Source organism: Gymnoscopelus microlampas (assembly GCF_963454915.1).
Source record: "Gymnoscopelus microlampas genome assembly, chromosome: 23".
Lineage (NCBI taxonomy): Eukaryota > Metazoa > Chordata > Actinopteri > Myctophiformes > Myctophidae > Gymnoscopelus > Gymnoscopelus microlampas.
In genome coordinates this window covers 3,295,167-3,439,345 of record NC_139960.1, presented here as the reverse complement: position 1 = coordinate 3,439,345, position 144,179 = coordinate 3,295,167, and the positions used below count along the sequence as shown (strand labels likewise).

The following is a 144,179-nucleotide window of genomic DNA, read 5'->3' as shown; positions in this document are numbered from 1 at the left end:
CCTAATTGTTATCTCACACACACGCACGCACGCACGCACGCACGCACGCACGCACACACACACACACACACACACACACACACACACACACACACACACACACACACACACACACACACACACACGTCTTTGTGTAGATCAGCTTGTAGACAACAGTGGGGGAGGAGTCATTGACATTGAGGCTCCTCCTCCTCACATGCGTCAGCAACAGAGCTTTGATGGCAGACCAGATGTGACATGTAACATAGTTGATGATAGTCTATTTTATTATATTATTGTGTTTCCTGATTCCTCTCTTAAATTGATGTCCAGCTGATTGGCAAAGTAAAACATAATAATCCTTCCTCTTTTCTTTTTTATTATGAATTAATTTCAACTCCCTAAGGCAGGGGCGTTCAACATTTTCAGGCCAAGGACCCCCTCTATATTGTATAAAATTGTGTTTCAGATTAAACTTTTTTTGTTTACTTGGTCTGCTGTTTTTCCCCTCTACACCTATACCTCTTTGCCAAAAATAGCCGACCTACAAGCTCACAACGCCTCGCAGCACGAGGCGTTGTGAGCTTGAAGATCTGCTATTTTTGACTAAAGTTCTACTCAGAAAAGGGATGCTAGGGTTCAAGTGTTTAATGTAAAACAGAAAATCATATCACACAAAGATTTGGCGGACCCCCTGTAGTAACTCTCAGGACCCCCTAGGGGTCCCGGGCCCCCTGTTGAAGACCCCTGCCCTAAGGTCGTCTTTTAAATACGATGCCTCTAAGAAAGCCTGTCAGTGACGCCTAGTGGCCTGGCATGGTATTACGCACTGACAAGCGTATTTAGTCAGTTGCACGTCAGACACAGCAAGCTCCGTGTGTGTCTGACCCCTTTTTCCTTGTTCTTGATTTGTGCGTTTATGAAACTATGTGAGTACATTATTTCAGGTCCAGAGTGTTGATGTATTATTAATTTATATGTGGGACTCTGTATATCACTTTTATGCAACTTTATATGCTTAATTGGCAACACCTGTTTTGTTTGGCTAGTGCTGATTCAGCTCCCCACTGCCTGCAGTTTGTTTGTAACCCTTTTATGGTGTAGTCTTGTTACTTGCATGATGACATGTATGTACTTTACAGTCTCTTTACTGTATCCTACTACATTTGGACAGTTTGGTGTTTATATTTGCTACAAGGAGTGCGTGTTTATTGTTTGCCTTATCATAAGGCAAACAATAAACACGCACTCATAAGGCCCTTATGACACTGTGCAGATAGCCTGTCATTAGTGATTGCATCATACATGCCAGTGATTGCATCATAAATGCATGAGTTCATGTTACTGCTAATATGTTTTTCTTTATTGTTATTCATTTCAGACCACACACACACACACACACACACACACACACACACACACACACACACACACACACACACACACACACACACACACACACACACACACACACACACATGTTCACCATTACCCACTCATACACTGTATGGACAATACATCATTGGAAATAAATCCCTTCTCCAGACTCCCCTGATTCTCTGACCGGAATCCAGTCCATATTCGCCACCTCAACCAGTATATTATTTTTAAAGTAACCGGAGGTGTCCCCCTTCGTTACCGGTCAAATCTATGCAACCTTTTCGTGTCAAGGACCCCCTATCTGAAAATGTTTTGTGCCAGGGATCCCAAGAAGCAAAGATTTTAGTTTAAAATGTTTGCTTTAAAATATATATTTATTTAAAGATTTGAAAAACAAAATCACTATTTCCCACAAATAACAGATCTACAAGCTCAGAGCTTGTATAATGTGCTATTTTTGAATAGCCAAAGAAGTATAAAATATGGTGAAATTACTTAAAATGATTGTGACGCTATATTAACCAATTTTGCTTGGGACCCCTGGTACCCAAGGACCCCACTTTGAGAACCAATGATGTACACCACATCAACAATATGTAGGCCTACGCTGACCTTTTGTGTGTGTGTGTGTGTGTGTGTGTGTGCGTGTGTGTGTGTGTGTGTGACTGACAGATCCAGGTGTGGGACACAGCGGGTCAGGAGAGGTTTCGAACCATCACCCAGAGCTACTACCGCAGCGCTCACGGCGCGCTCATCGCTTATGACATCACACGGCGTTCCACCTTCGACTCTGTCAACCACTGGATCCACGAGGTGGAGCACTACGGTGCAGCTAATATAGTGCTGGTGCTCATAGGTGAGTGTGTGTGTGTGTGTGTTTTACTCTTTTATTACACATCCGCTTTACCCTCTGAACATTTTCAGAGCTTCGGTTGCTCCAGACTGCATGAAGGAAGCATTTGAAAATTGTGGGAGGCAACAGTCTGGTTTGTGACCCTAAGTATGTAAAGACAGTATCACTACGCCATGAGCAGGGTTTGAACTTCAGCTCAGAAAGCCTATTGGAATCCAAGTCCAACATCTTAACCACTCGGTCATCACAGCCAGTGATGAGCTGTGGATTTTTGAGCTAGGGGGGCTCTATTTAATGACGTTACGTGCATGCGCACATGCACGCACATAGCCGATCAGCTCAGTGCTAGTTGAAATACTGTATTCAACATGTGATTTTTAATGTAATTATATTTCTTATTATTTAGTTGCATTGTTAATTTGTTTTTTTTGTGTTTTTTTCAATTAATTAATTATTTTATTTTCCTTTTAGTTTTATATAAAAGCCCTTTACATAGACTCAAAGTACTTAAAAATAATCAGACAACTTGTCTTTACTTGAATTATTATATGAACAGTAATAAGAACTTGCAACAACGGACAGGGATAACTTAGTGAGTGTCTAGTAGGCTACAGCTCTTGTTCTTGGGTCTTCTGCTAAGCGATTAACCCTTTCACACTCTGCAGTGCATTGTCATATTCAATTCAAGTCCATGCCCATGGCTTTTCTCGAGTAGCCTAATGTTATACAAAGTAGCCAAGTAGAGGCTATTGTTTTAGGTGTTGAGCTTGTGTTGAACTTGCAACTCTATGTAAAGACGTGACGTGTCTCTGGTCCATCCTTGACTGCGTCAGCCAGTACCTACAAAGTCCGGACAGTGGATGGTAGCATGTAGCCCCTTTATAGTCAGGACAGAGTTCAGATTTAAGACCCGACTTGACTCGACAGCAAATAAAGACCAGTGTTACACAGACTATATGAGATTTGATGTCCAAAATGTGAAGACTGTATCACTACGCTGTGAGCAGGGTTCGAACCTGCGCGGGGAAACCCCATTGGATTTCAAGTCCAACACCTTAACCACTCGGTCATCACAGCCGTATTTGTCTCTTTTATGAGCAGTCATTCTCACAGAGACCTCCTCTCTTCTACTTTTTATTAGGTGTACAGATTGCATGTCAGCTTATTATTTTGAAGAAACTCTGTTTGAGTGCGGTGCTTTAACACCCATCCAGATGTTTTCACTCACTGTAACACAGACAACTCAGACTGAAGTCCTAAAGGTGTGTAGGACCCTCAGTACGCTGTGAGCAGGGTTCGAACCTGCGCGGGGAAACCCCATTGGATTTCGAGTCCAACGCCTTAACCACTCGGCCATCACAGCTGTGTATAAACATGAGATAACTAATCATTGTCAAAGCTGAAGAGACCTTGACTCGATTCAGACTTAGGTAGTAAAGCTCAGAACTTGCAACTCTATGTAAAGACGTGACGTGTCTCCGGTCTACCCTTGACTGCGTCAGCCAGTACCTACAAATTCCGGACGGTGAATGGTAGCATGTAGGCCCTTTATAGTCAGGACAGAGTTCAGATTTAAGACCCGACTTGACTCGACTCGAAAGCAAATAAAGACCAGTGTTACACAGACTGTATGAGATTTGAGGTCCTAAATGTGAAGACTGTATCACTACGCTGTGAGCAGGGTTCGAACCTGCGCGGGGAAACCCCATTGGATTTCAAGTCCAACACCTTAACCACTCGGTCATCACAGCCGTATTTGTCTCTTTTATGACCAGTCATTCTCACAGAGAGCTTGAGTCTTAGACTTGTGACGTGACTCTGGTCCATCCTTGACTGCGTCAGCCAGTACCTACAAAGTCCGGACAGTGGATGGTAGCATGTAACCCCTTTATAGTCAGGACAGAGTTCAGATTTAAGACCCGACTTGACTCGAAAGCAAATAAAGACCAGTGTTACACAGACTATATGAGATTTGATGTCCAAAATGTGAAGACTGTATCACTACGCTGTGAGCAGGGTTTGAACCTGCGCGGGGAAACCCCATTGGATTTTGTTGAGAGCGAGGCCCAAGCCATCAATGTGACCCCTAGACCCCGAGCTCCTGTAAGGCCCTTGCCCCAAGCGCCTGCCATGTCGGCCGGCAAGAAGAGGAGAGAGAAGATAAAACTGGACCGTGCTGCCAGAGCATCCACTACTGGCTGGCCCGGAAACAGCGAGCGATGGAGCAATTGGAATGCTCCCTACAACGCTGTCCCTACAGCAGGGGGGGGGGGGGTGTTTACCATGGGTTACACCACCATACCCCCACCCGTATGCATCGAGGGGACCCCAGCAAGGACCCTGCCCCAGCCCCGATCCTACAACAGGATTCTACGGGGCACCCCCCAGCCAATACCGACCCGATCCAAGAAGCCAACATGGTCCATACTATTAGAGACCATTGAAACATGCAAAACTGATATTTAGCTTATAGCATTATAGCTCTGCTATGTTTTTGCTTAGATCGCTTCCCACACACTTTCTCACCAGCTGCCTGTGTAAGCTGATAACAGGCCAGACAGCCAAGGTCACGCACTGTCTGCTTGGCGGAGGTGAGACGTGACAGGAAGTAACCACGTGCTTCGAGAGTTGGAAATTGGACTGGAAGGGAGGGGTGAGATGATGCCATGTAATGACAGTGTTCTGCCACAGGGGTTGATGTACTTAACCTCCGGTCGCCCAGGGATGGGCAGATTTTTCCTGGACTTTTTATCTAGAGACTTCTGTTTTGCTCAGATTTAGCTGCTAGCCACTTCGGTGGCCTTCTTCTCTTTTCAATACTTTATTCTCTATTTTTGTAACTCACTTCTTAATAAATCCTTTTTATTGAACTTCATTCTCGTGTGACGACTGCCTCCCCACTGCCTCATTAGCCAAGAAAGATATCCGGGTATTTTGTCTTTTTCCTGTATTCTTGTGGTAAGATTGGTAACACATATTACTACATTAGCATAGGAGCTAACCCGTGTTTGAGAGTTTCTCTCTAACTGACACGGGTTGGGACAGGCCCTGTCAACGGTCTAAAGTTTCATTCTCAGTTATCTGCTATTTATTACCAAGTAAGGTGGTTGGTGCTAGGTTCATTTCTCAACGAGTGGCTCTCATTTATTTCCTATACTAGCAGGATACAGAGCGCTACTCACGAGAAATCACTAGACACTAGCTGCCGGGTGATAACGCAGAGCCAAGAGTGAAATTAGGTCTGTTTACAGTTGATGTTGAAGCACACGCAGATACAACAGTAGTTGTGTCCCGTAGCTGCTGGTGGCACCAAGGCAATAGTATTGGTCTCCGATCACTGAGTGTTAATTAAATCTTATTTTAGATTTGTGCCTGAGTTTTGAGCAATGTCTAGTCCAAGTCTGAGTCTAGTCGTTGTCGGAAGCCACTTGTAATCTACCGAGAATAGATCCTTAAGGTTGAACTCAAGAGACAAGAGTTTATCCATTCTAGATATAAGCGATAAGTAGGAGTAAGGTTTAAATTCCAGTAACCGGAGAGGAATTAGCACACCTCGAAGGGGTTCTGGTGAGGGAGTCTGGGTCTAACTCGCCCAGGGTCTGATTCCCTTTACAGATTTCAAGTCCAACACCTTAACCACTCGGTCATCACAGCCGTATTTGTCTCTTTTATGACCAGTCATTCTCACAGAGAGCTTGAGACTTAGACTTGTGACGTGACTCTGGTCCATCCTTGACTGCGTCAGCCAGTACCTACAAAGTCCGGACAGTGGATGGTAGCATGTAACCCCTTTATAGTCAGGACAGAGTTCAGATTTAAGACCCGACTTGACTCGAAAGCAAATAAAGACCAGTGTTACACAGACTATATGAGATTTGAAAATGTGAAGACTGTATCACTACGCTGTGAGCAGGGTTCGAACCTGCGCGGGGAAACCCCATTGGATTTCAAGTCCAACACCTTAACCACTCGGTCATCACAGCCGTATTTGTCTCTTTTATGAGCAGTAATTCTCACAGAGACCTCCTCACTTCTACTTTTTATTAGGTGTACAGATTGCTGCTTATTATTTTGAAGAAACTCTGTTTGAGTGCGGTGCTTTAACACCCATCCAGATGTTTTCACTCACTGTAACACAGACAACTCAGACTGAAGTCCTAAAGGTGTGTAGGACCCTCAGTACGCTGTGAGCAGGGTTCGAACCTGCGCGGGGAAACCCCATTGGATTTCGAGTCCAACGCCTTAACCACTCGGCCATCACAGCTGTGCTTACACATGAGATAACTAATCAGTGTCAAAGCTGAAGAGACCTTGACTCGATTCAGACTTAGGTAGTAAAGCTCAGAACTTGCAACTCTATGTAAAAACGTGACGTGTCTCCGGTCTACCCTTGACTGCGTCAGGCAGTACCTACAAAGTCCGGACGGTGAATGGTAGCATGTAGGCCCTTTATAGTCAGGACAGAGTTCAGATTTAAGACCCGACTTGACTCGACTCGAAAGCAAATAAAGACCAGTGTTACACAGACTATATGAGATTTGAGGTCCTAAATATGAAGACTGTATCACTACGCTGTGAGCAGGGTTCGAACCTGCGCGGGGAAACCCCATTGGATTTCAAGTCCAACACCTTAACCACTCGGTCATCACAGCCGTATTTGTCTCTTTTATGACCAGTCATTCTCACAGAGAGCTTGAGTCTTAGACTTGTGACGTGACTCTGGTCCATCCTTGACTGCGTCAGCCAGTACCTACAAAGTCCGGACAGTGGATGGTAGCATGTAACCCCTTTATAGTCAGGACAGAGTTCAGATTTAAGACCCGACTTGACTCGAAAGCAAATAAAGACCAGTGTTACACAGACTATATGAGATTTGATGTCCAAAATGTGAAGACTGTATCACTACGCTGTGAGCAGGGTTCGAACCTGCGCGGGGAAACCCCATTGGATTTCAAGTCCAACACCTTAACCACTCGGTCATCACAGCCGTATTGTCTCTTTTATGAGCAGTAATTCTTACAGAGACCTCCTCACTTCTACTTTTTATTAGGTGTACAGATTGCATGTCTGCTTATTATTTTGAAGAAACTCTGTTTGAGTGCGGTGCTTTAACACCCATCCAGATGTTTTCACTCACTGTAACACAGACAACTCAGACTGAAGTCCTAAAGGTGTTTAGGACCCTCAGTACGCTGTGAGCAGGGTTCGAACCTGCGCGGCGAAACCCCATTGGATTTCGAGTCCAACGCCTTAACCACTCGGCCATCACAGGTGTGTTTAAACGTGAGATAACTAATCAGTGTCAAAGCTGAAGAGACCTTGACTCGATTCAGACTTAGGTAGTAAAGCTCAGAACTTGCAACTCTATGTAAAGACGTGACGTGTCTCCGGTCTACCCTTGACTGCGTCAGGCAGTACCTACAAAGTCCGGACGGTGAATGGTAGCATGTAGGCCCTTTATAGTCAGGACAGAGTTCAGATTTAAGACCCGACTTGACTCGAAAGCAAATAAAGACCAGTGTTACACAGACTATATGAGATTTGAGGTCCTAAATGTGAAGACTGTATCACTACGCTGTGAGCAGGGTTCGAACCTGCGCGGGGAAGCCCCATTGGATTTCAAGTCCAACACCTTAACCACTCGGTCATCACAGCCGTATTGTCTCTTTTATGAGCAGTAATTCTTACAGAGACCTCCTCACTTCTACTTTTTATTAGGTGTACAGATTGCATGTCTGCTTATTATTTTGAAGAAACTCTGTTTGAGTGCGGTGCTTTAACACCCATCCAGATGTTTTCACTCACTGTAACACAGACAACTCAGACTGAAGTCCTAAAGGTGTGTAGGACCCTCAGTACGCTGTGAGCAGGGTTCGAACCTGCGCGGCGAAACCCCATTGGATTTCGAGTCCAACGCCTTAACCACTCGGCCATCACAGCTGTGTTTAAACGTGAGATAACTAATCAGTCTCAAAGCTGAAGAGACCTTGACTCGATTCAGACTTAGGTAGTAAAGCTCAGAACTTGCAACTCTATGTAAAGACGTGACGTGTCTCCGGTCTACCCTTGACTGCGTCAGGCAGTACCTACAAAGTCCGGACGGTGAATGGTAGCATGTAGGCCCTTTATAGTCAGGACAGAGTTCAGATTTAAGACCCGACTTGACTCGAAAGCAAATAAAGACCAGTGTTACACAGACTATATGAGATTTGAGGTCCTAAATGTGAAGACTGTATCACTACGCTGTGAGCAGGGTTCGAACCTGCGCGGGGAAACCCCATTGGATTTCAAGTCCAACACCTTAACCACTCGGTCATCACAGCCGTATTCGTCTCTTTTATGACCAGTCATTCTCACAGAGAGCTTGAGTCTTAGACTTGTGACGTGACTCTGGTCCATCCTTGACTGCGTCAGCCAGTACCTACAAAGTCCGGACGGTGAATGGTAGCATGTAGCCCCTTTATAGTCAGGACAGAGTTCAGATTTAAGACCCGACTTGACTTGAAAGCAAATAAAGACCAGTGCTATACAGACTATACAGTAAGAGATTTGAGGTCCTAAATGTGAAGACTGTATCACTACACTGTGAGCAGGGTTCGAACCTGCGTGGGGAAACCCCATTGGATTTCAAGTCCAACACCTTAACCACTCGGTCATCACAGCCGTATTTGTCTTTTTTATGAGCAGTCATTCTCACAGAGACCTCCTCTCTTCTACTTTTTATTAGGTGTACAGATTGCATGTCAGCTTATTATTTTGAAGAAACTCTGTTTGAGTGCGGTGCTTTAACACCCATCCAGATGTTTTCACTCACTGTAACACAGACAACTCAGACTGAAGTCCTAAAGGTGTGTAGGACCCTCAGTACGCTGTGAGCAGGGTTCGAACCTGCGCGGGGAAACCCCATTGGATTTCGAGTCCAACGCCTTAACCACTCGGCCATCACAGCTGTGTTTGAATAAGAGATAACTAATCAGTGTCAAAGCTGGAGAGACCTAGACTCGATTCAGACTTAAGTAGTGAAGCTCAGAACTTGCAACTCGACGTAAAGACGTGACGTGTCTCCGGTCTACCCTTGACTGCGTCAGCCAGTACCTACAAAGTCCCGACGGTGAATGGTAGCATGTAGGCCCTTTAGACTCAGGACAGAGTTCAGATTTAAGACCCGACTTGACTCGAAAGCAAATAAAGACCAGTGTTACACAGACTATATGAGATTTGATGTCCAAAATGTGAAGACTGTATCACTACGCTGTGAGCAGGGTTCGAACCTGCGCGGGGAAACCCCATTGGATTTCAAGTCCAACACCTTAACCACTCGGTCATCACAGCCGTATTTGTCTCTTTTATGACCAGTCATTCTCACAGAGAGCTTGAGTCTTAGACTTGTGACGTGACTCTGGTCCATCCTTGACTGCGTCAGCCAGTACCTACAAAGTCCGGACAGTGGATGGTAGCATGTAACCCCTTTATAGTCAGGACAGAGTTCAGATTTAAGACCCGACTTGACTCGAAAGCAAATAAAGACCAGTGTTACACAGACTATATGAGATTTGATGTCCAAAATGTGAAGACTCTATCACTACGCTGTGAGCAGGGTTCGAACCTGCGCGGGGAAACCCCATTGGATTTCAAGTCCAACACCTTAACCACTCGGTCATCACAGCCGTATTTGTCTCTTTTATGACCAGTCATTCTCACAGAGACCTCCTCACTTCTACTTTTTATTAGGTGTACAGATTGCATGTCTGCTTATTATTTTGAAGAAACTCTGTTTGAGTGCGGTGCTTTAACACCCATCCAGATGTTTTCACTCACTGTAACACAGACAACTCAGACTGAAGTCCTAAAGGTGTGTAGGACCCTCAGTACGCTGTGAGCAGGGTTCGAACCTGCGCGGGGAAACCCCATTGGATTTCAAGTCCAACACCTTAACCACTCGGTCATCACAGCCGTATTTGTCTCTTTTATGACCAGTCATTCTCACAGAGAGCTTGAGTCTTAGACTTGTGACGTGACTGTGGTCCATCCTTGACTGCGTCAGCCAGTACCTACAAAGTCCAGACGGTGAATGGTAGCATGTAGGCCCTTTATAGTCAGGACAGAGTTCAGATTTAAGACCCGACTTGACTCGACTCGAAAGCAAATAAAGACCAGTGTTACACAGACTATATGAGATTTGAGGTCCTAAATGTGAAGACTGTATCACTACGCTGTGAGCAGGGTTCGAACCTGCACGGGGAAACCCCATTGGATTTCAAGTCCAACACCTTAACCACTCGGTCATCACAGCCGTATTTGTCTCTTTCATGAGCAGTCATTCTCACAGAGACCTCCTCTCTTCTACTTTTTATTAGGTGTACAGATTGCATGTCAGCTTATTATTTTGAAGAAACTCTGTTTGAGTGCGGTGCTTTAACACCCATCCAGATGTTTTCACTCACTGTAACACAGACAACTCAGACTGAAGTCCTAAAGGTGTGTAGGACCCTCAGTACGCTGTGAGCAGGGTTCGAACCTGCGCGGGGAAACCCCATTGGATTTCGAGTCCAACGCCTTAACCACTCGGCCATCACAGCTGTGTTTAAATAAGAGATAAATAATCAGTGTCAAAGCTGGAGAGACCTAGACTCGATTCAGACTTAAGTAGTGAAGCTCAGAACTTGCAACTCTATGTAAAGACGTGACGTGTCTCCGGTCTACCCTTGACTGCGTCAGCCAGTACCTACAAAGTCCGGACGGTGAATGGTAGCATGTAGGCCCTTTATAGTCAGGACAGAGTTCAGATTTAAGACCCGACTTGACTCGAAAGCAAATAAAGACCAGTGCTATACAGACTATACAGTATGAGATTTGATGTCCTAAATGTGAAGACTGTATCACTACGCTGTGAGCAGGGTTCGAACCTGCGCGGGGAAACCCCATTGGATTTCAAGTCCAACACCTTAACCACTCGGTCATCACAGCCGTATTTGTCTCTTTTATGACCAGTCATTCTCACAGAGAGCTTGAGTCTTAGACTTGTGACGTGACTTTGGTCCATCCTTGACTGCGTCAGCCAGTACCTACAAAGTCCGGACAGTGGATGGCAGCATGTAGCCCCTTTATAGTCAGGACAGAGTTCAGATTTAAGACCCGACTTGACTCGAAAGCAAATAAAGACCAGTGTTACACAGACTATATGAGATTTGATGTCCAAAATGTGAAGACTGTATCACTACGCTGTGAGCAGGGTTCGAACCTGCGCGGGGAAACCCCATTGGATTTCAAGTCCAACACCTTAACCACTCGGTCATCACAGCCGTATTTGTCTCTTTTATGAGTAGTAATTCTCACAGAGACCTCCTCACTTCTACTTTTTATTAGGTGTACAGATTGCATGTCTGCTTATTATTTTGAAGAAACTCTGTTTGAGTGCGGTGCTTTAACACCCATCCAGATGTTTTCACTCACTGTAACACAGACAACTCAGACTGAAGTCCTAAAGGTGTTTAGGACCCTCAGTACGCTGTGAGCAGGGTTCGAACATGCGCAGGGAAACCCCATTGGATTTCGAGTCCAACGCCTTAACCACTCGGCCATCACAGCTGTGTTAAAACATGAGATAACTAATCAGTGTCAAAGCTGAAGGGACCTTGACTCGATTCAGACTTAGGTAGTAAAGCTCAGAACTTGCAACTCTATGTAAAGACGTGACGTGTCTCCGGTCTACCCTTGACTGCGTCAGGCAGTACCTACAAAGTCCGGACGGTGAATGGTAGCATGTAGGCCCTTTATAGTCAGGACAGAGTTCAGATTTAAGACCCGACTTGACTCGACTCGAAAGCAAATAAAGACCAATTTTACACAGACTGTATGAGATTTGAGGTCCTAAATGTGAAGACTGTATCACTACGCTGTGAGCAGGGTTCGAACCTGCGCGGGGAAACCCCATTGGATTTCAAGTCCAACACCTTAACCACTTGGTCATCACAGCCGTATTTGTCTCTTCTATGACCAGTCATTCTCACAGAGAGCTTGAGTCTTAGACTTGTGACGTGACTCTGGTCCATCCTTGACTGCGTCAGCCAGTACCTACAAAGTCCGGACAGTGGATGGTAGCATGTAGCCCCTTTATAGTCAGGACAGAGTTCAGATTTAAGACCCGACTTGACTCGAAAGCAAATAAAGACCAGTGTTACACAGACTATATGAGATTTGATGTCAAAAATGTGAAGACTGTATCACTACGCTGTGAGCAGGGTTCGAACCTGCGCGGGGAAACCCCATTGGATTTCAAGTCCAACACCTTAACTACTCGGTCATCACAGCCGTATTTGTCTCTTTTATGAGCAGTCATTCTCACAGAGACCTCCTCACTTCTACTTTTTATTAGGTGTACAGATTGCATGTCTGCTTATTATTTTGAAGAAACTCTGTTTGAGTGCGGTGCTTTAACACCCATCCAGATGTTTTCACTCACTGTAACACAGACAACTCAGACTGAAGTCCTAAAGGGGTGTAGGACCCTCAGTACGCTGTGAGCAGGGTTCGAACCTGCGCGGGGAAACCCCATTGGATTTCGAGTCCAACGCCTTAACCACTCGGCCATCACAGCTGTGTATAAACATGAGATAACTAATCATTGTCAAAGCTGAAGAGACCTTGACTCGATTCAGACTTAGGTAGTAAAGCTCAGAACTTGCAACTCTATGTAAAGACGTGACGTGTCTCCGGTCTACCCTTGACTGCGTCAGGCAGTACCTACAAATTCCGGACGGTGAATGGTAGCATGTAGGCCCTTTATAATCAGGACAGAGTTCAGATTTAAGACCCGACTTGAAAGCAAATAAAGACCAGTGTTACACAGACTGTATGAGATTTGAGGTCCTAAATGTGAAGACTGTATCACTACGCTGTGAGCAGGGTTCGAACCTGCGCGGGGAAACCCCATTGGATTTCAAGTCCAACACCTTAACCACTCGGTCATCACAGCCGTATTTGTCTCGTTTATGACCAGTCATTCTCACAGAGACCTCCTCTCTTCTACTTTTTATTAGGTGTACAGATTGCATGTCAGCTTATTATTTTGAAGAAACTCTGTTTGAGTGCGGTGCTTTTACACCCATCCAGATGTTTTCACTCACTGTAACACAGACAACTCAGACTGAAGTCCTAAAGGTGTGTAGGACCCTCAGTACGCTGTGAGCAGGGTTCGAACCTGCGCGGGGAAACCCCATTGGATTTCGAGTCCAACGCCTTAACCACTCGGCCATCACAGCTGTGTTTAAATAAGAGATAACTAATGAGTGTCAAAGCTGGAGAGACCTAGACTCGATTCAGATTTAAGTAGTGAAGCTCAGAACTTGCAACTCGACGTAAAGACGTGACGTGTCTCCGGTCTACCCTTGACTGCGTCAGCCAGTACCTACAAAGTCCGGACGGTGAATGGTAGCATGTAGGCCCTTTATAGTCAGGACAGAGTTCAGATTTAAGACCCGACTTGACTCGACTCGAAAGCAAATAAAGACCAGTGTTACACAGACTGTATGATATTTGAGGTCCTGAATGTGAAGACTGTATCACTACGCTGTGAGCAGGGTTCGAACCTGCGCGGGGAAACCCGATTGGATTTCAAGTCCAACACCTTAACCACTCGGTCATCACAGCCGTATTTGTCTCTTTTATGACCAGTCATTCTCACAGAGAGCTTGAGTCTTAGACTTGTGACGTGACTCTGGTCCATCCTTGACTGCGTCAGCCAGTACCTACAAAGTCCGGACAGTGGATCCTAACATGTAGCCCCTTTATAGTCAGGACAGAGTTCAGATTTAAGACCCGACTTGACTCGAAAGCAAATAAAGACCAGTGTTACACAGACTATATGAGATTTGATGTCCAAAATGTGAAGACTGTATCACTACGCTGTGAGCAGGGTTCGAACCTGCGCGGGGAAACCCCATTGGATTTCAAGTCCAACACCTTAACCACTCGGTCATCACAGCCGTATTTGTCTCTTTTATGAGCAGTCATTCTCACAGAGACCTCCTCTCTTCTACTTTTTATTAGGTGTACAGATTGCATGTCAGCTTATTATTTTGAAGAAACTCTGTTTGAGTGCGGTGCTTTAACACCCATCCAGATGTTTTCACTCACTGTAACACAGACAACTCAGACTGAAGTCCTAAAGGTGTGTAGGACCCTCAGTACGCTGTGAGCAGGGTTCGAACCTGCGCGGGGAAACCCCATTGGATTTCAAGTCCAACACCTTAACCACTCGGTCATCACAGCCATATTTGTCTCTTTTATGACCAGTCATTCTCACAGAGAGCTTGAGTCTTAGACTTGTGACGTGACTCTGGTCCATCCTTGACTGCGTCAGCCAGTACCTACAAAGTCCGGACAGTGGATCCTAGCATGTAGCCCCTTTATAGTCAGGACAGAGTTCAGATTTAAGACCCGACTTGACTCGAAAGCAAATAAAGACCAGTGTTACACAGACTATATGAGATTTGATGTCCAAAATGTGAAGACTGTATCACTACACTGTGAGCAGGGTTCGAACCTGCGCGGGGAAACCCCATTGGATTTCAAGTCCAACACCTTAACCACTCGGTCATCACAGCCGTATTTGTCTCTTTTATGAGCAGTGATTCTCACAGAGACCTCCTCTCTTCTACTTTTTATTAGATGTACAGATTGCATGTCAGCTTATTATTTTGAAGAAACTCTGTTTGAGTGCGGTGCTTTAACACCCATCCAGATGTTTTCACTCACTGTAACACAGACAACTCAGACTGAAGTCCTAAAGGTGTGTAGGACCCTCAGTACGCTGTGAGCAGGGTTCCAACCTGCGCGGGGAAACCCCATTGGATTTCGAGTCCAACGCCTTAACCACTCGGCCATCACAGCTGTGTTTAAATAAGAGATAACTAATCAGTGTCAAAGCTGGAGAGACCTAGACTCGATTCAGACTTAAGTAGTGAAGCTCAGAACTTGCAACTCGACGTAAAGACGTGACGTGTCTCCGGTCTACCCTTGACTGCGTCAGGCAGTACTTACAAATTCCGGACGGTAAATGGTAGCATGTAGGCCCTTTATAGTCAGGACAGAGTTCAGATTTAAGACCCGACTTGACTCGACTCGAAAGCAAATAAAGACCAGTGTTACACAGACTGTATGAGATTTGAGGTCCTAAATGTGAAGACTGTATCACTACGCTGTGAGCAGGGTTCGAACCTGCGCGGGGAAACCCCATTGGATTTCAAGTTCAACACCTTAACCACTCGGTCATCACAGCCGTATTTGTCTCTTTTATGACCCGTCATTCTCACAGAGAGCTTGAGTCTTAGACTTGTGACGTGACTCTGGTCCATCCTTGACTGCGTCAGCCAGTACCTACAAAGTCCGGACAGTGGATGGTAGCATGTAGCCCCTTTATAGTCAGGACAGAGTTCAGATTTAAGACCCGACTTGACTCGAAAGCAAATAAAGACCAGTGTTACACAGACTATATGAGATTTGATGTCCAAAATGTGAAGACAGTATCACTACGCTGTGAGCAGGGTTCGAACCTGCGCGGGGAAACCCCATTGGATTTCAAGTCCAACACCTTAACCACTCGGTCATCACAGCCGTATTTGTCTCTTTTATGAGCAGTCATTCTCACAGAGACCTCCTCTCTTCTACTTTTTATTAGGTGTACAGATTGCATGTCAGCTTATTATTTTGAAGAAACTCTGTTTGAGTGCGGTGCTTTAACACCCATCCAGATATTTTCACTCACTGTAACACAGACAACTCAGACTGAAGTCCTAAAGGTGTGTAGGACCCTCAGTACGCTGTGAGCAGGGTTCGAACCTGCGCGGGGAAACCCCATTGGATTTCGAGTCCAACGCCTTAACCACTCGGCCATCACAGCTGTGTATAAACATGAGATAACTAATCATTGTCAAAGCTGAAGAGACCTTGACTCGATTCAGACTTAGGTAGTAAAGCTCAGAACTTGCAACTCTATGTAAAGACGTGACGTGTCTCCGGTCTACCCTTGACTGCGTCAGGCAGTACCTACAAATTCCGGACGGTAAATGGTAGCATGTAGGCCCTTTATAGTCAGGACAGAGTTCAGATTTAAGACCCGACTTGACTCGACTCGAAAGCAAATAAAGACCAGTGTTACACAGACTATATGAGATTTGAGGTCCTAAATGTGAAGACTGTATCACTACGCTGTGAGCAGGGTTCGAACCTGCGTGGGGAAACCCCATTGGATTTCAAGTCCAACACCTTAACCACTCGGTCATCACAGCCGTATTTGTCTCTTTTATGACCAGTCATTCTCACAGAGAGCTTGAGTCTTAGACTTGTGACGTGACTCTGGTCCATCCTTGACTGCGTCAGCCAGTACATACAAAGTCCGGACAGTGGATGGTAGCATGTAACCCCTTTATAGTCAGGACAGAGTTCAGATTTAAGACCCGACTTGACTCGAAAGCAAATAAAGACCAGTGTTACACAGACTATATGAGATTTGATGTCCAAAATGTGAAGACTGTATCACTACGCTGTGAGCAGGGTTCGAACCTGCGCGGGGAAACCCCATTGGATTTCAAGTCCAACACCTTAACCACTCGGTCATCACAGCCGTATTTGTCTCTTTTATGAGCAGTCATTCTCACAGAGACCTCCTCACTTCTACTTTTTATTAGGTGTACAGATTGCCTGTCTGCTTATTATTTTGAAGAAACTCTGTTTGAGTGCGGTGCTTTAACACCCATCCAGATGTTTTCACTCACTGTAACACAGACAACTCAGACTGAAGTCCTAAAGGTGTGTAGGACCCTCAGTACGCTGTGAGCAGGGTTCGAACCTGCGCAGGGAAACCCCATTGGATTTCGAGTCCAACGCCTTAACCACTCGGCCATCACAGCTGTGTATAAACATGAGATAACTAATCATTGTCAAAGCTGAAGAGACCTTGACTCGATTCAGACTTAGGTAGTAAAGCTCAGAACTTGCAACTCTATGTAAAGACGTGACGTGTCTCCGGTCTACCCTTGACTGCGTCAGGCAGTACCTACAAATTCCGGACGGTGAATGGTAGCATGTAGGCCCTTTATAGTCAGGACAGAGTTCAGATTTAAGACCCGACTTGAAAGCAAATAAAGACCAGTGTTACACAGACTGTATGAGATTTGAGGTCCTAAATGTGAAGACTGTATCACTACGCTGTGAGCAGGGTTCGAACCTGCGCGGGGAAACCCCATTGGATTTCAAGTCCAACACCTTAACCACTCGGTCATCACAGCCGTATTTGTCTCTTTTATGACCAGTCATTCTCACAGAGACCTCCTCTCTTCTACTTTTTATTAGGTGTACAGATTGCATGTCAGCTTATTATTTTGAAGAAACTCTGTTTGAGTGCGGTGCTTTTACACCCATCCAGATGTTTTCACTCACTGTAACACAGACAACTCAGACTGAAGTCCTAAAGGTGTGTAGGACCCTCAGTACGCTGTGAGCAGGGTTCGAACCTGCGCGGGGAAACCCCATTGGATTTCGAGTCCAACGCCTTAACCACTCGGCCATCACAGCTGTGTTTAAATAAGAGATAACTAATGAGTGTCAAAGCTGGAGAGACCTAGACTCGATTCAGATTTAAGTAGTGAAGCTCAGAACTTGCAACTCGACGTAAAGACGTGACGTGTCTCCGGTCTACCCTTGACTGCGTCAGCCAGTACCTACAAAGTCCGGACGGTGAATGGTAGCATGTAGGCCCTTTATAGTCAGGACAGAGTTCAGATTTAAGACCCGACTTGACTCGACTCGAAAGCAAATAAAGACCAGTGTTACACAGACTGTATGAGATTTGAGGTCCTGAATGTGAAGACTGTATCACTACGCTGTGAGCAGGGTTCGAACCTGCGCGGGGAAACCCGATTGGATTTCAAGTCCAACACCTTAACCACTCGGTCATCACAGCCGTATTTGTCTCTTTTATGACCAGTCATTCTCACAGAGAGCTTGAGTCTTAGACTTGTGACGTGACTCTGGTCCATCCTTGACTGCGTCAGCCAGTACCTACAAAGTCCGGACAGTGGATCCTAACATGTAGCCCCTTTATAGTCAGGACAGAGTTCAGATTTAAGACCCGACTTGACTCGAAAGCAAATAAAGACCAGTGTTACACAGACTATATGAGATTTGATGTCCAAAATGTGAAGACTATATCACTACGCTGTGAGCAGGGTTCGAACCTGCGCGGGGAAACCTCATTGGATTTCAAGTCCAACACCTTAACCACTCGGTCATCACAGCCGTATTTGTCTCTTTTATGAGCAGTCATTCTCACAGAGACCTCTTCTCTTCTACTTTTTATTAGGTGTACAGATTGCATGTCAGCTCATTATTTTGAAGAAACTCTGTTTGAGTGCGGTGCTTTAACACCCATCCAGATGTTTTCACTCACTGTAACACAGACAACTCAGACTGAAGTCCTAAAGGTGTGTAGGACCCTCAGTACGCTGTGAGCAGGGTTCGAACCTGCGCGGGGAAACCCCATTGGATTTCAAGTCCAACACCTTAACCACTCGGTCATCACAGCCGTATTTGTCTCTTTTATGAGCAGTCATTCTCACAGAGACCTCCTCTCTTCTACTTTTTATTAGGCGTACAGATTGCATGTCAGCTTATTATTTTGAAGAAACTCAGTTTGAGTGCGGTGCTTTAACACCCATCCAGATGTTTTCACTCACTGTAACACAGACAACTCAGACTGAAGTCCTAAAGGTGTGTAGGACCCTCAGTACGCTGTGAGCAGGGTTCGAACCTGCGCGGGGAAACCCCATTGGATTTCAAGTCCAACACCTTAACCACTCGGTCATCACAGCCGTATTTGTCTCTTTTATGACCAGTCATTCTCACAGAGACCTCCTCTCTTCTACTTTTTATTAGGTGTACAGATTGCATGTCAGCTTATTATTTTGAAGAAACTCTGTTTGAGTGCGGTGCTTTTACACCCATCCAGATGTTTTCACTCACTGTAACACAGACAACTCAGACTGAAGTCCTAAAGGTGTGTAGGACCCTCAGTACGCTGTGAGCAGGGTTCGAACCTGCGCGGGGAAACCCCATTGGATTTCGAGTCCAACGCCTTAACCACTCGGCCATCACAGCTGTGTTTAAATAAGAGATAACTAATGAGTGTCAAAGCTGGAGAGACCTAGACTCGATTCAGACTTAAGTAGTGAAGCTCAGAACTTGCAACTCGACGTAAAGACGTGACGTGTCTCCGGTCTACCCTTGACTGCGTCAGCCAGTACCTACAAAGTCCGGACGGTGAATGGTAGCATGTAGGCCCTTTATAGTCAGGACAGAGTTCAGATTTAAGACCCGACTTGACTCGACTCGAAAGCAAATAAAGACCAGTGTTACACAGACTGTATGAGATTTGAGGTCCTGAATGTGAAGACTGTATCACTACGCTGTGAGCAGGGTTCGAACCTGCGCGGGGAAACCCCATTGGATTTCAAGTCCAACACCTTAACCACTCGGTCATCACAGCCATATTTGTCTCTTTTATGACCAGTCATTCTCACAGAGAGCTTGAGTCTTAGACTTGTGACGTGACTCTGGTCCATCCTTGACTGCGTCAGCCAGTACCTACAAAGTCCGGACAGTGGATCCTAGCATGTAGCCCCTTTATAGTCAGGACAGAGTTCAGATTTAAGACCCGACTTGACTCGAAAGCAAATAAAGACCAGTGTTACACAGACTATATGAGATTTGATGTCCAAAATGTGAAGACTGTATCACTACGCTGTGAGCAGGGTTCGAACCTGCGCGGGGAAACCCCATTGGATTTCAAGTCCAACACCTTAACCACTCGGTCATCACAGCCGTATTTGTCTCTTTTATGAGCAGTCATTCTCACAGAGACCTCCTCTCTTCTACTTTTTATTAGGTGTACAGATTGCATGTCAGCTTATTATTTTGAAGAAACTCTGTTTGAGTGCGGTGCTTTAACACCCATCCAGATGTTTTCACTCACTGTAACACAGACAACTCAGACTGAAGTCCTAAAGGTGTGTAGGACCCTCAGTACGCTGTGAGCAGGGTTCGAACCTGCGCGGGGAAACCCCATTGGATTTCAAGTCCAACACCTTAACCACTCGGTCATCACAGCCGTATTTGTCTCTTTTATGAGCAGTCATTCTCACAGAGACCTCCTCTCTTCTACTTTTTATTAGGCGTACAGATTGCATGTCAGCTTATTATTTTGAAGAAACTCTGTTTGAGTGCGGTGCTTTAACACCCATCCAGATGTTTTCACTCACTGTAACACAGACAACTCAGACTGAAGTCCTAAAGGTGTGTAGGACCCTCAGTACGCTGTGAGCAGGGTTCGAACCTGCGCGGGGAAACCCCATTGGATTTCAAGTCCAACACCTTAACCACTCGGTCATCACAGCCATATTTGTCTCTTTTATGACCAGTCATTCTCACAGAGAGCTTGAGTCTTAGACTTGTGACGTGACTCTGGTCCATCCTTGACTGCGTCAGCCAGTACCTACAAAGTCCGGACAGTGGATCCTAGCATGTAGCCCCTTTATAGTCAGGACAGAGTTCAGATTTAAGACCCGACTTGACTCGAAAGCAAATAAAGACCAGTGTTACACAGACTATATGAGATTTGATGTCCAAAATGTGAAGACTGTATCACTACGCTGTGAGCAGGGTTCGAACCTGCGCGGGGAAACCCCATTGGATTTCAAGTCCAACACCTTAACCACTCGGTCATCACAGCCGTATTTGTCTCTTTTATGAGCAGTCATTCTCACAGAGACCTCATCTCTTCTACTTTTTATTAGGTGTACAGATTGCATGTCAGCTTATTATTTTGAAGAAACTCTGTTTGAGTGCGGTGCTTTAACACCCATCCAGATGTTTTCACTCACTGTAACACAGACAACTCAGACTGAAGTCCTAAAGGTGTGTAGGACCCTCAGTACGCTGTGAGCAGGGTTCGAACCTGCGCGGGGAAACCCCATTGGATTTCAAGTCCAACACCTTAACCACTCGGTCATCACAGCCGTATTTGTCTCTTTTATGAGCAGTCATTCTCACAGAGACCTCCTCTCTTCTACTTTTTATTAGGCGTACAGATTGCATGTCAGCTTATTATTTTGAAGAAACTCTGTTTGAGTGCGGTGCTTTAACACCCATCCAGATGTTTTCACTCACTGTAACACAGACAACTCAGACTGAAGTCCTAAAGGTGTGTAGGACCCTCAGTACGCTGTGAGCAGGGTTCGAACCTGCGCGGGGAAACCCCATTGGATTTCAAGTCCAACACCTTAACCACTCGGTCATCACAGCCGTATTTGTCTCTTTTATGAGCAGTCATTTTCACAGAGACCTCTTCTCTTCTACTTTTTATTAGGTGTACAGATTGCATGTCAGCTTATTATTTTGAAGAAACTCTGTTTGAGTGCGGTGCTTTAACACCCATCCAGATGTTTTCACTCACTGTAACACAGACAACTCAGACTGAAGTCCTAAAGGTGTGTAGGACCCTCAGTACGCTGTGAGCAGGGTTCGAACCTGCGCGGGGAAACCCCATTGGATTTCAAGTCCAACACCTTAACCACTCGGTCATCACAGCCGTATTTGTCTCTTTTATGAGCAGTAATTCTCTCAGAGACCTCCTCACTTCTACTTTTTATTAGGTGTACAGATTGCATGTCAGCTTATTATTTTGAAGAAACTCTGTTTGAGTGCGGTGCTTTAACACCCATCCAGATGTTTTCACTCACTGTAACACAGACAACTCAGACTGAAGTCCTAAAGGTGTGTAGGACCCTCAGTACGCTGTGAGCAGGGTTCGAACCTGCGCGGGGAAACCCCATTGGATTTCGAGTCCAACGCCTTAACCACTCGGTCATCACAGCTGTGTATAAACATGAGATAACTAATCATTCTCAAAGCTGAAGAGACCTTGACTCGATTCAGACTTAGGTAGTAAAGCTCAGAACTTGCAACTCTATGTAAAGACGTGACGTGTCTCCGGTCTACCCTTGACTGCGTCAGGCAGTACTTACAAATTCCGGACGGTAAATGGTAGCATGTAGGCCCTTTATAGTCAGGACAGAGTTCAGATTTAAGACCCGACTTGACTCGACTCGAAAGCAAATAAAGACCAGTGTTACACAGACTGTATGAGATTTGAGGTCCTAAATGTGAAGACTGTATCACTACGCTTTGAGCAGGGTTCGAACCTGCGCGGGGAATCCCCATTGGATGTCACGTCCAACACCTTAACCACTCGGTCATCACAGCCGTATTTGTCTCTTTTATGACCAGTCATTCTCACAGAGAGCTTGAGTCTTAGACTTGTGACGTGACTCTGGTCCATCCTTGACTGCGTCAGCCAGTACCTACAAAGTCCGGACGTTGAATGGTAGCATGTAGGCCCTTTATAGTCAGGACAGAGTTCAGATTTAAGACCCGACTTGACTCGACTCGAAAGCAAATAAAGACCAGTGTTACACAGACTATATGAGATTTGAGGTCCTAAATGTGAAGACTGCATCACTACGCTGTGAGCAGGGTTCGAACCTGTGCGGAGAAACCCCATTGGATTTCAAGTCCAACACCTTAACCACTCGGTCATCACAGCCGTATTTGTCTCTTTTATGACCAGTCATTCTCACAGAGACCTCCTCTCTTCTACTTTTTATTAGGTGTACAGATTGCATGTCAGCTTATTATTTTGAAGAAACTCTGTTTGAGTGCGGTGCTTTAACACCCATCCAGATGTTTTCACTCACTGTGACACAGACAACTCAGACTGAAGTCCTAAAGGTGTGTAGGACCCTCAGTACGCTGTGAGCAGGGTTCGAACCTGCGCGGGGACACCCCATTGGATTTCGAGTCCAACGCCTTAACCACTCGGCCATCACAGCTGTGTTTAAAGAAGAGATAACTAATCAGTGTCAAAGCTGGAGAGACCTAGACTCGATTCAGACTTAAGTAGTGAAGCTCAGAACTTGCAACTCGACGTAAAGACGTGACCTGTCTCCGGTCTACCCTTGACTGCGTCAGCCAGTACCTACAAAGTCCGGATGGTGAATGGTAGCATGTAGGCCCTTTAGAGTCAGGACAGAGTTCAGATTTAAGATCCGACTTGACTCGAAAGCAAATAAAGACCAGTGCTATACAGTATGAGATTTGATGTCCTAAATGTGAAGACTGTATCACTACGCTGTGAGCAGGGTTCGAACCTGCGCGGGGAAACCCCAATGGATTTCAAGTCCAACACCTTAACCACTCGGTCATCACAGCCGTATTTGTCTCTTTTATGACCAGTCATTCTCACAGAGAGCTTGAGTCTTAGACTTTTGACGTGACTCTGGTCCATCCTTGACTGCGTCAGCCAGTACCTACAAAGTCCGGACAGTGGATGGTAGCATGTAGCCCCTTTATAGTCAGGACAGAGTTCAGATTTAAGACCCGACTTGACTCGAAAGCAAATAAAGACCAGTGTTACACAGACTATATGAGATTTGATGTCCAAAATGTGAAGACTGTATCACTACGCTGTGAGCAGGGTTCGAACCTGCGCGGGGAAACCCCATTGGATTTCAAGTCCAACACCTTAACCACTCGGTCATCACAGCCGTATTTGTCTCTTTTATGAGCAGTCATTTTCACAGAGACCTCCTCTCTTCTACTTTTTATTAGGTGTACAGATTGCATGTCAGCTTATTATTTTGAAGAAACTCTGTTTGAGTGCGGTGCTTTAACACCCATCCAGATGTTTTCACTCACTGTAACACAGACAACTCAGACTGAAGTCCTAAAGGTGTGTAGGACCCTCAGTACGCTGTGAGCAGGGTTCGAACCTGCGCGGGGAAACCCCATTGGATTTCGAGTCCAACGCCTTAACCACTCGGCCATCACAGCTGTGTATAAACATGAGATAACTAATCATTGTCAAAGCTGAAGAGACCTTGACTCGATTCAGACTTAGGTAGTAAAGCTCAGAACTTGCAACTCTATGTAAAGACGTGACGTGTCTCCGGTCTACCCTTGACTGCGTCAGGCAGTACCTACAAATTCCGGACGGTGAATGGTAGCATGTAGGCCCTTTATAGTCAGGACAGAGTTCAGATTTAAGACCCGACTCGACTCGAAAGCAAATAAAGACCAGTGTTACACAGACTGTATGAGATTTGAGGTCCTAAATGTGAAGACTGTATCACTACGCTGTGAGCAGGGTTCGAACCTGCGCGGGGAAACCCCATTGGATTTCGAGTCCAACGCCTTAACCACTCGGCCATCACAGCTGTGTTTAAATAAGAGATAACTAATCAGTCTCAAAGCTGGAGAGACCTAGACTCGATTCAGACTTAAGTAGTGAAGCTCAGAACTTGCAACTCGACGTAAAGACGTGACGTGTCTCCGGTCTACCCTTGACTGCGTCAGGCAGTACCTACAAATTCCGGACGGTAAATGGTAGCATGTAGGCCCTTTATAGTCAGGACAGAGTTCAGATTTAAGACCCGACTTGACTCGACTCGAAAGCAAATAAAGACCAGTGTTACACAGACTGTATGAGATTTGAGGTCCTAAATGTGAAGACTGTATCACTACGCTGTGAGCAGGGTTCGAACCTGCGCGGGGAAACCCCATTGGATTTCAAGTCCAACACCTTAACCACTCGGTCATCACAGCCGTATTTGTCTCTTTTATGACCAGTCATTCTCACAGAGAGCTTGAGTCTTAGACTTGTGACGTGACTCTGGTCCATCCTTGACTGCGTCAGCCAGTACCTACAAAGTCCGGACAGTGGATCCTAGCATGTAGCCCCTTTATAGTCAGGACAGAGTTCAGATTTAAGACCCGACTTGACTCGAAAGCAAATAAAGACCAGTGTTACACAGACTATATGAGATTTGATGTCCAAAATGTGAAGACTGTATCACTACGCTGTGAGCAGGGTTCGAACCTGTGCGGGGAAACCCCATTGGATTTCAAGTCCAACACCTTAACCACTCGGTCATCACAGCCGTATTTGTCTCTTTTATGAGCAGTCATTCTCACAGAGACCTCCTCTCTTCTACTTTTTATTAGGTGTACAGATTGCATGTCAGCTTATTATTTTGAAGAAACTCTGTTTGAGTGCGGTGCTTTAACACCCATCCAGATGTTTTCACTCACTGTAACACAGACAACTCAGACTGAAGTCCTAAAGGTGTGTAGGACCCTCAGTACGCTGTGAGCAGGGTTCGAACCTGCGCGGGGAAACCCCATTGGATTTCAAGTCCAACACCTTAACCACTCGGTCATCACAGCCGTATTTGTCTCTTTTATGAGCAGTCATTTTCACAGAGACCTCCTCTCTTCTACTTTTTATTAGGTGTACAGATTGCATGTCAGCTTATTATTTTGAAGAAACTCTGTTTGAGTGCGGTGCTTTAACACCCATCCAGATGTTTTCACTCACTGTAACACAGACAACTCAGACTGAAGTCCTAAAGGTGTGTAGGACCCTCAGTACGCTGTGAGCAGGGTTCGAACCTGCGCGGGGAAACCCCATTGGATTTCAAGTCCAACACCTTAACCACTCGGTCATCACAGCCGTATTTGTCTCTTTTATGAGCAGTAATTCTCACAGAGACCTCCTCACTTCTACTTTTTATTAGGTGTACAGATTGCATGTCAGCTTATTATTTTGAAGAAACTCTGTTTGAGTGCGGTGCTTTAACACCCATCCAGATGTTTTCACTCACTGTAACACAGACAACTCAGACTGAAGTCCTAAAGGTGTGTAGGACCCTCAGTACGCTGTGAGCAGGGTTCGAACCTGCGCGGGGAAACCCCATTGGATTTCGAGTCCAACGCCTTAACCACTCGGCCATCACAGCTGTGTATAAACATGAGATAACTAATCATTGTCAAAGCTGAAGAGACCTTGACTCGATTCAGACTTAGGTAGTAAAGCTCAGAACTTGCAACTCTATGTAAAGACGTGACGTGTCTCCGGTCTACCCTTGACTGCGTCAGGCAGTACCTACAAATTCCGGACGGTGAATGGTAGCATGTAGGCCCTTTATAGTCAGGACAGAGTTCAGATTTAAGACCCGACTTGACTCGACTCGAAAGCAAATAAAGACCAGTGTTACACAGACTGTATGAGATTTGAGGTCCTAAATGTGAAGACTGTATCACTACGCTGTGAGCAGGGTTCGAACCTGCGCGGGGAAACCCCTTTGGATTTCAAGTCCAACACCTTAACCACTCGGTCATCACAGCCGTATTTGTCTCTTTTATGACCAGTCATTCTCACAGAGAGCTTGAGTCTTAGACTTGTGACGTGACTCTGGTCCATCCTTGACTGCGTCAGCCAGTACCTACAAAGTCCGGACAGTGGATGGTAGCATGTAGCCCCTTTATAGTCAGGACAGAGTTCAGATTTAAGACCCGACTTGACTCGAAAGCAAATAAAGACCAGTGTTACACAGACTATATGAGATTTGATGTCCAAAATGTGAAGACTGTATCACTACGCTGTGAGCAGGGTTCGAACCTGCGCGGGGAAAGCCCATTGGATTTCAAGTCCAACACCTTAACCACTCGGTCATCACAGCCGTATTTGTCTCTTTTATGAGCAGTCATTCTCACAGAGACCTCCTCTCTTCAACTTTTTATTAGGTGTACAGATTGCATGTCAGCTTATTATTTTGAAGAAACTCTGTTTGAGTGCGGTGCTTTAACACCCATCCAGATGTTTTCACTCACTGTAACACAGACAACTCAGACTGAAGTCCTAAAGGTGTGTAGGACCCTCAGTACGCTGTGAGCAGGGTTCGAACCTGCGCGGGGAAACCCCATTGGATTTCGAGTCCAACGCCTTAACCACTCGGCCATCACAGCTGTGTTTAAATAAGAGATAACTAATCAGTGTCAAAGCTGGAGAGACCTAGACTCGATTCAGACTTAAGTAGTGAAGCTCAGAACTTGCAACTCGACGTAAAGACGTGACGTGTCTCCGGTCTACCCTTGACTGCGTCAGGCAGTACTTACAAATTCCGGACGGTAAATGGTAGCATGTAGGCCCTTTATAGTCAGGACAGAATTCAGATTTAAGACCCGACTTGACTCGACTCGAAAGCAAATAAAGACCAGTGTTACACAGACTGTATGAGATTTGAGGTCCTAAATGTGAAGACTGTATCACTACGCTGTGAGCAGGGTTCGAACCTGCGCGGGGAAACCCCATTGGATTTTAAGTCCAACACCTTAACCACTCGGTCATCACAGCCGCATTTGTCTCTTTTATGAGCAGTCATTCTCACAGAGACCTCCTCTCTTCTACTTTTTATTAGGTGTACAGATTGCATGTCAGCTTATTATTTTGAAGAAACTCTGTTTGAGTGCGGTGCTTTAACACCCATCCAGATGTTTTCACTCACTGTGACACAGACAACTCAGACTGAAGTCCTAAAGGTGTGTAGGACCCTCAGTACGCTGTGAGCAGGGTTCGAACCTGCGCGGGGAAACCCCATTGGATTTCGAGTCCAACGCCTTAACCACTCGGCCATCACAGCTGTGTTTAAATAAGAGATAACTAATCAGTGTCAAAGCTGGAGAGACCTAGACTCGATTCAGACTTAAGTAGTGAAGCTCAGAACTTGCAACTCGACGTAAAGACGTGACGTGTCTCCGGTCTACCCTTGACTGCGTCAGCCAGTACCTACAAAGTCCGGATGGTGAATGGTAGCATGTAGGCCCTTTAGAGTCAGGACAGAGTTCAGATTTAAGACCCGACTTGACTCGAAAGCAAATAAAGACCAGTGCTATACAGTATGAGATTTGATGTCCTAAATGTGAAGACTGTATCACTACGCTTTGAGCAGGGTTCGAACCTGCGCGGGGAAACCCCATTGGATTTCAAGTCCAACACCTTAACCACTCGGTCATCACAGCCGTATTTGTCTCTTTTTTGACCAGTCATTCTCACAGAGAGCTTGAGTCTTAGACTTTTGACGTGACTCTGGTCCATCCTTGACTGCGTCAGCCAGTACCTACAAAGTCCGGACAGTGAATGGTAGCATGTAGCCCCTTTATAGTCAGGACAGAGTTCAGATTTAAGACCCGACTTGACTCGAAAGCAAATAAAGACCAGTGTTACACAGACTATATGAGATTTGATGTCCAAAATATGAAGACTGTATCAATACGCTGTGAGCAGGGTTCGAACCTGCGCGGGGAAACCCCATTGGATTTCAAGTCCAACACCTTAACCACTCGGTCATCACAGCCGTATTTGTCTCTTTTATGAGCAGTCATTTTCACAGAGACCTCCTCTCTTCTACTTTTTATTAGGTGTACAGATTGCATGTCAGCTTATTATTTTGAAGAAACTCTCTTTGAGTGCGGTGCTTTAACACCCATCCAGATGTTTTCACTCACTGTAACACAGACAAGTCAGACTGACGTCCTAAAGGTGTGTAGGACCCTCAGTACGCTGTGAGCAGGGTTCGAACCTGCGCGGGGAAACCCCATTGGATTTCAAGTCCAACACCTTAACCACTCGGTCATCACAGCCGTATTTGTCTCTTTTATGAGCAGTCATTCTCACAGAGACCTCCTCTCTTCTACTTTTTATTAGGTGTACAGATTGCATGTCAGCTTATTATTTTGAAGAAACTCTGTTTGAGTGCGGTGCTTTAACACCCATCCAGATGTTTTCACTCACTGTAACACAGACAACTCAGACTGAAGTCCTAAAGGTGTGTAGGACCCTCAGTACGCAAGGTTCGAACCTGCGCGGGGAAACCCCATTGGATTTCGAGTCCAACGCCTTAACCACTCGGCCATCACAGCTGTGTTTAAATAAGAGATAACTAATCAGTGTAGAAGCTGGAGAGACCTAGACTCGATTCAGACTTAAGTAGTGAAGCTCATAACTTGCAACTCGACGTAAAGACGTGACGTGTCTCCGGTCTACCCTTGACTGCGTCAGGCAGTACCTACAAATTCCGGACGGTGAATGGTAGCATGTAGGCCCTTTATAGTCAGGACAGAGTTCAGATTTAAGACCCGACTTGACTCGACTCGAAAGCAAATAAAGACCAGTGTTACACAGACTGTATGAGATTTGAGGTCCTAAATGTGAAGACTGTATCACTACGCTGTGAGCAGGGTTCGAACCTGCGCGGGGAAACCCCATTGGATTTCAAGTCCAACACCTTAACCACTCGGTCATCACAGCCGTATTTGTCTCTTTTATGACCAGTCATTCTCACAGAGAGCTTGAGTCTTAGACTTGTGACGTGACTCTGGTCCATCCTTGACTGCGTCAGCCAGTACCTACAAAGTCCGGACAGTGGATGGTAGCATGTAGCCCCTTTATAGTCAGGACAGAGTTCAGATTTAAGACCCGACTTGACTCGAAAGCAAATAAAGACCAGTGTTACACAGACTATATGAGATTTGATGTCCAAAATGTGAAGACAGTATCACTACGCTGTGAGCAGGGTTCGAACCTGCGCGGGGAAACCCCATTGGATTTCAAGTCCAACACCTTAACCACTCGGTCATCACAGCCGTATTTGTCTCTTTTATGAGCAGTCATTCTCACAGAGACCTCCTCTCTTCTACTTTTTATTAGGTGTACAGATTGCATGTCAGCTTATTATTTTGAAGAAACTCTGTTTGAGTGCGGTGCTTTAACACCCATCCAGATATTTTCACTCACTGTAACACAGACAACTCAGACTGAAGTCCTAAAGGTGTGTAGGACCCTCAGTACGCTGTGAGCAGGGTTCGAACCTGCGCGGGGAAACCCCATTGGATTTCGAGTCCAACGCCTTAACCACTCGGCCATCACAGCTGTGTATAAACATGAGATAACTAATCATTGTCAAAGCTGAAGAGACCTTGACTCGATTCAGACTTAGGTAGTAAAGCTCAGAACTTGCAACTCTATGTAAAGACGTGACGTGTCTCCGGTCTACCCTTGACTGCGTCAGGCAGTACCTACAAATTCCGGACGGTAAATGGTAGCATGTAGGCCCTTTATAGTCAGGACAGAGTTCAGATTTAAGACCCGACTTGACTCGACTCGAAAGCAAATAAAGACCAGTGTTACACAGACTATATGAGATTTGAGGTCCTAAATGTGAAGACTGTATCACTACGCTGTGAGCAGGGTTCGAACCTGCGTGGGGAAACCCCATTGGATTTCAAGTCCAACACCTTAACCACTCGGTCATCACAGCCGTATTTGTCTCTTTTATGACCAGTCATTCTCACAGAGAGCTTGAGTCTTAGACTTGTGACGTGACTCTGGTCCATCCTTGACTGCGTCAGCCAGTACATACAAAGTCCGGACAGTGGATGGTAGCATGTAACCCCTTTATAGTCAGGACAGAGTTCAGATTTAAGACCCGACTTGACTCGAAAGCAAATAAAGACCAGTGTTACACAGACTATATGAGATTTGATGTCCAAAATGTGAAGACTGTATCACTACGCTGTGAGCAGGGTTCGAACCTGCGCGGGGAAACCCCATTGGATTTCAAGTCCAACACCTTAACCACTCGGTCATCACAGCCGTATTTGTCTCTTTTATGAGCAGTCATTCTCACAGAGACCTCCTCACTTCTACTTTTTATTAGGTGTACAGATTGCCTGTCTGCTTATTATTTTGAAGAAACTCTGTTTGAGTGCGGTGCTTTAACACCCATCCAGATGTTTTCACTCACTGTAACACAGACAACTCAGACTGAAGTCCTAAAGGTGTGTAGGACCCTCAGTACGCTGTGAGCAGGGTTCGAACCTGCGCAGGGAAACCCCATTGGATTTCGAGTCCAACGCCTTAACCACTCGGCCATCACAGCTGTGTATAAACATGAGATAACTAATCAGTGTCAAAGCTGAAGAGACCTTGACTCGATTCAGACTTAGGTAGTAAAGCTCAGAACTTGCAACTCTATGTAAAGACGTGACGTGTCTCCGGTCTACCCTTGACTGCGTCAGGCAGTACCTACAAAGTCCGGACGGTGAATGGTTGCATGTATGCCCTTTATAGTCAGGACAGAGTTCAGATTTAAGACCCGACTTGACTCGACTCGAAAGCAAATAAAGACCAGTGTTACACAGACTATATGAGATTTGAGGTCCTAAATGTGAAGACTGTATCACTACGCTGTGAGCAGGGTTCGAACCTGCGCGGGGAAACCCCATTGGATTTCAAGTCCAACACCTTAACCACTCGGTCATCACAGCCGTATTTGTCTCTTTTATGACCAGTCATTCTCACAGAGAGCTTGAGTCTTAGACTTGTGACGTGACTCTGGTCCATCCTTGACTGCGTCAGCCAGTACCTACAAAGTCCGGACAGTGGATGGTAGCATGTAACCCCTTTATAGTCAGGACAGAGTTCAGATTTAAGACCCGACTTGACTCGAAATCAAATAAAGACCAGTGTTACACAGACTATATGAGATTTGATGTCCAAAATGTGAAGACTGTATCACTACGCTGTGAGCAGGGTTCGAACCTGCGCGGGGAAAGCCCATTGGATTTCAAGTCCAACACCTTAACCACTCGGTCATCACAGCCGTATTTGTCTCTTTTATGACCAGTCATTCTCACAGAGACCTCCTCACTTCTACTTTTTATTAGGTGTACAGATTGCCTGTCTGCTTATTATTTTGAAGAAACTCTGTTTGAGTGCGGTGCTTTAACACCCATCTAGATGTTTTCACTCACTGTAACACAGACAACTCAGACTGAAGTCCTAAAGGTGTGTAGGACCCTCAGTACGCTGTGAGCAGGGTTCGAACCTACGCAGGGAAACCCCATTGGATTTCGAGTCCAACGCCTTAACCACTCGGCCATCACAGCTGTGTATAAACATGAGATAACTAATCAGTGTCAAAGCTGAAGAGACCTTGACTCGATTCAGACTTAGATAGTAAAGCTCAGAACTTGCAACTCTATAGCCAAATTCCAATACCGAAAATCTCGGCCACTCGCTCACTCCCACTCGGTCACTCCGACTTCGAACCGGAAGTAGTCGCGGTCCAATTGTTCATGTGCTTCTTGGAGGGGGCGAGTGGAGTCGAGTGGAGTCGGCGAGGAGGCTCTCCACTTCCGCATTGAGCGAGTGTACATCAAGTGTATGCTCGGCCACTCTCAACAGCTCCTCCGCGGCAGACTTCCGCATCACGTGTACACTTTTTTTTGTTTTTTTCCCCTTCTCCCGTGACGTTTACATGGTCCTCCTCCTCCACATGTGCCGAAAACACCGGCCGCACCCCCCCCCCCTCGCCGCCGCCGCTCACTCGTTGCGCATCTCACACACACACACACACACACACACACACACACACACACACACACACACACACACACACACACACACACACACACACACACACACACACACACACACACACACACACACACAGTGTAAAGTAACTGAAAAGACCGCAACAAGCCACTGGCTTTATTGCGTTGTTGAATGATATAAAGCATAATACAATTATACATTGTAATATATTGTGCACACTTTCTGTCTCAAAAGCTGTTTCTATTCGTGCATGCCTCAATGCAGTACACGGACTACTATAAATGACTGAGACAAAGATTATGTTAACATTTTTAACTTCTGGGACGAAGAAAAAGAAAAGAAAACGGGAGGTGCGCGAACAGCGCGATGGAGAAGAAGGACCCGCCGATATTTAATATTGTTTGTTAGTGAAACAATCATGACTGATACACATGAAAGAAGACCCTTCACAGCTAAATAGAGAATTTTACATTTTAAGAATCGGTTCAGAATTGAATGAGTATGGCTATAGTTAAATATGAAGCTGTTCCTGCTATAAATATGCATCCACCGTTCTGCGCGCCCCTCGGCTGCGACGTTTCCTTTTTGACACACATCTACACTTCATGGAGTACATTTTTGTACTGGGGTTCTGGGGACTGTACGAGCAAAAAGAGGGACAGGTCAGGATTAAATTCATAAATGTAAGTTTGCTCATCCTGGCACTTCATTCACTATTTCAGGAATAAATGGCCTTGCACAACAATGTTAACTATAAAGATAACGATGTGGCCATCCACATTGAGGAATTGTCTATTCTTATATTCTGTATAATTCTATACCTGCATATTATTCTATGCATGTATATTTTCATCCACGGCTCTGGTCTAGCTGTGTGAGATGTCATAAGTGATCGCGGAATTTGCCGTCGCTTTAAAATGACGCTGCTGAGTGCAGTCCGATCCTTTGAGGGAAACCGCTCGACCACTCGTCCTCTCAAATAATCCTCGGCTCCTCGCAGGGGCGGGGCTTAGGCGCGAGTGGAGGAAGCGAGGAGAGTGAGCGAGTGACCGAGTTTTGGGGAATGGAATTCAGCTTATGTAAAGACGTGACGTGTCTCCGGTCTACCCTTGACTGCGTCAGGCAGTACCTACAAAGTCCGGACGGTGAATGGTTGCATGTAGGCCCTTTATAGTCAGGACAGAGTTCAGATTTAAGACCCGACTTGACTCGACTCGAAAGCAAATAAAGACCAGTGTTACACAGACTATATGAGATTTGAGGTCCTAAATGTGAAGACTGTATCACTACGCTGTGAGCAGGGTTCGAACCTGCGCGGGGAAACCCCATTGGATTTCAAGTCCAACACCTTAACCACTCGGTCATCACAGCCGTATTTGTCTCTTTTTTGACCAGTGATTCTCACAGAGAGCTTGAGTCTTAGACTTGTGACGTGACTCTGGTCCATCCTTGACTGCGTCAGCCAGTACCTACAAAGTCCGGACAGTGGATGGTAGCATGTAGGCCCTTTATAGTCAGGACAGAGTTCAGATTTAAGACCCGACTTGACTCGAAAGCAAATAAAGACCAGTGTTACACAGACTATATGAGATTTGATGTCCAAAATGTGAAGACTGTATCACTACGCTGTGAGCAGGGTTCGAACCTGCGCGGGGAAACCCCATTGGATTTCAAGTCCAACACCTTAGTCACTCGGTCATCACAGCCGTATTTGTCTCTTTTATGAGCAGTCATTCTCACAGAGACCTCCTCTCTTCTACTTTTTATTAGGTGTACAGATTGCATGTCAGCTTATTATTTTGAAGAAACTCTGTTTGAGTGCGGTGCTTTAACACCCATCCAGATGTTTTCACTCACTGTAACACAGACAACTCAGACTGAAGTCCTAAAGGGGTGTAGGACCCTCAGTACGCTGTGAGCAGGGTTCGAACCTGCGCGGGGAAACCCCATTGGATTTCGAGTCCAACGCCTTAACCACTCGGCCATCACAGCTGTGTATAAACATGAGATAACTAATCATTGTCAAAGCTGAAGAGACCTTGACTCGATTCAGACTTAGGTAGTAAAGCTCAGAACTTGCAACTCTATGTAAAGACGTGACGTGTCTCCGGTCTACCCTTGACTGCGTCAGGCAGTACCTACAAATTCCGGACGGTGAATGGTAGCATGTAGGCCCTTTATAGTCAGGACAGAGTTCAGATTTAAGACCCGACTTGACTCGACTCGAAAGCAAATAAAGACCAGTGTTACACAGACTATATGAGATTTGAGGTCCTAAATGTGAAGACTGTATCACTACGCTGTGAGCAGGGTTCGAACCTGCGCGGGGTAACCCCATTGGATTTCAAGTCCAACACCTTAACCACTCGGTCATCACAGCCGTATTTGTCTCTTTTATGACCAGTGATTCTCACAGAGAGCTTGAGTCTTAGACTTGTGACGTGACTCTGGTCCATCCTTGACTGCGTCAGCCAGTACCTACAAAGTCCGGACAGTGGATGGTAGCATGTAGGCCCTTTATAGTCAGGACAGAGTTCAGATTTAAGACCCGACTTGACTCGAAAGCAAATAAAGACCAGTGTTACACAGACTATATGAGATTTGATGTCCAAAATGTGAAGACTGTATCACTACGCTGTGAGCAGGGTTCGAACCTGCGCGGGGAAAGCCCATTGGATTTCAAGTCCAACACCTTAACCACTCGGTCATCACAGCCGTATTTGTCTCTTTTATGAGCAGTCATTCTCACAGAGACCTCCTCACTTCTACTTTTTATTAGGTGTACAGATTGCCTGTCTGCTTATTATTTTGAAGAAACTCTGTTTGAGTGCGGTGCTTTAACACCCATCCAGATGTTTTCACTCACTGTAACACAGACAACTCAGACTGAAGTCCTAAAGGTGTGTAGGACCCTCAGTACGCAAGGTTCGAACCTGCGCGGGGAAACCCCATTGGATTTCGAGTCCAACGCCTTAACCACTCGGCCATCACAGCTGTGTTTAAATAAGAGATAACTAATCAGTGTAGAAGCTGGAGAGACCTAGACTCGATTCAGACTTAAGTAGTGAAGCTCATAACTTGCAACTCGACGTAAAGACGTGACGTGTCTCCGGTCTACCCTTGACTGCGTCAGGCAGTACCTACAAATTCCGGACGGTGAATGGTAGCATGTAGGCCCTTTATAGTCAGGACAGAGTTCAGATTTAAGACCCGACTTGACTCGACTCGAAAGCAAATAAAGACCAGTGTTACACAGACTGTATGAGATTTGAGGTCCTAAATGTGAAGACTGTATCACTACGCTGTGAGCAGGGTTCGAACCTGCGCGGGGAAACCCCATTGGATTTCAAGTCCAACACCTTAACCACTCGGTCATCACAGCCGTATTTGTCTCTTTTATGACCAGTCATTCTCACAGAGAGCTTGAGTCTTAGACTTGTGACGTGACTCTGGTCCATCCTTGACTGCGTCAGCCAGTACCTACAAAGTCCGGACAGTGGATGGTAGCATGTAGCCCCTTTATAGTCAGGACAGAGTTCAGATTTAAGACCCGACTTGACTCGAAAGCAAATAAAGACCAGTGTTACACAGACTATATGAGATTTGATGTCCAAAATGTGAAGACAGTATCACTACGCTGTGAGCAGGGTTCGAACCTGCGCGGGGAAACCCCATTGGATTTCAAGTCCAACACCTTAACCACTCGGTCATCACAGCCGTATTTGTCTCTTTTATGAGCAGTCATTCTCACAGAGACCTCCTCTCTTCTACTTTTTATTAGGTGTACAGATTGCATGTCAGCTTATTATTTTGAAGAAACTCTGTTTGAGTGCGGTGCTTTAACACCCATCCAGATATTTTCACTCACTGTAACACAGACAACTCAGACTGAAGTCCTAAAGGTGTGTAGGACCCTCAGTACGCTGTGAGCAGGGTTCGAACCTGCGCGGGGAAACCCCATTGGATTTCGAGTCCAACGCCTTAACCACTCGGCCATCACAGCTGTGTATAAACATGAGATAACTAATCATTGTCAAAGCTGAAGAGACCTTGACTCGATTCAGACTTAGGTAGTAAAGCTCAGAACTTGCAACTCTATGTAAAGACGTGACGTGTCTCCGGTCTACCCTTGACTGCGTCAGGCAGTACCTACAAATTCCGGACGGTAAATGGTAGCATGTAGGCCCTTTATAGTCAGGACAGAGTTCAGATTTAAGACCCGACTTGACTCGACTCGAAAGCAAATAAAGACCAGTGTTACACAGACTATATGAGATTTGAGGTCCTAAATGTGAAGACTGTATCACTACGCTGTGAGCAGGGTTCGAACCTGCGTGGGGAAACCCCATTGGATTTCAAGTCCAACACCTTAACCACTCGGTCATCACAGCCGTATTTGTCTCTTTTATGACCAGTCATTCTCACAGAGAGCTTGAGTCTTAGACTTGTGACGTGACTCTGGTCCATCCTTGACTGCGTCAGCCAGTACATACAAAGTCCGGACAGTGGATGGTAGCATGTAACCCCTTTATAGTCAGGACAGAGTTCAGATTTAAGACCCGACTTGACTCGAAAGCAAATAAAGACCAGTGTTACACAGACTATATGAGATTTGATGTCCAAAATGTGAAGACTGTATCACTACGCTGTGAGCAGGGTTCGAACCTGCGCGGGGAAACCCCATTGGATTTCAAGTCCAACACCTTAACCACTCGGTCATCACAGCCGTATTTGTCTCTTTTATGAGCAGTCATTCTCACAGAGACCTCCTCACTTCTACTTTTTATTAGGTGTACAGATTGCCTGTGTGCTTATTATTTTGAAGAAACTCTGTTTGAGTGCGGTGCTTTAACACCCATCCAGATGTTTTCACTCACTGTAACACAGACAACTCAGACTGAAGTCCTAAAGGTGTGTAGGACCCTCAGTACGCTGTGAGCAGGGTTCCAACCTGCGCGGGGAAACCCCATTGGATTTCGAGTCCAACGCCTTAACCACTCGGCCATCACAGCTGTGTTTAAATAAGAGATAACTAATCAGTGTCAAAGCTGGAGAGACCTAGACTCGATTCAGACTTAGGTAGTAAAGCTCAGAACTTGCAACTCTATGTAAAGACGTGACGTGTCTCCGGTCTACCCTTGACTGCGTCAGGCAGTACCTACAAATTCCGGACGGTAAATGGTAGCATGTAGGCCCTTTATAGTCAGGACAGAGTTCAGATTTAAGACCCGACTTGACTCGACTCGAAAGCAAATAAAGACCAGTGTTACACAGACTATATGAGATTTGAGGTCCTAAATGTGAAGACTGTATCACTACGCTGTGAGCAGGGTTCGAACCTGCGTGGGGAAACACCATTGGATTTCAAGTCCAACACCTTAACCACTCGGTCATCACAGCCGTATTTGTCTCTTTTATGACCAGTCATTGTCACAGAGAGCTTGAGTCTTAGACTTGTGACGTGACTCTGGTCCATCCTTGACTGCGTCAGCCAGTACATACAAAGTCCGGACAGTGGATGGTAGCATGTAACCCCTTTATAGTCAGGACAGAGTTCAGATTTAAGACCCGACTTGACTCGAAAGCAAATAAAGACCAGTGTTACACAGACTATATGAGATTTGATGTCCAAAATGTGAAGACTGTATCACTACGCTGTGAGCAGGGTTCGAACCTGCGCGGGGAAACCCCATTGGATTTCAAGTCCAACACCTTAACCACTCGGTCATCACAGCCGTATTTGTCTCTTTTATGAGCAGTCATTCTCACAGAGACCTCCTCACTTCTACTTTTTATTAGGTGTACAGATTGCCTGTGTGCTTATTATTTTGAAGAAACTCTGTTTGAGTGCGGTGCTTTAACACCCATCCAGATGTTTTCACTCACTGTAACACAGACAACTCAGACTGAAGTCCTAAAGGTGTGTAGGACCCTCAGTACGCTGTGAGCAGGGTTCCAACCTGCGCGGGGAAACCCCATTGGATTTCGAGTCCAACGCCTTAACCACTCGGCCATCACAGCTGTGTTTAAATAAGAGATAACTAATCAGTGTCAAAGCTGGAGAGACCTAGACTCGATTCAGACTTAGGTAGTAAAGCTCAGAACTTGCAACTCTATGTAAAGACGTGACGTGTCTCCGGTCTACCCTTGACTGCGTCAGGCAGTACCTACAAATTCCGGACGGTAAATGGTAGCATGTAGGCCCTTTATAGTCAGGACAGAGTTCAGATTTAAGACCCGACTTGACTCGACTCGAAAGCAAATAAAGACCAGTGTTACACAGACTATATGAGATTTGAGGTCCTAAATGTGAAGACTGTATCACTACGCTGTGAGCAGGGTTCGAACCTGCGTGGGGAAACACCATTGGATTTCAAGTCCAACACCTTAACCACTCGGTCATCCAACCGTATTTGTCTCTTTTATGACCAGTCATTCTCACAGAGAGCTTGAGTCTTAGACTTGTGACGTGACTCTGGTCCATCCTTGACTGCGTCAGCCAGTACATACAAAGTCCGGACAGTGGATGGTAGCATGTAACCCCTTTATAGTCAGGACAGAGTTCAGATTTAAGACCCGACTTGACTCGAAAGCAAATAAAGACCAGTGTTACACAGACTATATGAGATTTGATGTCCAAAATGTGAAGACTGTATCACTACGCTGTGAGCAGGGTTCGAACCTGCGCGGGGAAACCCCATTGGATTTCAAGTCCAACACCTTAACCATTCGGTCATCACAGCCGTATTTGTCTCTTTTATGAGCAGTCATTCTCACAGAGACCTCCTCACTTCTACTTTTTATTAGGTGTACAGATTGCCTGTGTGCTTATTATTTTGAAGAAACTCTGTTTGAGTGCGGTGCTTTAACACCCATCCAGATGTTTTCACTCACTGTAACACAGACAACTCAGACTGAAGTCCTAAAGGTGTGTAGGACCCTCAGTACGCTGTGAGCAGGGTTCCAACCTGCGCGGGGAAACCCCATTGGATTTCGAGTCCAACGCCTTAACCACTCGGCCATCACAGCTGTGTTTAAATAAGAGATAACTAATCAGTGTCAAAGCTGGAGAGACCTAGACTCGATTCAGACTTAGGTAGTAAAGCTCAGAACTTGCAACTCTATGTAAAGACGTGACGTGTCTCCGGTCTACCCTTGACTGCGTCAGGCAGTACCTACAAATTCGGGACGGTAAATGGTAGCATGTAGGCCCTTTATAGTCAGGACAGAGTTCAGATTTAAGACCCGACTTGACTCGACTCGAAAGCAAATAAAGACCAGTGTTACACAGACTATATGAGATTTGAGGTCCTAAATGTGAAGTCTGTATCACTACGCTGTGAGCAGGGTTCGAACCTGCGTGGGGAAACACCATTGGATTTCAAGTCCAACACCTTAACCACTCGGTCATCACAGCCGTATTTGTCTCTTTTATGAGCAGTCATTCTCACAGAGACCTCCTCTCTTCTACTTTTTATTAGGTGTACAGATTGCATGTCAGCTTATTATTTTGAAGAAACTCTGTTTGAGTGCGGTGCTCTAACACCCATCCAGATGTTTTCACTCACTGTAACACAGACAACTCAGACTGAAGTCCTGAAGGTGTGTAGGACCCTCAGTACGCTGTGAGCAGGGTTCCAACCTGCGCGGGGAAACCCCATTGGATTTCGAGTCCAACGCCTTAACCACTCGGCCATCACAGCTGTGTTTAAATAAGAGATAACTAATCAGTGTCAAAGCTGGAGAGACCTAGACTCGATTCAGACTTAGGTAGTAAAGCTCAGAACTTGCAACTCTATGTAAAGACGTGACGTGTCTCCGGTCTACCCTTGACTGCGTCAGGCAGTACCTACAAATTCCGGACGGTAAATGGTAGCATGTAGGCCCTTTATAGTCAGGACAGAGTTCAGATTTAAGACCCGACTTGACTCGACTCGAAAGCAAATAAAGACCAGTGTTACACAGACTATATGAGATTTGAGGTCCTAAATGTGAAGACTGTATCACTACGCTGTGAGCAGGGTTCGAACCTGCGTGGGGAAACACCATTGGATTTCAAGTCCAACACCTTAACCACTCGGTCATCACAGCCGTATTTGTCTCTTTTATGACCAGTCATTGTCACAGAGAGCTTGAGTCTTAGACTTGTGACGTGACTCTGGTCCATCCTTGACTGCGTCAGCCAGTACATACAAAGTCCGGACAGTGGATGGTAGCATGTAACCCCTTTATAGTCAGGACAGAGTTCAGATTTAAGACCCGACTTGACTCGAAAGCAAATAAAGACCAGTGTTACACAGACTATATGAGATTTGATGTCCAAAATGTGAAGACTGTATCACTACGCTGTGAGCAGGGTTCGAACCTGCGCGGGGAAACCCCATTGGATTTCAAGTCCAACACCTTAACCACTCGGTCATCACAGCCGTATTTGTCTCTTTTATGAGCAGTCATTCTCACAGAGACCTCCTCACTTCTACTTTTTATTAGGTGTACAGATTGCCTGTGTGCTTATTATTTTGAAGAAACTCTGTTTGAGTGCGGTGCTTTAACACCCATCCAGATGTTTTCACTCACTGTAACACAGACAACTCAGACTGAAGTCCTAAAGGTGTGTAGGACCCTCAGTACGCTGTGAGCAGGGTTCCAACCTGCGCGGGGAAACCCCATTGGATTTCGAGTCCAACGCCTTAACCACTCGGCCATCACAGCTGTGTTTAAATAAGAGATAACTAATCAGTGTCAAAGCTGGAGAGACCTAGACTCGATTCAGACTTAGGTAGTAAAGCTCAGAACTTGCAACTCTATGTAAAGACGTGACGTGTCTCCGGTCTACCCTTGACTGCGTCAGGCAGTACCTACAAATTCCGGACGGTAAATGGTAGCATGTAGGCCCTTTATAGTCAGGACAGAGTTCAGATTTAAGACCCGACTTGACTCGACTCGAAAGCAAATAAAGACCAGTGTTACACAGACTATATGAGATTTGAGGTCCTAAATGTGAAGACTGTATCACTACGCTGTGAGCAGGGTTCGAACCTGCGTGGGGAAACACCATTGGATTTCAAGTCCAACACCTTAACCACTCGGTCATCCAACCGTATTTGTCTCTTTTATGACCAGTCATTCTCACAGAGAGCTTGAGTCTTAGACTTGTGACGTGACTCTGGTCCATCCTTGACTGCGTCAGCCAGTACATACAAAGTCCGGACAGTGGATGGTAGCATGTAACCCCTTTATAGTCAGGACAGAGTTCAGATTTAAGACCCGACTTGACTCGAAAGCAAATAAAGACCAGTGTTACACAGACTATATGAGATTTGATGTCCAAAATGTGAAGACTGTATCACTACGCTGTGAGCAGGGTTCGAACCTGCGCGGGGAAACCCCATTGGATTTCAAGTCCAACACCTTAACCATTCGGTCATCACAGCCGTATTTGTCTCTTTTATGAGCAGTCATTCTCACAGAGACCTCCTCACTTCTACTTTTTATTAGGTGTACAGATTGCCTGTGTGCTTATTATTTTGAAGAAACTCTGTTTGAGTGCGGTGCTTTAACACCCATCCAGATGTTTTCACTCACTGTAACACAGACAACTCAGACTGAAGTCCTAAAGGTGTGTAGGACCCTCAGTACGCTGTGAGCAGGGTTCCAACCTGCGCGGGGAAACCCCATTGGATTTCGAGTCCAACGCCTTAACCACTCGGCCATCACAGCTGTGTTTAAATAAGAGATAACTAATCAGTGTCAAAGCTGGAGAGACCTAGACTCGATTCAGACTTAGGTAGTAAAGCTCAGAACTTGCAACTCTATGTAAAGACGTGACGTGTCTCCGGTCTACCCTTGACTGCGTCAGGCAGTACCTACAAATTCGGGACGGTAAATGGTAGCATGTAGGCCCTTTATAGTCAGGACAGAGTTCAGATTTAAGACCCGACTTGACTCGACTCGAAAGCAAATAAAGACCAGTGTTACACAGACTATATGAGATTTGAGGTCCTAAATGTGAAGACTGTATCACTACGCTGTGAGCAGGGTTCGAACCTGCGTGGGGAAACACCATTGGATTTCAAGTCCAACACCTTAACCACTCGGTCATCACAGCCGTATTTGTCTCTTTTATGAGCAGTCATTCTCACAGAGACCTCCTCTCTTCTACTTTTTATTAGGTGTACAGATTGCATGTCAGCTTATTATTTTGAAGAAACTCTGTTTGAGTGCGGTGCTCTAACACCCATCCAGATGTTTTCACTCACTGTAACACAGACAACTCAGACTGAAGTCCTGAAGGTGTGTAGGACCCTCAGTACGCTGTGAGCAGGGTTCCAACCTGCGCGGGGAAACCCCATTGGATTTCGAGTCCAACGCCTTAACCACTCGGCCATCACAGCTGTGTTTAAATAAGAGATAACTAATCAGTGTCAAAGCTGGAGAGACCTTGACTCGATTCAGACTTAGGTAGTAAAGCTCAGAACTTGCAACTCTATGTAAAGACGTGACGTGTCTCCGGTCTACCCTTGACTGCGTCAGGCAGTACCTACAAATTCCGGACGGTAAATGGTAGCATGTAGGCCCTTTATAGTCAGGACAGAGTTCAGATTTAAGACCCGACTTGACTCGACTCGAAAGCAAATAAAGACCAGTGTTACACAGACTGTATGAGATTTGAGGTCCTAAATGTGAAGACTGTATCACTACGCTGTGAGCAGGGTTCGAACCTGCGCGGGGAAAGCCCATTAGATTTCAAGTCCAACACCTTAACCACTCGGTCATCACAGCCGTATTTGTCTCTTTTATGAGCAGTCATTCTCACAGAGAGCTTGAGTCTTAGACTTGTGACGTGACTCTGGTCCATCCTTGACTGCGTCAGCCAGTTCCTACAAAGTCCGGACAGTGGATGATAGCATGTAGCCCCTTTATAGTCAGGACAGAGTTCAGATTTAAGACCCGACTTGACTTGAAAGCAAATAAAGACCAGTGCTATACAGTATGAGATTTGAGGTCCTAAATGTGAAGACTGTATCACTACGCTGTGAGCAGGGTTCGAACCCGCGCAGGGAAACCCCATTGGATTTCAAGTCCAACACCTTAACCACTCGGTCATCACAGGCGTTCTTGTCTCTTGTATGAGCAGTCATTCTCACAGAGACCTCCTCACTTATACTTTTTATTAGGTGTACAGATTGGATGTCTGCTTATTATTTTAAACAAACATGGGTGCTGTAACACCCATGTTCCACACTCACTGGAACATAGACAGTTCAGACTGAAGTCCTAAAGGTGTGTAGGACCCTCAGTACTCTGTTACTAAAATGTGATCACTGTATCACTACGCTGTGAGCAGGGTTCCAACCTGCGCGGGGAAACCCCATTGGATTTCAAGTTCAACACCTTAACCACTCGGTCATCACAGCTGTATTTGTCACATGTGTGAAAAATGCAGCAATCAGTACTTGAGATCTGGCTTGGACTGAACATCTCTGCTCATTCTCTGCATTATTTACACTATTACATCACTTCTACTTTCACTAGGTGTACATATTGGATATCTGATTATTATTTTGTATGAACTCTGTTTGAGTGTCTAATGCTAATCAGTGTGATTGTGATGTGATTAGCAGTGCTGTAACAACCATCCAGATGTTTTCACTCACTGGAACATATCCAGTTCAGACTTTGTGTGTTTCATAAAGGGGTACAGGACCACCTTAGACTCTGTCAGCCACTATCTATGGTTTCTATCACACCAGTGATGGCTGACTGGTTAAGGCTTCAAACTTTAATTTCCTATGTTGAAATTGTGCTGTGTTGCCACGCTAGTTTTAGTCACTAGTCAGCAAAAGTAGCATATTGACAAACTCGAAACGCGCCACTTCGCTCTGCGTTTCAAGCTTGTAGATCTGCAACCTTTTATGCTTTTTTGTAACGGTAATATGATCAAGTAGGGCATGAATTTAAGGGGGAGGAAAAACTAAAATATGGAGATAAGGTCATTCTGCCCGAAAACATCGATATGTGATTGTAATTCGCCTGTCTCTTTCTGACACCATGTAGGTAATAAAAGTGATTTGGAGTCGGACCGTCAGGTTCGCTTCCAGGAGGCCTGCTGTCTGGCCAAGGAGAGAGGAGTCCTGGCTGCCCTGGAGACTTCTGCTAAGGTGCAGGAACACACACACGCACACACACGCACGCACGCACGCACGCACGCACGCACGCACGCACGCACGCACGCACGCACGCACGCACACACACACACACACACACACACACACACACACGCATCAAGTGTGTCTAATTCTCCTTCCTCCCCTTCACCTCTCATTCTACATCTCCCTTATCCCTTCATTTCTCTCTCTCCTGGCTTCCTGTCTTTGTAAAGCTCTCTCTCTCTCTCGCTCTCTCTTTCTCTCTCTCTCTCTCTCTCTCTCTCTCTCTCTCTCTCTCTCTCTCTCTCTCTCTCTCTCTCTCTCTCTCTCTGTGTCTGTATCTGTTGTGGAATGGATTTTCTTACTTTTTAGAAATGTTTTAATCTTGTGAAATAATAATAAAAAAATGTATAGGAAAAATATATATACATATTTACAAGACCCGTGCTTTTTTGTGATGGTGTATCGCTACCCTTGCTGTATCTTACAGCCTTTTCAGGCCGTGACCCCCAAAATAATCATATTTGAACTGGGGACCCCCAAAACAATCATATTAGAACTGGGGACCTCCCAAAATAATCATACTGGGGACCTCCCACCCTGACAAGCATTTGTAGGAGTTGAGGCATTACATTTTGTTAGACTCGGTTCCACAGATAGATATTGTGAAAATAGAAGAGCTACAAGCTACACGAGGCGTTGTGAGGTTGTAGTAGCTCTGCTATTTTTTGCCTCTTTCTTATATTATTTGACAATTTGTTTGACAGTTTTTATAGTGTAGTTTGTTGATTACGTTTGATGCATGCAGTAATGGACTTTTTTTCTGTCACTGTCATCTTGGGACCACCCCAAAATCATGTGGGGAACCACTGTCTTACAGTACTTCTTTTTACTCTATTCAATATCAATAACTTCCGGTGTTCCTCTCCAGGAGAGCCAGAACGTGGAGGACGCCTTCATGCTGATGGCCAGGGAGCTGATGTCCCGCAACGGCCTCAGTGTCCAGCAGGAGGCGCCAGGGAGCAGCGGCGACTCACCGCGCGTCCTCCTCCGAGCCGACTCCCGACCCGTCAACGGAGCGGCCGCCTACACCCCCGCCCCGGAGAAGAAGACCTGCTGCTGACAGGACGAGAGAGAGAGAGAGAGAGAGAGAGAGAGAGAGAGAGAGAGAGAGAGAGAGAGAGAGAGAGAGAGAGAGAGAGAGAGAGACAGAGAGAGATGGAAAGACACTGAGAGACACACAAGAGAGAGAGAGGGACAGACAGACAGACAGACACACAGAGACAGAGAGAGGGATGGAGAGGTTCTCCATCTCTCTCTCTCTCCATCTCTCTCAGATGGAGGGAGATAAAACAAACTCAACAAAAAAGTGAAAAGAGCCTATCTACAAGCTCACAACATGTTGCGACTCGTTGTGAGCTTGTAGATCTATTATTTTCACTCATTTAGAAAGGTTTTGGGTTCCACCTCTCCTGAAAAGGGCCCAAATAAGGTTCTGAGGAACCTTAACCTGAAACAGAACCGCATAGCGTAACAGGAACAAATACAGAACCTGTGAAGTACGTTTGGCGAGACGGCACGGCTTGCTTAGTCATTGTCGCCAAAAAGAGGCAATGGATGCATCTGGAACCAGAACCTTAAATGTGGCAGAAGAATAGAAAACAAACTGTCTATTAACCACATAAACCCTGTATTCTGTTGACCAGGGTCCCCCAGGGGTCTATACTTGATCCCCTCCTTTTTACCCTCTATGACCAAAATGTCTTTGCCCAAAAGTGGAGCTCTACGTACTAACAACCAGTGCTGGCTTAATGCAAGGACTTTAGGTGCTGCAGCACTGGGCACCAACCTTGGGGGGGCACCAAATGGCAGAGCAAAAGTGAAAGAAGACTACTATTGTCGAAAGACCGGCAAATTATTGAAACAATGGCCCGTGAAGAACCGGTAAAACAGCGAAACGCGTCGGCAGCACCCGCTGGTGAAGCGACAAAACAGTCCTGGGGGGCACCAAAACAGGTTGTAGCATTGGGCACCACAAAGGGTTAACCCGGCCCTGTTAACAACACATCCCTATTGCTATTTTCACTCAATGTTGACCGATAAGGATGCGAGGGTTCATGAGAGGTGCAGATGCTGTACATGACTCATCAAAATAATTCTCTGTTAGGACTACTTGAGTGTTCAAAACACCCTCGGAGTTACATTTGCACACTCTCCATTTATACACTCTCAGAGACAGTAAATGAACACTTGTGATGACTTTATTGTGTATAAGGTGATCTCTTGGAAAGAGATAGTCAGCTTATTTGGAACCAAATCGTGATGTTGTAAACGTTCATACTTTCCTTTGTTTGCTTTTGCATACCAGGAGGGTGCAGGCTGCCACACAGGACAGCGACTATAGTTTAGATTATAACTCAACAAAGTATTTTGAAAGTCCAGTTGGTACACATTTCTTTTTGTGCAATTATTTTTATTGGCTTTTTGAGTGCATTTAGAGTCAACGAACAGTTTCACATTCACTCGCATCTATACAGTCCATACAGTATTCTATATGTCTAAGTGACCAATGTGAGAAACAAAACAAAAAGATACGATACAAAAGGCAAAGAACATACAAGAATACAAAAAAACAAAACAATGACAACATACATAGCAAGCAAGTACGTCACAGTCTAGGCTAGCGGCTAACCTAAATGCATTTCTGTGATATCCTCTCTCAACTGTTCTGTGTGGCTAGTATAGACCCACCTTCTTGGTATGGCAAGGCATGAGGAAATAAACAATACTGTAGTTATATATATATATATATATATATTGTTTTTTGTTTTGTTTTTTAAGCAGCAAGGAGCCAACATGTTTGCTGTTGAGCAGCACAGTTTGGATGGCAAGTTTCATGATGCAATACCTCTGTCAGCCAGTAGGTGTCCTACCATGACCACATGATCAAAATGTCTCAGTGTTGCGTGTAAGGTCTGTCTGACTACTGAATCAGAATCAGAATCAGTTTTATTGTCACATCACAGGTTTACAAGGTAAAAAAGTGGGTGAAATGCATCATTCCCATCGCAACGTTCATTTCCATTGAAAGAAGAGGGGGGAGAGAGAAGAAGAAGAGGGGTGGGGGGTAAGTGGGAAGGAGATCAAACAAGAGAATAGCAGAAAGGCCAAACAAGCTATCTACATATTTACAAAAGTACCTGAGATAAGAAACAAACTGTCACCCAAACATGTCACATGTAAGATGGACAGGCATGGACTGAGATCGTGAGATGTACTCAGTGCTGATCTGAAATCAGAATACATCTGCCAAAAATGTTCAGAGTTGGGGGAAATATGCATAAATAAAGAACTGAATTTGAGGTGGTGGCAATTGACATCCCATGAGACCCCAAATGGCACCCCTGCTGTAGTGGGAACTATACTAAAACAGTGGTTCTCAAACCTTTTCAAGTCAAGGACCCCCCAAATTGATATGTATTTGGCCACGGACCCCCATCTGAAAAAGGGTTTGTGCCAGGGACCCCCAGAAGAGAAGATGTATGCAAAAGAAATCTTAAAATTGACAATATTTTTCAAATATTTTCAAAAATAGCAGATCTAGGAGCTTATCTGCTATTTTTTTTTATAGCCAACATATAAAAAGATAAAGCGGTTAAAATGATTGTGATGCTATGTTAACTTTTGCTGGGGACCCCCTGGAATCCCCCGTCCTGGGGGTCCCCGGACGCCTCTTTGAGAACCAATGTACGAAATTACGCGCTATGATGTTTTGCTGCTACTGTGTTTTTTTACATACTGTATATACGTATTATGTATGCAGTATGAGTGCGTAAAACACTGTGAATGAATTGTTTTGTTCGATATTATGCTGTCACAATGGTCAAAATGATGTCTTTTGTTGTTAGAACATTATTTGAATGGCTTATGCATGGAGTATCATTTTACTGTGAAGTCATAATAAATTCATTCTGATATTCCGCGGACCCCCTTCTGAAAATCAGTCAGTGACATCCAGGAGATGATTCCAGATATTTCAAACTTTTTTCAAAAATAGCCTAGTATAAAATAGGTTTAAACAAGTGATTTTGATGCTATATCAACCCATTTAGCTGGGGACCCTCTGGACCCCTTACTCACTTCAGCCCTATATACATCTACTTGTAGATCTGCTATTTTCAAATGATTTTTATACATTTTATACATACACATACTACTTTTGGTACTTTAAGTACATTTTGATACCAATACTTTTGTACATTGTGCACAATGAGTACTCTCTACTTTTGGTGCTTTAAGTACATTTTGATACCAATACTTTTGTACATTTTGCACAATGAGTACTCTCTACTTTTGGTGCTTTAAGTACATTTTGATACCAATACTTTTGTACTTTTACTCAAGTCAATTTTGAATTCCAGACTTGTACTTGTAACAGGGGTATTTTTACATTGCAGTATTGATACTTTTACTTAAGTAAAAAAAATTGAGTACCTTTTCCACCACTGGTCACCAGACCCTGAATGGGAGGCTATAGCGATTTCAGGGGCTCACTGGAGCCAGGCTATAATACAGTGGTTCTCAAATGGAAATACTCTGTTACATGGAGCGTCCAATGGAACCAAATGGATCTTACGGGTCCATTTGGTTCCGTTTGTACACTCTCAAGAGTTACACACCCGCATAGGGGCCCCCTCAAGGAACCATGAAGGTCCCTGGACCACTCTTTGAGACCCACTGGCGTAGCAGAGTGTTTCCAGTGAGCCAACATGCACAATATCAGCACCCTGACTCTGTTTGACCAGAATGGAACTGAGCCTTCATTAGTATCATTGGTAACACCTGTGATGGAAGCGAGGAAGAAGGGAAAAAAAGAAAAGGGAAATAAGGGCTCCATAATGTGACTAAGGTATGTGTATGCCTAAATAAATTTAGAGATTTATTAGAAATCTAGATGTCCCAATAAGGTTGTAACACTTGATCAATATCACTTTCAATTAAACCATTACAATGATGGTTTAATTTACTGAAACACTAACACCAAGCAGTGTGAAATATTTGCATCTTATATTCAATAATTTCCCTTTGACCACATTCAGTGAAAACATTGTATCAATCAGCTGATAAGATCCTCAGCTGGCGCTCTTTGTCCAGAGGAACGTGAGGGTTTAATGTGAGGTTTCATAGGAGGATATTTGGTGCTGTGATATAAGATTTCTTTGAGGATTATTATCCTCTAAGAAAAGGAATAGGCATCTTAAAGGATTTTTGATTGGATTATTCTGTTCTTTTTTATGACCTCTTTACAAGGGAGCTTTTATTTTACTCGAGGTTTGGGCGGCTACGTGGCCCTCACATCTAGAGTTCGGGCCACTATGCGGCCCTCACACCTACGTCGCACCGCTGATCTGACTGATTGTGGCCAAAGAAAAGTTAAAAAAACACCTCTTGACACATAGCCCCAGGGGGCTCCCATATTGAGGTGTAGGAGCCCGTCCTCACCACACAGGCTGGGGTTGAGAAATTGGTGTCAAGTCTGTCAAGGGGACAGACTGTGCTATTAACATAATAATACAATACAATTCAAGATACAAAAAATGAATGATATTGGATTAGATAGAGATTAAGTACAGGTAGAACAGCAGTATGATAAACCTCTTAAGACACCTACGCTATCGTATTAGCAGCAGTGTATATGCTGTGGGGTCCTGGGCACGACGATAAACTGCAACCGCAGGCTGCAGAGAGGTAGCCCCTTACCTCAGCAAGGGCCCTTTGGCAAAGGAAATGTCCCTACTGACAGACCTGGTCCTTCTGCATGCTTGTATGGTACGTCCGATGGTACCCAGTCTAGCCAACACATCGGATAGGAGAGGGAAACTCTGATTCCAAACCACCTGCTGCCTGGCAGGTCATTCCTCTTAGGAACAGGCTAGGAGAAGGCAACTCTGACCCCAAAATCCACCTGCTGCCTTGTAGGCTAGGTCTTTTTAGGCAAAGGCTAGATGCCCACTCCGAATAACAAAGCTGCACCTTCTTGGGCCGCCCTACACGTGGCAGTTTCTGCACCTGTTGGGCAATGACCCTCTGAAGGCGAGAGGGTGGTGAGAGGACTGCACGACCGCTCAACACCTAAAACAATCTTTGTGCTGGTAAGACATGCAGGTATCCTTTAACTGCATGTCTACTCATCCGTCGGATCGACGGGAGACTCCACCACCACCACCACCATATGCTGTATATTTAGCAGCGGTGTCAAATATGCAAATGTAAAGACCGGGAATCGAATCTGGGTGTCCCATCTTAACCACTAGCCTAAAGGGGAGTTCTCCTAGCCTCGTGTAGCCAGAATGGATTCACAATGGAGCGGTGCAAGACCCAAATCGACGAGGGCATTTTTGCTTTTGCACTGGCAGATTCGTCTGGTCCCAGGCTAGAGTTCTCCCTTGGCCGGGGGAGATATTAGGCGTTTGGTCATCAGGCAGAGGCTCTGAGCCACTACTGCTAGACAAAGAAGCAGAAGGAACCAGGGGTCATCAATATGTCCATACACGGACAAATGTGTCCGTGGCGAAGACTTGGTCTCGTCCGTGGCAAATTTTAGATTTTCTTTTTTACACACCATTAAAATGTTCTTATTTTGATCATAAGACCCAATTACTGAATGTCAGTCTCCAGATTTTCTTCAGAATATGTATGACACTGATTTACTAAGTCACTATGGCACATTAGGAGTCCATAGTGGTTCTAAAACAACAACAACAAAAGGTACTAGTGGTTCTCAAATGTTTTATTTGCAAGGACCCCCTTAACTCTGAGACTCTCAGAGTTACAGACCTGTTATGGTCATTCAGGGCTAGCTCTTTATGTGTTTCTGATAATATTATTGTCCACTCATTTCTTATGTCTGTGGCAAAATTTCCATTTTGACCAAAATGTCCATATGAACGGACCTGTTAGACAAAGTATTTTAAATGTAAATGTGTTGTTTTACATTTTTTGCCTAATAAAATATTCAATCAATCAATCAATCAATCAATCAATCAATCAAAAAACCACAAGTCAGCATGGCGATGACCCCTGGAAGGAACACATAGAAAAACACTTGTTGATTTCACTTGTCTTTGTACAAGCGAGATTTTGAGCAGCTGCTCACGATTCTTACAGTCGTTTTATTTGTATTTATTGTTTTTTATATTTTGTTTTTGTCTTCTGACCGGCTCTGACAGCCACAGGGGAAAACTAAACTCTTTCTGAGCCTTGAGCCCCAGACGGTGAGACACCTCCAGCCCTTTCCATTTTGCATAATCACAAACAGACCCGTTACTAGGATGTTTGTTTATGTTCATGATTATATCAGAAGTTTCAAATTATGTGAAGAAGCAGTTTAGCTCATTTGGGAGAGAGGAGGAGGAGACCTTCACACAGCTCATAGCAAAGGGGTTCATTCACAGACTTCTGTTGTTATTAGCAATTAGCGTTTCCCCTTACGTGTAATTTTGCTGTATTCACATACTGTTTCCCTAGTGTATAATAAGCCCCATGACACAGCTGGTTCATAAACATTCAGTTTATAATGCATTCCTTCTGTATGGTCATTCAACACAGACCATGTTCATTTTGGGGTCTTCAGCTCTCTCTTCTGGTGGAGGCTGTGGAGACACTCTTTCTCCCGAGTGAATACGCTGGTGGTGGGTCTTCAGATTACTCAACACGTTGAACGTCTTGTCACACTGTTTACACGGGAAAGGCTTTTCTCCGGTGTGAATGCGCTGGTGAGTCTTCATATTGCTCAGCACGTTGAAGCTCTTCTCGCAGTGATTACAGCGGTAAGGCTTTTCTCCGGTGTGCATGTGCAGGTGTCTCTTTAGGGTGTCCGACACGCTGAACCTCTTGTCGCACCGCTTGCAGTGGTACGGCTTCTCTCCGGTGTGAACGCGCTGGTGCTTCTTCAGATTGCTCAACACGTTGAATCTTTTGTCGCATTGTTTGCAGTGGAAAGGCTTTTCTCCCGTGTGGATACGCCGGTGAGTCTTCAGAGTGCCTTGCGTACCGAAGCTTTTGTCACACTGCGTGCAGCGGAATGGTTTTTCTCCCGTGTGGATTCGCTGGTGCCTGTTCAGGTGACCTAAAAGGCCAAAGCTCTTTCCACATTGATTACAGTGGAAAGGCTTTTCCCCGGTGTGGATATTCAGGTGTCTCTTCAGAGTGCCCAGCACGTCGAACCGCTTGTCACACTGTTGACAGTGGAAAGGCTTTTCCCCGATGTGCTTATTATGCTGGTGTCTGTTCAGGGTATCTAAGGCGTTGAAACTGACGTTGCACTGTTCACATTGGAAAGGTTTAACCATGGTGTGGACACTGTGCCGGTGTCGCGTCAACGTGCCTAAACGATTGAATTTCTTGTCACACTGTTGACAGTGGAAAGGTTTCTCTCCGGTGTGGACGAGCTGGTGTCTGTTAAGGGTACCTAACGCACTGAAACTCTTGTCACAATGTTGACAGATGTGAGTTTTTTCTCCTGTGTAAATCAGCTGATGTGTCTTTACTACTTCTCCTGGTTCAGTTAGAGTCTTGGTAGACTGTTGATGATGACTGTTAGATCTCGGTTCATCTGTGTCTCCTTGTGTCTGGCCGGTTACGGAGCTGGTGCTGCTTTTCTGCTGACACTCATCAGAATAGGAGACCTGAGTCAGGGAAGATTGGGACATCACTCCTTCCATAGTCAAAGCTGCTGCTGCACATGGACTGTGATGGACGACTTCTCCTCTGCTCTCGTTCTTTCTCTTTCCTCTCTCTCTCTCTGAATAACTCACTCTCTCAATAACTATCTGTCACAAAAGTCTTTCTCTGAGCACAAAACCCTAAAAATGTACTCAATCGCTATGATTGACAAAAGGTGTTTTCACACCTTATACTATAGGCTAGCCTAAGCTCTGGTCTGACGTCAAACATAACACAAACTGTTGCCATGCATGCCTAACAACGCCGATTTGTGCAGGTGCCGCTGAGGTTCATGCTGAGGTTCATGCACTGTCCTGCACGTTTTAGTAGTGGGTGTTTACATAATAATAATAATAATAATAATAATAATAATAAAATAGCTAAAATTTAGATTTTGATTATTATTACAAACCACTTCAGCCCTATATACATTTCGGCCATTTGAAAATAACCGATCTACAAGCTCACAATGCGACGCATTGTGATCTTGCAAAAATATTTCTTTTTGAAAACTTGTGAAATTAGATTTTCTGCATAATGAGTACTTTTACTGTTGGTACTTTAAGTACATTTTGATGCCAATACTTTTGTACTTTTACTTTTGGTACTTTAAGTACATTTTGATGCCAATACTTTTGTACTTTTATTTTTTAGCACTTTTTCCACCACTGGTGTAAATAAGGATTCTGAACCCTGATCTTTCTCTTAGCCATTGCTGGTCCATGTCTGAGAAAACATGCGTGATAGAAACCTGTGGTTCACATCAGATCAAGCCATTTCCCAGAAATAACTCCCTGACACAAACTGAAAGAGAAAGCTGTCTGGCAACACAGTGTTCAAGGCTCAGTACACAACCCCACTTCAGTCAAAGTATAAGCAAGATCAATACACACTCCTGGTCAAATATTACTCCTCGACAAGTAAAAAGTTGCTAATTTTCGCTTGAGTTAACCACTTAAACCCCAGTATTGAGTCCCTCAGGGCTCAATACTAGTGTGATTGTCTATTTTCTGTTATTGTGAGTAAAGCTTTCGCTGAAAATAGCCAATCGACAAGCTCACAATGCTTGTCGGTCTGCGGATGCTGGGGATGCTGGATGCCCCCCCCCACACACACACACACACACACACACACACACACACACACACACACACACACACACACACACACACACACACACACACACACACACACACACACACACACACACACACACACACACACACACACACACACACACACACACACACACACACACACACACACACACACACACACACACACACACACACACACAGACACACACATATCTCTGTAGACCAGTGCCTATGGTTTTTACACCACTGAACTCTCAAATTGTGCATGTGTTGTAATGAGGGTCCATAGCAGTGCAACCCTATCTAGTTGACAAACTGTTCCTGCTGTCAATCTGATCACGTCCCACATTGTCATTCAGTCACCTGAGGAAGGGCTGTTTTTCCTTAAATGATGCAACGAAATAGGACTTATTGTAAAAGGCTAGATTAATCACACTATTTGTGCACCTGTGTATGGTTGTGTCCCTCTCTTGTTGGCTATTTTTTATACTGTTGGCTGCGGCCCTGATGTCACTACGGTGATGTCAGGTACTCAGGTAGTGTCAGGCATATCCATATATGGAGCGGCTATGTCAGTTATGCTCAAACCTGGGACTATGATGTCAGTCCTGGACGTTTCGGTTATCTCCATATATCTAGTTCCAGGAGTGGTTCTCTGATGTCAGGGTTATGTATGTTAGGTATCTCCATGTATAGCTGTCTAGGAGAGATTCTATGATGTCAGACTTGTGGAGGTTGATTGTCTCCATCTAAGGGGATCTCCATATGGGAAGGTTGCGATCGAATGGGTCACTAAAGGTCGGGACTGAATAGGTCATTCATCCCATTATATAGCTTTTGGGCATCCTGCCATGATCCACCTTGTGGTGTTATCCATCTATGGCTAATGGCAAGTAGGCTATGCCCTGAATGTTCTTTACACTTAGAAATGTAACAAAAACAAAAAAAAATGCCACAAATTCAAGGCTGCATGGTCTGTGTAATAGATCCAAAATAAGAAATATTTTTCTTATTTTCTAACTGCTCCTTTAATGCACCACGGCCATTGAATGTGTGCTATCAACCACAATTTCTATTTACTGATGTCTTTGCCATTGAATGACATTCAGATGTCACTTTAGTCATTGTTCCTATAGAAACGCTAGCCAGTTGATCAGTGTTTAGTGACTGAAGCTCCTGACATCCGTACCCCAATAATGAACCCCATACATGGTCACTTATAGATCTGTTTCTCTGTTTTCCCATCTTGATCCAAGATCTAAGTCAACTGGACAAGCTCTGCATTTTAATACAAGTGCCACAGAGCATGATATGATGTGAATTGCTGTATCATATACAGGATCCCCAGCATTAATGTGTTAATACAGCATGGCAATCATTTTAACCACTTTATCCATTTATACGCAGCGTGTAAACATGAATCTTCTCTTCTGGGGATCCCTGGCACAAAAACCTTTACCGATGGGGGTCCAGGGCCACATACATGTCAATGTGTGGGTCAGCACAAAGTATTTTGAGAAATGTCATACAGGACACCTGTATAGAAGCATCAGCATTCATTTATTCCAGGTTTCCTTTAATTTTTCACCTGTCTCTATGTGACACTGTGCAAACCTGTCCACTAGAGGGAGCTAAACACCTAACGAACTAACAACCAGACAGGTCGCAAGGTTCTGTATGGATGTGTATTTGAACCAACCACCACCAAATTAGGCTACTTGTTAGTGCTTTACTGTTTGTATTCATGATATGTACAGTCCATTTAACAAACTGACAAAGATAACTGCAAGTTATACATCTATGGATGAATCAATAACAGCTTTAAAGGACGACTTCACCCATTTTCAACCTACCTTCACATAATTGGGCCTCACTAATGCTCATAATAACATTTTTACAATTTTGTTCTACTTAGTCTGTGTCTCAGAGGAGGGCTGTGGACAGTTCAGAAACCTGCCTACCAGTGACATCATCGTAGGCTACGGCAGTTTTTTTTCCCCCCAAACAATATTTCGTTTTTTTAATTATTTTTATTAACATGAGAATAATGGCTTCCATTATAGCAAAGCCTGCAGTTTCTATTAGCATGGATTCGCCACTGATGACGTCACTGGTAGGCAGGTTTCTGAACTGTCCACAGCCCACCAATGAGACACAGAGTGAGTAGACAGAAATGGCACCATTTTTATCATGAGCTTTAGTGAGGACCAATTATATGAATTATGGTTGAAAATGGATGAAGTGGTCCTTTAACTCAGTGGTTCTAAACCTTTTCAGGACAGGCTGTAATCCCCCCCCCAAAATAATCATATTGAACTGGGGACACCCCATTTTGTTTGACTCCGTTCCACAGATAAATATTGTGAAAATAGCAGATCTACAAGCTCACAACGCCTTGCGCTGTGAGGCGTTGTGAGCTTGTAGATCTGCTATTTTCACAATTTTTGCCTCTTTCTTATATTATTTGACAATTTGGCCAATGTTTTATAGTGTTGATCAGTGTTTAGTTTGTTGATTACTTTTGATGCAGTAATGTTCTTTTTCTTTTCTTTATTTTTTTTAGGTATTAAAAAGGTCTTAAAAGTCCATTAATTGTCACTTCACCGTCACCTGGGGACCCCTCCAAAATCATGTGGGGACCCACAGGTTGAGAACCACTGCTTTAACTGAACCGACAACAAGCAACAAACATAGATAGAAAAGTTAACTCGGCGTAACTCCAGAATATATTTTGAAGTGCACGACAGGAAGTCCTGTGTGTTCTTTGCGTTCCCAAGCGTTTTATTTTGAAGTGCACCACAGGTAGTGGTGTGTCCGGTGAGTGCTGTCTGCTCTGACAGACAGAGATCAACAGACAGACAGTGGAACAGACAAGAGAAGAGACGGTCAAACAGCACAGCGGGGGGTCAGATTCAGAACAACCGACACGACACATTCTGGACACATTCTGGACGGACCGAGGTGTAATTATGTGACTGTTGATTGTTCCCAGAAGAAGGTTTTATTAGATTTATGTAGGGGTTTATTTCAATATTTCATATTTAAAGTAATGGAGGCAGGTTTTAATAAAGGACTTGTGATGGACGTGGACGAGGAGGACGTCAGGGCACGGATCTGCTGCGATCTGACGATGATCTGAAGGAATCCAATTAAATAGAAGATCGATCAATCAATCGTCTCAGGGTTGATGAAACTGTGCTACGAGCTGCGTGCAGGGTGGGTGAGATATTATCTGACAACAACAGATTCTGATGTTATGTCATTGTGTTTTAGGAATGTTTTGATGAATGTGGATTATTATTATTATCGGATGTGTTTGTTTGATGATCAATCGGATACATCAGATGATCAGAGTGGATACGAGATCAAACGACGGCGTCGCTTGGCGACAAAATAACTGCTTCTGCAAAGCTGTCAACAGCAGAGTAAAGTAAAGTATAGGCTATACGGACAGTTTTATTGCGTTATCACCGTTATTTCACTTCCGAATATACTGTGAGTGTGTATCATTCATTGGTGGAAAAAGTATTAGTTTTTTTTTTTGCTTTATAGTAAAAGTATCAATACTGGCTGCCATGTAGAAATACTCTGTTACAAGTAAAAGTCCGGAATTCTAAATTTACTTGAGTAAAAGTACTAGCCTTCGATCAAGACTATAGATGTGTTTTATCGATTTTGATATTTTTTATATGATAGTCTTGGCTGGCACCCCCCAGTGCGTCCTGCACTTTTACCAGTAAAGCCCGTACTTCTACGAACATTTACAAAAAAAATATATAAGGTGCTTACCCGGTACCCCCAAATGTTAACTAGCGGGTTGGAGTCTTTGTGCAATGTATTAGTCCCTATTTTCCAATAGATATGTGTTTTAATCCCGTCTCTGCCTGAACGCCAGTTCACCTCCCTCGTCTACTTCATGTTTACATTGAGTGTAATACCGGCTTTCACCTGATGCGCTCCGTCACTACCGCCCGTTGAGGAATACAGGTATTCCGACAGAATCCGACAGATTCTCAGATTCTGAAAATGTGTGCAAATCATTGAATACATATATTGTTTTCAAACAACATTTTTAACTCAATTTGCTTCTCTGGGGTGTCCTTGGGGTCCCTGGGGTCCCTGGAACAACATATTTTGATGGGGTCGGTGGCCAAATACATATAACTTTGGGGGTCCTTGACATGAAAAAGTTTGAGAACCACTGGCAACATAAGATTTTCAGAAAATGTTACGATTTAGAAGACACTTGTAAAGATTTGCACAAATGTTCAAGATTTTTCAAAAAAAGTGAACAGAGTGCTGCGCTATGAGCTTGTAGATCTCCTATTCTTGAATAGCCAAAGAAATCTTAAAATGACACAGATGTGTTCCCGGTCTTAATGGATGAAATCAGGGGTCTTCAACGTTTTCAGGCCAAGGACCCCTTGGCTGAGAGCGAGATAAAGCAGGGACCCCCATTATATATTGTGTAAAATATTTATTTTTTCATAGATTTCATAGGCAGCTTCAGACTTGTTTCACAGCACTATCATGTTGGATTCATGTTAATGTGTATTTCCAGACATTTAACCATGTACTTAAACAATACTTAGTAAACCTGACCTTTCACTCTGTACTTAGTCTGCTCTTTTTCCCCCCTATACCAAACCACTTTGCCAAAAATAGCAGATCTACAAGCTACAAGCTTGTAGATATGCTATTTTTGGCTAAAGTTCTCCTCAGAATAGGGATGTTTGGGTGAAGTGGTTAATGTAAAAATCACATACAGATTTGGCGGACCCCCTGTAGTAACTCTGAGGACCCCCTAGGGGTCCCGGACCCCCTGTTGAAGACCTCTGGATTAAATTCAATAGATCAGTCAGTGGTTCTCAAACTTTTGGGGCTCAGCTGCACAGAATGTTTTCATGCATGGATGATGGCACCCCAAATTATACAGTCACCTTTCGCTATAGCACCTTATATTCATGGCATATTTTACTACTTTAACCCATTCAAACCGGGAAAGCATCTGGTGTCATTTTAGATGTTTAGCTTTATATCGTTGCTGTCGGGGCAGAAACCATAATTATAACTTTTTGAGTTTCTTTCCCCGTAGATTAACACCCCTACTTGATCATACTACAGCGTCACACAAAAGCATCAAAAGTAGCAGACTTGAGCTTGTAGATCTGCTACTTTTGATGCTTTTGAATCCTCTGAAAAGTAAGAGTTTTGGAGGTTTCCACCCGACAGAGACAATATTCATGATAGACTCCATGTTGCACTTTTCATCCTGTCATTTGTGATTAATGGTGTCATTGTTGCCAGCTCACTGGTCAGCTGGGTCACTGGTCAGCTGGGTCACTGGTCAGTTGGGTCACTGGTAAGCTGGGTCACTGGTCAGCTGGGTCACTGGTGGTCAGCTGGGTCACTGGTCAGCTGACCCAGCCCTAACTTGTACTTTATGAAGGTGTGTTTGTTTAGCTGTCACCAAGACAAAAAATAGAAAGAAAAAAAGACATGCCATCTCCGGTTTTTGCATCCCGTATCTGTGTGGAGTAGGTGGCCGCCTTTTTTAAGAGACCGGAAGCAGGTTGTGATTATGGGGGGTCCTTGAAGGGGGTTCCAGGGGGTCCCCAGCAAAATGAGCGAATATATCATCAAATTGTGTGTAAACCACTTTAACCCTAATACAGGTTGATGTGTATAATAATATTTATTATACAAATAATACAAATATTTTCAGATGGGGGGGAAGGGAGGTCTGTGGCCAAATGCATACTGATTTTGGGGTCCTTGACATGAAAATGTTTGAGAACCAGTGCAGTAGAATGACCCCAGTGACCCTTAACCGGACGGAAAGCACCCTGCTATCCACGGAGGGCTGTGATTGGCTAGCGCAGGGTGTGTGACCACTTTGGCCGGGAGTAACCTCTATGCCAGTATGGCTCATTAGAGGATTAAAACAACAGACCGCCCCCATCAACACCACCACCACAGGCCATACACACACACACACACACACACACACACACACACACACACACACACACGCTTGCCCTCAGTACATACACGCCTGTGCTCACCCACACACACTCTCACTGGTTGTCCATTCGTGCGCGCACACACAGGTTTTCTAAGAACACTGGGTCTTAAATGATGCATGCTTCAGTAAACAAGGTGTGTGTGTGTGTGTGTGTGTGTGTGTGTGTGTGTGTGTGTGTGTGTGTGTGTGTGTGTGTGTGTGTGTGTGTGTGTGTGTGTGTGTGTGTGTGTGTGTGTGTGTGTGTGTGTGTGTGTGTGTGTGTGTGTGGTGTCAGTCATTACACTTGCATTACTTCTCTTGTCTCACTTTCTGTCAACTTGGCTTTTTTAATGAGGTGTGATTAAGGTTGTATGTGTGTGTGAGAGATCAAGGGCCGGGATACAACTTTAATATTATATATGGTGAAATGGAGAAAACTGAATTAAATGTGCTCATCCGGACTGGTACTTAAATGTGAGGGCTCTCTTAGGTTGATGTTTTGCTTGTCTTCATTTTGTTTTGTTTTCCCACGCTTTGTTTTGATGTCTCATTTCCTATTTGATTGATTAGCTCATGTTGTGTGTAGGGCTGTCACGATTACGAATTTAAGTTGACGATTAATTTTCACTCAAATAATTGCGATTTAACGATTGAATTGTTTGTTTGGCATTGAACATAGGAACGTAATTAATGAATAATGTAATTTCTGTTTGCCATTTAGGCTTCGTAATCAAAAATTGCACAGGGCAGATATGACGAATAACTTAAATATACAAAGAAATTATTGGCGTATTAAATCATTTTATGCATGTATAAATGGCAGAAACTTCTTTTGTTCACACATTTGAAAATGTGTGAACATTTTTCAACATGAAAACGATAATTTTTAGGCAAAGAAAATTACGATTATCTCAAATAATTGCGGTTAGACTATTATGTAATAATTGTGACAGGCCTAGTTGTGTGTCTCCTCATTATCTTTGGTGTATGTGAGGCGTGTGTGTCGGGCAGCCAGTCAGTCAGTTGTACATGAAGGCTCCACGGTCTAGCCCAGTGAGGACGGGCGACCGTGCCTTTGCTGTGTTGGCACCGAAGTTGTGGAACAAACTCCCTTAGAGGATCAGAGCTGCCCCCCACCCTAGGGACTTCTAAAACCATGCTTACTAAGACCCACCTTTTCAATGTAGATGACTCCTAGGTTCACTTGTCGTGGGGATGTTTTTTGGCCAACCAAAACACTTTGACTTTGAGAGCTGACATTACACTGTACAATGTAAGTCAATGTAAGTCCATTTCTAATCAATGGAGCAATTATTTTTGATTTCTTGCCCACCTTTGGAGTTACATCATGGCAAGGTAACTACACAACCCAAACCTCTACCAAAGTGGTCTTGCTCTTTAAGTACAGCATTTCGGTGTAAACGAGCTCAGTACATCAGGCCCAGAGTGTTTCTGCAGGTAAACTGGGGCTAGTTGCTTGCCAACCGTGGCCTGTTGGTCTTTGAACTCATTGAAAAGGTTGGGATCTGTGTCAGACAAAGTGTTCAGCACGGTCTGATGTGTTTGCCAGACACACCACTGGCAGCGGTGGCACGCTGGCACTGCCAGCTAGTCGCTGTATCTACTGGCTCACCTTTTTCTTTCACTGTAAATTCAACATATCGTCGGTGTCGGGGCAGAAACCTCTTAACTCCATATTCTAACTTTTGGGGCACAGCTAAATGATATCAATAATTTGGAGGTGTTGCTGCCATCTCACGTATCTCAGAAACAAGACAGAAAGTTGACCACTGGTTACATTTTGTAGACAGGGCTCCTCTTTGCACTGCTCTGTCACATGACGTGTTCTGTGGCTCCGATTACACTGTGTGTGTGTGTGTGTGTGTGTGTGTGTGTGTGTGTGTGTGTGTGTGTGTGTGTGTGTGTGTGTGTGTTTTGTGTGTGTTTTGTCTCACAAGGGGGAAAAGGGTCATTTTCAAGGTTTTACAGGGCTCCAAGCGGTTTATGCATGGACACTGGACCACATGCCTGTGTCCACATGCACAAGCAAGTGTCTTGTCTGTCTGTCTGCCTTTCAGTCTTGGCACCCTGTGTTCACACAACCTCGTTCCCAGCCTCACTCATCTGCGAAGAGAAGAGCCGCCTGGTCACCACCTAAAGCAGAGAGTGTCTATAGACGAATCCACAATCCTGTAGCTGCCTGTAGGCGGCCATTGCTGCGGTGTCGCGGTGTAGGAGCGTTGACACCGCAGCTATGGCTGCCTACAGGCAGCACGTCTGTGGATTCGTCTATAGGGGCGAGACTTCCGTCGTACATATTTCCCCCGGATTCATCCACCAATCACAACACTCGTTTCATTCACGGAGAATGTAAACAGATTTGTAAAGCGTCCACGTCATTTCCTTGGGCGGTACTTCTGCCAAATTCTGGTATTTCCGTTTAGACCAGAGGTCTTCAACAGGGGGTCCGGGGCCCCTAGGGGGACCTCAGAGTTACTACAGGGGGTCCGCCAAATCTGTATGTGATTTTTACATGAACCACTTCACCCAAACATCCCTATTCTGAGGAGAACTTTAGCCAAAAATAGCAGATCTACAAGCACACAACGCCTCGCGCTGCGAGGCGTTGTGCGCTTGTAGATCTGCTATTTTTGGCAAAGTGGTTTGGTATAGGGGGAAAAAAGAGCATACTAAGTACAGAGTGAAAGGTCAGGTTTACTAAGCATTGTTTAAGTGGTTAAATGTCTGGAAATACACATTATCATGAATCCAACATGATAGTGCTGTGAAACAAGTCTATGAAGCTGCCTATGAAATCTATGAAAAAATACATATTTTACACAATATATAATGGGGGTCCCTGCTTTATCTCGCTCTCAGCCAAGGGGGTCCTTGGCCTGAAAACGTTGAAGACCCCTGCACTAAACCTTTTAGGTCTCGCCCAGCGTGGCGTTCACATGACTAGGGCTGTCACGGTTACACATTTAAGTTGACGATTGATTGTCACTCAAATAATTGCCATTAACGTTTGATTGTGTGTTTGTGTGTGAAACATTTTCAACGTGGAAACAATTATGACCATTATGCAAAAATAACTGGGATTATCTCAAATAATTGCGATTAGACGATTATGTAATAATTGTGACAGGCCTAATACATGACTTATGAATTATGAAATGATAACTGGCTTGGATGGACCCGACTTGTCATCTGGAGCACTGCACTCAATGTGTGTGTGTGTGTGTGTGTGTGTGTGTGTGTGTGTGTGTGTGTGTGTGTGTGTGTGTGTGTGTGTGTGTGTGTGTGTGTGTGTGTGTGTGTGTGTGTGTGTGTGTGTGTGTGTGTGTGTGTGTTTGTTTTATTATCCTCTCCATAAGGAGTGGCATCATTTTCATGGTTTCTCTGCACTCCTCCGTCCGTCCATCCGTCTGTCCACATTATTAAAAAATATGTATATTATAATGTTTTCAAATGTAGTACAAAATACAGAACATAGCCTACTAGGTCTGCTATGTCTTTGTTGCTGCCATTTATGGCAGTTTGAAAGTATAAAATAGGCCTTAAAGTGATTAAAACACTTCCCAGATGGTGTCTAGTATAATGTCACCATATTGATATCATTTTCATTTTTCACTCATTTCTTTTCATTTCATTTCAAACCTTTATTTATTCTCGAAAGACATTGAGGTTGTCCTCATTTGCAGTGTCGTCGAGATACATCACAGTACAATTTCATTTTCACATCAATATTCACATCAAAAACAAGACAGAATAGAAACAAAATAAACAATATTTCCCTATCGTGTGATACAACATATTTTACAAGCAATTGCAGACACTTGTGGGTAGGCCTGCAATCAAGGTTTTAAGTTGTCCGTATGTTATGGGACAACAGATCTTAAATTTAAGCTGTAGGTCATTCCAGGTGGTTGGGGCACTAAAACAAAAGGCTGTTTTCCCCAGTTCAGTCTTTACTTTGGGGACCTTTAGCGTGAACCAACCACTGGAGCGTGTCCTGTGTGTTATAGGGTTCCAATCTTGCAGGGATTTAATATACAGTGTTAAAGTCCCATCAATTGCCTTTAAAAATGAATAGGTACCAGTGTTTGCTTCGCCTGTCGGTCAAAGAAGGCCAACCCACTCTATCATACAGGATGCAGTGATGAGTCTTATAATGTTCACCAGATATAAAACGCAGAGCAGAATGATAAACTGTATCCAAGCAAGGACTTGAGGACAGAAGGAGCAGCATTTCCATAAATGACATCTCCATATCATGTCAGATGATCAGGCCTAGTATCAGGCCTAGTATGAGTAAGTGTTTTGACTAACAACGTGTGTGTGCGTGCACGTTAGTGTGTGTGCGTGCGTGCGCGTGAGTGTGTGTGTGTGTGTGTGTGTGTGTGTGTGTGTGTGTTTGTGTGCGTGCGTGAAACTATACTTGTGAGGACCAAATGCCCCCACTAAAATGCCCCCACTAGTAGAATATGAGAAATAGACGTTTAAGTTGTGAGGACTGTTTTCCTGGTCCTCACAAGAGAAAATTGTTATTTTGTGGTTAAAACTGGTTTTGTTTTAGATCGGTTTACATTAGTAAAAGATTCAGGTTAGGGTTTAGGATTAGATATTTAGAAGTTTTAGGTTTATTGATTAGAGATATTTGAGTTTTGCCTGATTTACACTTTACTTTACTGGTGTCGTGCACCGAAAAATTGGCCATCTAGCTTGTATAGATCTGTTTTTCGGCTTTCTGCTTTAAAAATGCCCCCCAAAAAAGACATTCATAAAGTCACCGTAGTTGATGTCCTCACATGTATAGTAATACAAATGTGTGTGTATGCCAGTGTTAATTTTGACAGCAAATTCTGATTTTGTCTTCGCCTTTTGAATCATTTGGTTTAGTCGACTAAATATCAAAATAGTTTGCCCAGTTGCCCAGGGGCATGGCAGTGACCATGTATCTATATGTGTGTGTGTGTGTGTGTGTGTGTGTGTGTGTGTGTGTGTGTGTGTGTGTGTGTGTGTGTGTGTGTGTGTGTGTGTGTGTGTGTGTGCTTGCAGGGTTGTGGTCAGCCATGTTAAGGTCCAGCCCAGGGGCGTGGCAGTGACCATGCGGAAACGCATCCAGGACAAGATCCGCTTCCGGGGCAGCGGCAGGTCCAGGGACGACTTCCCCTCCACGGACAGCCTGGCCGACACGCCCACGCCACCAGGCTCCGACAGCGAATGTAACGATGACTACCAGGTAAAGAGACAAGAACTATATTTCACTTTCAAACAGGTTGGGGGTCATTTTTACGTCTACTCAGGCTTTTGTGTTTCACCCCAGACAGTTTTTAAGTTGCTTGATTGAGTTTTCTTTTTTTATATGAAGTTTTATCAGACACGCCCCTTTCCTACACAAACCCATTGTAACTTCAAACTCCTTTTTAACCATGTTAGATTTATTGAAAGCATTCATTGTTTTTTCAATTCGTTTTTTTAATTTATTTTGTATAATTGTTTTTAATGAAAAAAAAAAAAAAAACATCCCCCTCACATAATAGAAGGACAATATCAGTCACCAAAACCAAGGATGGGTGTTTTCGATGAATCTATCATGTTTTTCTTTTTATAGATATTTTTGGGGTATTTTCTGCCTTTTATTTTTTATTGATGGTATACAGTAGAGAAAGACCGGAAAGAAGCTGAGAGAGCCAGGGAGTGACACACAGTAAAGGTCATCGGGCTCGGGAATCAAACCTGTTATTTGCTGGCAGGCTGCATTAGAGCACACAATATTATGTGGTGTGCGCCTTAACCGCTAGGCCAGCGGCGCCACATGAATCCATCATGGTTAAAATAGAGTTTGAAGTTACAATGGGTTTGTATAGGAAAGGGGTGTGTCTGATTAAATTCATATAAAATATCTAGATACTGAATCAAGCAACTTAAAAACTGTCTGGGGTGAAACACAAAAGCCTGAGTACATGTTAAAATGACTTATTATCTTATCAACTGGGTTAACACTTATTTTAACACAAAAACATCACTTACCCTACCTTTATAAAGACTTGATATAGACCTTTGTACCAGCGGCCATGTTGACATGAACCAGGTGTGTAAACACAATGCTGCTAATTAAGGCAGGGTTCCATTCAGGTGAAACACGGTCAGGGTGCGGCTATTGTTCATGTTGGCTCAGCGGAAACACTGAGCTACACTAAATGGAACAGAGACTTCATTAGTATCATTGCAAATCCAATCCAAGAAAAGATAATTCATTATGTGTGAGCCAGTTGTGGGTGTCTGTACGACTTCATGGGCCTGGAAGTTCCTCATGTTAGGGGCAAAAAAGCCACATGGCCTTTGGTGTTGTCAATTTCTTGAGGGCACAAAGGCCAAATGCCAGGGCAGGAAGGCCATTATATTGATTATGCCACATAATGATTGTTTGATCATACACGCTGGCACATTTAACACTGTGTAATCTTTGCCTATTGTGTTTTGTTGTATGAGCTGTTGTGAAGTGTACAGAGATCCCTTGGGGTGATGTTGAACCATAAATACAAAAATAACTGAACTGAAAAACTGAAGTGGATTGCTGTGTCCACAACCTTAACCACAAGCACAGTGGTGAGCCATATCGTTGGGATCGCATTCAGAGCGATTTGATGAACAATACAGACAGACAGCCATGGTGCAAGATGGATAGGCTCTATGCACAGCAGCCATATTGGACAGAAATTGGGCCCCTTCCTTGCTTCCTTCACAGGTGTTACCAATGACACTAATGAAGGCTCTATTCCATTTAGTGTAGCACAGTGGTTCTCAAACTTTTTAATTTCAAGGACTCCCATAACTCTGAGAGTGTACAAATGGAACCAAATGGACCCGGGAGGGTCCATTTGGTTCCATTTGTACACTCTCAGAGTTACACCCTCTCAAGGAACCATGAGGGTCCCTGGACCACACTTTGAGACCCACTAGTATTTCTAGTGAGCCAACATGCACAATATCAGCACCCTGACTCTGTTTGACCAGAATGGAACAGAGCCTTCATTAGTATCATTGGTAACACCTGTGAAGGAAGTCAGAAGAGGCCCAATTTTTCTCCAAAATGGCTGCTGTGCATAGAGCCTATTGCACCATGATTACAGAACATTACTGTCCATCAACACGGATGCTCAGTGCTCACCTCATTATAGTTATAGGTATCATTGTTGCTGTGGGAGTGCTGAGCGGGAGGAGTAGGATGAGGGCTCTACGTCCTCTCGGTGGGGGCTCCTCACTGGCAGGTGAGCCAGTGGGATACAACAGCAGTGACAACACACAGCAATGTGTGTGGGGGAGGACATCATTGGCAAAACGACCAAATTGGGGAGAAACGAATAGCCGTGGACGTCCCTTCACATCCTGTTTATATTTTGGCGTGTCCTGTTGAAACCAACCCTCTTGGCCTGATGATCTGATTGGCCGGCAAAACCTGTGCTGTCCCGTCCAGTGGGCTGAGGCTCCGCCCCCCTGCTGCAGTGATGCCTTCATGGTGCATGGAAGTGCACACACTAGTGCATGTGTGTACTGTTGTTACTGTGTACACACTGTGTGAGTTCAGTGGTACACTGAGGATGTTAGAGTGTGTGTGTGTGTGTGTGTGTGTGTGTGTGTGTGTGTGTGTGTGTGTGCTTCTGTTATCCGTCCACTTCATCCCAGTGATGGTAACCTCTGATGGTACTGTGTACTGCGTCTGTCGTTTATGATCGGCGGCTTGAGCCGTACATGGTTACTGGCTGCTGAGAACCGTGTGTGTGTGTGTGTGTGTGTGTGTGTGTGTGTGTGTGTGTGTGTGTGTGCGCGCCACATGACCCCACAAGTATAGTAGAATTGAGAGATAAACGTTGTGTGAGGACCGTTTTAACCTGGTCTTCACCAGATAAATGGTGGTTTTTATGGTTAATTTTTTTTTTTAATGATAGGTTTCCAATTAGAAAAAAAGACTCAGGTTGGGGTTTAGGGTTAGGATGAGGTATTTTAGAGGTTAGGTTTAGGGGTTGGAGTTTTCACTTTTTTTTATACTTGCGTTGTGCCGATCGAAAACAGCCGATCTACAAGCTCACAACCCGCCGGCGCTGAGCTTGTAGATCGGCTATTTTTCGGCTATCGTTCGGCTATTTTCAATGCCGTCCGAAAATGTTGAGGTCCTCATGAGTATAGTAATACAAACTGTGTGTGCGCGCGCGTGTTTGCACGGCAGGACTCTCTTAAAGGGGCACCCCTTCACTGTTAGTAGAGAGGTGATGCTCAACCCTGCAGTACACACATAGATAGACACACACACACACGCGCGCACACACAGCAGTGTGCTGACTCTCTCTCTGTCTCCTCTCCTCTCGTTCTCTTCTCTTCTCTCGGGCGGTTCTTCCTCTCCATCGTCGCATCGTGCGGACTGACTCGTCTCGGCTCGGTGCTGCCGCTAAACCTCAGCGATAACACATGTCCGCGGTGTGTGAGTATGTGTGAGTGTATGTGCGTTGCTGTGTGCGTAGCCAGACTGTAGCACCGGAGGCAGGGGGGGAGGGTTTGGGTTTGGGGGGGGGGAGGGGAGGAGGAGGAGGGGGGGAGCAGGAGGATTTTCCTGTCTTTTCTTCTTCTTCTTTGTCGGCTGCTCTCTCTCTCCTTTTTTTTTTTTTTGCATCCTCATCCCTTTTTTCCTCGGACTGCCCGGAAGACGCTAGCGTGAGTCATGGCGTCATGCTAGTGTGTGTGTGTGTGCGTGTGTGTGTGTGTGCGTGTGTGTGTGTGTGCGCGTGTGCGCGTGTGACTGCGTGTTTCCGTGGGTGTGTACTGATACTGTATATGAATATTTGCAATTGTTATGTTTTGTGTTTTTTATTTGTAATTTGACACACACACTAATGTGTGTGTGTGTGTGTGTGTGTGTGTGTGTGTGTGTGTGTGTGTGTGTAGGCGGGCTCGGTGTCTCCCATCATGGCCGCCGCCATCCAGGACTTCCAGAGGGCGGAGTCGGAGCGGCTCAATGAGGTCAAGGGTCACCTGGAAATTGCCTTACTGGAGAAACACTTCCTACGTGAGTAAATGTTTAAACACACACACACACACACGCACGTCGCACGCACACACACACACACACACACACACACACACACACACACACACACACACACACACACACACACACACACACACACACACACACACACACACACACACACACACACACACACACACACACACACACACACACACACATACATGCACATGCACACACGGCGCACGAACGCCTACTCACTAGGTCACCTTCACTTCATTCAGGTATTTCCTAGACTTTGAGCAGACTGGACCTGTTGGTTTCATTTAACCCATTAACCCAGGGTTCTTCAACGTTTTCAGGCCAAGGACCCCCTAGCTGAGAGAGAGATGAAGCAGGGACCCCCTCAATATCGGATAAAATTGTGTTTCAGATTCAACATTTTTCCCTCTACACCTAAGCCTCTTTGCCAAAAATAGCAGATCTACAAGCTCACAACCCCTCGCAGCGGGAGGCGTTGTGAGATTGTAGATCTGCTATTTTGGCCTAAGTTCTCCTTAGAAAAGGGATACTAGGGTTCAAGTGGTTAATGTAAAATAAAAAATCCTATCACACTAATATTTGGCGGACCCCTGTAGTAACTCTGAGGACCCCCTAGGGGTCCCGGACCCCCTGTTGAAGACCCCTGCATTAACCCATTCAATCCGGGAACGCATCTGTGTCATTTTAGATTTCTTTGGCTATTCAAAAATAGCAGATCTACAAGCTCATAGCACAACGAGTCAGGATCTAGAAGACGTGTAGAATCCCCAGAAGCAATGATTTGAGTTAAAAATGATTGCTTTAAAAAAAGAAGAAGATTTGCACACATTTAAAAAGAAATAGCAGATCTGCAAGCTCATTGCGCGGCAGAGTGCCGCACTATGAGCTTGTAGATCTGCTATTTTTGGATTGCCAAAGAAATCTAAAAAATGACACAGATGCGTCTGAATGGGTTGAAAGACCTGAGGCCGATTCTACACATACCTTCTGAATCAGTGGTTCAAGATTCTTCAAAAATAGCAGATGTACAAGCTTGGTTGATTGGTTGATCTATTGCAGGGGTCTTCAACAGGGGGTCCTCAGAGTTACTACAGGGGGTCCGCCAAATCTTTGTGTGATATGATTTTCTTTTTTACCTTAACCACTTGAACCCTAGCATCCCTTTTCTGAGGAGAACTTTAGCCAAAAATAGCAGATCTACAAGCTCACAACGCCTCGCGCCGCGAGGCGTTGTGAGCTTGTAGATCGGCTATTTTTGGCAAAGAGATATAGGTGTAGACGGAAAAAAGAGCTGACCAAGTAAACAAAAAAAGTTGACTCTTAAACACAATTTTATACAATATTGAGGGGGTCCCTGCTTCATCTCTCTCTCAGCTAGGGGGTCCTTGGCCTGAAAACGTTGAAGACCCCTGATCTATTGGATACTTTATTAACAGTTTTCTAGTAAAAGTATGTTTACAGACAGACAGTTGGGGTAATTTATTTTGGCAAGCTAGACGACTTGTCTAGGTCCAGTTGCAAATTGCAGAAGGAGGGTCTCACTGTTTGATGGCTGTTGGCAGGGCGGTCCACATTTTGTTGGCATCGTAGTAGATTGAATTAATCCCCGTGTTTGTGCTGAATCTGGGGGAATGAGATCAGTGGTGTATCAGATCTTAAAAGGATCCCTGGCTAAAAAGCCAAATATGCCTTAATACATTATATAATTGTCCTCTATAACTAAAATATAACATTTCAAACACCTTAGATATTTTATTTATTTTAGAAACAGTTCATCTTTTACTCAAGAGGGACAATGCCCGTCGCAAGTTGATGATGTCATTTGTCCATGTGTGGTCCAGCCCTATGGAATGTATGGAATGCATGTGCAAAAAAAAGATACTTACAATATTGATTTGATGCTCATATTAACATTAGGAAGTATTACATTGTTTTTTATTTTCACATGCATTCCATAAATTCCATAGGGCTAGACCACACATGGACAGATGACATCATCAACCCGCGACGGGCAGTGTCCCGCTTGAGTAAAAGATTAACTATTTTGGTGTTTTTAATTTTACTTTATTGTTATAGAGGACAAGTATAATGTATTAAGGCATATTTGGCTTATTAGCCAGGGATCCTTTTAGAAATAACAGAAGGAATAGAGTGTGATTATAAAACCAAGGTGAATGAAACTTTGACTGCACACACTGTACGCTTCATTGTGACGTTACTCTTCCTATAAATGTATCTTACTGCGCTGCTTATGCCTCGTAACTGCCCTGCCTCTCCATCTGTAACTTAAACTGCTGTGCTGTCTCTGGCGCCTGAATTCCCCCCCTGTGGGATCAATAACGGCGTCTGTCTATCTAGTTTATCTGTTACAAATGTGTCTGTAGAAAGGCCACAGCATGTAGAAGTCACAGTAATAGTTTCTCCGTCCCTTTGGCCTCTGTGGCTCCGTTGAATCAATGGATATGATGACTCATGACAACGCAGTGATTCAGCACCATGGACAGTGACATACGATGGCTACGTTATGCCAATAGGCTCTCACACTCTCTCTTTTTCCCGGTGTTTCGCCCAGGTGGACGTGGTTTTGAGGTACGGTTTAGGCATAGTTTCTGTTAGATTAGGGTTAAGGTTAGGGTTAAGCATAGTATTTATGAGGTTAGGGTTAGGCATAGTGTTTGTGAGGTTAATGTTAGGGTTAGGCATAGTGTTTGTGAGGTTAGGGTTAGGCATAGTATTTATGAGGTTAATGTTAGGGTTAGGCATAGTGTTTGTGAGGTTAGGGTTAGGCGTAGTATTTATGAGGTTACGGTTAGGGTTAGGCATAGTATTTATGAGGTTAAGGTTAGTTTTAGGCATAGTTTTTGTGAAGTTAAAGGTTAGGGTTTAGGCGCCACCTGGGCACCGCACCAAAGGAAGAGGGAGTCCCAATAGGCTCTATGCACAGCAGCAATATTGGAAAGAAATGTTGACCTCTTCCATACTTCATTCTCAGGTGTTACCAATGATTCTACTGAAGGCTCTGTTCCATTTAGTGTCGCACAGTTGTTCTTACACTCTCAGAGTGAGTGACCCGTAAGGGGCCATTTGAAACCCCCTCAAGGAGTGTTTCCAGTGAGCCAACATTCAAAATATCAGCACCCTGTTTGGCCAGAATGGAACAGAGCCTTCATTAGTATCATTGTTAAGAAGACCTGTGAAGGAATAAGGAAGGGGCCCAACTACTCTACGATATGAATGGTGTGCATAGAGCAGTGGTTCTCAAACTTTTTCATGTCAAGGACCCCCAAATTGACACTTATTAGCCTGCGGACCCCCATTTCAAAAGATATGCCTCAGGGACCCTCATAAGAGAAGATTTTGTACGGCTCTAGCAGTGATTCTTAACCATTTTAATTTCAAGGACCCCCAGTTTGACATGCATTAGGGCTACAGACCCCAATTTAATGGGTCCATTTGGTTCCATTTGTACACTCTCAGAGTTACAGAGTAAAGACCCATAAGGGTCCATTTGGTTCCTATCCATCATTTAGCTTGGGACCCCCTGGAACCCCCTCAAGTACCCCTGGGGGTCCCCGGACCCCACTTTGAGAACCAATGGCATAGAGCCTATTATCACTTCGGGCTTGTGCAGATTTTGTGTGTGCTTAGCCCAGTGTTGTGTTATTGGCGCTAAAATGTAGTAATTGTGTACATGTAGTGCGCAATGAAGGTGTTGAGTAATGGGTATGATTGACGCAAGTTGAGCATTTTGGTATATTTGCAGAAGGGTAGTTGGTGATGGAAATGAGATTTGTTGTTGTTAGATTACATGGTTTATTGTCATGTTGTTGGCTAACAGAGAACAGTATAAGTGCATTGGGCAGCAGTCTGTAGCACGTAGCAGCATAAAAGCGGTGGTAAAAAGATAAATGTTTGTAGCAACATTTATACAAATATAAAAAAAGAAAGGCACAATAGTAGTAAAATGAAATGACAGAGTATATGGCAGGACGTAGTCTGAACAGTGAAGTAGTCCGCAGCAGTAATTAGGAGCAATTTTGTGTTGCATCAGGAGGACAATCAATTCAAAGGCAATGACAAAGATATGTTGCAGAATGAAGGTCATTTTTCACCATGCAGCCAGGTAGTAGCAGCAACAGAAAAGTGTGTAAGGTAGGCAAAGCACAATACTGGCCAACAGCAACAATAACAAAAATAATGGAAAGACGCCTCAAGTGTTTCTATAGCAGCAGAGACAAAGCTGTGAGGGGGGGGGGCAACGTCAGCAAGGGCATGCGGTCGCAGCGGGTTCCAAGCATCCAATCAAATGGGTTCAGATCTGAGCCAAGTCTCCTGCAGGAGGTGTGTCTAAAGCCTGTCCTGGACGGGAGTTTCCAGACTTAAAAACAGATGATGACGATATGGAATACTGAATGACAGGCATATTTGGCAGAATACAGACAGCAGCTAGTGCGTGGCTGTTGCTGCCTCGGACACAACGCACGCGCGCACGCGCGCACGCACGCACAGACACAGAGAGAGAGTGTACATTAGGAACGAAGACATGGGCGAGGAGTACTCAACTGTGTGTGTGTGTGTGTGTGTGTCTGTCTCACTCGCACTGTCTCTCCGTGACACACACACACACACACACACGCACACACGCACACACGCACACACGCACACACACACACACACTCTGGCCTCTGGGTAATGCAGTCTTCTTAGTGTTATGGCCCAGTGGCGTACCCACCATAGAGGCAGGGCAGGCGGCCGCCTGCCCAACTAAAATCTAGCCTCCCCTAGAAAATAAAGTAAAAGACTGAAAAACAGGCAGTGAAAAAAATCCAAAGAGAATAGTGGCCGTCGGACCTCCTCGTCCATTCACGCGGGCAGGCAGCCAATCACTACCGTATCCATTCAGCAGAGCGGCGTCGCCTATAGTGATGCAAATGTATGCCTTTATCTTCATGGGGTGCCAGGAGTGCCAGGTCTGGGGGTCTGGGCCATCACCTGTACTCACCTGGCATAGAAGGGGCTCTGAGTCTGAGAGCAGCTTGAGCCATTAAACTACAACATGAAGAGACCACTGCTGAATAATTGATTGATTGATTATACTTGCATATTGTTTTTATTAACGTTTTTCACTTTTGTAGTCCGTCTGTTGACTTGTTTCCCCCGTGTTTTCCCCGTGTGGGGGGGGTACAAGTGCACAAGTTCCCAGAGATGTAATTTCTGGGAACGCCACTGCTATGGCCTCTGGGTAATGCAGTCGTCTTAGTGTTCTTACTGTGGGTAATGCAGTCTTCTCAATGTTTTTACTGTGTACTATGGCCGTTGAGTAATGCAGTCTTCTTAATGTTTTACTGTGTGGTCATGGCCTCTGGGTAATGCAGCCGATGCCGATGTCACACACCGAAAAATAGCTCGTAGATCTGCTATTGTTCGGCTATTGTTCGGCTATTTTCAATGCCTTCCTAAAATGTTGAGGTCCTCACTAGTATAGTAATACAAACGTGTGTGTGTGTTCTGTTCCCATGTTATGTTACGTCAATGGTTCCCAACCTTTTGTGGATCAATGTGATTAGCCGCTAGGGACAAAGAGTAGCTGTTGTACATTATAGCTTTATGTGTTGCATAAGGGTGCATTGCATCATTCACTGTAGCATAGCTTGAAATCAAGGGTTGCAAAATTCCAGGAATATTCTAGGTGGAAACTTCCCGTGGGAATGAACCACTTGAACGCCCTTATTTTGTGGGGAACATTGGCTGAAAATAGTATATCTACAAGCTCACTCTGCATAGCCACGCGTTTAGGGCTGTTGTCGCACAAATAATTGCGATTAATGATTTTAATTGTGTTTTTGTTATTGGACATGGGAACATCTGAATAAAAATGACATTTCTGTTTGCCTTTTGGCTTCGTCAACAACAACGGCACAGGGCACTGAGGGCGGGTATGACAAATCACTTAAATATACAAAGAAATTACTGACATATTTAACTCATTCAGTGCATCTAACACGTCCATTTTTTCCAAAGCCCAGAGTGCCAATGACGTGTAACATGTTAAAAACGTGTTTTCAGTGTTTACGCTAGATGGCGCTGTTCCCCAACCTATGAGTGATCCTATGACTTCTGGAGAAGAGTAGATCCGGAAATAATATGATCACAACAAACCCAGCCCCGTCCGATCTAATGTTAATGGATTTAGAAAAATATTTTCTTCTCTGCCTTCTTGTTTTGGAAACAATTATGACAATTATGCAAATATAATTGCAAATATCTCAAATAATTGCGATTAGGCGATTATGTAATAATTGTGACAGGCCTAGACGCGTTATGGGCTTGTAGATCCGCTCTATTCAGTGAAGGCATTTGGTGTAGCGGGAAAATAGAGCAGAGCCGATCCCCCGGGCAACAGAGTGTTTGTTTACAAGTATGGAGGTTTTAAGTGGTTGACAGGAATGTAGGGTGAATTAACGGGAAGTCATGGGAATGGTATTATAAGGGTTATTTACTCTGTATTTACAATGTCATTTGCAGGTAGATAGATACAGTACAAGTCCATTGATTGATGGATGCATCCATTCATTTGCCAAAACAAGTTTCCCTCGTGATGCGTTGTGAGCTTGTAGATTGGCTCATTTTTTTTTTTTTTTAAATGGAGGGATGCCAGTTTTAAAGTGGTTAAATTGACCTACAGTTACTGCTTTTTTATGTGAATTTCCTCCCCAAATAAGTTAAATATTAAAAGATAAATTGTTTTATATTGAAACTGTTCCATTTACAAAATGCTAACTTCCTTTTGAGCATTTACATTTTTATTATTTTTAAAACAAAAATGTAAAGGGAATCGTCCGACCCATTTTCAAACAAGATTTAAATGTCGTTAATAAAGCATCAACTGATGCACAAACTTGGACACATCATCAGTGTTGCCAAGTGGCATGCTACTGCCCCCACTGTCTCTTGGGGGTAGTTCGAGACAGTGCTAATTTAGGGGTTAGGGTTAGCCTGGCACTAGCCAGACCGACAACATGGATCCACTTACACATGGCACTTTGTGAGTGAATCCACGCCATCAGTCCGGCCGATGCCAGGCCAGGTTAGTTGAGATGTTGCAGCTGGTGTAGGCGACACTAGGAGGCTCTAGCCACTGTGGGTTGCCTCCGGGCCTGGCTCCTCCTTCGTCTGACTAGAAGAGGAGGTTTTTCTGTGCGTTGCGTCGTCGTCGTTGCTGCTGGGCACAAACATCTCACCCTGCCTTGATGGATTAAACCCTCCCTGCAGGTTTCACCACAGCCTGTAGCTTTTGGTTCTTCCTCACGGGAGAAGTGGTTTGGGCTGTGTGCTGGAAATCTGAATGGGGACTGAGACAAAATAAGGCAGAGACCACAGTTTAAAGTTGTGAAGAATGAGCAATATATTTTTGATATCAAAAGGAGTTACAAGACTTACAATTTCAGCAGAACAGAACATGTATTGGAAAACCACCTCGGTCAAACTCGAAGCACACACTGAATGGTTATAGGTTTATATACAGTACAAGTGACTTCAAACACTTCTCACAGCATCAAAAGACCTTCTGTCCCACATGGAGAAGAAACACTTGGCTCATCCCCCTTTTGCCCCCCCCAAACACATACGAGCTCATTTGCTTATGACCTTAGCATGATGACAAAAGGATGCAAATGTTGCAAAGACGCCCGGCTGCTGATCAGGCAGGGTGGAGTCACTCAACACATGAGACCCACGGGAAACAGAGAGCAATACAATTATACGTTGGTTCATTTAAAATGTTTACTCGATAAAATATCTTTGACAGCTGCCAACCCCCCCCCCCCCCCCCCGGGCGCTGTCTTTCCGGCCGTCCTCTGTCTCTCCAGATGTCACCACATTGTGTTCTATTTCAAAATCTGTCTTATCTGCCTGTCAAATATTGAATTGATTGAATCTCTATTTGCCGCCTGGCCGCTGAGTGAGACGGGTAAAGTGAAACGGTAGAAAACAGCGTCACGTGTGGGTGTTGTATCCCTATTAGACTCTCAGCAGTAGAGAATAATACATGAATGTTTACATAATGAGTGTCTACAACTCTACATGTTTGGCTTTCATGTTTTAACTGAGAGAAAACGCATAGAGTTAAGGTGTATTCTGTATGCGTGTGTCTGTCTCCTAACATTAGGATGGAGTCCATACTATAACCTCATATGTCCGAAACTGTAACTTTTCAGGATTCAAATTCAAAAACGGCAAAAGTAGCAGATCTACTAGCTCGAAACGTGTCGCTTCGCGCCGCGTTTCGAGCTTGTAGATCTGCTACCTTTGCTGCTATTGTGACGCTGTAGTGTGATCAAGTAGGGCCGTTAATTTACGAAAAAACACAAAACGTTCGAACATGGAGATAAGAGGTTTCTGCCCGACAGCAACGATATGCTCGAGCAAACACATCACCTAGGTTTATTGTCTCGCCCACACAAAAGGCACAAGTTTCCATTCCAGGAGTGCTTGCATGTGTGTGTGTGCGTGCTGAGATTAACTTTGTTCTATTCTAAGGGCCCTTAATTGGTTGTTTGTAACCACATCTTTGAATGCAAGAACACACACACACACACACACACACACACACACACACACACACACACACACACACACACACACACACACACACGCGCGCAATGGCAGTAATCAGAGCTTTCCTTCACTCTCTGTTGCTGTGGTTCCCACTAATCAGATTAGCAATCAATGTGTTTTCTCTCTGTCTCTCACTCTCCGTCTCTCTGTGTCTGTGTCTCTCTCTCTCTCTCTCTCTCTCTCTGTCTCTCTGTCTGTCTGTCTCTTTCTCTCTCTGTCTCTCTCTCTCTGTCACTTAATGGATGGACGGATTCAAAATATGTTTTTATCCCACGATTTTTGTAACCCTTTTTTTCACCCGGTGCCAATTTTCTAAGTTATCCTGGGCGCTACACTCCCCCCACCAGCCTAGGGAGCCCAGGGCCGAGCTCATGCCTCCTTCAATGCATGAGAGCCAACTGACCTTCTTGTCACCTGACAGGGGGGAGTTTTCCTGGTTGGACGTAGCGTGTGGAAGGAACACGTTATTCCAACCAGTTCCCTTCCCCTCCATCAGGCGCCCCGGCTGTCATGGGGGAGGCGGTATAGCGACCAGGATTACTACATGTTTCTGTGAGGGTATTAACTACCCTAGGAGACACAGGGAGAACATGCAAACTCCACACAGAGTAGGCCCTTTCGCCAACCCCACCTAGGGTATGGATGCCGATGACGCGGAGGAGAAGACACGCCCACAGCGTTACCGGCGGGAATCGAACCCAGGTCCTTCTAGCTGTGAGGCGACAGCGCTACCGACTGCGCCACCGTGCCCCTAAACAAAACTGTTGTTTTGATTCATACTTTGTCACGTGATGGTGCCGCTAGCTGAGAACAGCAGACCTACAAGCTCATAACGCGTCGCATCCGCAACGCGTCACGATCTTGTAGGTATGCTGTTGTCAGCCATTCTCGACGCACGACACCATCGTTGGAGCATAAATGAGGCTTGAACGCCCGCTGGGTTACCAGTGCCTAGAGGCCTGTACCCGACTCAGGATTCATCTGGTCCAATCACATTCGGGATTTTAATTCAAGTATTCAACGATATTTGCGTGCTAGTGCTACTGCTGCCCCAAAAATATCTGATCACCAATCAAAAAAAACGTTTAGATTCGATATTTTTGGGCAGCATAGTCAGGGGGGGGCAGCTCTGTGTGCGCTTGGAGAGAGAGAGAGATGGAGGAAATGAACGCGCTCCGTTTTTGTTTTCATGACAGCACTTCTACATGAAAGTCAGCTGTAAAATTTGTATTTTATTTCATAGGATTAATGAAGGAATAAGTCTTCAAGGTGGCAATGATTCTGAAATGCCACATACGTTGGGAGTGCAACACGGGTCTTTCAGACCGGATGGGGTTGAGCAGGGCTCTGACTGCCTTTCATGCATGCATGCGCAACAAGGGACTCTGAGTCGAGCCACTGCTCCTTGGTGGTGGTTCGGGCATCTAGTACGGATGCATCCTCAGGGTCTCCCTAGACCAGTTGATAAGAGAGAACAGTTTCTGACACGTCTGTGTGACTGTGACTGTGTTAATGTCCATCTGTTCTTGTTCAGAGGATGTGTGTTAAGGTCACACACACACACACACACACACACACACACACACACACACACACACACACACACACACACACACACACACACACACACACACACACACACACACACACACACACACACGCGCGCACACATGCCACATGCAGAGAAGACCCCATGCTGTAAATTAGGGAAGGGATTTAACGTGAAAAGCTGCATTGCAGTGTGCGCTCATGTGTCAAACAGCAGAGGACTTGTGTGTGTGCGCGCGTGTGTGTGTGTGTGTGTGTGTGTGTGTGTGCGTGCGTGTGTGCGTGCGCATAGCCAGGGGAAGTATTTTTGACCAGGGAATGCGTGGAGCCCCCCCCCCCCACCCCCCCACGTGGCATTGAAAAACAACATAAAATAGCCGCTGTTATGCACCATGGACAGCAATTCTCCCTATTTTTAATAAGACATTATTCTCTCCCTCCCTCTCTCTGGTGTAGGCAGTGAAAAGCAAGAGGCATTTAAAACTGTAGCCTTCGATTAACGGACACAAGGAATTGATACTCTGGGCCCTATCGTGCGCGCCGCCTTACCCCTTACGCTTAATTTGTTTTGTCATTTTTTTAACTATTTTTGAAAAATGTTTTAAAATGGTTCAAATAGCCGATCTACATCAACACGTTGTGAGCTGGTAGATCTGCTATTTGAACCATTTTAAAATGTTTTTCCAAAATAGTAAAACCTTTCCCAAAAAGTTTAGGCATAAGGGGAAAGTCAGAAGATAAGGCCCTCAGGCTTCTATTTAACCCATTCAAACCAGGAACGCATCTCTCTCAATTTTAGATTTCTTTGGGCTATTCAAAAATAGCAGATCTACAAGCTCATAGCGTGGCACTCAGTTTTTTTTGGAAAAAAACGTATATCTTTGCTTCTGGGAATTCTAGAAATGTCTTGACAGTTTTTTGAAAAAAACGTATTTTGCTATAATATCAGTGGTTCTCAAAAATGTATTGTATTTGGCCATGGACCCCCATCTCAAAATATTTTGTTCCAGGGACCCCCAGAAGCTGTAACAGATTTAAAAATGTTCGCTTTAAAAAATATTTATTCAAATATTATAGCAGATTCACCAAAAAATAGCAGATCTATTATGAGCTTGTATATCTGCTATTTTCGAATAGCCAAAGAAATCTTAAAATGACATAGATGCGTTCCCGGTCTTACAGGGTTAATAAAGCAATAAACCACTAGAGGTCGGGATGGGGATCTTGGGAACGGGGATGTCATTCGTCAAAAGATTCAGTTCGGGTTTAGGAATAGGATGAGGTGTTTAGAGGTTAGGTTTAGGGGTTTGGGTTGGGGTCATATATACTGGATTCATGCAAAAATAGCACAAGCCCACAATATGGGCTTCAGGTGTAAAATTGGTAAAAAATAAAAAGAAGGTAAAAGTGGCATCTTAAAACGTGTCCTCGCCAGTAATAGTTGAGTGTTTGTGTGTAGTGTATGTGCTTGTTAGTTATTCCTCAAGGCATAAACAGTGAATCTTGCATGTTGTTTTGTCCTCCTGTGTTTGTGTGTACATGCATACCTAATCAAACCGTTGTGTTGTTATATAGGTGTGTGTGTGTGTGTGTGTGTGTGTGTGTGTGTGTGTGTGTGTGTGTGTGTGTGTGTGTGTGTGTGTGTGTGTGTGTGTGTGTGTGTGTGTGTGTGTGTGTGTGTGTGTGTGTGTGTGTGTGTGTGTGTGTGTGTGTGTGTGTGTGTGCGCGCGCGCATCAGTGTTAATTTTGACAGCACATTTTGATTTAATTTTAGTCATAGTCTCTTGAATCAAATTCAGTTTTAGTCACATTTTAATCATCTGAAATGTTTTAGTTTTAGTGTAGTTTTAGTTTAGTTAGACTAAATATCATAAGATTTTAGTCAACTGAAACCCATTGAAGTTGGTGTGCAAAAGTCAACTATTTGATTTGATTTAGTCCACAAAACTGTATTTTGGCAGGCCTTTACGGCGTCGTACTGCCTGATTTATACTGTACTCATCGTGCATGGCGAAATTAGCCGATCTACAAGCTCATACTGTAGATCTTGTAGAGCTTGTAGATCGGCTATTTTTGGAACATGACACCCACACGCAACCAAGCATAAAATAGCATCTCTGTGTGGGTATGTACAGTATATGTGTGAGTCTTTATTTGCCTCTTGTTATGTGCAGTCGCCCACACGTGTGTGCGTGTGTGTGTGTGTGTGTGTGTGTGTGTGTGTGTGTGTGTGTGTGTGTGTGTGTGTGTGTGTGTGTGTGTGTGTGTGTGTGTGTGTGTGTGTGTGTGTGTGTGTGTGTGTGTGCGTGCGTGCGTGCGTGCGTGCGTGTGTGTGTGCGCGCAGTGGTGTAAACAAACTAAGTACATTTACTCAAGTACTGTACTTAAGTAAAATGTACAGTAGGTACTCCATTACATCTCAGAGGCAAATATTGTACTTTTGCTCCACTACAATTATTTGAAAACTTTAGTTACTAGTTACTTTGCAGATATACATTATTATATTATAAAACATACATTAACCACTTTAGTCCTGTTTTATATATATATGATTTTTGAAAGTAGCCGCTCTACAAGCTCACAACACATCGCATTGCGACGCGTTGTGAGCTTGTATATCTGCTATTTTCAAACATTATTGTACTTTTACTCAAGTAACATTTTGAACACGGGCCTTTTACTTGTAACAGAGTATTTCTACATTGCAGTATTGATACTTTTACTTAAGTAGAACATGTTAGTATTTTTTCCGTGTGTGTATGTGCGTGAAGGTCGATCAAAGGGTTCACTCTATAGCGACTGGCTGATCAATACAATGCAGGCTGTCCTAGTTCACAGTGGTAGAACACACACACACACACACACACACACACACACACACACACACACACACACACACACACACACACACACACACACACACACACACATCCACACACATCGCTTAACAAAATGCACAAATGCTTGAGTTGAAAGTGAATGAAAGAAAGTTGTGATTTTGTGCAACATTTAAGAATGTTGACCTCCAAACAAACCAGCTGCTGCTAAGACATACAAGTAGTGTTACATGATGTAGTGTTACATGATGTAGTGTTACATGATGTAGTGTTACATGATGTAGTGTTACATGAAGTAGTGTTACATGATGTAGTGTTACATGATGTAGTGTTACATGATGTAGTGTTACATGATGTAGTGTTACATGATGTAGTGTTACATGATGTAGTGTTACAACATGATGTAGTGTTACATGATGTAGTGTTACATGATGTAGTGTTACATGATGTAGTGTTACATGATGTAGTGTTACATGATGTAGTGTTACAACATGATGTAGTGTTACATGATGTAGTGTTACATGATGTAGTGTTACATGATGTAGTGTTACAACATGATGTAGTGTTACATGATGTAGTGTTACATGATGTAGTGTTACATGATGAATTTTGTTGCGTCGGAAATAATGTGTTTATTTATTGTACATTGTTTATGTCTTTGTTATGTCATGAGATGTTTTTGTTGTGCGTATGAGGACCGCAATGGAAACAAGTCCTGACCTTTATTGTGTCATATCCTCAAATAGCTTTAAAATGTGTTGTGACTTTTCAAATAAACTAAACTAAACTAAAGATTCACTTTAACTCAAACCCGAGTACTGCTGGTTTTTATCTCCTACCAGGACCTCTAGTACTGCTGGTTTTTATCTCCTACCAGGACCTCTAGTACTGCTGGTTTTTATCTCCTACCAGGACCTCTAGTACTGCTGGTTTTATATCCTACCAGGACCTCTAGTACTGCTGGTTTTATATCCTACCAGGACCTCTAGTACTGCTGGTTTTATATCCTACCAGGACCTCTAGTACTGCTGGTTTTATCACCTACCAGGACCTCTAGTACTGCTGGTTTTATATCCTACCAGGACCTCTAGTACTGCTGGTTTTATAACCTACCAGGACCTCTAGTACTGCTGGTTTTATCACCTACCAGGACCTCTAGTACTGCTGGTTTTATATCCTACCAGGACCTCTAGTACAGCTGGTTTTCTATTCTACCAGGACCTCTAGTACTGCTGGATTTATGTCCTACCAGGACCTCTTGTACTGCTGGTTTTATATCCTACCAGGACCTCTAGTACAGCTGGTTTTCTATCCTACCAGGACCTCTAGTACTACTGGTTTTATATCCTACCAGGACCTCTAGTACGGCTGGTTTTATCTCCTACCAGGACCTCTAGTACTGCTGGTTTTATATCCTTCCGGGGACCCTATGTAATTCAGGTTTTCTGTTCTACAAAGACAAACGTTTTCTTCACCTGGTGTCCTTCAGATTGTCTCTTTGTGTTCAGTGACTAGGTTAGACCTTAAATGACACCTGGTAGAATGCCTGTGACCCTGGGGACCGGTTCTGGTGACACAGGGCTCGTGTTCAGAGAGGCCATCCTGCAATAGTGTCTGGTTTAAGTGTTAGTGAAATGGTCCATTTGTACACTTTAAACCAGTGGTTTATTGTTGATGGTAATTGTTCATGGTAAGGAACCAAATGGACCTTTACTGATCTGTAGCTCCGAGAGTGTACAGATGGAACCAAATGGACCCTTACAGGTCTGTAACTCTGAGAGTGTACAAATGGAACCAAATGGACCCTTACAGGTCTGTAACTCTGAGAGTGTACAAATGGAACCAAATGAACTCTTACAGGTCTGTAAGGGTCCATTTGGCTCCATCTGTACATTCTCAGAACTCAGAACTTTATAATATAAATAATTATTAATACTAATATCTCAGATTTATATAGCACTTTTCTAAGAACCCTAAGACGCTTTACAGGGGGTAGGAGAAAAAAATACTTTATTAGAAAGAAACACACTATAGCCGGGGTCTTCAACAGGGGGTCCGGGACCCCTAGGGGGTCCTCAGAGTTACTACAGGGGGTCCGCCAAATCTTTGTGTGATATCATTTTTTTTTTTACATTAACCACTTGAACCCTAGTATCCCTTTTCTGAGGAGAACTTTAGCCAAAAATAGCCGATCTACAAGCTCACAACGCCTCGCGCTGCGAGGCGTTGTGAGCTTGTAGATCGGCTATTTTTGGCAACAGAAAAAGCCCCGTCGCCCCAGCTTGGGTGCTTGGTCTTATGGGAACCACCAGGAGGTTGTTGGCATCACCAGACTTGAGGGAGTGGGAGGGGACATGAGGGGGGCAGAGAGGTAGGGGGTGGGGGCAGAATGTGAAGTACCATGTAGGTGGTGAGCAGTGATTATGGTCTCTGGACCTTGGAGGTGGTGCCGTGGAGCAGGGGTCCTCAATGTTTTTCAGCCCAAGGACCGCCTATCTGAGAGAGAGATGAAGCAGGGACCCCCTCTATATTGTATAAAATTGTTTCAGATTAAACTTTTTTTTTACTTGGTCTGCTCTTTTTACCCTCTACACCTATACCTTTTTTTTGGCAAAAACAGCAGATCTACAAGCTCACAACGAGGCGTTGTGAGCTTGTAGATCTGCTATTTTTGGCTAAAGTTCTCCTCAGAATAGGGATGCTGCTAGGGTTCAAGTGGTCAATGTAAAAAAAAAAGATCATGTCGCACAAAGATTTGGCGGCCCCCCTGTAGTAACTCTGAGGACCCCCTAGGTGTCCCGGACCCCCTGTTGAAGACCCCTGCCGTGGCAGATAGTGTTAGCAGTAGTCGAGCCGGGATGTGATGAACGCATGGATGAGTGTTTCAGCTGCAGGAAATGACGGTTCAGAAATTATTCTTGTAATGAAATTGTTACTAAAAAACTGATATGCTATAATTTTCCTATTGCCATATCTGGTAACCGTTTTATCAAAGCAATAGCTGTGGCCTTGATATTGTGACATTATCACTCATTGCCTGGAGTTATTATGGCCTCTTGTGTAGTATTTATTTGATAACGGCCATTAGCAACAAGATTCACAAGAACATGCATAACAAAAAAACGATGCAAGATGCTAACTAAAACCTACGATAGCTTATCAGTGGGGTTTTTCTCATTATGCAATGTAGAATTGGACAAATTCAGTGTGTTCCCATGGGAAGTTCCAGTTCAACATCAGTGATGTGCTGTACAGTATGCAGGCTATTATAACCTCATTTCTATTACAGTTACTTTCATAAGCTCTCAAACCCGTTCCCATATCTTTTCTAACCCACAGGCACAGCATATGCAGACTAGAGTGGAAACCTCTATTCTGTGTGTGTGTGTGTGTGTGTGTGTGTGTGTGTGTGTGTGTGTGTGTGTGTGTGTGTGTGTGTGTGTGTGTGTGTGTGTGTGTGTGTGTGTGTGTGTGTGTGTGTTGTGTACCCGCTGCTCACACACTCCTGTTGACTCAAGCATGTGTTTGCAAATTCAACTGTGCTGCTATTTTAGGCCATTCCCTCTTCATGGGGAATGTACTTGCTGAATACATGAGCAGAGACATGGGAAATATTAATCCATTAAGACTGGGAATGTATTCTGTGTCATTTTAGATTTCTTTTGCTATTCAAAAATAGCAGATAATATAAGGGAAACACTGAGTGTTTGTTCAGTAACAGGGTTCTCCCTGTCTCTGCAACTCTTTAATAAAACTGAAAATATTTTTCAGGCAGGTGACAGCATTTCAGCCGATAAGGAGAGAGTACCCATTTATCAGCTTCATTTGTATAGGGTTCCAGTTCCAATTGTGTCTGCTTATTTCTTTGTGTCATCACTTCCAGTTTCACTTGTTTAATCTGTATCCTATCTGAGTTCTCTCTCCTGATCGGATACAATTGGTATCCTGACCTGAAAATGCATTTTCTGTTAAAGAGCTGGAGAGACATGGAGACTCCTGTTACTGATCAAACACTCTATAGCAACGAGTACTATCACGATATAGAGCTACAGTATTTAACACTTAATTTAACCAAAGAAAATCGCTTACCCTACCTTTTAAATTAAACTGGCACAATAATCTTATGAATTGAAGGAAACACCTTTTGGGCGAGTGTGGGCCAGGCAGTCCAGTCCACATGCCGGCGGCGTTGATCCGTCCCTGGTGTTCATGAGAGCAGAGCTGTCTGATTATTGATAAGCTAACTATAGCTCATGCTGCAGGCCTGCCACCATGACATTTATGTTGGCCGTTTGTTTCCCCTGCACATTTATCACTGTCTGCTTGATAAACACGCTTCAGTGCATTTACACGTATTGATTATTTTTGATTGAATACTTTATTAGTCAGAAATGTAAACGTGGTACGGTCAGACATTAAAGGGATAGTTCACCCAAAACATGACTTGAAAGATCCAAATGTTTCCGGTAGGAGACTCAAAGTTGACACTCAAATTATTGTCTGCGGAGTACCATGGGGTCCCCAGCTAAATGTGTTAATATAGTGTAACAATTAATTTGAACCATCTCTATGGATTTCACTCCCAAACCACATCCCAACACCCCGCACTCCCGTTTTTTAAAAACCGGCCCCCTCAATACCCACCTCTTCAGTCTTGCCTTCCCTTCCTTATCCTGTTTCTCACCTCTCTATTTCCAGTGGTGGAAAGTAACTAAGTATATGTACTCAAGTACTGTACTTAAATACAATTTTGAGGTATTTGTACTTTACTTGAGTATCTCCAATTTCCAATACTTTTGCTTCTACTCCACTACATCTCAGAGGCAAATATTGTACTTTTACTCCACTACAATTATTTCAAAACTTTAGTTACTAGTTACTTTGTAGATTTTGATTATTATTACAAAAAATACATTAACCACTTCAGCCCTATATACATTTAGGCCATTTGAAAATAGCCGATCTACAAGCTCACAATGCGCATTGTGAGCTTGTAGATCTGCTATTTTCAAAATATTTTTATACATTTGAAAACTTGAAATGGGACATTCTGTATAATGAGTACTTTTACATACATTGTGATGCCAATACTTTTGTACTTTGACTTAAGTACATTTTGAATTCCGGACTTTTACTTGTAACAGAGTATTTATACATTGCAGTATTGATACTTTTACTTAAGTAAAAAAAAAGTAGTGCTTTTTCCACCACTGTCTATTTCTACTGTTTTAACAGACCTACCGGTATACTCTCTACTGTTGCCCCTTTTTGTTCTTTTTAATTTTATATATTTTATAATATGTTATACTTCATCATAGCCTAATACCATTTCATAATTTTTGAAAAACATTTGAAACATTTTGAACCTCTAATGACACGCCCAGAATATGGATGAAAGCCACGTTGAAAGCTGAACCCCGTTTGGAGAGTGACTTTGCAAGGTCAGCTGGACAGAATGCACTTTATCTGTGGCTGATCTCTGGGTTTCATCGTGTCTGTCTGCTAACCCACATTTCAACGCACTCTGTCCTACAACGTCCTTTAGACGGAATGCGCTTAAGTCACTGGTTCTCGAAGTGGGGTCCGGGGACCCCTAGGGGTCCTTTGAGGGGTTACAGCGGGGTCCCCAGCAAAATGTGTTACCGTGGCTATTCAAAAATAGCAGATACACAAGCTCAGCTTGTACATCTGCTATTTTTTTAACATTTGTTGGAAAAATATTGAAAGATGGGGGGGTCCGTGACCAGATACATAAAGATTTGGGGGTCCTTGACATGAAAAAGTTATAGGACCACTGCTTTAGCCAGATTTTTTTAAAGGAGTAGTTCACCCAAAAAATGACTTACTTTCTATCAATTACGCACCCCATGAAGCCTTGAATTCGTCGCATTCCTGAGCCAATTATTTGATGACCAGCAAAAGTCTTATGAACACACACTGAACACTGCATGGCCCGGACTATGTGGCCACATGTCTGTGGCTAATGTATTGGACCTATGACGATGCAGTTTGCACTTGTGCTATTTTGCACTTTTAGGTAGTTTAGATCTTAACCCATTAAGACCTGGAACTGTGTCATTTTTAGATTTGAGCTAAAAAAGCATTATTTTACACTTTGGGCTATTCAAAAATAGCAGATATACAAGCTCATAGTGCGGCACCGAGTGCCGCGCTACGAGCTTGTAGATCTGCTATTTTTGAAAAAGCTTGAACATTTTGTGCAAATCTTTGAATATATATATTCTTAAAGCGAAATTTTTTAACTCAAATCTTTGCTTCTTGGGGTCCCTGGAACAAAATATTTTGATGGGGGTCCGCGGCCAAATACATATAATTTTGGGGGTCCTTGACATGAAAAAGATTGAGCACCACTGATATAGAAACATACGTTTTTCAGAATACTGTTGAGATTTAGGAGACATGTAGAATCGGCTTCAGGTCTTATTTAAGCAGCTTAGATTTTAACATAGATCACTTTAACGTGGTGTTCTTGAGACTGTAGCTGCTGTGTTGGTTTTCAGCGCACAATGAATTTCACGTGCCTTTTACTTGTATTGTGGACAATAAAGTTAATAATAATAAATAAATAAAGTTGAACCTTGAACCTCGACACTCAAAGTCTCCTACTGACCGATGACCCGGTCATCAAATGATTGGCTCACGAATGCGAACAGAGCGAAACAAAAATCTCCATGAATTCAAGGCTTCATGGGGTGTGTAATTGATAGAAAATAAGTTCTTTTTTTGGTTGAACTACTCCTTTTAAGTAGCCTTCATACCACAAGGTTCAGTCTTTCTCTGGGCTCCACTCAACACAGGCTAGAGGCACAGGAACGCCGCGGATAATGAGAGCCCAGCATGAAACGGCAAATTCTTTCTCTCTCTCTCTCTCTCTCTCTCTCTCTCTCTCTCTCTCTCTCTCTCTCTCTCTCTCGTGTGAAAGGCACCATTGTCTGCAGGCTGGATGGATTTGAAGGCTCACTCAGTACTTTTCCTTTGAGGTTTTAAAGCGGTGCCTCTTGTGTGTTACAGTACAGTATGTGCGATGGGGATTGTTCACTCACACAAACACGCATGTGCTTGTACTTACATATCTTTTGCTGTCGGTGCAGAAACCTCCTATTTCAGTTTTAAACTTTTTGTATTAAAAAAAAATAAAAATAACCTGCTTGATCATACTACAGCGTCACTCAAAAGTAGCAGAACCGCAAGGTCGAAACGCGGTGTGAGTTTGTAGATCTGCTACTTTTGCTATGTTTGAATTTGAATCCTGAAAAGTAACAGTTTTTGGACATTATGAGGTTTACACCCGACAGACGATTATGTTCTACATGTGCAAACAATGCAAGACATGGGAGCGTAAACTGTGCATGCGCACAGCCACAAACAAAGTTATAAGCCCACTAAACCGTGTGTGTGTGTGTGTGTGTGTGTGTGTGTGTGTGTGTGTGTGTGTGTGTGAGATTGATTGATTGATTGATACTTTATTAACAGTTTGTACAGTTTACAATGATTGTTAAAAGGATAACACAAAAAGCCCTATAAGGCTTGTTTCCTTTGTGGTCCTGTGTATTCAATTCATTAAGACATTTAAAGACGTACAATAATAAACAAGACATAATCAACACTAGTAGCAAAGAACGTATATGTACAGTAAACATTTGGGGGGGGGTTTCTGGACCAAGATAAGAGGGCTTTTCTAGGACTGTGTGTGTGTGTGTGTGTGTGTGTGTGTGTGGACAAAATCCTGTGAACCTGTGTACTGAAATTCCAGGCGCTCTTAGCCAGCTAGCTGGTCACCCGACAGCGGAGCCCTCCCCCTCTGTACCTTTACCCCCCGCCTGGACCCCCCACCCGGCCCAGATCAGATCACTAAGAGTCCACCCTGCGGTCACTCTGTCTGGGGCTTGGGTCCATTTGATCGGTGCCAGTCGTCCCGGGGTGCCTTCGAATAACCTGTTTCCCTTTTGCATCTGCCTCCACCTTCGGCCTTCGGATCTGACCGGAGGACCTCATGATACGGACTATAGGGTTGGGATACGGAACCGGAGGAACCGGATCCAACATTGAGGAACCCGGAATCGGTTCCATTACATTTGGAACAAGTTTTTTTTTTTATCACACTGTCAGAGCTGGTATATGGATTTCTCGTCTGTTATACAAGTACAATACCGGTGGTTCTTAAACTTTTTTTTAAATTTTGAGGACCATTATAACCCTCAGAGTTACAGACCCATAAGGGGTCCATTTGGAACCCCCTTATAGGAATCGTTAAAGGGAATCGTTAAGGAATCGTAAATGTTAAAATCCTAAAAGGACCCTAATCTGGACGAACCAGACAAACAGGGTCGTTGTGATGGCTGTGGGGTCTGGGAAGGACAGCGGTCGGGTGTGTTAGTTAGGGTCTTTCACCCACCGAGTAAGACCGCAATTAACAAAGTGGGGGGGGGGGGCTGAGGCAGAACCAGCCGTGGCTCGGTTACAAGCGGCCGGCAAATCGGCCACGCTGCCTCCCCGTCTCCGTACCAGCGCCTCCTCTGGTGGCTCCCCGCCGCGGAGACGGACACGCCCGGCCGACATGCAGGACCACCATGGAGGCTATGGCAGCTGTGACAGCTTTGAGATGCTCTACCACGGAGCCATAGACAGGATCAGGAGCAACCTGAACCTCAGTAAGTTTACATGGATTAAAGCAGTGGTTCTCAAACTTTTTTTCATGTCAAGGACCCCCCCCCAAAAAAAAATTATATGTATTTGGCCACGGACCCCCACCTCAAAATATTTTGTTCCAGGGAATCATGTTGTGCAATAGCCTGATCTACAAGCTCTGTAGATCAGGCTATTTTGGGTTATTATTTTAAGATTAGAGCATTTGAAGTGGTCAAACAAGCAACATGTTCAGAAGTATCTTCCATAAAACCCTAGTGGTCTCGGATATTTCACAAAAGCGAAGGTTAAAACCTCAATCTGTGATTTCTTCACCTGGTGGCCGGTATGTAGAACAGCAGGAACAATATTACAAAAAATATTGTCTTCTCTTTTTTTTTTTTTTTTTAAATCTGAGTGATCATGTTTGTCTTGTTTTATCTGTTTTGTTTTTTTTCCCCATACTTTTTTCTTTACGTTGGATTTTTTTATGTGAAAAGTATAGGCACAATGCTACAACGTTTACTCTTATTCCAAATAAACTAAAACAATTACACACAAGTAATCTCTACTGTCTCTGTCTCCGATGTGCGGGCCAGGCTAGTAGAAGTGAGGGTACGTAAGTGTAGGCCTGAACCTCTAGTTGTGCAATTGTATTGCAGATTAAACCTTTTCATAGATTTCATAGACTTGTTTGACAGCATTTAAAACTCTCAGCACTTAGTAAACTTGACATTTCACTCTGTACTTGGTCTGTTCTTTTTTTCCCTCTACACCAAACCTCTTTGCCGAAAATAGCCCGTCTACAAGCTCACAACACGTTGCAGTGTGACCTGTTCACCTCAGAATATAGGGATGCAAGGGTTCAAGTGGTTAATGTAAATAATAGGAAAAGGTCACACAAAGATTTGGAGTCCCCCTTGTCGTAGCCCTGAGGACCCCCTAGGGGTCCCGGACCCCCTGCTGAAGACCCAATACAAAAATCAAATGCAAAACACATTAGCAATCTCAAAACTCCCCCAGGAGGTAATGCCCTGATAATAATAATACTGATGTATGCAATGAAATTACTACGTGTCCTGGAGTCATGAAACAGTAGTGCAGCATGTGATTACAGTTGTACAACATCTCTACTGTCTTCCCCTCTCTCTCTTCCCTCACTCCTCTCTCTCTCTCTCTCTCTCTCTCTCTCTCTCTCTCTCTCTCTCTCTCTCTCTCTCTCTCTCTCTCTCTCTCTCTCTCCTCTCTCTCTCCTATCGTCGCTGTCTGGCAGAAACAAACTATCTCCGTTTTTCAACTTTTTATTTTCTTGAATCAATCAGTGCTATTGAACCCCCTTTAGGTCTGTGTGTGGGATTTACAAATATTGAACCAAAGAAAAGTATTAAAAAGTGCTTCTGGTCAAACCACCTAACTCCAACTCAGGTTTTTTTCTGTCTGACTTGGTCATTCTCTAACCAATTATGGACAAAACAACTATTTCCACATTAATGGTCAAAAACATCCTAACTCCACTTGAGCTGTATTTGGGTAAAGTGATGATAATATAAGGAACCATTCAAGTATCTGACAATGTATAAAGTCACCACACCAACTTTGATGAGGCATGTTTTTGTTTTTTTGCAAAGTAAATATTTTGGTTTTGGTTTCTGACAGCAGAGATATACATTCTGTGTCTACCTCTTTGCTTCTTTCTGTCACATTTCTGTCAATTCCTCTGTAATGCACAAAGTCTGATGGTTTGTATCGCCAATCAATCATAGGTTACATAAGTGTGGGAGTTCTTGCTGATGGTCCACAATTGCTTTTTGAGTCCTGACTCCTTTGAGAGATGAAGTAACTGATGAAGTCTGTAATGTCATTGAAATTTAAAGGATCCCTGGCTAATAAGCTTTATATGCCTTAATATATTATAATTGCCCTCTATAACTAAAATTAATTAAATTAAAAACCCCTTAAATATTTTATTTATTTTAGAAATAGTTCATCGTGACAACACCTGTCACAAGTTGATGATGTCCATGGGTGGTCCAGCTAACAATCGTACTTAACCTAAACATAACTAAAAAACAACGAAACACTTCCTATGGTTAATATGAAAGTATCAAAACTATATTTTAAATGTTATTATTAGCACATGCATCCCATTACATTCCATAGGGCTGGACCACATATGGACATATGACATCATCAACTTGCGACAAGGGGGACAACTTGCATTGTCCCCCTTGAGTAAAAGATGAACTATTTCTAAAATAGATAAAATATTTAAGGTGTATTTGATCTGTCATTTTAGTTATAGAGGACAATTATAATGCATTAAAGGACAACTTTAGTTTTTTACAACCAAGGTTTATATTTTAGCTTGTAATTAAAGTAAATAAAAGATGAGTGTTATTTTTTTTTTCATTTACTGCTTTCTATAGTTTTAGCAATTTTTGCGATATTTTTTACAGTGGGCGGGGGCATTCTGTCCGGTGGTAAATATGCCTTTTTTATACAATAAAAAAGGTCCTGTGGTCTTTGATGGCCAGATGTGAGTTATTGGGGGCTAGAGGAGCTACTGTAAATAATAATAAAGAAAACACCAGGTTATTGTGTAAAAAAAGACATATTTAGCCACCGGACAGAATGCCCCCGCCCACTGTAAAAAAGATCACGAAAATTGCTAAAACTATAGAAAGCAGTACATTTTAAAATTTTAACTCTCATCTTTTATTTACTTTAATTACAATCTAAAACATAAACCTTGGTTGTAAAAAAACAAAGTTGTCCTTTAAGGCATGTTGTTGCTGTTGAGGAATTCTGGACCGTGTTGAATGTACAGGATTTTGGGGTATGTTGTCATGACGATGAGGATTGATGGTACCCTAACATTGGCTTGTGCTGGTGATTGACTTGTACCGGTGCATCCCATAAGCTGGAGGATCAGGCGTGTAATTGGCTAGTTAGTAGTAAGGCAAGGCAGTTTTAATTGTATAGCACATTTAAACAACAAGGCCATTCAATGTGCTTTGCACAGAACAACAAGCAAAGGAAACCCAATTATACAATAACAATAACAGATACAGTTAACCCATTAAGACCGGGAACGCATCTGTGTCATTTTAGATTTCTTTGGCTATTCAAAAATAGCAGATATACATGCTCATAGCGCGGCACCGAGTGCCGCGCTATGAGCTTGTAGATCTGCTATTTTTGTAAAATCGTGAAAATGTGTGCAAATCTTTGAACATATATATTTTTTCAAAGCGTTAGGATTTGGAAAAACATGCAGAGTTTTCTGGGAAATTGTTCCAGATATGTGGTGCATAAAAACTAAAAGCAGACCTTTATCCCAGATGACCTGAGAGATCTGGGTGGTTTATGATAATCGTACAAGATCAGAAATGTATTTTGGCCCTAAACCGTTCAAAGCTTTATAGACCTACAGTAGTAGTTTGAAATCAATTCTTTGACACACAGGGAGCCAGTGTAGTAGATCCCATAAACCGGAAGGACAGGTGCCCGATTGTATAGTTCTCGGTCCATAGCCTCTCAGGACATGTATCCCATAGCCTGGAGGAACAAATGCTCTGTGATTTGACCGAATTAAAAAAAAAACATATTTTTGGGAATTGATCTGCCTAGATGCGCGTGCGCGCACACACGCGCACGCACACACACACGCGCACACACACACACACACACACACACACACACACACACACACACACACACACACACACACACACACACACACACACACACACACACACACACACACACACACACACACACACACTGAGAGAAGGTCAGTGCTACAGTATTATTTAACTGGCTGTCTGGCTCTGAGCCAGCTAGTTGTCTCTGTTACCATGGAGACCAGGAATGGTCTCAAAGATCCTGAGAGAACCTGTGGCATGGTGACCCCTCTCTGTCTGTCTGTCTGTCTGTCTGTCTGTCTGTCTGTCTGTCTGTCTGTCTGTCTGTCTGTCTGTCTGTCTGTCTGTCTGTCTGTCTCTATGTGTCTGTCTGTCTGTCTGTCTCTCTCTGTCTCTGTCTCTCTCTCTCTGTCTCTCTCTATGTGTCTGTCTCTCTCTGTCTGTCTGTCTCTCTCTCTCTCTCTCTCTCTCTCTCTCTCTCTCTCTCTCTCTCTCTCTCTGTCTCTGTCTCTCTATGTGTCTCTGTCTGTCTGTCTGTCTGTCTGTCTGTCTGTCTGTCTGTCTGTCTGTCTGTCTGTCTGTCTGTCTGTCTGTCTGTCTCTCTCTCTATGTGTCTGTCTCTCTCTGTCTCTGTCTGTCTCTCTCTCTCTCTCTCTGTCTCTCTCTATGTCTGTCTGTCTGTCTGTCTGTCTGTCTGTCTGTCTGTCTGTCTGTCTGTCTGTCTGTCTGTCTGTCTCTGTCTCTCTCACTCTCCTTCTGACACACACGCACACACACACACACACAGAGAGAGGGGGTGAAGAGCGAGGGGAAGACGAAGGGAGGAAACCAGTGTAACTAAGTACATTTACTCAAGTACTGTACTATTTTTAGGCACTTTATTTACTAGAGTGTTTTCAGTACTTTTACTTTTACTCCACTACATCTCGGAGGCAAATATTTTACTCCTCTACAAAACTTTAGTTACTTGGTACTTTGCAGATATAAATGATTATATTATAAAACATACATTAACCACTTTTAACCACATTTTTCATACAAAGGCTATTTTAAAATAGCCGATCTACAAGCTCACAATGCGACGTGTTGTGAGCTTGTAGATCGGCTATTTTCAAACATTTTAGTACTTTTACTTTTGGTACTTTTAAGCATATTTTGATGCCAATACTTTTGTACTTTTACTCAAGTAACATTTTGAACACAGGCCTTTTATTTGTAACAGAGTATTTTTATATTGTGGTATTGCTACTCTTACTTTACTAAAATATGAGTACTTCTTCTACCACTGGGAGGAAACAAGTGGAAGTCCCGTATTCAAAATGTACCTGAGTGAAAGAACAGAAGTATCGGCATCAAAATACACTTAAATGACCTAAAGTAAAAGTACTCATTGTGCAACGCACGCACGCACGCACGCACGCACGCACGCACGCACGCACAGAGAAAGAGAGATGGAAAAAGGGTGGGAGAGGTAGAGTGGAAAATGGAGAGGTTAAAAGGTGAAGAGGATTATGGCCTTGGAAGAGAAACAGACGGAGAGTCAAAATATTATTTATGTTTTGTTATTATCCTGTTTAGACTGATGGTAGGTTCTTGGTTTACCTATGATCCTAGAATACTGTCCTTATGCGTTTGATGTATTACCTCGTGTTCACCTTGCTTATTGTAAATTGCTCTGGATTAATAGTGTCTGCTAAATGCCTATATTGTAAATTGATGGACAGATGAGAGTTGACATAGAGAGAGAGATCTGTGTTTACACTAGATACCAGTATATTGCCGGCTTAAAAAATAACATAAATTGCTAGCATAAGCACGGACAAGTCATTCACACATCGTCCCTCCAGTCCTTACAGTGCGTTGAAGGATTGATACCTCCATCTGTGATCAGAGAACTGGACCCAAAATCAGTTATTCCTAATCTGTATCAATTTGATAATGTCATTTATTCTTTTTCTCATGGATTTACACCAATCTACTACAAAAGCAGATTACTTCATGGTTGGTTTACTAATCCTGATAGGATCCTGTTTTTTTTTGGGGGGGGGGGGGGAAGTGTTCAGAACCCAAGATATGATGATTTTGAAGATTTGCTGCTCCATTCACTCTTTGTTTAACTTCTTACTGAAAAAGGCTGTATCTCGGCTCCTAAGCACTTTTTTTTTTACAATGAATTTTGGCTGTGGCACTCAGAGCCAAAATTCCATAAATAAGCTCGGCACTGAATGAGTTAAGCCAAAATCGCCTTAAATAGCCGTCAGAGGAAGCACAACAACTATTCCACAATCTTTGAAAGCCTTTCCGTTCACGATTTTATTTGATTTGATATATCTTTCGATTAAGCAATATATGATTTGACTAATTTGATAAACAGTGGGAATTGTTTATTCCTACTCTTAACATCACACTGCTATATCTGTGCGGGCTTTGTGGAGAGAGCTTAACATCACAGTGATATATCTGTGCAGGCTTTGTGGAGAGAGCTTAACATCACAGTGATATATCTGTGCAGGCTTTGTGGAGAGAGCTTAACATCACAGTGATATATCTGTGCAGGCTTTGTGGAGAGAGCTTAACATCACAGTGATATATCTGTGCAGGCTTTGTGGAGAGAGCTTAACATCACAGTGATATATCTGTGCGGGCTTTGTGGAGAGAGCTTAACATCACAGTGATATATCTGTGCAGGCTTTGTGGAGAGAGCTTAACATCACAGTGATATATCTGTGCAGGCTTTGTGGAGAGAGCTTAACATCACAGTGATATATCTGTGCAGGCTTTGTGGAGAGAGCTTAACATCAGATGGATATCTACATAGTCTTGTGGAGAGAGCTTAACATCAGAGGGATATCTACATAGTCTTGTGGAGAGAGCTTAACATGAGAGGGATATCTACATAGTCTTGTGGAGAGAGCTTAACATCACAGTGATATATCTGTGCAGGCTTTGTGGAGAGAGCTTAACATCAGAGGGATATCTACGTAGTCTTGTGGAGAGAGCTTAACATCAGAGGGATATCTACGTAGTCTTTGTGGAGAGAGCTTAACATCAGAGGGATATCTACATAGTCTTTGTGGAGAGAGCTTAACATCAGAGGGATATCTACATAGTCTTGTGGAGAGAGCTTAACATCAGAGGGATATCTACATAGTCTTGTGGAGAGAGCTTAACATCAGAGGGATATCTACATAGTCTTGTGGAGAGAGCTTAACATCAGAGGGATATCTACGTAGTCTTGTGGAGAGAGCTTAACATCAGAGGGATATCTACGTAGTCTTGTGGAGAGAGCTTAACATCAGAGGGATATCTACATAGTCTTGTGGAGAGAGCTTAACATCAGAGGGATATCTACGTAGTCTTGTGGAGAGAGCTTAACATCAGAGGGATATCTATGTAGTCTTTGTGGAGAGAGCTTAACATCAGAGGGATATCTATGTAGTCTTGTGGAGAGAGCTTAACATCAGAGGGATATCTATGTAGTCTTTGTGGAGAGAGCTTAACATCAGAGGGATATCTATGTAGTCTTTGTGGAGAGAGCTTAACATCAGAGGGATATCTATGTAGTCTTTGTGGAGAGAGCTTAACATCAGAGGGATATCTACGTAGTCTTGTGGAGAGAGCTTAACATCAGAGGGATATCTACGTAGTCTTGTGGAGAGAGCTTAACATCAGAGGGATATCTATGTAGTCTTTGTGGAGAGAGCTTAACATCAGAGGGATATCTATGTAGTCTTTGTGGAGAGAGCTTAACATCAGAGGGATATCTACGTAGTCTTTGTGGAGAGAGCTTAACATCAGAGGGATATCTATGTAGTCTTTGTGGAGAGAGCTTAACATCAGAGGGATATCTATGTAGTCTTTGTGGAGAGAGCTTAACATCAGAGGGATATCTATGTAGTCTTTGTGGAGAGAGCTTAACATCAGAGGGATATCTATGTAGTCTTTGTGGAGAGAGCTTAACATCAGAGGGATATCTACGTAGTCTTTGTGGAGAGAGCTTAACATCAGAGGGATATCTACGTAGTCTTTGTGGAGAGAGCTTAACATCAGAGGGATATCTATGTAGTCTTTGTGGAGAGAGCTTAACATCAGAGGGATATCTATGTAGTCTTTGTGGAGAGAGCTTAACATCACACTGAGATATCTTTGCAGTCTAGGGATGGGACGTTAATTGTTATTATTGTGATACAAAAATGTTCACGATAATTGTACTGTATCGCGAAGATTTTAATTTGTCGTGAAACAGGCAAGGTGACTACACAACCCAAACCTCTACCAAAGTGGTCTTGCCCTTTAAACTCTGTATACTTTATAAAATGGACCTGCTAAGAGCGCATTTGGTACGCTCTTATTTCACTCCACACAAGTCGATTCGCCAAAAATGACACATTGCGAGCTTGTAGATCTGCTGTTCTTGGCGAACGTTCCCCCCAGATTAAGGATGCTGGGGGTTCAAGTAGTTTAACTTTTAAGCATATTTTGATTGCGATAATATGGTTGATCGCAATTATTTTTGCCACAATAATCGTGACGTGTAACATTCATATCATCCCGTCCCTAGTGCAGTCTTTGTGGAGAGAGCTTAACATCACACAGTGGCATGTCTGTGTGCAGCCTGGTGGTAACCGTAGACAGCGCTCAGCGCAGCGCCAACAATGAGCAAACAATAGTTTGGGTTGCCAGGGGGCGCTAGCGATGAATATTTAATGGGCTCTAATGGTTGCAGAGAAAGGAGAGGACTGAGTGGTGAGATTATGTGTTAGGGTCAGAGAGAGAGACGGAGACACTCTGCTAAACTCTGCTGTGAATGACGCGTGCACGCCAAAACGCCTGAGTGCTAAATCAACTCTGAGAGTGTTCAAATGGAACCAAATGGACCCGTTGGCAGTGGTGGAAAAAGTACTCAAAATGGTTTACTTAAGTAAAAGTATCAATATAGCAATATAGAAATACTCTGTTACAAGTAAAAGTACGGAATTCAAAATGTACTTGAGTGAAAGTACAAAAGTATGGCATCAAAATATACTGAAAGTAACAAAAGTAAAAGTACTCATCATGCAGAATGTCCCATTTCAAGTTTTCAAATGTATAAAAATCTTTTGAAAATAGCAGATCACAATGCAGATCACAATGCAGATCACAATGCAGATCACAATGCGTCGCATCGGCTATTTTACATTTTTTTTAGTAGCCAATTTCTCCCCGTTATGCCAATTAATTCCTCCCCACACATTTCTACTCAACCACCTGCCAGTGAGGAGCCCCCACCAGGAGGATGTAGAGCCTTCGTCCTACTCCTCCCGCCCAACACTCCCCGCTGACAGGTGCCGCGTGCAATGACCAATATCACCCGGCTTCCCTCCCCCGAACACGGGCCAATTGACGGGTTTCATGTTTGTAAACATTGAGAGGATATGACCGCGCAGAGGAGGGGGAAGCCTATAGAGGGCAGAATTATGGCTATCTAACTCCCGAACACAACAACAGAGTGAACGGCGCTCGTTTTCGTTTCCCCCGAGCATGCGCAGATTGCGCATTCTGCTCTGTGATGACGTTGCGCGGAAATCCGTCTATAGGCTCTATGCACAGCAGCCATATTGGGAATGAATTGGGCCCCTTCCATACTTCCTTCACAGGTGTTACCAATGATACTAATGAAGGCTCTGTTCCATTCTGGTCAGGGTGCTGATATCGTGCATGTTGGCTCACTAGAAACACTCCATTTTGGTTCCCTAATGGCCCCTTGTGGTGGGTGTGTAACGGGTCCATTTGGTTCCATGTGTACACTCTCAGAGTTATGGGGGTCCTTGAAAATAAGACAACCACTATGCCACACTAAATGGAACAGAGCCTTAATTAGTATCATTGGTAACACCTGTGAAGGAAGTAAGGAAGGGGCCCAATTCATTCCCAATATGGCTGCTGTGCATAGAGCCTATTGTATTCGTGTAGACGCTCGACAAAGCCGGTTGCACCACAGTGCATTCGAACCCTCAACCTCCGTGGTGGTGGGCAGTGACTTTACCACTGCGCCACCCGAGCGCCTCAGATTGGCTATTTTAAAATGGCCGAAATATGTATAGAGCTGAAGTGGGTAATGTATGTTTTAAGAGAAACCTCTTAGCTCCATATTTTAACTTGCTTTGGCATTGGACTCGTAGTCGAGCGCTGCTATCCATCGAGCCACAGAGGTCATTACCCTATTGGTGTTTTGAACAGTGGTGAAAAGTGACTAAGTACATTTACTCAAGTACTGTACTTAAATAATTATTTTTGGAATTTTTACTTTACTGGAGTATTTCCAGTTTTCAGTACTTTTACTTCTACTCCACTACATCTCAGAGGCAAATATTGTACTTTTACTCCACTACAATTATATGAAAACCTTAGCTTCTAGTTACTTTGTAGATTTTGATTATTAATATTACAAAACATCCATTACCCACTTCAGCTCTATATACATTTCGGCCATTTGAAATATAGCCGATCTACAAGCTCACAGAACTATGTTTCTTAGAGTGTTCTTTGAGGGGGATCCAAATGAACCCTTACAGGTCTGTAACTCTGGAAGTGTACAAATGTGTACATTTTTACACTCTCAGAGTTATGGAGTCCTTGAAATAAAACACGTGTGTGAACCACTGATCTAGGAATAAATGAAAATTCCATAAATAATTGTTCAAGTGCAGCTACAAGTTGGTAAAATAATAATAACATAAATAGCACAGTAAGAGCATAAAAAATATCATTGTGATAAATGACTTGGCATCAGCATAGACTGGCACACTCGCCGATACCGATACCAGCATTTTAGGCCATATCGGCAGCTTTTCCCTATACTGGTATCGGTACCGTTGCGTGTTTGACCCTTAGGTCTGCTGGACTTTGGATCCCTGCTGTACGCAGCCTCACCTTTCTGGTTTTGACCCTCCGCCATGTAGATTTTGATTACTAGAAACATACAGTAACCACTTCAGCCCGATATATATTTTGGCCATTTGAAAATAGCGGATCTACAAGCTCACAATGCGTCGCATCGCGACGCATTGTGAGCTTGTAGATCTGCTATTTTCAAAAGATATGTATACATTTTATACATTTGAAAAGGTGTTAAATGGGATATTCTTTGTACTTTTACTTTTGGTACTTTTTTTGATACCAATGCTTTTGAACTTTTACTCAAGTAAATTTTGAATTCCAGACTTTCACTTGTAACAGAGTATTTCTACATTGCAGTATTGATACATTTACTTAAGTAAAAAACTTTTCCCACCACTGCCGATGATCACACACGATGATCTGCAATTTTTTGGCTTCATAGGTCACGCTAAAAAAAAATCTTTTTTTTTGTGGCAAAAATGGCATTCACAGAGCACTAAAATGTTGATGTCCTCACAAGTATAGTAATACAAACGTGTGTGTGTGTGTGTGTGTGTGTGTGTGTGTGTGTGTGTGTGTGTGTGTGTGTGTGTGTGTGTGTGTGTGTGTGTGTGTGTGTGTGTGTGTGTGTGTGTGTGTGTGTGTGTGTGTGTGTGTGTGTGTGTGTGTGTGTGTGTGTGTGTGTGTATGTGTGTGTGACAGTGTTGCTGCTTTGATGATGGATAAGACTCAGTGTAGTCCCATCTTCTGATCAGTCTCGTCCTTGTGGGTTCATGGGGTTCGTTGTGCTGCCAGCACTGCGTCGTGACACAGACAAACCTCAATTTATACTCTGTGGTGCAGGGGTCTTCAACAGGGGGTCCTCAGAGTTACTACAGGGGGGGCCGCCACATCTTTGTGTGATAGGATAAAAAATGTTTTTGAACTCTAGCGTGACTATTCTGAGGAGAACGTTAGCCGGAAAATAGCAGAGAAATAGAAGCTATCTATGAAATATATGAAAAGGTTTAATCTCACTTTTATACAATGTTAGTGGGGGTCCCTGCTTCATCTCTCTCTCAGCCAGGGGGTCCTTGGCCTGAAAAACTTTGAAGACCCCTGCTGTAGTGTGACGTTGTCGCTTGCCAAAAATCTGCGATTTTTCGGCAAGCGACACCATCTGCCATTTGATGTAGTGTTTTAATGAAGCTATGTACGCTATATAGTAGAATGCTTATAGATAAGACCGGCCCGGACCACTGGCCTAGTGGTCTGCGGGCACCTACTGTAGGCTCCATTGTGTGTGTGTGTGTGTGTGTGTGTGTGTGCGTGTGCGTGTGCGCACGCAGATTAGACCGCCGTTGTCTTATGTGTGGGTTTGATCCTTGAGCGCCTGCCATTTTTGCACCTCCCCCCGTGGGCACGGCGGGCATGAATTTGTTGTGTGTGTGTGTGTGTGTGTGTGTGTGTGTGTGTGAGATGTGTGTGTGTGTGTGTGTGTGTGTGAGATGTGTGTGTGCTTCACATCGCTGCCTCCTCTCCTCCAATATTCATGCCGTGTCTTTAGTTACGAAACAATAGTCGGAGAGGAAAACACGGCTACTGTATCTGCTGCGGCTGACACCTGAACCCGCGGGCTGCCAGGCCCGCGGGCACAGTGTGGGCGGGCGGGCGGGCGGGCAGGTGGGCGGGGAGCGAGCGGAGGTCAGGGAAACGGAGCAGAAAGAGAAAGGAGGTGTTTGTTTGAATGAAGCCTGCATGCAGTGGTGTAAAGTACTGTAACTTAAGCAAATTTACTCAAGTATTGTACTTGATTACAATTTCGAGGTACTTTTTTTACTTTAATGGAGTATTTTCAATTTTCCAATACTTAACTACATCTACTGCACTACATCTCAGAGGCAAATATTGTGCTTTTTACTCCACTACAATTTTATTTGACTAGTTGACTAGTTACTAGTTACTTAGTAGATTTTTATTATTATTACAAGACCGACCACTTCAGCAGTATTTGAAAATAGTTATTTTCAGCTATTTTCAAAATATTTTTTTTATACATTTTTGAAACTGATCGCATTTAAGCACCAAAATTTAGCGCTCAAATGTGGAATTGTTGAGCACGAGCAGGTAGGGTTTCAAACGGTAGAAGCACGCGCAGTAGCATTTTAAGTGCGGAAGTGCAATCCCAGATTTGACCACCAGGCGACGGAAGCTTCACTGTTCTACCACGGTTCTGGGGGCTTGGGCAAAATCCTTAGTGTTCATTTAACTCAGAAGAGAGTACTAATGGAAGGTTCCATTAGTACTCTCTTCTGAGTTACAGTCCCGTAAGGGTCCATTTGGTTCCATTTGTATCCGTTCGGATCCATTTTATAAAATTGGTTAAAAGAAAATAGAGACGGCATACTGTTAAGTAATTTACTCCCAGTCAATAGTTTATTATGTTTCTACCAACACAAGGTCTTACTCAATACTTGAGTCTTCTTTACTTTTTTCTTTCTGAACAAGACCTTGTGTTGGTCAAAACATAATTAACTATTGACTGGGAGAACGTTATGTAACAGAGTGCAGACTTTTCTTTCAACCTGACTGGGTTTTTTGGGGGTCTTTTCGACCAACACAAGGTCTTGTTCAGGAAGAAAAACAGAAAGAAAACGAAAAGCTCACGACGCGCCACGATGCGACGCGTTGTGAGGTTGTTAATCTGCTGTTTTAAAAAGAAAATACATTTTGAATATTCTTTTATTGGGGGTCCTTGATATGAAAATGTTCTTGACATGATGTCAAATGTTTGAGAACCACTGGTTTAAACTAATTAGGAACAAGCCCAAATAAGCAACTACACTTTAGAAAAGAGCCCAAAGTCGCTTATAATAAGCAGACATGGCATCACTGGCAGATACTCACTGTGAGAACATAGAGAAGTTGTCACACAACACGTTTATGAGGAATGATTATCGTGAAAATGATGCCAGAAAAAAAGTTCACAAAACACATTATCCTACACATTATAACTGTGGATGTGATTTAAAAGGGTTTTGACTTTATTTCATTTTCATTGCTGGTACCTTGACTTTTGTGCAGGAACCCAAAACATGAAACAACAGAGTGGCCTTCAATCAGATTAGTCTGTGACCTTGTTGGAACGTCTCATCCCGACCCAAAGGATAAGAAACTAAATTGTTCAGGCTACTGGGAGGTGCTCTGAGAAAGGCTAATGTATGTTACAGTACATGAGGGAAACCAGCAGGCAAGCGGGCGGGCTGCCCTGGCAGAAGGGAAACAAAGCTACGATGCCAGTGATCAGGGGGGGGGGGGGGGCAATGGGCCGACAGGCCCTGCCGATCGTCCGATTTAATCTGCTTTATCATGTTGTTGCTTGTCTTCCTTGATTGGAAAGCACTTTGGGTCCAACTGCTGTTGTTTGTAAATGTGCTGTAATAAACAAACATGACTTGACTTGACTCGGGACGAAACCTTATATGGTCATGCATTTATAAATGAATGCCCTACTTTGTTGTACAAGAGTCTCTCGCAAAAGTAGTGAAAATGGCAGATATCCCAGCTCACAAAAAGGATTGTTTTAATTTTAAATCAATTATTTATTCATAATGGATTGAATCGATTAGCTGGATTAACTGTCGCACCCTTACGGCTGCAGCCACTCTCTGATCTGACCATCTAGCCTACTTTCCTCAATGGGCTGCAACTGTAGACGCACTGAGGACAGATATAGGAAGTAGGACACAGATTAGGAGACACAGAAGGTAGAGAGAGAGAGAGAGTGAGAGTGGAACCGGGACGCTGATAATGAGGGTAATAGAGGTGTGTATAGCTGAGCCACGTGGCCTCAGCCCAAGTTTGCTTTGGCTTTTAGCAACCTCTGTTGGACACTTTTGCACACAGCGCTAGCCTGACATGTACGCGACTACACGCACACACACACACACACACACACACACACACACACACACACACACACACACACACACACACACACACACACACACACACACACACACACACACACACACACACACACACACACACACACTTAGACACAGAAACACTGACAGACATACTGACAAAGATGAAGCCCGCGGCTGAAAACGGGCACTCCCCTCTCCGTTTTTCTCACTTGTACTGTTTTCCCACAAGGTGTTTTTACACTGCTTCGTTAGATGGTGTAAATTATGTGGTGGTGTGGTTTAAAGGTTGAGAACCATTAGATGATGGTGTGGTTTTTTCACTTCCTCAGGAAGCTGAGGGAGGAGACCAACGTGATGTATTATGTTGTGATGTTTTCTTCTCCTTCCTCCAGAGGAGGAGCTCAGGAAGCTGAGGGAGGAGACCAACGTGGACGCCCTGCGTCAGGAGCTGGAGAGAGAGAGGAGCAAGAGGATAGACCTGGAGCAGAAGATGAACGAAGTGCTCAAATCCAGGTACACATGCACAAACACACACACACACGCACGCACGCACGCACACACACACAAGTTTGTATTACTATACGTGTGAGGAGTCGGACCTAAACATTTGCATTTGCATTGAAAATAGCTGAAAATTGCCACACAAAAAAAGAGCCAATTTTCAAGCTCACTTGTAGATCGGCTATTTTTCGGTGGGTGACATCGCCGCAGAAGTATTTAGTATGCAAAACTTATTGCAGGCTACACTGAGCCTAGGTGTTAGGCCACAAATGTTACTTCCTGTATTATTATAATTGTAGGGCCAGCCCTCCTGAGAAAGCAGGCCTGGGATCTGAGGTTACCCTCGGTCTTCGTGACACATTGGTCTTGTTCACTGTGTTTATGGAAAAACAGCTCTTGTACCGGCTCTGAGAAACCTGGACGACTTATCTGGAACATTATGATGTTATCCAGGGTACGTGTGCGTGTGCGTGCGTGTGCGTGCGTTGGTGCGTGCTCGGAACGCCGCGTTCCGAGCTTGCGGATCATAGAGACAGAGAGAGACTTGATAGGTGCAGAATCCCACGCTATGTTTCAGAGGAAGTCACACGTCAGTACACAGGCCTGGGTTGGGTCGTCTCACGTTGTCTATGTTGGTGTCAGGAGAATCCTGTGTGCAGGGGTTTTTCTACACATAAGCAAGTGTGTGTGTGTGTGTGTGTGTGTGTGTGTGTGTGTGTGTGTGTGTGTGTGTGTGTGTGTGTGTGTGTGTGTGTGTGTGTGTGTGTTGCAATTATTTAACCACAGGAGGATAGGGTGCTAATTTAAAGATGTTTATGCATTAGAATATGCAGCTATTCTTAGCACACCATAGCACAAGATGACACTGTTAACTCTTTAACTGAAAGAGTAAATAGTGCAATATTGTGACGCTACTGCCAGCAAAAAAGAGCGATTTTACTGTACCATTAAAACAAAAAACATGGAATATTCTCCGTGACCTCCGTCCTCACTGAGATCGGCTCATTATACGCACAGGGTTCTCGTAATATAGGGGGGGGGAAAAAGATCCGCTGGTAGTCACACAGCTCTGGCCATTTGAATTTGACTTGTTTTTGCCGTAAAGCAAGAGGAAATAAACAGGAAGTAAACAAGCTTTTATTTTTTTAAATGACGCCTGTCGTCGTCAGGCAGTGAAAGCATCATTCATAGGGTAGATAAAAGCGCCATCTGGTGGAAAACCACCGTCAGAACTCGCCAGTGGCAGGCTTGGCAGAATCTGACGAGGGAACTCGTCTTTAACATTTTGTAGCGCTCGGATGACGCATGCGGTAAAGTAGCTGGCCACCACCACGGAGTCTGGGGGTTCGAATTTGCTGCGGTGCCAGACGGCTTTGTCAAGTATAATAGTGGAGCGGCTAAATGCTTTTTATTGGCAAAATCTTTCAGTTGATGATACAAGCGTGAAAATTGGCATGAGCAGTCTCCATGGGTCACTTGACAAGAAAATTGTCCGAGGCAGTTGTAATTTCAAGATGGCGGCCATTTTTCAAGATGGCCGACACCTTAGTGGGCAGTTAAGTGATATGATGGTTTATTTGGTGATACAAGCATGAAAATTGGCATGAGCAGTCTCTGTGGGTCACTTGACAATAGGCCACCCACAGCTACTTGAAATTCCAAGATGGCGGCCATTTTTCAAGATGGCCAACACTTTAGTGGAGCAATTAAGTTATATAATGGTTTATTTGGTGATACAAGCATGAAAATTGGCATGAGCAGTCTCTGTGGGTCACTTGACAATAGGCCACCCACAGCTACTTGAAATTCCAAGATGGCGGCCATTTGTCAAGATGGCCAACACTTTAGTGGAGCAATTAAGTTATATAATGGTTTATTTGGTGATACAAGCATGACAATTGGCATGAGCAGTCTCTGTGGGTCACTTGACAATATGCCACCCACAGCTACTTGAAATTTCAAGATGGCGGCCATTTTTCAAGATGGCCACCACCTTAGTGGAGCGGTTAAGCTTAAGAAATCATTTAGTTGGTGATACAAGCATGACAATTGCCATGAGCCGTCTCAAAATGTCATTTGACAAGAAACCCCACAACCACCACTTGAAATTTCAAGATGACTGCCGCCCGCCATGTGGATCTTTAAATGATACCTTTTTCTCATAGAAATGTATTGGGTTGGGGGCACGGTGGTGCAGTCGGTAGCGCTGTCGCCTCACAACTAGAAGGTCCTGGGTTCGATTCCCACAGGGGACGCTGTGGGCACTGGGGTCGTGTTCTCTCCTCATACCCTAGCCTAGGCGGGGTTGGCGAAAGGGCCTTTCTGTGTGGAGTTTGCATGTTCTCCCCGTGTCTCCTAGGGTAGGTACCCTCACAAAAACATGCAGTAATCCTGGTCACTATACTGCCTCCCCCTGGCCAGCCGGGGCGCCTGATGGAGGGGAAGGGAACTGGTTGGAATAACGTGTTCCTTCCACGCGCTACGTCCTACCAGGGAAACTCCCCCCTGTCAGGTGACAAGAAGGTCAGTTGGCTCTCATGCATTGAAGGAGGCATGAGCTCGGCCCTGGCTTCCCTAGGTTGGCAGAGGGAAGGTAGTGCCCAGGATTACATAGACAATTGGCACTGGGTTAGGGTTACAAAATCGTGGGATAAAAATGTAAGTTTAAAAAAAAAAAGAAATGTATTGGGTTCCTCAAAAAGCTCTGTCAAGAGAGGTTGTTTGACTGTGTTTTGTCTGACTCCTCGCCCACAACCTGTCCAGTTTGGTAAAACCTGTAGGAGTTGCCTCCCACTGGCATAGCTCTCAGGGTTCACTGAGGTACACAAGCTCCCTTACCACGATAAGGTAACAGTCACAAGGGAGGATTTATTTTTTAACTAACAGCCATTACATGTGTCAAATAAATACTAAGAAATGGGGAAACAAAAAATATGACTAATAAATGAGCACAGTTGTGGTGCTGATTAGCACAGTTGTGGTGCTGAATGGACAGTGCTCCAACATTATAATTGAGCAATGGCTAATGCTGAATGGCAGTAGCCACAGAACCATGACAAACCTATACTAAGGAACTAAACTGAAAATGTGCTTCACTGTTACGTATGGCAGTGGAAGGCAGTGGAAGCAATGTTACAAAGTAACAACTGAAAATTACACACTAATAGGCCTACACTTGAAAACACAGAGGACAACGGGGAACAACTCTGGCAAAATAAACATGCAAATAGGTTCTAGCAGGGGCAACTACATAGGCATGTGCAACTGAGTCCATAGGCCTATCTGAAGCACTTACACCTTCCAGTACATGCCTTGGTGCACCCACATTTGGTCAACTCCCAACAACTCTCCGCAATAGGTGGAAGTGGAGTCCAGAAGACTTTCCACTTCTCGTCCTGTTCCACCCATCCCCAGTCAGATGGGCTCGGCATTTGTGGATGTCGCTTCAATGCCTGTCCCCACACGTATCCAGCAAGTTTACAGCTTAAATTATATTTTGCTCTGTTTCTTGTCAATGTGCTTTCTATGCCATCACCTTCATCTAGTCGGGTTAGACTAAGTAAGATAGGCAGAGCATTGATCTTATGAAATAATGGAACATTTCTTGCAATGGTATCATAACCAGTACGATCTTGCTCTCTGTTGAATAAACTCGGCTGAATGAGTTTTTCCTTGGTGACCTGCTGACAAATGAAACATCTGTCCCAGTTAGTTTTCTCAACTGTTATGATGGCTTCTGCCATGTCTGCAGCATAGGCAGAGGCCGAGGGTTTATCCTTTTACCACCTTTTACCAAGCACTTTGATGTATGGGATACAACGAAGTTCGTGCCTTAACCCTACACTTAGTCCGATCGTTCATCCAATGCCATTTAAATCCTGTGCGATCTGTACACCATCCGGTTAACTAAAACCCCATTAACCTTGGCTCGGCTCTCCCGCGCTGGCACAACCTGTCAATTCAGGTGCGGCTATCTAATTGTTTTGGGGTAAATTAGACAGCATTTGGGGTACTAACTTTCAATTAGCTGACATTGAACCCCACTCTGAGTTTAACAGCAGTGATATATCACCAGTGTGCCCTGGTAGTGCGGATATTCACTCTTATCTAATCTATCTATGATCAACAAATCAACACAACTGTATTGTGATGTGTTAAAAGTTGTTCTTTAGCATAATAACAATAATTGTATAATTGCCCTTAATGAAAAAAAAACATACATTTCTATGAGAAAATGTATCTTTTGAGGATCCAGGGGGCGGCCATCTTGAAAATAGAAATTTCAAGTGGATGTGAGTGTTTTCTTGTCAAGCAACCCTTAGAGACTGCTCATGCCAATTTTAAAGCCTGTATCACCAACTAAACCATTATATAACTTAATTACTCCACTAAAGTGTTGGCCATCTTGACAAATGGCCGCCATCTTGGAATTTCAAGTAGCTGTGGGTGGCCTATTGTCAAGTGACCCACAGAGACTGCTCATGCCAATTGTCATGCTTGTATCACCAAATAAACCATTATATAACTTAATTGCTCCACTAAAGTGTTGGCCATCTTGACAAATGGCCGCCATCTTGGAATTTCAAGTAGCTGTGGGTGGCCTATTGTCAAGTGACCCACAGAGACTGCTCATGCCAATTTTCATGCTTGTATCACCAAATAAACCATTATATAACTTAATTGCTCCACTAAAGTGTTGGCCATCTTGAAAAATGGCCGCCATCTTGGAATTTCAAGTAGCTGTGGGTGGCCTATTGTCAAGTGACCCACAGAGACTGCTCATGCCAATTTTCATGCTTGTATCACCAAATAAACCATCATATCACTTAACTGCCCACTAAGGTGTCGGCCATCTTGAAAAATGGCCGCCATCTTGAAATTACAACTGCCTCGGACAATTTTCTTGTCAAGTGACCCATGGAGACTGCTCACGCCAATTTTCACGCTTGTATCATAAATTGAAAGATCGTAGCACTTAGCTGCTCCGCTATAAAGTCCGGCCAAAACCTCATTCACTTGAATTTTTGGCGGGTCTTTCACCATCACACATCCTCCCTCAGGGGACCCAGTCAGGGTTGATCAGACCCTCCCTCAGGGGACCCAGTCAGGGTTGATAAGACCCTTCCTCAGGGGACCCAGTCAGGGTTGATAAGACCCTTCCTCAGGGGACCCAGTCAGGGTTGATAAGACCCTTCCTCAGGGGACCCAGTCAGGGTTGATAAGACCCTTCCTCAGGGGACCCAGTCAGGGTTGATAAGACCCTCCCTCAGGGGACCCAGTCAGGGTTGATAAGACCCTCCCTCAGGGGACCCAGTCAGGGTTGATCAGACCCTGGCTGGTGTCCCAACCAGGGTTGGCCCAGTGAAGGCTCCTCCTGATCCCCAGCCATCTGGAGTCTCTCTCTGCCGCCTCCATGGTGGCCCTGGTTGGCTTTCCTTGTTGCAGCCCCCATGATGCCAAAGTGTGTGTGTGTGTGTGTGTGTGTGTGTGTGTGTGTGTGTGTGTGTGTGTGTGTGTGTGTGTGTGTGTGTGTGTGTGTGTGTGTGTGTGTGTGTGTGTGTGTGTGTGTCTGACTAATCCTGACCAACACAGTTCTTTCCCGCATGTCACTGCTTTTCAGAAAAACTGAATAACGTTGCCAAAATACCATCTGGCCAAAAATGACTTCTAATCACTTTGAATCCTAACATACTTGTCTGTCATTCACCTAAACGTCAGTAATCCATGTTTAAATACAACAACGATGCACATACTGTAACAGCTAGCAAATGGCGGTATGACAGTTAACTGTTTTATTTTTCCATTAATCCAGCTGATTGCGGTCAAATCTGTGTTGCATACGTCATCAGCAAGTGTTACAACATTCAAAATCTGTTTTTTTTTCTCATTAATGTTTTCAATCCAGTTGTGAGTTATCTGACTGAAATCCTAAAAAGTTAAGTTCCAACACTATTCAGTCTAAATAAGTATTAATACAGAATGTTATTAGAAACAAACAAGTCACACACAACTTAAATTAACATTTGACTGAGGTGAAAGATACTGTTGATACCAGAGACTAGAGCAGGGGTCTTCAACGTTTTCAGGCCAAGGACCCCTTGGCTGAGAGCGAGATAAAGCAGGGACCCCGATTATATATTGTGTAAAATATGTATTTTTTTCATAGATTTCATAGGCAGCTTCATAGACTTGTTTCAGCACTATCATGTTGGATTCATGATAATGTCTATTTCCAGACATTTAACCATGTACTTAAACAATACTTTGTAAACCTGACCTTTCACTCTGTACTTAGTCTGCTCTTTTTTTCCCCCTATGCCAAACCACTTTGCCAAAAATAGCAGATCTACAAGCACACAACGCCTCGCGCTGCGAGGCGTTGTGCGCTTGTAGATCTGCTAAAGTTCTCCTCAGAATAGGGATGTTTGGGTGAAGTGTTTAATGTAAAAATCACATACAGATTTGGCGGACCCCCTGTAGTAACTCTGAGGACCCCCTGTTGAAGACCTCTGGACTAGAGAATGTGTTCTAATGAGCTTCTCTATGTGTCCCTCTCTGGCTCCCTCTCCTCTCCTCTCCTCTCCTCTCCTGCAGGTTAGAGGACTCGCCGCCCCAGCCTCCTCGCAGACAACAGTCACCGACATACGACAGAACAGGTAAGAAAGATGTAGACATGACCGCAGCAGTTAGGGGGTTAAGTGTCTTGCTCATTAACACCCATAATGCGGGTGATTCCCGCACAGATAGTACAGCGTGTGTGTGTGTGTGTGTGTGTGTGTGTGTGTGTGTGTGTGTGTGTGTGTGTGTGTGTGTGTGTGTGTGTGTGTGTGTGTGTGTGTGTGTGTGTGTGTGTGTGTGTGTGTGTGTGTGTGTGTGTGTGTGTGTGTGTGTGTGTGTGTGATCTCAGCAGTGTTGTTGGCTCTGTTGTCGCACCGCAGACAGTGTGTCTACGTGCCAGAGACTTGTATTAGAGAGAGTTGCGTCACCTCGGGGGCAGAAAACAGCGCCGGTCACGTGGTTCATGTAAACTCGAAATAGTGACAAACGCTCATAGACTCCAGTGCATTCCGTAAACCTCCGGTTCGGGGCTTTGTCACCGTTCGCCAATAGAAGGCTCTGTGGAAGACGTGAACGGAGGTGACAGGTGACGCAACTCTCCTTATGTGGCTCTGGGTGGTGCACCTCTTTCCCTGTCCTGGCTGTGTCTTGTGTTGTTGGCTCCCACGGTGTCAGTGTGCTCGCCACCAGTTCCGGGCGCCTGACGCAGTGCTATGATGGGAAATATTACTATTCCACTTAGGGTGAAGTGTAGACTATTTATTGAAGAAGATTCAAGCATAAAAAACAGCATTACAGCAGCATAGCCCAGACCAGTGTTGTTGACCAGGAACTGTTTTTATGTAAAGTCGCTATATTGGCTTGTTTCTAAAGTGTAGTTTGCTTATTTGGGCTTGTTTCCTATAATGTTGTCAAACCAGTGGTTCTTAAACCTTTTCATGGCAAGGACCCCCAGATTAATATGTATATGTCCGCAGACCCCCCCCATCTGAAAATATGTACTTGTACATCAAGCTGCCTCATGCTACAGAAACAGAAAATAGGCTCCTGCCCTATATGGGGCGTATGGCTCAGCAAGGCTTACTTACTTATGTATGTGACAGCGCAATAATAATAATGCTGACTGGTTAAGTTAAGAACGTCCATGTATGGTATGTACTGAAACACATGCTGACAGAGAGTAGGAGTAGCAGTCCATGGGGGAATCAATCACCTGTTAAGATTGACAGCTGCCGCAGTCAAGTCAAACTTAGCACTTTGGTGTGAGAAGCTGCTGACATGGCATTCGATTGGATTGAATGTAAGGCAAACGCGTACACATTGATACACATATTTGGCGGCTTATCCACCTGTTTCCTAGGCTTTTCACTGTGTTCCACTTCCTGTCTTTTGATCCAATGAAATCCAATGAAACCGGTCAGATGACTAATGATATCCAATGAAATCTGACAGGAAGTGGAAAACACAAGGCCTAGGAAACATAGATATAGAAACCTAGATACCTCATTGGCCTCTGCAGTTCGTTGGAGCAACTCGTATCGCGGCCGCCATTTTCGCGTAGGAAAACGGACACTCAAAGTGACTACTGGCCAATCACAGCGCGTTGACTACTGGCCAATCACAGTGCGTCTTTTCTAAGATTTGTCAGAATCTAGTTGTCCTGCCCCCACTTGCCTCTGATTGGCCTACCGAACGCCCCCTTCTGTGACACACACGGAAGCTTCAGGGAAGCTTTCCTACGCTAAAATGGCCCCCGTGATACCAATGCCTCAGAGCCGAAGGAGGCGTCTACCTTTATATGTCTATGCTAGGAAACAGGTGGATAACTCCTGCCGCCATTGTGCCCAGTCAGCCTCATTGTGTCAGAGCGCCCTCTGCTGGTAGTCATGGACTGTAAACAGGAAGCAGCAGTATAGGCTGTAGTGCTCTTTCACTAGCATTATGAGGTTTAAATGTGAACTGTAAAACCGCTTGCTGAAACGTAAATCGACGTCTTCTAAATCCGTAGTTCTCAAACTTTTTCATGTCAAGGACCCCACATTGATATGTATTTGGACGCGGACCCCCATCAGAAAATGTTTTGTGCCAGGGACCCCCAGAAGAGAAGATTTTTGTTAAAATATTTCAAAATGCTGCCATGCCATGCTGCGAGCTTGTAACTGTATATCTGCAATCGTTTGTGATAGCCAACGTATAAAATATGGACGAAGTAGTTAAAATGATATGCTGGGATGGCGGGATTTGATATAAATATTAGATCAGAGAACCACTGATCTAAAGGAAAGCATTGGTGCAAACGGCAAGGACAAGTTCCGAATATCATTATTCATTATTCTGAAGCCCATACATTCATACTTGGTCCTAAGTGGTTTAGCAATGCTTTGCATCTTGCTGTACTGTACTGCCAATGAAGCTTATTTGAATCTGTCAAGGAGACATTTCCTGCTCAAATGTCAGCTGACTGTGGGTATAAATAATGAGAGACAGAGAGAGAGAGAGAGAGAGAGAGAGAGAGAGAGAGAGAGAAAAGCTAATGGTGCAGCTCAGCTGGAGAGAACATGTGACAGAAGTCATTATTTTACAAAAACGAGATTAAAGTTTCAATGTCATTTATTATCGCTTCAATGAAACATATGATTGTAATTGGAGGTCGAGAATCACTGGTCTAAAAATGGCATCAGTATTGGACCCAGAGATCTGTCATGGGTCGGAGATATAAAGTCCATTGGCTGGATGATAAGAGGGAACCATGATTATTGTCAGACCCATCCTTAGATATTGTTAATATCACAGATGTTATTAAACATCACAGATGTTATCAGTATCACAGATGCTATTACATATCACATATGTAATTAAATATCACAGATGTTATTAAATATCACAGATGTAATTAAATATCACATATGCTATTAAATATCACAGATGTTATTAAACATCACAGATGTTATCAGTATCACAGATGCTATTACATATCACATATGTAATTAAATATCACAGATGATATTAAATATCACATATGCTATTAAATATCACAGATGTTATTAATATCACAGATGCTTCGTACATCTTGACCAATTATTTTAATGCTGCTTTTACTGCCTTATTAAGCTGCTTCAAAGTAGTATAAATGGCCTCATATAAGTGTGCACGTGTGTGTGCACTGCTGTGTGAGCATTGAGCAACAGTGTGATGGTATTTGTGACATGTGTACGTGTGTGTGCATTGGAAGAGAGAGAGAGAGAGAGAGACTAATTTTGGAAAATGGGTTATGTTTGTAGATCATTTCATCTAGGGCAGACATGCCTTTTAAAGGAACAGACGTGTGTGTGTGCGTGTTACACATATGGTACTACTGTATGCAAGGACAAAAGCCCAGGTTACTCCCCAGCATTACAAGGACTCAAGTTGAAGTCCATAAATCATGTTGTAATACTGTTGGAACACACCGTTTTCATAGAAAAATGACCTTGCTACTGCAGGCTCATACTGTCCACCTCAAAAGCTGTGTGAACATCAAAAACAGTGGTGTAAAGTAACTAAGTACATTTACTTAACTACCGTACTTAAGTAAAATGTTTGTACTAGTTACTTTGTAGGTTTTGATTATTACAACAAAACATACATTAACCACTTCAGCCTCTTTATATACTTCAGCTATTTGAAAATAGCAGATCTACACGCTCACAACGTGTAGCTTTGCGAAGCGTTGGGAGCTTGTAGATCGGCTATTTTCAAAATATGTGTATACATTCTATACATATAACTTGTGAAATGGGACTTTCTGCATAATGAGTACTTTTACTTTAAGAACATTTTGATTACTGGAATTTTACTTGTTACAGACTATTTACACATCGCACTATTGATACTTCTAGTTAAGTAAACAAAGTGAGTACTTCTTCCATCACTGATCAAAAACAATGTATGCACCAGTTAACCACCCACTGTGTGTAAAAACCTACCACCAGGCTCTCTGAGTTACAGGGTCCATTTGGTTCCCATATCTATCATTTGGCTGGGGACCCCCTGGAACTCCCTGAAGGACCCCCAGGGGTCCCCGGACCCCACTTTGACAACCACTGCTTTAAAGCTTTAACATGTTTTTAATCTTTTTTTTTTTTACCCCTTTTTCTCCTCAAATGAGTCGTTATGCCACTTAATCCCTCCCCGCACACATGAGGAGCCCCCACCGGGAGGACGTAGAGCCTTCGTCCTACTCCTCCCGACCAACACTCCCTGATGACAGGCTCCGCCCCCACCCCCGTAGAGTACGTGTAGAGACAATTATCACCCTCCTCCCCCACCCGGCTTCCCTCCCCCCGAACACGGGCCAATTTGTGCTCGTTTAGACGCTCGACAAAGCCGGACGGAACTTTTTAATACCCCCCCCCCCCCCCCCAGTGGTTTTCAACCTTTTTCATGCCAAGGACCCCTAAATTGATATACATTTGGCCGCGGACCACCATCTGAAAATGATTTGTGCCAGGGACCCCCAGAGGCAAAGATATCAGTTAATTTTCGTTTTAAAAAATATAAATAGATATGCACACATTTTCAAGGTTCTAGCAGATCTACAAGCTCATAGCGCGGCACTCGGTGCCGCGCTATGAGCTTGTATATCTGCTATTTTTGAATAGCCAAAGCTAAGTGGTTAAAAATGATTTTGACGCTATTAACACATTTTGCTGGGGACCCCCTGGTACTCCCTCAAGGACCACTGGTGGTCCCCGGACCATTGGTTGAAAACCACTGGCTTACACCACCTTTAAGCCAAGCCTAAATCCAAGAACATGTGTTAATGTTGTACCTCCAGACAAACTGCAGCCGGAGGCGGCGGAGACGTGGGGCTCATGGCTGATGAAGTGGCTGTACGAGCGTTTCGGGGTCTACGTGGAGGACTTCCGCTTCCAGCCCGAGGAGAGCACCGTGGAAGCTGAGGAGCCGCTCAGCGCTAAAAGGTATGACCCTGACCCCTGACCCCTGACCCTAACCCAGAGCACCGTGGAGGCTAAGGGAAGCCGCTCGGTGCTAAAAGGTATGAACCTGACCCTGACCCTAACTAACCCTGGCCCTATGAGCCCAGCACATGGATTCAAGTTCTCTCTCAGTCATTTGGATTCCATAGCAGCCCGCTATGACTTCTATGGAAGCGCGGCGAATAATAGTCGGATCTACAAGCTCACGACGTGTCAGAGTGCGACACATTGTGAGCTTGTAGATCAGATATGTTGGAATATTTGAAGTGGTCAGACCCCTCTTACTGAGGAAACACTAAAAAATAAAATAATCTTTAGTCAAAAATATCACTTACAACACCTTTAATTACTTAAATCAGACTTGTGAATAACAGAGACAGAGAGGATGTGGTAATGGTTAAATACTCTCTGTTTTCCCTTTGCTGATAACATGTAGACTATCAGGTACAGTGGTGCCATCTAGTTGCTGGACCTTGGATGAGTCCAAAGCAGCTCATCCCACGGTGTGTGGACGTCTAGGGCATTGGGTCTCAAAGTGGGGTCCGGGGACCCCCAGGGGTCCTTGGGGGGGGGGGTACCAGGGTGTCCCCAGCAAAAGTAGTTAATATAGCGTCACAATCGTTTTAACCACTTTAACTATTATTTTGTACTTTAGCTATTAAAAAATAGCAGATATACAAGCTCATAGCACGGCACCGATTGCCGCGCTATGAGCTTGTAGATCTTCTAAAAAAATAATTATCTTGAAAATGTGTGCAAATCTTTGAATATATATATATATATACTTTCTTTTTTTTTTAAGTGAACATTTTTAACTCAAATCTTTGCTTCTGGGGGTCCCTGGAACAATGTTTTTGAGATGGGGGTCTGCGGGTGAATACATTTTGGGGGTCCTTCATGTGAAAAAGTTTGAGAACCACTGGTCTAGGGAGGGTAAAAATAAAAGCGTGTGGGAGTGTTTGATGGAAAGCTGCCGTCCTCAGAGAGATAACCTCCTCTTTACATAACACACTGTTTGCTCGTACTAATACATGTACAGTTATGAGCATACTGCACGCCTTCTCTGATCTTTTGGTTCCTATCTCCATACAGGTTGACAGAAAATATGAGACGACTCAGTGAGTACGCACATGCACATGCACATGCACATGCACATGCACATGCACATGCACATGCACATGCACATGCACATGCACACGCACACGCACACGCACACGCACACGCACACACACACACACACACACACACACACACACACACACACACGCAGTCATGCACACACACAGCAATTACAGCTCATGTAGGGCTGTCACGATCATGACAATTAATTGTCCTACAAATAATTTTGATTATCGATTTAATTGTGTTTTTTGTACATTGAACAATTGAACCTAGAATTAAACATGACATTTACAGTATGTTTGGCTTTGTTAACAAAAAGAAAAGGCACAATAACTTAAACATAATTATAAAGAAATTAGTAAAAGACTGCCAGTGTCCATCACCAATAATCAAAATTTAGAAGAAGTAAAAGTATTGAAAACTGGAAATACTCCAGTAAAGTTAAAAATACCTAAACTTTTTACTGAAGTACAGTACTTGAGTAAATGTACTTAGTTACTTTCCACCACTGGTTAAAATCCTTTCCACCACTGGTTAAAAACAATAGTGCAGATAGCAGATCTACCGTGCCAACTTTCTGTAGGAAACGTTGGCATGGATTCCAGTGCGTTGGAACAGTTAACAGTGTCGGTGCCCACTTCTATTTCCGGCCCGTTTTTAGCCTCATGGATAAGATTCTATGTTTGGTATATTGATTGTGAGAAGGCTGGTGAGCTCAGGGTTTGGTATTGTTAGAATTTCTTCTACGGATGCTGGGTTTGGGATTTCACATTCTACTTTTGTCTTTTTTTAATAGAGATACATACAAAAAAGACATAAAGTGCCATGCAACATATTTTCCACTTTTACTCAGGTATGTTAGCTTTATTATTAAATGCACGTGCTGTTTGTTTCAGTCTCTCAGAGAGAGAATTAAAGGGAATGCTTTATTCCTATTGGACAAGCACTACATCATTTCATATTTTAGACATTTCAGTTATATTCTGATTATTTACACATCAGATCGTTTGAATTAATTCAGTACTTGAGGAGTCTATTTCACTATATACTAGGTTACTCTGGTTGTTAGCTTGATAATAATAATAATAACTAGAAAATGTGCTCCTCGGAGCACAAGTCTCCGCCAGCAGACCCACATTGGTGAGGATTTTTGTTAAGGAATTTATTCCAAGATTGGAACTTTTTCTGCTAATATCTCCTGACTAAATGTTAGCTTGGCTGATGGCACTGATGTCACTTCGAAACATGCAATGCAATGTTTCGAAGTGACTCAACTATTTATAGGTATGTATTTCGTCATGCGTCTCGCTAGCCAATCAAAGCACACCCTTTCAACATATTGTCACGTGTCACGTGAAGCTTGACCAATGTTAGCTTGGTGGAACCAAAGGAAATCAAACAAAAACATACTCTCCACCATGCCTTCGGCCTGGCGGAGACAATAATAATACATCAAATGTATATAACGCTTTTCTTAGTACCCAAAGACACTTTACAAACAAATAAAACAAAATAAACAACTTTATTAGGAGAGAAAGTTAAAAAGCTAACCACTAAGCTATGACTAATATTAGGCGGGGGAAGTGAGTCTTAAAAGGTGGGTTTTGAGGGAGGCTTTGAACAGGGCAGGGGCGGGGGCGGCGCTGATGTGAGGTGGGGTGCCAATACTTTTGTACTTTTACTCAAGTACATTTTGAATTCCGGACTTCAACTTGTAACAGAGTATTTCTAAGACAAATGCAGTATTGCTACTTTTACTTAAGTAAAACATCTTCCACCACTGGCGGGGAGCCTGGTTGTTGGGGGCCTTGTTGGTGGTGATCACTATTTTAAAATCTATTCTGTGTTTGACTTGGAGCCAGTGAAGGTCGTGGAGGACTAGGGGTGATGCGGTTCTGTTGAGGAGGCGGGCAGCAGAGTTTTGTACATGCTGCAAGTGTTTTGAGAACTTTTGGAGGTGGAGTCTGGATGTGATGAAGGCATGGATGAGCAGTTTGGGGTAGTGTGTGGGACGGAGGTGGGCAATGTTTCGGAGGTGGTACTTTAAAAAGCCGTTTTGGTAATCTGGTTGACGTGGGACTGGAAGGAAGAGGGTGGGATCCAGGATGACACCAAGGTTGCGGATTTGGGTGGGAGAGGGTGTGACAATGGAGCCAGTCAATGTTCAGGGAGAAGTGAGAAGCCTATAGTTGTGGCTGAAGCTTTGTGGCTGAAGCCTATAGTTTAGGCCATGCCTTTACCGTTCTCTGCACTCCGCACAGCACATTACAACAGCAACTATAACTTATAATTTAATAAGGGGGAAGATATTTAGTTTTTGCTGTGTTGTTGGTTTTTGTTTGCGGCTAATCTCGCAAACCACTAGACTAATCAGTGCAAAGATTTTTCCACAGTGTTTTTTTTTAGTCTGAATAAGAGCAGTGTGAGCTTGTAGATCTGCTATTTTCAAATATTTAGTACTTTTACTCAAGTACATTTTTAATTTTGGACTTTTACTTGTAACAGAGTATTTTTATATTGCAGTATTGGTACTTTTACTTAATTAAAGTATTTGAGTACTTTTTCCACCAACAGTAGTAATGGATTTGGAGGGGAGGTAGAGCTGTGTGTTGTCGGTGTAGCAGTGAAAACGGAGGCCATGGCGGCAAAGGATCTGTCCGAGTGGGGGGAACGTAGAGAGAAAAAAAAAAACAGGAGAGGGCCAAGCACCGACACCTAGGGACTTGAAGATCAGATCTCCTCATCCTGTTACACCGTTATGTGATGAAGCATAAACTAAGCTCAAGTCACTATGTTGTTGTTGTTGTTTTCAGAGCGAGGAGCCAGGCCTGTCACCAACTTCTTAAGGAACCTCTCTGCCTTATCCAACTGGCACTCCGTATACACGTCTGCTATTGCCTTCATTGTGAGTACACACACACACGCACACACACACACGCACACACGCACACGCACGCACGCACGCACACGCACACACACACACACACACACACACACACACACACACACACACACACACACACACACACACACACACACACACGCACAGGTTTGTATTACTATACTTGTGAGGACATCAACGCTTTAGGACAGCCATTTTATGAATGTCATTTAAAAATATTTATATTTTGCCATTTTTAACCGTAAGTCTAAAGCCAAAAAACAGCAGATCTATAAGCCCACAACGCGTCGCGCTGCGACGCGTTGTGAGCTTATAGATCGGCTGTTTTTCGGTGCATGACACTGGCACACAACTATGTATAAATCATGTTTAACTCTAATTCCAATCCCAAACCTAGCCTCTAAATGTCTAATCCTAACCTGAATGTTTGTCTAATTGTAAACGTATCTCTAAAAATGTTTTTTTTAACTATAAAACAACCATTTGTCTTGTGAGGACCAGGAAAACGGTCCTCACAATGTATTTTTTCTTCAAATTCTACTATACTTGGTCCTCGCAAGTATGGTAATACACACACATACACACACACACACACACACACGTTGGCGTTGGTTTGGCGTTGATGTGATGGCTCTCCGCCTGCAGATCTACATGAATGTGGCGTGGCATGGCTGGGCCATCCCCTTGTTCCTCTTCCTCGCTATCCTGAGGTTGTCCTTGAATTACCTCATTGCCAGGTAACACACTCGGCCCACTGCTTTTCATGTTTAACATCACATCCATTCATTCATATTAATGTTATATTGTTCCAGATTCATTCATACTCTTTAACTGCCAGAGTATGTACACAATCTACCCCCTTCCCTGCCAGAGAACATACATTTGCAAAAATAGGTAAAATGTGAATTTTGTCTCCGTTTATTTTTTAACATTGAAGTGAATGGAGCAGAAAATCTTCGCATCGCGTTATCTCCTGCTTACTTTGTGATGAACAAAAAATGTAAAAAGCAAAAAAATAAATAATAATATATATATATATATATATTTTTTTTTTCTTTTCAAAAATCTCGTTTTTCTCATCGACGGCTGGCTGAGCCATGCGGAGAAAAACGAGAAATCTCGTCAACGGCAGGAAAAGAGTTAATGTTCTATTGTTTCATGCATTCATATTAATGTTCTATTGTCTCATGCATTCATATGAATGTTCTATTGTTTCTCCTGTAACATATTCATTCTTTCATTCACATTATTGTGCCGTTGTTCCAGAGGTTGGAGGATCCAGTGGAGCATTGTGCCTGAGGTCTCTGAACCCATGGTAAGACTTCCTACACACGTACGTGTGTGTGTGTGTGTGTGTGTGTGTGTGTGCGTGTGTGTGTTGGGGGGGGGGGTCAAACTAGCAATAGAATAGAAAGTAGCAGAATAGCATACATGTTCAGAAGCACATTCCATAAAAACTTAACGGTCATAAAAGCAAAAGCCTCAATCTGGTGATTTCCTCAACTGCTTGGCTTAGGAATGCGACAAAAACAAAACAATATCCATGGATTCAAGTCTCCATGGGGTGACTAATCGATAGAAACATTTTTTTTTGTTTTGGGTGAACTATCCCTTTAACAATGTTGTTCTTGCATCCAGGCTGTAGCCTGATGATGCATTCATTCTGTAGCATTTAATTATTTTACAAAATACACTTTTAATTACAGGGTCCCCACGGTCATGAAATTCCTGGAAATATTTTGAAATTAAAAAAAAAAAAATCCAGTACTGGAAAAGGTTTGAAATTGATCAAACATCATCAAAGGTCCTGGAATTTATCAAGGGTCCTGGAAAAATATTTGGCTATGCATTGTTTTTGGCTATTGATTTTGTTAAAACAAAACATTTTCATAAACATGAATAATATTACACGAAATATGTAACATAAGTAGTTTTTCGCCGAACGGGCTGTGTGACGGCAGCCTAATGTATGTCTCAAACTTTATTTTTGCTACACTGCCTATCTTTGGGCATTCTACATAGGAGTAAGAGACACATTATTGCGCCGAATGATTGTTATATAGGCCTGGAAAATAGGCTAAATATTCTGGAAAAGTTTTGGAAAAGTTTTGGAAATTCATTGCTAAAAATGTGTGGGGACCCTGTAATTAAGTGTTGAATTCATACTAAACTTGACTTTCCCTTGGTGTCCCTCCACTACCTGGTGCAAATCCCACTGTAGGAGCCTCCAAAGGAAGACCTGACCGTATCGGAGAAGTTCCAGCTGGTGCTTGACGTGGCGCAGAAAGCCCAGGTACATGAGCAATGCGCGTTCTTTTTTTTTCTAATCACTGATGTCTAAATCACTAACCCAGGGGGAGAGCCGGGGATTGAACCAGGAACCTATGAATAGAATGGCTGTTCATCATTCATTCATAATGGTGTGTCTTTCCTCTTCCTCTTCTCTTCCAGAACCTCTTTGGTAAGATGTCAGATGTTTTGGAGAAGATCAAGAAGTAAGTCAAATAGTTTAAAGGTCTCATTATCAAATTGATCCAAAACTGTTACTTTTCAGCATTCAAATTCAAAAGCATAAAAAGTAGCAGATCTACAAGCTCGAAACGCGTCGCTTCGCGCCGCGTTTCGAGCTTGTAGATCTGCTACTTTTGATGCTTTTGTGTGACACTGTAGTAGGGCGTTAAAAGTAAAAATATGGAGAGGTTTCTGCCCCGGCAGCAACGTGATAATGCATTATACTTATGTTTATTGCGAACGCGGAAGGAGGCGCCTCCGCCCAAGTGGAGCTTACTATGAAAGTCTGCTCGGCTTGTGTGTGTGTGTGTCTGTGTGCAGTGCACTGCCTGGGTGCGGCCGACAGAGTGCGCCAGAGTGCAGCTACAGTCAACACACACACACACACACACACACACACACACACACACACACACACACAAAGTCCGTAAATACACAATATTTTCGCGCTGCATTCGCTTCCAGCGTTCGCGCGTCTTACTTGTAAAGCATTATAGAAATGGAATGTATAACAAGTGTTTCCGATAAGATGTTTTTTTCCTCACGTACGTGTGTTTTTGTGTGCGTGTGTGTGTGTGTGTGTGTGTGTGTGTGTGTGTGTGTGTGTGCGCGCGCCAGTCTGTTCATGTGGGTCCAACCAGAGTATACACAGAAGCTGTATGTGGGACTGTGGGTCGCTTTCATCACTTCCTGTGTCATGCCCTACAAGCTACTGGGCTTCATGATGGGTGAGACACACACACACACACACACACACACACACACACACACACACTGAAGACTCGCCTCTTCATACTCCACCTTAGCCCTTAGCACTCGACCTAGTCGAGTGCTAAGGGTTATTTGTCATTTGTTCTCACATTTGTGTTATTTGAAAGTTTAAATCAGATGGCATGTTGTTTAGACAGATGCCAGGTTCATTGTTTACCTGGTATCATATAGTTTCAATGTACAGATTGTTATTTTTTATAGTATATTGTTTAGGCTGATGATATAGGTTCCTGGTTTACCTGTGATATACTGTAGATTACTGAGGCACTACACTGTCTCTCTACACTTGATGTATGTGTTTAGCTTGCTTATTGTAAGTCACTCTGGTTAAAGAGCGTCTGCTAAATGCCTACATTGTATATACTGTGTGTCGCTGTGGTGGATATTAAAGCACTTTTTCTTTACAAATGTCTAGGATGAAGCTAGGGTGATAATCAGATCCGCATCAGGCTCACTGAGTGTACAAAAGACCTTAAGCTCACATTTCCTTTTTTTTTTTTTACAAACACGCCTACTCCACAATTTGCCCGAAATAGAACCAGGGGTTCATGTAGTTAATCAGTGGCAGGTATTGAATAGAGCTCCAGGCAAGGAGAGAGAATTACATTTCACTGTGGCTGCGTTTATTGAGCCACCACTTTTCCGATGCCTGCTTTGTGTCTCTCTGTCTGTCTGTCTGTCTGTCTGTCTGTCTGTCTGTCTGTCTGTCTGTCTGTCTGTCTGTCTGTCTGTCTGTCTGTCTGTGTCTCAGCCTCCCCCCTCTTGACGGATGCTAGCACACACATACTGTATATATGCACAGAGAAATGCTCCATTTTAATATATCATGTGTTTAATTACTGTAGTATAGTTTTCTTGTGTTACGTAGTGTTTTTCTTTTGTATATGGACCTGGGTATCTGTGTTGTTGTGACTGAAAATAAAGCAATTTAAAGTGAAGTGTCTCTCTCTCTCTCTCCATCTCTCTCTGTCTGTCTCTACCTCCCTCCCACCCTCTAGGCCTGTATGCAGGTATAAAGTTCTTCATCATAGACTTCCTGTTTAAGAGCTGTCCTAAGCTCAGAGATAAGTATGACACCCCCAGCATTGTGTGGCACAGCCTGCCCACCGACCCCCAGCTCAAAGAGAGGACCAACGCCCTGGTGGCGCGACGGGTACATGACACACACACACACACACACACACACACACACACACACACACACACACACACACACACACACACACACAGACTCACTTTTTTCAGTTTTGTTACACGCACACATGCAAGCACGCATGCATCTACTCACTCACTCACTCAAATGCGCATACAGGTATTTCATGCTAGTATAAAAAACATTACATTGGGGTTGTTTTTAGGTCGAATGAGTGAACACAAGTGCCATCTAGTGGACATAAGTGACTATTGCGCCCACCTTAGAGTAGTTCAACTCTCTAAAATTCTACTACTGAGGTTACATGATAGCAGATTCTCTGATTGAAATAACAAAAAAATAAAGTGTGAAATGAATGCCTCAACCCATATCATGTGTTATATTTCACTGTCTGTACAGTATACGTGTTACGCTTGATTTGTGCTCTGTCATAACGACGGTGTTCGCGCACGCCGAAGATAGCCGATCTACAAGGTCACTATGCGTCGGCTGTTTTCGGCGCCGCGCCGCCGTCGTGCGACCGAACACAAACCGGGCTTCATGAGGTATGTATGCTGTGTGTGTGTGTGTGTGTGTGTGTGTGTGTGTGTGATTTGTCACGGTATGAATCACGTTATCCTGTCATTTTCCTCTCTCTCAGCTGTCTGGCGAGAAGGTATGGATGCCAATGAGTCTGTCACACTGCTAGTGGCTGGGTGTGTGTGTGTGTGTGTGTGTGTGTGTGTGTGTGTGTGTGTGTGTGTGTGTGTGTATGTGAGAGAGACACACACCTCATGGGAGTGACTTGGCTTGTTGGTGACATGGAATGGATTCAAATGTCTGTAAATTTGACGTTTCACTGTTTGTTTGTTTTTCAACACAGTGGTGACACCATCATCAGGCTTTGTTCAAATGATCAGAAATACAAATTCCACGATACGTCAGACATTTTGAATCCATGTTGTCACTGACACACTGTAGAAAATGGCTGAGTGCTGCGATAATTTAAACCCCAGTATTTTACTGAGTAGCTCTAGTGTGTAGAATCACCCCCTTAACCTCTTAAAGGGAGTATAAGTGATATTTATTTTGTTAAAGTAAGTGTTAAATAGCTCTAATGTGCCCATAGCAATCATTGCTATAGAGTGTTTGCTCAGTAACAGGAGTCTCCCTCTCGTCTCTCCAGCTCTTTAAATATCAGAAAATACATTTTCAGTATGGGACACAAATGTCATTAACCCGAGAGAGTATTTTCTGTTTATTGAAGAGATGGCGAGATGGTGAGACCCCTGTTACTGAACAAACTACAACGATGATTACTATGAGAATACTAGATGTTTAACGTTTCAACCAAACAAATTGTTCAACCAAACAGATATCACTTACAGCGCCTTTAAGCCCTGTATATACTTAGTTGACCGGAGTCCCTCAGGGCTCAATACTAGGGCTCCTCCTGTTTTCGCTGTACACCAAATGCCTTCGGCGAAAATATCAGATCTTACAGGCTCACGCACTGCCTTGCAACACGTTTTGAGCTTTGTAGCAAAATGTTCGGCCCAGAATAGGGATGCTAGGGTTTCGAGTGGCTAAACGTCAGTCATCTAAACATTAGACTGTTTTCATAAACATCGCCCAATGCTTCAGCAAAAACTTTTTTTTTGGGAAAATTCTGTCGCCTATGTTTAGGTCTGATCATTTATTCAGTGTTTCGACATAGCATATAACATGGTACAGGTGTCATTGCCTATCTCTCTCTTTCTGTTGTCAGCATAACTAATTCCCTGCCAACGACGTTTGTAAATCATAAGCCCAGACCGCCAAAGACGTCTTTTGACGCCTGCTGTGTTTTCTTTTTTTAGTTTTTCCACTAGATGGCGCTCTTCACTAACACATGAGTGACAGTTTCATCCTCAGTGACACACTGAACCAGGAGATCACATGATCGCAAGATCTCCTGCACCTCCTTGTTAATCGATCTAGAAAAAAAACGCCTGTATCTCGCCTCCCCGGTTTTGCTCTGCATTTTTGGCGAGACACGCTATATTCAATGGCCTATAACAAACAAACGGGGGGTCACGATGACATTTTTTTGTTCCGCGGAAGCACAGTGAATTAGCAACGATCGGGAGATATATATATATATATATACGTAGGATAGGTAAGGACAACGAAAAATCGCTGGCAGTCTGGGCTTTATTTCTTTATTTACTTTGGCAGTGAATGAGTTAACGCACAACTACGGTGTAAAAAGGGATTTGTTCTCTGGTCACAACATGGATCTGCTTACTTTTGATGCTTTCATGTGACGCCGCAGTATCATCGAGTAGGGCGTTAATTTACCAAAAAAAAAAAACACACAAAAAGTTAGAATATGGAGATGAGAGGTTTCTGCCCTGACCGCGACGATATCTAAATGTAATAGGCTCTATTCACAGCAGCCATATTATGAAGACAATGATACTAATGAAGGCTCTGTTCCATTCTGGTCAAACAGAGTCAGGGTGCTGATGTTGTGCATGTTGGCTCACTGGAAACACTTCTTACGGGTGTGTAACTCTGAGAGTGTACAAATGGAACCAAATGGACCCGTATGGGGGTCACTGTGCTACACTAAATGGAACAGAGCCTTCATTAGTATCATTGGTAACACCTGTGAAGGAAGTGATACTATGGCTGCTGTGCATAGAGCCTATTGCTGACGTCATAAGAAGGTTTAAATATGATTTTTAAAAATGAGGACCCAGCCAGGAGACTTCAGTCAGATTAAGTGTACATGAATGGCTTCCAACTGGGCTGAGCATGGGTGCACGGTGGGTGGGTTAGGGCACTCTGCTGGGTGACAGGAAGAGTGGGCACTAAGGAGGCGTGGGCACCTCCATGTAAACTTGGCCTTTTTTGTCCAAAATGTTAAATAATACAATATTTGGGAAAACTGTCTTAACCCTTTAAGGCCTGAGGCGATTTTTAAAAATGTTTTCTAAATCCAAACATTTTTTTGAAAAAAATCTAAAATATTTTTTTTCAAGATTTTTCAAATATTTTTGAATAGCCAAGGAAATCTAAAGTGACACAGATGCGTTCCAGGTCTCAATGGGTTAACCCATTAAGACCAGGAAAGCAACCACTTTAACCATTATTTTATACTTTGGCTATTCAGAAATAGCAGATCTACAAGCTTGTAGATCTGCTATTTTTGAAAAATCTTGAACATTTGTGCAAATCTTTGAATATATATATATTTTTTAGGCGAACATTTGTAACTCAAATCTTTGCTTCTGGGGGTCCCTGGATCAAAATATTTTCAGATGGGGGGCCGCGGCCAAATACATATCATTTTGGGGGTAGCATTTAAGTCTGATAATGATGTGCTGTACCGTGAATGTTCACATCATGTATACTTTACGTTACTTAAGAGTAGATCACTTTTCAAATGTTTTATCTTTTAACATTTAGGACAAAATAGCCAATCTTACATCGAGGTGCCGACTCTTCCTCAGTGCCCACTCTTCTTGTGTCCCTGTGCTGAACGGCATGGCAGCTTCACAGACAATCTGCACTCGGACCCCGGTTGACACTAATCCACTAAACCACACACACACACACACACACACACACACACACACACACACACACACACACACACGCAACCAGCTTTCAGACAGGTTTTGTCCACATATCGGCGTCAAAACTAACCGACAAATCCGGCTAAACTGTGTTATGCTGTAACGCTGTAACGAACACAGTGTGTTGGCTAAACAAATGAGTGATCTCTGCTTTGCACGATGCCACCACCAGCCCCCCCTCGCCTGCATCGGAGATGCATTTGCAAGGCTATACTCAAATTAAAGGGATAGTTCACCCCTTTTTTTCCTATCGATTAGTCACCCCATGGAGACTTGAATTCATGGATATTTTTTTGTTTTTGTCGCATTCCTACGCCAATAATTTGATGACCGGCAGCGGTTCCGGTAGGAGACACGAAGAGTCTCCTTTGTGTCTCCTACCGGAAGCGCTACCTACCGGTCCGCTGGTCATCAAATTATTGGCTTAGGAATGCGACAAAAACAAAAAAATATGGCGCATCTCATCGATAGAAAAAAAGTTATGTTTTGGGTGAACTATCCCTTTAAGAAAGTACATGAAGTGATGTTTGGATGATATATTGAGTACCTAAGGTACCACTGTTATCCCAAATGCTAAAAGAAAAACAAAAAAGTAGCCGCTACAGTACGTTACAACGCACTACCGCCACAAATTACCACCAAGTAGCCCAAACTTTAGACACGATGTTGCCCAAAATAATCTGTGGCACATCGGGGAAGTTTGAGGTGAAATACAATTGTGATTAGTGTGATTAGTGTGATTAGTGTGATTAGTGTGATTAGTGTGATTAGTGTGGTGTACATCAAGATCCTGAGTATTAGTTCAACTCTTGTGTCGGACGGTAGGTCTTGGTACGTTGGGGTTACTTTGTGTTGATTAACCATTTAAACCTTTGGCTCGATTACGATTAATCAATTATTGAATTTTTGCGTGTGTGAAAATAACAAATCTACAAGCTCACACTACACTTGCAGATCTTCTATTTTCGCACGCCACCATTGTGCACTGAAGGTGTATAGTTCAGACTAAATCTTTTAGTTTATTATAAAATAAAAAATATATTTGACATTTATTGCGTCGATTCGTTGATATATAAGACATTTTTTTAAAAGTTATTAAGAAAAAAAAAACGAATTATTGTATTGACCTACACGAGCAAGACTAAGTTGGTTAATGTGGGTTTTAAAACAAACAGTATTTTGGCGTAATTGCCCAGTCTTAGTGCATGGTGTCCAGAACCATCTCACTGTTAAACACATTTCTCTCTCTTCTCTCCCTTCATTTCTCCCCTATCAATCCTTTGTTCCTCCCCACCCTCCCTGTCACCCTCTCACCTCCTTCTCCTCACCAGGTCCAGCCTCTGGTGGCCTCCAGGAGCAGCATAGCGGCCGTGCCCTTAGGGGTGAGCAGAGAGGAGGAGACGGGTCGCTTCCACAGCACCAAGAAGGGAGCCTTCCACGAGATCTTCAACCTGCCGGAGACGGAGCGCCCTCTGGCGGGTGAGACCATTCACTCCGGGCTAGCCCACTACCTAAAAGAAGGCCGCAGCTAAATCCTGTGTTCGTTTTTAACACATTCATTGCCATGGTGTAAATGTCTTGCGTGCGTTTCCAACTTCCATTTTCACTAGTTAAAGGTTATGCTAGTTAAAGGTTATGCAAGGGGCCATATCCACATAGAACAGTGGTTCCCAAACTGGGGGTCCTTCTAATATGATTATTTTGCCTATTTTTCAGCAATTTCAAATCCACCATATTGCTATATCCGGTAGAGTTCTCAACGGGCCTGAAAATTAAGGCTCGGCCCTAACTGGGCCCAACTGGGCCGGCCCGAGGCTCGGCCCGAACCCGAGTATTACCATCATGTTAGGCCCGAAAGCCCGAAAAAACACGAGGGGGGAAAAAAAGGAAGAAAAATAAATATGATCTTTTACTTTTTTTATTATTTAAAAAAAAATATTATTCTGTTCTGAATGTGTATTTATCTATTATGAAGATGGCGCTGACGGCGCTGACTGACGTTAACTTACACTGTGCTGATTTAAATGAAGTTAAATCCTTGTCTTGCTCACGGACACACGTCTGCATTTCTCTGCCTCTCTCGACCGAGTCTCCGTCTCCTCACCCCCCCCCCTGACTGTCTGAGACCGACTCGAGACTGTTGTTAACCTATTATCTTAAGTTTACACGTGTTGGGTGAAAAATATTATAATACTGAACTAAACGCGGGTGGATTACATTGTATTGTGAAAATCAGAGAGCACTGTTTCCGCCACTTGTGTAACTTAACACAGCGCACCGGCATAGAGCACGCCGGTCACTTATCTTAACTCACAAAAACACATTGAACATCCTGTTAAACCTTCAAATTAAAAGCATATGACGACGTAAACAATGACACATGTGTAGTGTACTGCGTGTATGCACGTTCTCGCACGTGGCTATATGGAAAGCTCGCTCCTGCGTTCTTCAATTGATTTCTGAACGAACCTGACCACTGAATGTACCGCTATTGTTGAAGGCTGGTGTAGACCGACTTTATTTGCTGTGGGTTTTTGTACTGGAGTCGTAGAAATGATCACTTTCTGTTTCTTTTTCCTCGGTAGGTTTCACTGTTTTAAAATACTTGCTTAAATATGCACACTTTGCAGCTGTTGCACAGATATCTCTTGTACTCTTGTATGTAACTCTAATATCCGGTCCGAAAAATTGACTCTGAAATTAATACTATTGGTTGGGACCAGAGCAGGGGTGGGGAATTAATGCTATTGGTTGTGTAGCCTGTCAACCAAATCATCACAAGGTAGCCACGCCCTCCTACAGCATACCATACTTTATCATCAATTAATGGGACCATAATTTACCAAAGCGCATATCATGGTGATTGAAAGAAGAGCGACTAGAAGCATATAGTACAATGTTTATTAAGGTAATAAAATCAAGTGACAGACACGACAGACACGGCCCCTTATTGGAACGTGTGTGTTTGTCCTTGGTGTGTTAGCGTGTGTCTTCTTGTTCTCAGTGTGTTAACAATTATGTATGTTTTGTCCTCAGTGTGTGAGAACGGCTGGAGGTGTTGTCTGATCAACAGAGACAGAAAGATGCCTACAGACTACATTAGAAATGGAATTCTGTACGTCACAGAGAGGTAAACACACTGCTTCTCTCTCTCTCTCTGTCTCTCTGTGTGTCTCTCTCTCTCGATTGATTGGTATGACTGATAAAATATCACAGAAGATTTTGGTTCTCTATTCTCACTCATTCCTCAATTGCTCTCTTTCTCTCTCTCAGTTCACTGTGCTTTGAGAGCTCTAGTTCCAGGTCCAACGCCTCCAAGAAGAATAAAGTCATCAAGCTAATAGACATCACAGACATACAGAAGGTAAGAATACAGTCATCAAGCTGATAGACATCACAGACATACAGAAGGTAAGGCATTTTCAGGTCCGGATACCAATTTTATCCAATCAGGAGAGAGAACTCACACAGGATACAGGATAAACAGTTGAATTTGAAAGTGATGACACAAAGAAATGAGCAGACACAATTGGAACTGGAATACTATAAAAACGGAAGCTGATAAAGTGGTACCCCCTCCTGATTGGCTGAATTTGGTAACCCACCTGAACATTAGTTTTTTGTTTATTAAAGAGCTGGCTGTTACTGAACAAACACTCTATAGCAATGATTACAATCCTAATATAGAGCTTTAACCTTTTAACCAAAAACTATAAATATCACTTTAAGTTACAACAAAGTGTATTGACTATATTCACACATTTAATGCCACCTAAATGCCACCCCAACGGATCAGTATTTTTAAATTGATTCTATGTTTTACTGGGAGCCAGTGAAGGTCATGTAGGACTGGGGTGGTGTGGTCTCTGGATTGGGTTCTGGTGAGGAGGCGGGCAACCAAGTTTTGCACATATTGCAGTTTCTTGAGAACTTTGGAGGTGGCACCGTAAAGGAGATAAGCTTTAATGTACGTGATATCATGGGGAAAAGCATGTTAGACACACAGTCTGACACAGGTTGGTGCTATGGTAGTTCTGCCAACGACGAGCACAGGGACCAGATCATAGTTATACTGGTTCCTGTATAAGAACCATAACAAGACAAGCTGAAACCAAAACAATCGCTACCAGGCCTAAATTATTCTTTAAGTGTCAGAAAGAGTTAAATGTATACTCCAGGTTCTATTGTGTGTGTGTGGATTGCCTCCAAGATTATCGGACTTCCCACACCAACACTTTCTGATATGAACAATAAGGCCATCACACGCTTAGCACTCAAAATAGCAAGTGACATTAATCATCCCTTACATTGTCACTTTGAACTTATGCCATTTGGATGAAGATGGCAGAGTTTTTCCCATTCACATTTGTCCTTTCAGCCATTGCGGCATTAAACAAACTGCCTCGCTGTTTTTTGTGTATAGTGGGGACCTCATGCATTGTCTATTTGTCTTAGCGTGGTTTAATGTGTTTTTCTGTTGTGAACAGAATGTGAAGATGACTTTCCCCGAGGGGACAATAAAGATGATTATTATCATTTTTATTATTATTACTGGTATTGAGCCTCTTGTGTTTCCGTGTGTCCTTCCAGTACAAGGTGCTGTCCGTTCTGCCAGGCAGTGGGATGGGCATCTCCATAGCCACGCCCTCCACACAGAAGGTTCGCAGCAGCACACACTAGAACTACACTGTGATATCCTCAGGGTTCATTAACCTCTGAGAGTGTACATATGTAACACATTCGTACACTCTCAGAGGTACAAATATGGCTGAGTGGATAGAGAGACCCATAGAGATAAAGTACCTGAGATTAAAACGTATTTCTGTTTATAATCATCATTACTCCTACTATTTACGTAAGAAAACCCACATTTTCATAACAAACACTTGATTCTTAACCGGAGAATAAATCAGTGAGTTATGATAACTTGTTATTGTGGAGAGGCCTCCTGCTCCAATAGACATACATGGGCCATACATTAAATGCAATAGAAGACACAGACCTGCCCCTGCCAATATGGCGGCCACATTGAGGCATCGCTCCAATGAGCAGCAGCAGCCAATGTGGTATCTACTGTATATATCAGAGCCATCTGAGCAGCAATCTCCTGGGTGAAACTGTAGAAGCAATTTTCCTCCCCTGCGTTCCAGAAAATACCCCCCCCCTTACAAAATTATTACAGAGCAAGTTTTGCTTTGATCTTCACTCTTGTGTTTCATTAAAAGTGACGTAGTATGGCTTTAGACAGGAAGTCGTGTGTTCTATTCCATCCCCTCTGACCGCCAGAGGCGGTGCTTAAAGCACTAAATATTCAGCGCTTTAAGCACCGCTTCTGGCAGTTATTCGGGATTCATATAACCGTAGTTACATACCGTCACCTTGCTAAAAAAATGTATGGCCTAAGTAATTTGTTCCCTAAATCAGCTCTTCTTCGTAAAATCGCCTAAATCCTTATTGAAAAGATCATGCTGTTCCCACCCCAGTAGTATATTGGCCTATGTCAACTCAACAGTGACATAAAATGTGACAATTGTTCTTGGCCTAAGTCACATTGTCTTGCGACTTAGGCCAGACAAATTGCCTAAATCTGGAGTAAGTCAGTTACTCCACAAACAATTTGGCCTAAGTCAGGTTTACAATTGCCTAAGTCAAAACACAAATTGGCCTAAGTCATTTAATCCTCTTATGTTACATAACTGACAGACAGCGTTATTTGTACGTCAATAGCCATATATTCTTATAAACTTTTTTGGGTGAAATGATTAAGAAATATCATATAGTTTCCAGTTCTTTTCAGGGTTTTTTTCAGCCATTATTTTAAGAAGGTGACAATACGTAACTGTCGTTTCTCTGTGTACTCAGCCGCTGGTGTTTGGCGCCATGATCCACCGAGACGAGGCGTTTGAGGCCATCTTCACCCAGTACATGAAGATCCTCACGTCCACCGCCAAACCTCCAGGCAGCCCAGAGCACTAGGCGGACCCCCGCTCCACGGACAGCACCCCCACATAGGGGGGGGGATATGCGGGGGCTATAGGTATCGACGGCAACCCCGCCCCTTTTGAACTTGACTGGAAGATAAGATTCACGCACCACATGTCTTCTCCGTTTTCCCAAGGACCCCCCCCCCTTCCCCTCCTCCTCCTCCTCGTCCTCCCTATGTGATTGGACGTCGAGCTGACCTTCTCCTACAGCGTACGCGATTGGACCTCGGCTTTCTTGTCATCTAAAAAAGGCCACCGTGGGACGTCGATGGGACAGGTGGATTCTGTATTTTCCACGTCAGGGTGTCGGCGATTTTGAAAAACGTCACGCAGGTGAATTCAGGCTGTTATCAGTCAGCAGATGCCTGGTGGGTGTGGGTGTGGGTGGGGGGCTGGTCCTCCTTTCCCCCTCACATATGTGTGGGTGACTCTCTTCAGAAGATTGCTGGCCAGGGGGTTTGTGCCCTGCACGGGGACGTGTCTGTGTGCGGTCGTGGGCTGAAGAAGCTTGAGTTTCTCTTTGCCTACAGGAGTTCAGATTGTATACTCTGTTTAGCCAAAGAACTATGAGAAATGTCCGTGGAACGGCCCACAAGTGTCGGTCGGTCGCTCCCCTGGAAGATCATCGGATGTAATGGGTGCAAGTATCCAGTATCTGACTTATTATCTGGCTGATTGGAAAACCGCCCTTCTTAAAAAAAAAAAAAAAACGTAAAAAAAAAGTTCCTCTCGGTGTGCGTTTGTGCGCGCGTGTCAGCGAGTCACTGACATTTGTGAAGCTGTACTGGCTGTGAACAAGTCAGCCATTGTTTGACTGACTGACAAAGGAGTACTGTGTGTTTGCGTTGCTACTGTGTAATTATAATTTGTATTTGTTTTGCAGCAACACAATTGCTTTCGATGTCTTCTTGGTCTTAAAAAAAACGAAAACAAATCGACACGCTCCAGTGAGCATCTGCTATCGTGCTTCTGTAAGTGGGTGTGTGCGTAGCGAATGTGTTTTTTAAGAAATGCCTTTTACTTTTCTGGGCGTTAATGTCTTTTAGTTTCTTTCGGTTAGGAACGGAGGCTTACCGCACAGTAAAATCCTGAATGTCAATTTAATGTTAAAGATAGGGTAAGTGATTTTGAAGTAAAATAGCTCTATATTCTCATAGTACTATAGCTATAGAGTCTGTTGTTCAGTAACAGGAGTCTCCATGTCTCTCCAGCTCTTTTATAAACAGAAAATGCATTTTCAGTTTGGGATACACATTTTATCCAATCAGGATAGAGAACTCAGACCGGATACAGACTAAACAAGTGAAATTGGAAGTGATGACACTATAAAAATGAAGCTGATAAATGGGTCTCTCCTGGTTGGCTGAAATGTTGTTACCTTGTTTTGTTTTAACCAAAAATGATCACTTACCTTACCTTTAATTTAACTTTGAAAGTATAAAAATAGACCCTACAAATGTGTGTTTTGTCACTTGATCTGCGTGTACTTGATCAGAGTGTACTTGCAGAGTCAAGTACACTCTGGATTCAGATCAAGACTTCAGATGCAGCGGAGAACATTGTTTCATGTACGTATGCATTCATTGTGCAAACACGTTTTGTTTGTCCCTTCTCATCCCAGACACAGTATTGCCTCAGTCGAAGGTCCAGTTGTTTCATCGTAGAGAGCAGGTGTAGACCACTCCTCCAGTCCTTTGAACCATTTCAGGGTAGAACAAAAAAAGCTACCAGTTTTGCCTTTAAATAAACCAATTAATTATTATTCAATAATATAAATGATGATGATGTTTCCCTCCCCCCCCCCCTCTAAAGTAAATAAATACATTTGAAAATAGCTTCAACATCTTTTTTTTTTTTAGAAACTCTTTGAAACATTTAGACAATCTTTGCCTCTAATGACATGCCCACAATAGGGATGTAGGGTTAAAGTGGTTACAAGCTCGGTACCTGTGGTGTTGTAGTTCAATTTCACCAGTAGGGGTCAGCAACTGATCCCCAAATTGCTGGTATCAGTAGATAACACATTGCAGTAACGCCCTCTTGTGGACAGACTTGCAGACAGAGTGACATACACACAAACATCCGACTCAAGTTTAAGTTACGTCACACGTGCTGCAGCAGCGAGCCAATGCCGCTGCAGACCATAAGCTTCCTTTTTTGAGCCGTCAATGTCCCTTTCGGTAGCGTTCACTCTATGGTCCTTTAAATAACAATAGGTACCGCTATAGTGGCATAACCGCTTTTTTACATTAAACTCTATGAGAAATGACCAAAACTGCGACCGCATTCCGGCGGCTTTTAGAAGGCGCTCATCCGAGTGCCTTTTCTGGCCGAATGGAGCGCTTTTTAAAGTTGAATATATATACTGTAGTGTAGTCTATATTCTTTTTTTGAGAAATGAGCTTATAACCTGGACTGCTTTTTTATCAGCTGTCCAATCACGACTGTAAATCCACTTCTACACCTGCTAGTTTAAAACTTTGTTTCCTATAGGGCATAGCAGTGGGTGGCCATTTTGTGGTTCCACAGATCGAAAGCCCATTCATTTAAATATTTATATAATTACTTTTAAGCCTGGAACCAAGCCGTCCAGGCTCATAGTGAATCATGACCATGACACATTTGATTCTGTGTCAAAAAATATTCAAAAACCACAAAGAAAAGGGTATTTATTAAGTATATAATATAATACAATTTTCAAATATATTTTTAGGCTTGCTTCTGCACCAGTAGCAGACGAGAGGTGTACCTTTACCCCCCTTCTCTCTTTCCTCTTCACCACTCCGTGGCTATCGACGGGCTCTAGCTGGCGGGACCCGACCGAGCATGTTCGGTCGGTGTCCGACACTGTCCTACAAGTCCCGACCCGACAGCACGGCAACATCTACAACTGATTTTCGGCAGCAGACGCTTTCCAACGCCTTCCGCGGCCGACGTCGGCGCGGTGGAGAGTTGCCTTACGGGTAAATGGTAAACAGAGTTAAAAGAAAGCAATGTAGTGCTACAAAATAACTAGATTACCAACATCAAACGTATATGCTACTGTATCTAAGATATACTTTGCATTTGTAGTCAAGCAAACCGTGAGTGTATGTATGTCTTATCTAAATAACATATGTGAATATGCTATCCTTTTAGACCAAGTGTTTGACTGTGCTCGTGCTGTTTGCATTTCTGTCAAATAAAGTATTCAATCAATCAATCAATCAAACAAACAAGTAACCAACATACATTTCGTGTCTGTCGGGTGGAAATCTCAAATGTCCAAACTGTTACTTTTCAGGATTCAAATTGAAAAACAGCAAAAGTTGTAGATCGACAAGCTTGTAGATCTGCTACTTTTGATGCTTTTGTGTGACGCTGTAGTGTGATCAAGAAGGGCGTTAATTTACAAAAAAACACAAAGCTAAAATATGGAGATAAGAGGTTTCTGCTTGACAGCAACGATTTGCATAGTATTTATTAAAACAGGCAACAAGATGTTATACAAGGAATGAAGAGTCCTAGGGTGTGAGGTGGAGTCTGAAGAGGTGAGTGCTAGGGGGTGAGGTGGAGTCTGAAGAGGTGAGTGCTAGGGGGGTGGGGTGGAGTCTGAAGAGGTGAGTGCTAGGGGGTGAGGTGGAGTCTGAAGAGGTGAGTGCTAGGGGGTGAGGTGGAGTCTGAAGAGGTGAGTGCTAGGGGGTGAGGTGGAGTCTGAAGAGGTGAGTGCTAGGGGGTGAGGTGGAGTCTGAAGAGGTGAGTGCTAGGGGGTGAGGTGGAGTCTGAAGAGGTGAGTGCTAGGGGGTGAGGTGGAGTCTGAAGAGGTGAGTACTAGGGGGGTGGGGTGGAGTCTGAAGAGGTGAGTGCTAGGGAGTTAGGTGGAGTCTGAAGAGGTGAGTGTAACACCCGAGATTCCGACCTAAGAGTTCCCGTGTGGGGCGTGGCTTAACCACTTGAAACCCTCTGTACTTAGTAAACGTGAATTGGCTTTGTACTTGGTGCCCTTTTTTTCTCCTCTCTACTCCAAATCTCTTCGCTGAAAATATCTTCGGCGAACGTTCCCCCGCAGATTAGGGATGCTAGCGTTCAAGAAGCTATAAGCCAAACCTTTACCGCTCACGCCAAGAGGGACTCCCTCCTTGGCCAGGGGAGATATTAGTCTAGTTGGGCTTCAGGCTGAGCTACTCTGACTACACATTGTGAGCTTGTAGATCGACTATTTTCACCCAATGTTCACTCCAGAATAGTTGACGCTAGGGTTCCTGTGTGGTTGAATTAACTCTCCGGGTTTTACTGTGTAACGCCATGAAATGTGGGTGGAGTGTTTTGATTGGTTCATGTGAAATGTGAGCGGAGCGTTTTCATTGGTTGCACAAGACAGATCTGACTAACAACTTAAATATACGAAGAAACGACTGACGATGACCGGTACCAATAATGAAAATAAATAATGTACAGTACTCTGGCCAAAATAGGCCACTATTTAATAATGTTATACTTTAAAAGATTTTGAGAATGGCAGATCTACAAGCTCACAACGCGAGCTTGTGAATCTGCTATTTCCGCTATTTTTGAAAATGTTTCAAAATGTATGAAAATAAATTCTACATGTAAGCGATTATGACGCTTACGTAAATTAATTAATCTAAAAAGAATTCTGATCATCAGCCGATTGTGTAATAATTGTGACATAATCCCCAGATTGCACATTTTGAAGATTGATTTTAACCACTTGTTGACCGGGGTCCCCCAGGGGTATGTACTTGGTCCCCTCCTTGTTTTGCCCCATCTTCACCAAACCTCTTCACCTGAAATAGCCGATCTACAAGCTTGGCTATTTTTTTTTACTGAATGTTCCGCTTATTTTTGCCGAATGTTTGCCTGTCATGACCTGCTCAAGAATGTGTTTAAGAAAACCTGAAATTAATATGATTTACCGTTGAAGAAGAGAACACACTGGATAAAGCCTTGATGCTACTGCATCTTCCTCAGAGTCATCGAATACTCTGTTACAAGTAACAGTATGGTATTCAAAATGTTCTTGAGTAAAAGTATTGACATCAAAATGTACTTAAAGTATCAAAAGTAAAAGTACTCATTATGCAGAATGTCCCATTTCACAAGTATTCAAAATGTATTAAAATCTTTTGAAAGTAGCAGATTTACAAGCTCACAATGTGGCGCATCGCGACACATTGTGAGCTTGTAGATCGGCTATTTTCAAATGGCCGAAATGTATATAGGACTGAAGTGGTTAATGTATGTTTTGTAATAACAATCTAAATCTACAAAGTAACTAGCAACTAAAGTTTTCAAATAACTGTAGTGGAGTAAAAGTACAATATTTGGATCCGAGATGTAGTGGAGTAAAAGTATTGGAAATAGGACATACTCAAGTACAAATACCTCAAAATTGTACTTAAGTACAGTACTTAAGTAAATGTACTTAGTTACTTTCCACCACTGGTCATCGATGACTCTTGAGGAAGTATCATCGAAACGTCATTCTCAAGAAAACAATGGGTTTTCTCAGTGGAGTGCTAGACCCCAAAATCCAGTATACATCAAAAGTAGGAATTTAAAAAATCCGACAAAGGTAGCACATCCAAAATTTCAAATAAATGGCGGACAAAGTACTCAGTCATTTCATTTTGGCTATATTTCGGCTCATAGCCGAAACGCGTAAGCGTTCATTTATTGGTGTGTGCCAATAAAAAAAGTGGAAATGTGAGTACTTTGTGCTCCATTTATTTGAAATTTTGGATGTGCCACCTTTTTGGGATTTTTTCTTGGGAATGCTCTTCTTCAACTGCTGTTGTCCTGCTTCCTGTGACGCACCGGGCTTTGCCTCGTTTGGCTGAGGCCCGGCAGTAAGACTCCCTTTTCTTTGGAATATGATTTACCATTCGGATGAATACAAGCTGGCCTTTGTAATCGCGGAGTGGTTTGATATGAATAATTTTAATGCCAAAATACTGTATGTTATGCACTTTACTGTGTGTTGAGTTATGACGTAAGGCAGGTCGCGGCTCTTGAGGTTGATCTATGCCCAGTGGAACATCTGTGTCATACAATAAACATTATTTCACCATTTCTTTCCAGTTGAAAGGATGTCATTTTGTAACCGGTCTTTGATTGATTGAATACTTTATTAACACCATTATTAACAGTATTGTAATAAAGCTCAGTAGAATCATACAGTATATTTACAGAGAAAGGAGGGGGGGAGGGTCAGAGGATTCTCAGCGGTGGTGGGAAAAGTACTCTCATTTTCTACTTAAGTAAAAGTATCAATACTGCAACTCTGTTACAAGTGAAAGTCCCGTAATCAAAATTTACTTGAGTAAAAGTACAAAAGTATTGGCATCAGAATGTACTTGAAGTACCAAAAGTGAAAGTACTTATTATGCAGAATGTCCCGTTTCACAAAGGTATCATGTATAAAATGTACAGAGATGCGTTCCCGGATGAAATGGGTTAAAACGGTTTTGTTGCAAGGAGTTGCATTGGTGTGGACTGGCCTTAAGCAACTGATACTAGTTTTCTTCACCTGCTGAGTGTACGGACAAGAGACGGCGGTTTCAATATATTTAGCCATCAGAAGGTCCAGACTGAAGCGTGTTCCACAGGCACTGATGACAAAGATACATTTTGTGGTGAAAAAGTCTTTCTGTAAGAAACCTGAAGCTTTATATTACTTATAAATGAATTATGGTTAATGACATAGTCATTAACCATAGTCAGTACCATAGCCATTATAACCATAGTCAGCACCATAGCCATTATAACCATAGTCAGCACCATAGTCATTAACCATTGTCGGCACCATAGTCATTAACCATAGTCCTTAACCATTGTCATCAGCACCATAGTCAGCACCATAGTCATTATAACCATAGTCATTAACCATATATCATTATAACCATAGTCAGCGCCATAGTCATTAACCAGTCATTAACCATAGTCAGCACCATAGTTACTAAAGAAGTCAGCACCATAGTCATTAACCATAGTCTTTAACCATAATCGGCACCATAGTCATTAACCATAGTCAGCACCATAGTCATTAACCATAGTCAGCACCATAGTCATTAACCATTGTCAGCACCATAGTCATTAACCATAGTCAGCACCATAGTCATTAACCATAGTCAGCACCATAGTCAATAACCATAGTCAGCACCATAGTCATTAACCATAGTCAATAACCATAGTCATTAGTGACGTGTTGTGAGCCGATAGATTGGATATCAAATGTTTATAATAACATGCCCAAAATAGAGATGTTAGGTTGAAAGTAAAAGGTAGCATTAATTAACACAATATAAAACAATAAAATAAAAACAATAAAAATAAACATCACTCACTGGCAGGAGTGAACATACATTTAATTATTACAGTTGTGACGGTGGATTAATTGATTGGCAAAACAAAGAATAAATAAAAAAGATCTTGGAGGGATGAACCAATCACGAGGCCCTAAACAAATGTTTACTTCGTTTAGTGCAGTGGTTCTCAACTTGTGGGTTAGGACCCCCTAGGGGAGTCCACAAATGATTTTGGGGGGTCCCCAGATGACTGTGAAGTGACAATTTAAGACCTTTATATTTCTTCTAAATCGGCCATACCACCCATGACCATGATTTGTATTTTAAAACAAAATGCCAGACGACATAGGATTTTGATGTGGGCAATCCGGGTTTCGTTGACTTCCATTATGAAAAGTCATTTAACCGCGTAAACCTTCTAGACTTAGTAAACTGGACCTGGGTTGTCCCTGTTACTTGGGTTAGGGTTAGGGTCTCACCAAATCTAAAAAATAGCCGATCTATGTGAGTTTGTAGATCTGCTGTTTTTGGCACAAAAAATAAATGCATTTATGTAAACCGGAACGGGAGTGGGGCTCTTCTCTTCAATGGCTCCTCAGTTGTTGTCAGTATGTCCATCCGTCCGTCCGTCATCATCATTCTGTCTGTGGTCAGCTAATCTCCGGCACCGTTGGACCGATTGGCGTGAAACTGTGCACGCACACTCCCTGGAGGCCAGAGCAGAACCTCTGGCCCAATTTCATCACGTTGGCCTGTGAGAGCGCCACCACGAGCCCGATTTTTGTATTTATTTCCACACAAATTTTGTCCAAACATCACACAAATGATCACATCTCTATAGTCATGTGATCGAGATGGATCTGTCCGATTTTTCATATTCCATCCTGATTGGCTAAGATTGGCTTAAAACAGTTTGCAGGAGTGGCCCGTTTTGAACAAAATGCCTCAGATAATGAAATGCAGCGTCCATTTGCCGTGAAACTTTGCACGCACATTCCCTCTAGGCCACGGAAGCATACATTTTTCAAATCGGCCTCATGATGGTGCTATAACAAGCCAATTTACATTTTGGCCTATAGCTCTTGAACCGTACATGTAGGTCATACAATCAA

At 43.5% G+C, this 144,179-nt stretch overlaps 2 protein-coding genes across 2 annotated transcripts in view; both read left to right on the top strand.

The window, feature by feature from the left end:
- Nucleotides 1–45,931, top strand: part of LOC311039781 (ras-related protein Rab-19) — a 50,468-nt gene extending 4,537 nt beyond the window's left edge. Inside the window, exons 3-5 of the mRNA XM_084049762.1 lie at nucleotides 2,032–2,215; nucleotides 44,613–44,716; nucleotides 45,636–45,931. Coding sequence (XP_083905888.1) covers nucleotides 2,032–2,215; nucleotides 44,613–44,716; nucleotides 45,636–45,827 — 480 coding nt within the window. The 3' untranslated portion in view covers nucleotides 45,828–45,931. The remainder of the gene's footprint in view (nucleotides 1–2,031; nucleotides 2,216–44,612; nucleotides 44,717–45,635) is intronic.
- Nucleotides 45,932–57,029: 11,098 nt separating this feature from the next.
- Nucleotides 57,030–139,227, top strand: LOC311039452 (GRAM domain-containing protein 4-like). Its single transcript, XM_084049340.1, has 19 exons — nucleotides 57,030–57,741; nucleotides 65,591–65,774; nucleotides 69,476–69,596; nucleotides 106,070–106,190; nucleotides 112,773–112,834; nucleotides 117,553–117,697; nucleotides 118,808–118,833; nucleotides 121,651–121,742; nucleotides 122,385–122,476; nucleotides 123,006–123,054; nucleotides 123,961–124,032; nucleotides 124,191–124,234; nucleotides 124,869–124,978; nucleotides 126,020–126,174; nucleotides 131,108–131,255; nucleotides 132,813–132,906; nucleotides 133,050–133,140; nucleotides 134,367–134,435; nucleotides 135,639–139,227. Exons 1-19 carry the CDS (start codon nucleotides 57,713–57,715, stop codon nucleotides 135,750–135,752), a joined length of 1,818 nt encoding a protein of 605 aa, XP_083905466.1. The 5' UTR covers nucleotides 57,030–57,712; the 3' UTR covers nucleotides 135,753–139,227.
- The last annotated feature ends 4,952 nt before the right edge of the window (nucleotides 139,228–144,179 follow it).

Bases quoted from the DNA above. Each gene is read 5' to 3' on its own strand.
- LOC311039452 (XM_084049340.1), top strand. From the start codon at position 57,713: ATGAAACTGTGCTACGAGCTGCGTGCAGG. The intron at 69,597-106,069 runs GTGAGTAAATGT...TCCTTCCTCCAG, and splicing joins ACTGGAGAAACACTTCCTAC to AGGAGGAGCTCAGGAAGCTG. The intron at 117,698-118,807 runs GTATGACCCTGA...ATCTCCATACAG, and splicing joins GAGCCGCTCAGCGCTAAAAG to GTTGACAGAAAATATGAGAC.